This window comes from Amphiura filiformis, unplaced genomic scaffold (assembly GCF_039555335.1).
Source record: "Amphiura filiformis unplaced genomic scaffold, Afil_fr2py scaffold_21, whole genome shotgun sequence".
In the NCBI taxonomy this organism is placed as follows: Eukaryota; Metazoa; Echinodermata; class Ophiuroidea; order Amphilepidida; family Amphiuridae; genus Amphiura; species Amphiura filiformis.
In genome coordinates this window covers 2,168,645-2,298,150 of record NW_027305485.1, presented here as the reverse complement: position 1 = coordinate 2,298,150, position 129,506 = coordinate 2,168,645, and the positions used below count along the sequence as shown (strand labels likewise).

Below are 129,506 nucleotides of genomic sequence, written 5' to 3'. Positions count from 1 at the left end.
AATGGTTGTAGGATTGTTGTATATGAAAGTTTTTTGACGTAAATTAGTTAGTTTAACGTTGTAATAACATGATTTAACGACCGTGGGTAAATTTTGTTATTACAACATTAAACCATCCAAAATTTGCCAGTGGCGTAGATATCTTCTTGACATGGGAGCGGAGTTGGGAAAAAAAAAAGTACATTGAATCCAGCACTTTTTGGCGACCAAATAAGTTTATGGTACAAATTTGCGGAAAGCGCGCGAAAAAAGTTTGCCATATTGAAAGTAAAATGATGAAATATGGTGCAAAAGTGTAATATATTCGCGCGAAGCGGGCAAAAATTGGCACTGTTGGGGCTAAAATGGCGAATTATGAGGTTAATTTTGTCAGAAACCCACAGGCGTCGACATGGGGGGTGATTGTATGGACCATCCCCTGGACCATCCCCGGATCTACGCCTATGATATTTGCCCACGGTCATTAAATCATGTTATTACAACGTTAAACCAACCAATTTACGCCAACTTTCATATACAACAATTATACGACGTTGTATTGACGTCATTTAGCTGACGTATGGATCACGAAGGTGAAAAACAACTATTAAAAGGGTCGAAGTTACAATATTATTGTACTGCATGACGTTCTTCTAATGCAGAAAGGGTGGGATAGGTCATAAAATAACAATAAACTGACCGGCGATACCCACACGTGCTAGCATATCAAGGCCTAGTGTAGGCACAATGGTGTGTGTCCACAAACCATAATTATAAGATACATATCCAAAATCCAAAATCTTCTGTAAACATGGTTCGTTTTGAACAATTCCAGTACAAAATGATGTTGATCTACTCACATTTTTAGTGACGTTTCACCACTACATTAGTGGTTTCTTCAGACTGCAACTCATCACATCTTGACTGCTTCCTTTTATAGACAACATTGAGGGCGTGCTGAGTTGGTTCTTTTTCTTTTTCGGCGTATCCAGATATCCTCTTTGTTCAAAGAATCCAAATTCTTGTTTACATTAATTGCTAAAAAAAATGTTGCAGCCTGCTACACAATGCTTTTTAAACATTTGAATCATAAATGCTTCATTGGGTAATTGACATTTAACAAAATCTTGATACATTTAATTTAACTACCGTGAAATAATATAACATCACATTAGAAATGTAAACCAAGTTTCATTTATATTTTAGTTTTCACCAAATGTTTCTCCCTTTTTGTTCCTGCAAAGGTTACTCTCTCTCTCAAATCCTGTATCTTTCACTGCCAGGTATAAATTCCCTTGAGTTTCATTTTTTGTTTCGAAATTTAAGTTATATCAGTTCAATGGACGCCCTCCGTTATATTCAACACTACTTGCTCGACCGTCCGGTAAACCCTGGCTCTAACCTCAACGTTTTACACCAACTCTCCTTCTTTAATGCTCTGCGTGCTGATTTCAACATAAAAAAAAGTTCTGAGATATTTTCTCAAAATATCAAAAACTAAAAATCTCAAAATATTAGGCTTGTTTGTACTCATTTTAATGCATTTTACATGCTAAATATATATAGTCATAAAACTGTACAATTTAGAAATTTTCGAATATTTTTAAAATTTAAAAAAATCTATTTGAACAGACACTTTGTTGTTTGTTTGTTTATTTATTTGATTGTTTAAAATGTCATTTCAAAGACCAGTTGCTTGGCAACTAACATCCCATAATTTCTTTGCCAATCCGTCGTCACGAGCCAATTTGGACTCCTTTGCTACACGACAATTGTCAAAATAACGCCCTGAAAGGTGTGTTATTGACTTCTCAAGAGCGCAGTAAATGGTCGTTTGTGCTCCGGCTCTCGAATTACTTCCAACAAGCCTGAAAATAATGAACAGCACAGATTAAGGTTAAATTATTCGTACCGTTGTTTTTTTTATTATTATTATTTGTTTGTTTCGGCCCTTTATATTAATACGTTGCTTTCTTGGACTCGTTTACCGTACGTTTCCAAAGCAAATTTGAAAAAGTTTTGAACCAAAGGAACTATTTACATTGAACATGCTAACTTGAAGAAACTTGCTGCAGACTTGCTGAACATGCTGCAGTTTGTACTGACATTTGCAACTCAAAAGGCCCATATCCAGTGGCGTAACTAGGGTTGGTAGCCCCCGGGGCAAAAAAACAAAACAAAATTGGCGCCTCAAACCCCCCCCCCCCAACAAAAAAAACCGAGAATATCTTTGACGGGGTCAGTTCTTGAAATTTTTGACAAATAAGGCCTATCACTAATTAATTTTGGTTACTAGAAATTGAATATCGGTCTTAAAATGTTCTTTCAATTGACTTCATGCTGAGCTTTAAATAAAAACGTTGACTTTCATCGCTGGGAGGGGCGCAGAATCGATGCTGAGTTGGTCAATGTGGCGTCCCTAAGGGTATCGCCCGGGGCACGTTGCCCCCCCCCCCCCCCTAGTTACGCCGCTGCCTATATCACTCTATTTCAGGTGAAAGTGTTCATTATATACCTACCAAAAGAAGAGTACAAGCCACCGGTACCTATTTCGGGACATTGGAATAGTTTCGTTCAACGTTGCAATAATACTAGATCTGATAACACCCGGATGTACGGAATAGGTAGTGACTCCAGACCCTTCAAGTTGCCGCCCAAGTTCTCTGGTAAATAAGACGAGCGCAAGCTTGCTGCTATTGTACTCTCGTAGAAATATTCGACCTGTCATATGGTGATAAAATATGATCTTATTATTGGCAAATAATTCATGTTGATTAGCAAATTAGTTTGAATAATGTGACACTAGCCCGGGGGAGTCACTCCCATTGTGGCATGTACACCATCCGCGATAATAAAAACGCGTAAAAAGGGTAGTTTTTCGTGGGTAGGCACGATACGCGCGTATCGTGTTTAGGGTGTCAAAAACATGAAATATTGGAAAAAGGGTAGCAAAATTGCAATTGTTAATACGCAGAAATGAAATTTATGGTATGAAATTTGATGCAAGGAATAAAATCCCTGTTTAGGGTGTGAAAACACTTGTTTAGGGTATCGTTTTAGCCAAGGGTTAAATCCTTGTTTAGGGTGCTTTTCAAAAGTTGATTATCGCGGATGGTGTACAGGCCACAATGGGAGTGACCCCCCCCCCCACCCCGGGGGGGGGACACTAGCAATTCCTTTCAGGGTCTGTGAATACACAGAGCCTCTATTGTTCTGGGAGACTTCGACCTTTCTCCAATTTGAAGACACTGAGAGTTCGCGCATTGAAAAGTAAACATCGACATACCTGGCGCGAAAATTCTTGCCGTACATTTTTGGTTTATACTTACTGTCTACGCCCCTGGGTGCTCCCAAACAATGGGCTATTCCAGTTGAAACGCACACTACCCCTGTGGAAGATTTTGGAAATATCTATATAGGTTTTTCAAGTGTAAATTGTTCAAAGTTAATCATTTTGAAACCTATACTTCCCCTGTATTATGGCTTTACCTATATCTTCCACAACTGGAGTGAGTATTTTAGATGGAAGTTACCCAATTGTCTATTCTATTCAAAAGTTATTTAAGTTAAATCTTCCACAGATGCAGTGTGCATTTTAATGGAATAGCGCAATGAGCTCCCTACTGAGGTCAGAGAGGTGGAGTCGGTGTTTTAATTGCTTAATTGATTTTGTATATGTTCACATGTAAGGCGCTCTGTGATTTGTAGAGCGTCATAGAAATGCTTTAATAATAATAATAATAATAATAATAATAATAATAATAATAATAATAATAATAATAAAATTTCCATAGAGGGTTGTGCCAATCAACCGCAAAACACGTCGCTATTTGAAAATAGCGCAAGCCAGAATAGCCGAAAAGCTGTTTGAGATTAGCTCTGGGATCTGGATGTAGTGCCTTCCCTTCGCCCTTTCCCATCTTATCCCTTGCAGACACATTATTATTTAAAACTCCATGCAGGATCACGGGCTTTGCTCCCGCGGACCAGTGGATCTGATTAATTCAAGCAGACATTCTTACCTTCTTCGCCTTTTGACGTAAAAGGTAGATCTCCTTCTTTCACCATAGTATGACCAACAGATGAGACATTAATAATACGACTAGGTGCGCTTTCTTTAAGTCTGTTCAATAATAACATTGTGAGTAGAAAGTGTCCCAAATGATTCACAGCAAAAACCATATTATAGCCTTCTTTGTTGACTTGACCCTTTGCTGCTTCGCCGATAGCTATAAATAAAGTAAAACATTGACATTTCATTGGAACAATACTGCCCGTTAACTGAAGGATTCCTCCAACATTAGTATCGCAAATAGAGAAATAATGTCTTAATGCACATGACATATGAAAATATCACATTTCACATCATTATGGTCTTAGCAATCGCACTTTGGGATTGACGCTAATACGTTTGGTATCAATGGATAAAGGCTATACCATTGGTAAGTAAATGCTGGGTCTCCCCTTTACAGGGTTACACCAGCATCAGTTCACAAAATGTATCCAGGATGATTCCAAAAACAGAAAGCCACTTTTACAATATGTTTAAGTTCGAGTTTGGTAGCAACGCCAATACTTTTACGCGGTTGAACATGTTAAACCACAGGTATGCCGACAAGCCACCCTTTTACGCGTGTGAGCGCGCTTTTGGTACAACTTATATTTTGTTATTTTACCTGCATTATTGATTAGATAATCAATTCTTGATTCTTGATTCAAAATAGTTTTGGCAAATTTGCGGACGGAATCTTGATCGGAGAGTTCTAGTGGAATATATACGACATTGCTGCTTCCAGAGCGTCTCTGAATTTCCTGAAATAAAAAAATGCCAATAAACATAAAAAGTTATATTATACAAAAATGACAAAAAGAAGATAAAAAAAAATGTTCACATTTATTATTGGTATTAGTATTAGTATTGGTATTAGCAATAGCATTAGCATTAGTATCCAAATGATAGCACTTCATAGAACTGCAAAGCATCCCATCTAATTATGAGCAACCCATGCACACTTGATTATCCCTACCTTGACTGCCTCTGTAGCCTTCTTTGGATTTCTGCAGCCAATAATTACTCGGGCTCCACGACGTGCAAAATCAATGGCAGTTTCTTTGCCAATTCCAGCATTTCCTCCTAAAAAAGAAAAATATTTTGTAGCATCAACCTTTGTTGGAGGTAGAGGTAGGCAAAATCGTTATTGATCAGAAATATAAAGTTTAGAGTTTAAGGAAGCATTCATGCTCATTAATTTTGTCAATGATTATCGCTAAAGGCAATTGCTTTAAGGGTCGAGCTCTGCCAGCACAAATTAGCTCTAATTCTTATAGTGTCATCAGCAGGAGAAATGCAATACTCGCAATGGACGAGACTAATGCAGGGACAGGCGATTTGCGAATTGCGTGGAGAGCAAATTGCAAATCGTGTATCCCTTCCCATAGGAAAAAAATAGCCAATTGCGCGGAGATTGCGCGGAAAAAAGTTTCCACGCAAATCACTTGTCCCTGGTGTAATAACATTGTGATTTGATAGAGAATGACATACGCACAGCTGACGCAGCACTTACGAGAGCTATATGCTTTTCTATATTGCGTGACTGACACGCACTGTTCTAAATTTACGCTGGCGTATTAAAGTTGAGACTTTATTGTCTCACTCAGTAACTATCACGAGTTGATCACTGTATAAATTCACCTACCTGTGATAATAGCAGTTTTTCCATGTAAAGTCGTAGTTATGTGTGCACAATATCTTCGATAAAATCCGCCATTAAGTTTGTACCTTAAAAACAAGATGGCTAACACGACAAGGATGAAGAATGCATATAAGCATGTTATGAACCCGAAAGACATTTCAGAGGAGATTTTAGCTGTGTGTGTAGTGACTGTACACTAGCCAGTTGATGTATGTATTCCTTATCTTATTACCATGATTAATTATAGAAAAACAATATTTGGCAAACACAAACAATACCCACAACCTTTGTCACCTTTAAAATACCTCAATAATATGTGATGCGATCAAGCAAAATCAGTCGGAACTCGGAAATATTGATTTTGAGATATAGCCAAACAAAGGAACTATTTCCTTTAGTTTCCTGTTGTTTTGGAAACTCTTTAATTGCTCATATCTTTGGAACTGGTAGTTCACTTTCAATGGAGTTTTCTGCAAAATTCAGCTTTGTAAAAGCTTTTTACTATCCTGTAAGAAACTGAAAATTTAATATTTGCGAGTTCCGACTGATTTTGCTTGATCGCATCACATATTGTCCACGACTCCAAAAAGAAATGCACGCCATCACACACGCACATCGTCATCATCCCTATATCTTCGTGTCAAAAATTGCCGTGATAGTACAGCGAATCCTCTCGTTTTTCAACAGCTACGCATGGCAATTTTGAGATACCACAGAGTTTCTATATTCTACACATTATTACGATTTGTGCATGCTCTAGTACCCATATGATGTTTCTATTACAAGAAAAATCGATTTGTTTTCAGGTAAAACCAGGGTTTTGTTTCCAGTACACTAACTCGAAAAGCAATACTAATTAGCGGGGCCGGGCCTTGCAGCTTGCTGTGGATATCTTTTACTGCATTTTATAAGTAAAGATTTTGAAATCCAAAGTAAAAATTGTGATATATTTAATTTTGAGAATTACAATTATACTTTATAGGTATAAAGGAACACGTTTAGCCCATTCAGTTAAGTTCCAGGTGGACCTGTATGGAAAAAATATGTATAATACAGGGTGTTGACACTGTGACACGCACCCCAACCAATAAAAACTGACTGTTTTGTCTTCATAGTTATGTAAAGACATGACCGAAGTAAGAAGTTTCAATGAGAATTCAGAGAGTAGATTTTAGAGACGGTTCAACCCAGGATTTCTGTATAATATTGGCGAGCCCAGGAGTTTGAAACATATTTCACAAACGTTCACGTTTGCAAAAATATAAAGAACTGCTAACTCCACGCCGCCATTTGACTGTACTGCCACTGTACTATCAACATTTGAATAGGGCACAAACATTGTAGAACTGTGCCTCAACCGTTGTTAACTTATTCTCGGACTTTTTAGTAGAAATTTGGTATTTTGGTCGCCATCTTGGATTTTGGGAAGAATTCAGGTGGCCTCTGTTATAAATGTCATACGAATTATGGGACAAGTTGAAGTTCGCCCATACGGTGGGGTTAGTTCGCCCTAACCAGAAAAAATCAAAATATATTGCATAACTATACATGTATTCAAGGCAAATGTTTCTTTTTACAGTAAGATTATATTGGGCAGTCATTGTCTTCCGGGAAGACAATAAATATAAATATATTGGATGGGTACAATTTAGGGGGTTCAAAGTGAACAAAAAACATTTTGTTTACAACTTTGGGAGGATTATGGTTTAGGAGATAAACGGTGGTATGAGTAATACTAATACCAAATAAAAAATTTAAAATATGCTTTCCAGTAGTTTTACCTGGTTTAATGGTATGATTATCAATATGTTGCATAATACGCGGATGAGGCAAGTCCGCTTCCAGTTCAGGGTAAGTCCGCCGCAGAGAAAACATGGGGTGAACGTGCCCCATCCTCAAAGAGGTACATATGCCTGTGCCCCTTGAGCACAACCTTGTATTTACCTCAGGGTATGCAAAGTAAAAATCTGTATAAAAATACAGATTTCCATTAAAACCATCTTTATTTATGTATCGATGATAATACAACATCATGACATAATTCGAGAAAGGTTTACGTTTTGTGGTACATTGTGGGCAATAGATGTATGTGGTATCGCCTATTCTTTGTGGGCAATGGAACTGATATCAATCTGTCGATTGACTAACAATGCTTGTGCTGGTCCATCCATATCATCAATAAATTATCCTGTTCATCATAAAGAAATATCAATTAAAATTTTGAAAACATATAATCTTTGTTCGTAATGTATTGACAAAATAACATTAATTAGTCAATAGTTCATAAATTAGTCACTAGTTCATAAATTAGTCAATAGTTCATAAATTAGTCAATAGTTCATTGATTAGTTCAATAGTTCATAAATTAGTCAATAGTTCATTGATTAGGCAATAGTTCATTAATTAGTCAATAGTTCATTAATTGGTCAATAGTTCATTAATTAGTCAATAGTTCATTAATTAGGCAATAGTTCATTAATTAGTCAATAGTTCATTAATTAGTCAATAGTTCATTAATTAGTCAATAGTTCATTAATTAGTCAATAGTTCATTAATTAGTCAATAGTTTATTAATTAGTCAATAGTTCATTAATTAGTCAATAGTTCATTAATTAGGCAATAGTTCATTAATTAGTCAATAGTTCATTAATTAGTCAATAGTTCATTAATTAGTCAATAGTTCATTAATTAGTCAATAGTTCATTAATTAGTCAATAGTTTATTAATTAGTCAATAGTTCATTAATTAGTCAATAGTTCATTAATTGGCCAATAGTTCATTAATTAGTCAATAGTTCATTAATTAGTCAATAGTTCATTAATTAGTCAATAGTTCATTAATAACACATATCGATGCATCAATAAGGGGCTGTGCAATAATTATGAGCCCTGGGGGAGGGTAAAATTGGGGGGCAAGACATTTTTGGCGAGCCGAGAGGGGGCAAGCGATTTTTGGCACACATTTATAAGGCGCCTTTTCAATATAACGTTCTAAAAAGGCTTAAGAAAACAGAACAGAAACGCTTTAATATGCAAATTTTGCTGCTCGCTGCGCTCGCAACATATATCTAGACCATTTAAAGTTTGAAAATTGGGATCTCAAAAATTTGGCATGTGTAAAGGGGGGGCAAAGATTTTTTGGCGGACCGAGAGGGAGGGCAAGCGATTTTTGGCAGGCCGAGAGGAGGGAAAGCGATTTTTGGCTGGGGGCTCATAACTATTGCACAGCCCCTTAATAAATATTACTGAATAAGCTTTTGAAATTAATCCAAATTTGTTTTTGCGCCATCTACTTTCGAGGTACCATTACGTCAATATTATTGTTCTTAATTATATGAGTATCAAAGAAAATAGAGAAAATTCAGCAACGAATATTACACACAGCACTGTATTGATCATATAATCCTCCTTTTTTAAATAACTTTGTCAAATAAATGGTATGCATCTTGTTAACGGAGGTCTTTATCTAATAATCATTCAGATATGTGGATATATTTCGTGGTTTATAGAAAAAGGACAATAGTATTTAAAAGACAATACGTTGCTATGTGATAAAAATGTCTTCTCAAAGACCAGTTGCTTGGCAACTAACATCCCATAATTTCTTTGCCAATCCGTTGTCATGAGCCAATTTGGACTCCTTAGCAACACGACAATTGTCAAAATAACGCCCCAAAAGGTGCGTTATAGACTCCTCAAGAGCGCAGTAAATGGTCGTTTGTGCTCCGGCTCTCTCATCACTTCCCATAAGCCTGCAAAATGACGAGAAGACAAAAAGAAAAACCCGGTAATTGTCAGTTGTTTGTTTGTTTTATATTTCCTTTGGTCCTCCTTTATATGTGGCTTCAGCATGTTAAGAGATCAAAACAAAAGTTCGATATCACTTATATAAGTTTATAACCAATAGAACTATTTAGACTAAACATGCTAAAGATGCTAAAGGACTTGGCAGTCAGTAAATCATTTACTCATTTTGATGCTAAACGATGACAAATATATAGAAGACCTGTTATATCAATTCGTGCGTTTAGTTGTTTCAAGTTAATATCAGATTGTAAAGTTTACCAATACTTACCAAAAGATGCCTGCGTTGAGCCAATACCTTAGTAGGGACATCTGAGTAGCCTCCTTCATTGTCGCAACAATACTAGACATTACAGCGCCTGGATGTAACGAATATGTAGTGACACCAGATCCTTCAAGTTGCCGCGCAAGTTCTTTGGTAAATAATACGTTTGCCAGTTTACTTATGTCATACTCTCGTAGACCGGGATATATTCGACCTGCCATAATAGGGTGAAAATATATGATCTTTTTAGTCCAAAGTATTGATTGGTTTTTAGTATGCCCATGTTGAAAAGTAGATGCAATATACGACAGTGCATAATGATAGTAAAAGTGCAATAAAAGGTCATTGGGGAAATAGATATTAAGGGTAGACGAGTTATGGTTGGTCGAAGCAGCCAAAAAAATCGATTTTCATTATCTAATTCAATATAACATTAAAAATAACACTTTGATGTTTTGCAAAAGTTCATTCAACAATTCATATACTTTGAAAACTTGCTTGATTTATTGTTGTTATCGGGGTATGTACGTTTTACAAAAGTGTTGTTGTTTCAGCCCTCTTTACAACATAACTCAAGAACCACAGAACCTACAAAAGTCTATCTGTGACATTTTAATTCTTCTACACACTCGTAATGAAATGATCAATGCAATATTTACCAAAGCTCACTACCATTCGCAAGATGCTGTGAACTATCTAATCGCAACAGTCTAAAATAGTTGCTAACCTTGATTTCGCACTGGACAATGAGTTAACAATGTTGCAACCCAACATTCACTCTCCCAAATATATTTGCAATAGTCCTTTGGCAGACTGTATAAAAATCGCATTATTGTTTTCATGTATAAAGTTGATATAATAAAGGAGCAAACCACGTGTCTATTTAAACAGTGGCGGCTGAAGCATTAAAAGTTTTGTGAGACGAGCATAAAAGTCTGTACCGAATTACTGAGATATTTGCGCGCAAATTCCGGATACTTTAGTCAAAAATGGAAGCTATTTGGTCATGTTGGTGGTGAAAGGTACAGGTACCCCATAAAAAATTGCATAGGAGACGTGCCCACTAAAATCCTAATAGAAGAAAAATAAAGCAATAAGTACCCTGTTCCCCCGCCTATGTATTTGAATGTTCACCATAAGGCCCACTTGGGTCTCACTGCAGCAAACAATGGACCGGCGCAAGGTAACTCAGTGACCAGTGTGGTCAGGGGTAGGGCTGAGGTCATTTTTAAGTTGAAGTCGAATTCTACGATGATGTAATTTATACTTCGCTCCCGCGGGTCCCGTGGATCTGGTAAATCCAGGTTAACATTCTTACCTTCTGCGTCTTTTTGGCGTAAAATATATATCTCCTTGCTTCACGAAAGCATGCATAATGGATGAGACATTAACAATACGACTAGGTGCGCTTGCTTTGAGTCTGTCCAATAATAACATAGTAAGTAGGAAATGTCCAAAGTATAAATTGCAAATTCTAGAAAAATCTGTGCAATGTGTATTGGATGAAATATATTTATGATTTGCTTACTTCTTATTAACGACAAATCTTATCTGCAATTTTTTTGGTGTTTTTAAAAATATTTTAATATTGTAATAGAATGACTGCAATTTGGCCGGTGGACCACGATGTTATTTTTAATAAAATTGAATTACATAGCGTCCCATATTGCAATGTGAAACTATGCCAAAGTCATGGTAGGCCTAAGTGGTTGTGTACCCATAATGCAATGTTTAAATTATAATATGGCATCCCATGATGCATTGTTGAAACTATGGTATATAGTCATGGTAAGGGGCCGTGTTGGCTCTAACTCGGGGGAAACAATCCCCGGCACTTGGGGAGTATGAAACCGCAAAAGCCATCGAAGGTTAGGTCAGGTCAATTTCAAAGTTGCTCCGATCGGGCTGTAACTCGGGGAAAACAATCTCTGGCACTTGGGGAATATGAAACCGTAATGCTAATCTGAGGTCAAATTTAAAGTTGCTCCGATTGGGCTGTAACTTGCGGACAATGATCCCTGACACTTGGGGAGTATGAAACCGTAAAGGTTAAATACCACTAATTATGTATTACACGTGTTTCAATGGGAAAATGCCTAATTTCGGGTGGAATTTTCTCATATTCAGAACTCTCACAGTTCAATGCCACCAATATCAGGTGAAACTATATGATTTAGATGCCAAATGATCAAAAAATTCAACATAGGTTGACCTGAGACTTTTCTTGTTTTAACGCACTGAACCGTAAACACCTTAAAATGACAGTGCGCCCTCGAAGCTGAAAGTTACAATATGATAGGGCGACTATTTACTAAAAACCGAAGCCGTGCGTATGAATTTTGGTACTATTACATCAAAAATGTCATTATAAGGAGAGAAAATGTACCATTTTGAAGCATCAAACTCTAAAAAGTACTTCTTTTGCTATATAACTTGATCAATTTCAGCGATTTTAATGCAGTCTTTTCGAATGCCATGAAAACAAATAGTTCCTCGTCGTATTTCAATGTATCGCCCAGGCCTATTAGTGGTCTTTAACCTATAGGTCATCCAAGGTCAAAGGTCACCTGAATCAATTTGCATTATGGGATATGGTGCAATAAAATCCCTGTCTAGTGGGTGAATGTCACTAATCTGTCCTCATAAAAATAATGTTACTGGATTAAATGGACTTTTAATGTTTAAAAACATGCTACATTTCCAGATGTGTTGCTTCCCCTTTAAATGGTCTAGATAGATATTGCGAGCGTAGTATGAAACGGCAAAGATCATCCAAGGTCAAAACGGTCAGGTCAATTTCAAAGTTGTTCCGATTAGGCTGTAACTCGGGGAAAATGATCCCTGACACATGGGGAATATGAAACCGCAAAGGTCATCCAGGATCAAAGATCAGGTCAAATTTTTGGGATTTAAATAAGGCGTGCGAGTTTTGAGTAGAATGTTTGAATCTCCCGCAAATGTAGCAACGTATTATAGAACTTGAAACGAGAAAGAATTGGTAATTACCATGATTACAGAATATAGTCCTACCCACCTCTAACCCTAATCCAACGCTAACCCTAGACCCTAACCTTAACCATAAATAAACTAACCTTAACTACAAACTAACCCTGGCCATAACCAGAATCATAAGGTAACCATTCATCCAGCAGTTATCAAATTAAAATTTCTTGAAAATATAAATTAAATAAATAAATAAATAAATAAATAAATAAATAAATAAATAAATAAACAAACAAACAAACAAACAAACAAACAAACAAACAAATAAATAAATAAATACATAAATAAATAAATAAATAAATAAATAAATAAATAAACAAATAAACATTCCAATTTATGACCGGAGTTGGATCAATAATACACATTTTCTATCAAATTTGTTCTGCATAAGAAAATTTCGTCGAGCGTACTACCCGTCTTAGAAAGTTGACGATGGTAAATTTTGCTTTTTAGTATTATCAATTAACATGGTCAAACGCACACGTCAAGCATGGAAGAAAGAGATGAGAAGGAACCACAACGACTTCGATCGGCCAGGTTTTAATCCGCTTATCTATTGACGCATGAAAAGAAAAGCTATCAATGGTACTTACTTTCATGTATGATCCATTTACCGCGATCGATGCTTGGCAAAATCATTACTGGAAAAAAAACAAACCCATCCACGAACAAACAAACGCTACCCAAAAGTAAGATTATGGAATTTCACTGATGCTCTAAACATGTATAGTAGCTTTGTTTTGGGATCTACAGTCAAACTGTTTTCTTGATCGTGTTGTGTAGAAAATGTCCTATAAAACATCGAAAAGGTAATCAAAATCGGCCGTTTTTTTTGCTGAGTTTCATCTTTAGCAAATAAGGTAAGATTTTGGTGACTTTTTCGATGAAAAATAGATGTAAAATGTTCTTAAATAATGCACAATGTTCCGGTTGAGTCCGGTACATAAAACCTGTTTAATTAAATAGTTTATATGTGTATAATCGTAACTAGCTAACTCGTTTCAGTGCCAAAGACTGCCAACTCTGAGAAAAAAGTCATCAAAGTTCGGAAAAATTGGGCAAAATGGAAGAAAAAGATGTAGGCCATCAATGACCGATGATCACGTCACCAAAGAAAATCCTATAGGGTGCTTGCACGGAAGGTCATTAGTTCAAATCATCCTTCACACACGCTCCAGAAGACATGCAAATACATGTAATACAATACCAATCACCTATTTAACGCGGGGTATTGATCAAAGTAAATCCTCATGAATAACAATATCAACTAAATGTCGGTAAAGGGAGTGGACAAAGTGAATGCGTTCGTTGTGGTTCCTTCTTATCTCTTTCTTCCATGCGTCAAGTGATTTGCAAAGCTGTAAGCAGTCTAGCATTCCATCCGAACATACCATCAAAAACAAAACTTGCTATATAACTCGGTGTGGCGCTCTATAGGAGGAAATGTCATGAATTCATTCATTTTTCTTGAAAACTCTTATTCAGCATTCAATAATTAAAACTCTTTAGAAATAGTTGTTAACATTGTTCGTTTTATGCAAATCCAAAATAAATGAAGATGTTAAACTTACATTTTTAGTGACGTTTCACCACTGCACTAATGGTTTCATCAGACTGGTAACTTCTTTTACCAAGTCATCACGCCCTCTATAGCGGTCCCTGTTGCCTATAAAAGGAAGCAGTCAGATGTGATTAGGTAACTACTGATTATTATCCTAAATTATACTATCTTACCTTCTTTTCATTGTTGAAAGGGAAGCTGCCCGAGCGAAGTAAACCACGCAGACGCGCCGGACGCGAGTTGTGAAACGGTGATGAACAACGGTGAAACATGATTGAATCCTATAATGAAACTGTCTGTAGTTTGGTACTTGTTTTATTTATACAAGGAAGTACACTGCAGTTTGTTTTAGTTAAATGGCTAATCAATCAAATCAAAAAGGCCCCTGCCTTCCCATTTGCATAAAAACAAATTATTATTATTATTCCTAGGCAATTTCTACAGCAGGTTGATTACTCTACATCCGTGTCCTTATGGTCATTCAACTCCAGGTTACTGATAACCTATTGACAGGTCTGAAAGTTAATAATAATTGAAAGTGTCAGTTATTCACTATATTGTGTTTCTAGCGATTCAAAATAATATAAGATCTTATTGAAACTGTCAGTACTTGTTTACGTTTTATAATAAATAAATTAATTTCCGATTTATATATCGTTCATCTTAACGTTCATCTTATATATTGTTATAACCAGGGTATACCTGAACGTTCAATGTACCTTTGTTATTTATAGGTATAGGTATTTTTCGCGGGGTATTTTATAGACTTACTTCTCCGTAGTCCACTTGCCCATTTTGCATACTCTGGCTATTAGTTAAGCATAAAACTCTGGCTTGTATTGATTTGTGTGCAATTGATAGATTTTCAAATCTGATCTTTTCAGTCACCGTACTCCCTCTCTTTGTTAGCTTCCCAAGTGGGATTTTTTACTCGGGCTTTCGTGATCAATATATTGGTAGATTCCAAAATCAGAATTGTTCAGTATTGAAGTGAGCCATTATTATACAAGATATGTTGCATTTAACACTGAAAACTTAAATTGGTAAGCTTAACTAACGTAAAGTTAGTCCAGATGGTGCCCATCTTGACTAACGTAAGGCTAGTCAAGCCTGCTCGACTAACTTGCTTGACTAACTTGCACGTTAGTGGAGCAGGCTTGACTAAGTTGCCTGACTAGCTTGGATGCTAGTCAAGCCTGCTTGACTAGCTTAGGTTAGTCGCTCGACTACTTTATGACTAACTTTAAGGCACTTACTAATTGTGAAAGTTATTATAACCTAAGGCTAGTCAAGCCGGCTTGACTAGCTTGTCAATTCGATATCGTAAGCTAGTCGGTCACAACAAATATCGTTGGTCAAGCAGGCTTGACTTGCTTTAGGTTATTCAAGTCGGATTTAAGAGTTTGAATTACGGGCTAGTCAAGCCGGGTTGGCTAACCAGCCTGACTAGTTTAAAGCTGGTGAAGCAGCTGCCTGTCTAGTTTTTCAGTGAATAACATAAGCCTGTGTATACTTTACTTTTATTGTCACTAATAATATATAGCCTACTCTTTTTGTCCATTTTACTATTGAACACTTTAAAAAAAATAAAATCAGTATAATTTTGAGTTCAACGGAATGCCTGATCATGATTAATAATTACATATTTATCAAAATACGACTATCATAGTCAAGGTGCTTTAAAAAGTAATACAGTTCCGTGGCTAGCCACATGTGTTTGCTATCATAGTTATTCTGGGGTTAGAATTTTTTTATTTAATACTCTTTATTCAAACATACAAATTCAAAAAGAATAAAGAAAAGAACATGCCCGCAACTTCTGCAAGATATTACTGGGCATTTTTGACGGCCAGGCATGGCATAAACAAAATACAGACACAAAAATATACTGCACACATCCCACACTCACAACACACTTAAATACATTACATAAACATGGTTTTAGAAGAACAAACCAGCAAATTGAGCGACAAGACAGGCATTCCACCCTTATAGGCTACCTGAGAATATTGACAGTCTATTCTTAACCATGTCTTGCCTGAGAGGTGGAAAAAGAAGGCGTCTTTCTTGAGATCTTTATATTTGTTTTGCGACTTGACTATGTCCAGGAAGTTAAGCCAAATCTGAGTAGATTTTGTAATGATAAGACCTCTTGAGGCAACCTGAAAAGGAATCCAACTGCAGTTGTAGCCAGCGTCAGCAATATCGCCTACCAGGGACGCATATTTATCAATATCAAGTTTCAAAAGGTCGGTGAGCTCCAAAAAAATATCTTTTTTTTTTTTACATCTGAAATGTTAAATAAATATCTGATTTTTGAACAGTAAGAATGACTTGATGTAGTTTCTTGCAGCAAGGCATCCTTCGATGTCGGCAGCGATAAGACCGCGTTTGTATTTCTAACGAGTTGGTTGTTCTCTGAAGTAAGAATATGATACGGATGATGTTAATATGCCGGCAAAGATATCTCTCAAGCACTATGATTACAATTATTAAGGATGTGAAAACTCTTGCTTCTGGGAAATGATATCGAAACTCACCCCGGCCTGGGATCTGAATTTGCTACTAAAGAGGACATAACAGCGATAAATTGTAGATTGGACAAGGTTCTGTCAGGTATCGACGACATAAAAATACAATGGAAACATAACAAATCGCTAAATCGCTCTATGGACGAACTAGAAGATAGAAACAGACGTAATAACCTGATTTTTTCAGGTATTGAGCAGGGACGTGTGGAATCTTGGGAGCAGACGGAGAAAAAAGTCAGACAGGTGATAAAAGACAAGATGGGGATAGATACTGAAAACATTGATATAGAAAGAGCGCATCGTTTACATAATGGGCCTAGTTCGAGAGTAAATAATAGCAAACCAATTATTGTAATGTTCTCTCGATACAAGGACAAAGACAATGTACTTTCAAAGTCTTTTAAATTGAAAGGTAGTGATATGTATGTGAACGAAGATTACTGTAAGAACACCCGTCGAATCCAGGGAATCTTGCGAGAACGGCAAAAAGAAATAAAAGCTCATGTAAAAAAGGCCGATGTACGTTACAAAAAACTGGTGGTCGTCGATAACGCGGATAACAAGTCGGTGTTTGTTTTCGACGAAAACTCTAATGAAATAGTGTCGCTATAGGGGCATGGTCAAGGCCTAAATAGTACTATTCCATTGTGCAGAAGAACTATAAAATGTATGTCGTGGAACGTGAATGGACTTAAAAACAAAACAACTGATACTGATTTTATGCAATTTTGTAATACTTTTGATATAATTGGTACCACAGAAACGTGGTCAATTGATGAAAATGATTTTTCGCATATGTTTGTTGATTATGATGTTTTTGCATGTAATGGGGAAAAACCAAAAAGAGGTAGAATTGCAGGTGGTGTTGCTATTTTCCTTAAACATGATCTGATTGGTGGTGTTAAACTTCTGAATACAAAACAAAGTGATTCTGTGTTTTTACTTCTGGACAAACAATTCTTTGGTTTTACAAATGATATTGTTTTTGGAGTTGTTTATTTGCCACCAATCGACTCAAAAAAGACATGAAAGAAAGTCTGATTTAAATTTTGATTCGTTGGAAGATGTTCTTCTAGATTTAAGAACGTCTTATTCTACAGCAAATTTTCTTATCTCGGTGATTTCAATGCCCGGTCAGGTACTGAACATGATTTTATTTTGGACGATTCATATGACTATATTCCAAGCATTGATCATGTTGATGTTTATAACGTAGATTCTTTCTGTGCAGCTCGCTGCTCTAAGGACAAAGTTGTTAATGTTTGGGGTCGTAGACTTATTGAGTTGTGTAAAGTACTTAATATTCACATCATGAATGGACGGTCAGAAAGAGATAAAGAAGGTGAATACACCTTTGTTAGTCACCAAGGTCTTAGTCTTGTGGATTATCTACTGGTGAGCAGCCAATTCTTTAATGCGGTGAATGATTTTGAAGTGACTATGCGTACTGAATCCGACCATCTACCTATCACCTGGTCTATTAAGACAGGAGCTTTGCATAACATGTTCACAAATAATATCAATGATACATGTAGTACAGGTAGCATTCATGAAAAGTATAAATGGAAAGACCAGTATGTTAATGAGTTTAGGTGCAATCTAGCTTCAAATGAGGTTTATGAACTTTTAAATGGGTGTGACAATGCGATAAATTCCAGTGACGTAAGTAGTGCTACATCCCAGCAGATTAATGCATTGAAGTTGGCTGCAAATAACATGCTGTGTAAACCAAGTCGTAGTAATAATAATAATATGAAAAATGATGGTTGGTTTGATGATGAATGTAGAAGTAAGAAAAAGAAAAAGCTTAATTTACTTAAGAAATTCAGAACAAAAAGAACTGAAACTGATTTAAGAAATTATATTGCTTGTCGGTCAGATTATAAGAAGTTATGTAAAACAAAAAAAGACGTTTATAACAAAATGTTACAAACGGAGTTGGAAGATAAGGTCAATGACCCAAACGAGTTTTGGGAAACTCTTAGGAACATTTATTCTAAAAATGAGCCTAGAGTTGCAAATAATTTGGGTATTGATGATTGGTTTAATCACTTTCAAACTGTTTTTCAAAAAAATGATTTTGTGAATTTTGATCAAAATGAGGTTGAAGAAGAGAATTTGTTTGATCCAAATCGTGACGTCGAAGAGCTTAATGCTCCAATAAGTAGGCATGAAATTGAAGTTGCTGTTTCTAAAATGAAATGTAAAAAAGCTGTTGGTCCTGATGGGCTACCAGCTGAGGTGTTTAAATTTTCTCTTGATTACATTTTGCCTTTGTTGGAAAGATATTTTAATTTAATTTTTGATACTGCTGTCATTCCAGATTCGTGGACAGTAAGTATTATTGTTCCAATTTTTAAGAAGGGTGATGTGAATAGTCCCTCAAATTACAGGCCTATTTCTCTTCTCGATGTCATAAGAAAAATTTTTATGTATATTATAAACAGTCGTTTGTATTCTTGGTGTGAAAATAATAATATTTTGCCTGAAAATCAAGCCGGTTTTAGGAAAGGCTATATGACTGTTGATAACATTTTTACACTCCATGGTATTATTCAAAAATTTTTGGTCAGAAAACGTGGTAAATGTTATTGTCTTTATGTTGATTTCTCGAGGGCCTTTGACAGCATACCTCAGGATAAGTTCCTTAAAAAATTAAGGACATTGGTGTTAATGGTAAATTGTATAATATTCTTTGTAATATAAACAATATTTTAAAATCGTGTATTAAAAGTGGCTCACATCTTTCAGATCTCTTTGATTGCCCCTTTGGTCTTCGTCAGGGCTGCCAACTTAGCCCTCTTTCCTTCTCAATTTTTATTAGTGAGCTTTCAAGACTTCTTGATGTTAATGGTGGTCGTGGAATTCAACTTGATAATAACACTGAAGTCAAATCATTGTTCTATGCAGATGATATTGTTTTAGTTGCAGATAGTGTTGGTAGTTTAAAAAACACATCGATGTTCTTGAATTGTTTTGTAATACTTGGGGCATGTCAGTAAATGTAGATAAGACCAAGGTTATCATAAACCGAAAAGGAGGCAAATCAGGAAGGTATGAAAAGTGGTTTTTTCAAGGTAAAGAGCTTGAAATTGTTAGCGCCTATAAATATCTTGGTGTAATGGTTTCAACTGGTAATACTTTTACTGAAGCAACCAAAACGCTTGCTATGCAAGCAACAAAAGCAATGTATGCTTTAGAAAGTGCAATGAAAAAGGTTGGTGGTTTGCCCTTCTCTGCATATTTCAAAATTTTTGATTCAGTCATTGCACCTATTTTGCTTTATGGTTCTGAGATCTGGGGTGTAAAAAGATATGATGCGATTGAGAATGTACATATTAAGGCCTGTAAAAAGTTTTTAGGGTATCATACAATACATCAAATAGTGCTTCTTTGGGTGAGTGCGGAAGACCCCTATGTATACTTTTCAGGTTGTGCGTTGTATAAAATATTGGTTGAAATTAATTTTATGTCAAATGATAGATACCCAAAGAAATGTTATCTGATGCTTTTAATTTAGATCAACGTGGTATGACAAATTGGACTACAAATATAAAACACTTATTGCAGACGTCTGGTTTCGGTGTAGTGTGGCAAACTCAAGATGTTGGTGATTTAAAATTATTTTTGAATATTTTTGCCACCAGAATTAGAGATATTTCCTTTCAAAATTGGTTTTCTGATATGAGTTCAAGGAATAAATTAAGAACCTACATTCAGTTCAAATCACTCCTTGCTCCTGAAAGGTACTTATTATTGATTAGAAATTTTGGTAAAAGAAGGGCCATGGCAAAATTAAGATGTTCCGATCACCCTCTCAGAATTGAAACTGGCAGGTGGAATAAAATAAACGCCGAGGAGAGGTTTTGCGAATTGTGCAATGATTGTAGTGTTGAAGATGAATATCACTTTGTTTTGGTATGTCACTTTTTTCGGATTTTAAGAGATAAGTACATTCCTGTTTTTTATAGAGTCAATCCATCATTATATAAGTTTATCTCTTTGATGAAAAATGAAGATATTAATGTTATTCAAACACTTTCAGAGTTTATTTATATTGCTCTCAAACTCAGGTATAATATGCATTCTGATACATAATGTTTCTCTATTAATCTAAATTGTTGATTTTTCTTTCATATGCATGTAAATAATGTCTGTCACCGTGTAATTATTGTTTGCTTTGTACTATGGGCTGGAGGCCTACGTACTTAATAAAATACAATGAATGAAAATGAATGAATGAAAAGCGTACCCTTACATGCTAAGAGCGGACAGTTTACTTTCAGTTGCCCCCCCCAAGGTTTGTACGCCTCTGCCTGGGTATCAAGACTCTTGTTCGTATCTACCAGCGCTAGCTATATTAACCCCATTGTTTGGGTACCCCAAGCCATTGTCTGACGAAAATATCAGTCGTTCTGACAAACAAAGATAGATTAGACTTCGTGAGCTTATATGCCCAAGCATGGTAAGGCAAAAACTCATAAATAACAGGCAATTATATACTATACTACAGGCTGTACCAAAATGAAGGGTACACTGATTTTGGTGTTTGTTTAAAAAGCACACTTCTTCCAAATGCAAGCCAACATAGGATCCTCTTGGTCAGAATGTATAGTCATAACCCCAACTGAACACAAGGTGTTTTTGCTATCGGAAGGGAAAGAAGAAACGAAAAAGGAGAGAAGATGAAGAAAACAGTCACTTGGCGCCCCGGGATTCGAACCTCGGACCCTTCGCATGCCACGCTGTGTAGCCACACAGGTGGATCTATAGTATTGTATAGCTGGAAACCCCGAATTTTCTATATTAAATGTCCTATATTAATATATTTGATACCAACGTACAGCTGACCTTATATCAATAAGAAGAGGGTAACTATAAATGACAGTTGAGATTACCAACTTTGGAAAATCAGATGAGAAACTGTCAATCATTCTTAGTGGTTTTATAGTTTTATAAGAGATTCCCTGGTCAACACTGACTTGACAGCTCAGTTCAAAACTGACAGTAATTTTTACTACAATAACAATGGATAAAGTATAAAAAGACTTGTTTTTGTCATAAACCCACACTTTTGATCTTGTCATATTCTGCACGCAATATCTTGTGGAGAAATGACACCTAAAATGGCGTTTATTGTGTAGACAAGTAACTATGACTAGTATCCGTAGGATTCTACTATTACTTGCATTGCTCATTTGGAGCCAATGTGGTTCAAGTACCGGTAAGTAAGAAGATTAGTAAGAACATACAAAGCTACATATTATGAACATTCATATGGAACTGATTATGATTTAAAGTTATTTAAAGTTACTCAAGTACGATTTATTATAAATCTTATACACGATTTAACTAAATTGGAAGTTGATTCGAATATGAACATGTAGCCAATGTAGGTCAAACAGACCAGAGGTGTGATTTGCATAAAGAATAGATTCCTATTTAAACGTTATTTTTTACTGATAGCTACTATTCACATTGTCCAATATAAAATTAGACTCGTTAAAACTATTCAACTGGACTCACGGTTTTGGGAGGCAACGGTTTCACACCATATCCTAGGTGCATCTTCAGGACGTCTGTTGGTCTGTCGGCAATTGGTCACTGACCAGTGGCGAGATGGTGTTGCCAGAAGTCGTAGATTATTGTCGTTGATAAGATATTACAAATTCGGAATCCCCCAAGTGTAACAATTTTGCTATTCAATTAATACTTAAATTTGGTGACATTTATCTAATGGTCAACGCATGAGGATTTGGTCACGCTTGTTGGTCTTGGTATGTCGTGCCCATGAGTCACGTGCGTTTATAAAAGCGCATTTTATAAAAATAACCGAAGCTACTGATGGCTATGCTTAGGAGACAAACCAGTTGAGTCCGTAACTTTCTATTGCTGCTCTCGTTTGGTCAATTGACTAAAGTGGGTTAAATGCACAATGCTCGAATTCCCAACTATTAACATTACAGTTATAGTCTTTTACCTCAGCGGCTTTCGCCATACATAAATTCGCCCAGTCCCAGCATGTATCGTACAGCAAAAGCTCAACTACAATAATTCCCCGAGTTTTAATTCATTTGGGTGTAATGCTGTTCTTTATCTAAAATAAATTTGTTCTACCTAGGCTTTAAAAAGACCAGCATTATCTATATTTAACATGCTATTCTGTCTCTATTCTTTTATGTAGACCCTGGTCAAGTCCGTCTTGTTGGTGGCAGCAATTCAAATGAAGGCAGAGTGCAAGTATTTTACAATGATACCTGGGGTACAGTGTGCAGTGACTTATGGGACAATGATGATGCAATGGTAGTTTGTCGTCAACTTGGATTGTCATCTGGTAATGCAGAAGCAGTTAACTATCCTCAGTCTAGAGGGTCTAGAGAGGGTACGGAACAAATATGGTTGGATGATGTGCGCTGTTCTGGATCGGAAAATGCTTTACATGAATGCAGGCATAGTGGATGGGGAGTATACCAGTGTAAAATATACAAACAAGGTGCAGGGGTCATTTGCAAAGAAGGTGTGTATTTTACAATGATTCAAGTTATGAGTTTCAGGATTGCTTTTGGTTTTGGTGGGTAGAAACTTAAAACTTGTAGAAAGCATATTCGGTTTTCATTTCAGTTTGTTACATAATCGTGTGACCGCAGAATCTGTTGGTTTGAAGTTACCTTGATCAAAATATACAAAAGAAGTGTTTAAATTTCACAGCATTCACGAGCAGAAAAATCGAATAAAGTTTATTATAAATGTCATTTAATGTATTTCAGATATCCAAATGGAATATATGGGACACTGCTACGAAAGTTATCAATCAGCATCAAATTATTGGGATGCGAAATCGAGGTGTGAAGAAATAAACGCCTATCTGGTTAGCATTAATACACCGTTGGAAAATGTAAGTAATGCTCGTCTACGCAATTGAACTCACAGCATCCACTTTAATCCAAGACACTTTAAACCAAAATGCTAATATACAGACCGCAAAATAATTAAAGCCATAATGTGTGATTTGCTTCACAGCGACGCCCTCAAATTTACTCGGATTTCTACTTTTTGCATAATTATAATGCCCAGTGGTGTACCAAAATACCACGTAAAAAAACTAAGCATGAAGTTCTTTAATAACAGTAAAATTTAACTTTTTATATTAAAACCGGGTCGACCCGGTTTTATTCAGAGTTCATCGATCGACTGCTTGCTAACATCTCCCGTGAATGTCAGCTAATGTGTACACACGTCGAGCGCGATGCTCCGTGCAGTATTACATGTTACGATCGGCGAGCGTAGTACACGCATTGTATGTGCTGGAATGAAATCGCAATTTTCTTCGTTATACCTCATTTGTTTGGCTCGAAATTAAAAGGGATAATGTGATCAGTAAAACAAACATTTAAATAGGAATCTATTTTTTATGCAAATCACACATTATTGCTTTAAGGTACCAGTTATTTTCACCCTTGTGTATACTAAGTAAAGATAGATATGTCATGATTAGAACCAACCGCCAATAGCTGCATCTTTTAGGTCATTTCATTAGAAATCACATCGATGAACGGTTGTAAAATTTCTTTAAGATGATAATTGTTTACAATGTTATTGTTTTTCTTTTAGGAAATATTAACTGACACCTTAGAAAATCAAGGGGTGATAACTTATTGGATAGGATTGGACGATATAGAGACTGAAAATGAGTTCACGTGGGGAGATGAAACAGTTGCCTACATAAATGGGACAACCATGACGTACACGTAAGTTATTTGATTATAGATGTTTAACAGTTAAACAGTTCAAAAACAATCAGTTTTTTGATCTTAGCTTTCGGCCAGCGCTAAGCCTTCAACGGAGCACACCGACATCGCCCGGTTAATAATTACATTATACAGCAGAGACACTGAAATTAATACCCGGGATCGATACACGTGAATGTGCTATGCACAATTTGATATTCAGACGATAAATCTTTGGATACCGGGGTAGAAAATGATGAATATCTCCGTAATTGATTTAGTCTAAAGAAGCCAGATTTTGTTCCTTTCACTTGAATATATGTGCTCAACGGATATGATAGTCGTTAGCTAGCGTCTTGAGAAAGAAGCGTGCGTCTTGAACTCAAAAACTGACAACAATATTCTGATTTATATGTGCCGAACTATAGCGCAGCGTAGGCTAGCTGCACACACTCCCGTAGAGGCAGTCTAAAAGCAGATGATCATTTACCTCATCATGGCGTATACATGCTCACTCACACACAGAGAGGTCAATTACCAGGCTATTGTCAGTAGCCTTAGTCGGATGTCCCTCGGCTCATTATGCGTCTCAAAGGTCGGAACAAAATGGCCATGAGTGGCTGTGGATTCAATCTACCATGGCGATTTCTGCCATGAAGATATCGGGCGATGACACTGTGCGGAGGTGCTAGGTGATAAAAAAAAAGAAGATAGAAACACTACTGTGATGCGAGAAAATTAATATTCGTGCGGAAGTTGTTTTTTATGTTTAGGCCCAGTGGTTTGAATGATTTTAACTGGTGTTGCCAGTAGTTTTCACGGTTCTGTATGTGAGTTTGCTTTGTCAAAACAATGTTCAATTCCAGTAACTTTAAAGTGATTAACTGTGTGTCCGGGTTGATTGAAATGAGTTGCAACTGGATGGTTTTTGTCTGTGCGTTTGCATCGAATGCTCCCTCTGTAACATCCAATATGTTGGAGAAACCAGCAAAAAGGTGCAGGATCGCATGAGAGGTCACCGGAGTTATATCAATTGCCAATTTGTTGTGTTTGTCAGGTCAACAGAGCACCTTTAGCATAATTTCATATTCAGTCATCACCCCCCCCCCAGAACCCCTCTGTGACTAGAGGTTCAATCCACTAAGATACGATTATCATATTCTTTCAACACATACATTTAACTGCAATTCCACCAAAAAGTTTTTAAATTGACCGAAAACAACGTGATGTATTCAACTGTTTGAGAATATAATCATATCAAAATAATCTACTATAATGTACACCATCAGTTTATTTTCATTATAACTAGGAATAAAATCAAGTCACCTCAACTTACTGAGGAATGTGATCTTATTGTTCCTGAGTTTACATTCCATTGAAAGACTCGACCTTCAACAGTAGAGTGACAATAGATTAAACCTGTATATATTCATAGCTACATCGCTACTCTATTAGCGATTGGTTTTTAGCCAATGATTGGTTTTTAACCAACATGACCAATCGCCTACCGAGCTTATAATAGCTGTAAGGTTATATTGTAATAGAAGCTACTCAGCGGCCAGCGTGCTTTGATGGCAATACAAAATAATTCTTTACCTGGCGCGGACAATGTGCGTTAAATGGCAAAAATAGTCACTGAAATTACTTTAAAATGGTTGGTTTGGCTTAAAATGAACAGAAAGTACTAATTTTATTTCAGCATTTTGAGCAAAAAATAACAAAAATAAAAGCATTATGGCTTTAACTTGGGCTATTGAGCTATTATCTTAATCAACTTTTTAGAATAGCAATATCAGCTATCAAAGGTAGGTCCAATTACAATTGACCCCAAGATGTTTCCCCATGTTAAAATTTAACTCAGCATTTAAAGTGGTTGTATTTTTAAAATGAATGTCTCTGCTCTAAGATGTGCGTATTTTGCGATAGCCGATAGACACTTTTAAGGTGGTACTACACCCCTGATAAATTGTGTGACTAATTTTGCAATTTTCTCAAAAATAACTACACACTGGTAACAAAAGCTTTCTATATTATAGATTCAAGAAAAGTGGTTCGTTAAGAAATGAGGCACATTCTAACGGTACCTTTTTAACGTACCGCTTGTCTTGAGTCACTGAAATTCCAGTGTAGTAACTGGATTCCTTGCCCCTATAATATACATAACTTTTGTTACGAGTGTGTTATCATTTTTTGAGAAAAATGCAAAAATAGTCAAAAATTTATCAAGGAGTTTAGTACCACCTTACGTAACAATTAAACTTCCTTGAGGCAAATGCGATGCATTTTGTTAAAAACTGCTACGATTGTCCCCTGTCTCTCACAATAAATTGAGCTTGAACTGTAAAGGCTGATTTCATCAATCTGATTTGAAATTGCTTCTACAATTGCAGCAACTTTGAAGGCGATGTGGGTTGGAATGAAACTCTCAACTGCGTATTGATATCGTCAAACGGAACCTGGAAATTCGATGATTGTAACAATCAGCGGAAATTCATTTGCGAATGGGAAGGTAAAGCTGTTAAAAACAACTCTGAATGCAACTGATAGACCTAATGTTTGTCACACCGGTGCTTAAAGTGGCCAAGTGCCATTTTGCCCATCATAAAATAAAGTATTATTTTTTTTTTACTTCATAGGCAGGATAGAAGAACCAATACGGTCCCTCCTCTCCTCTCCTCCTCCTCTCCTCTCCTCTCCTCTCCTCTCCTCTCCTCTCCTCTCCTCTCCTCTCCTCTCCTCTCCTCTCCTCTCCTCTCCTCCCAATCTCTCTCCCCCTCTCCATGCTCTTTCAGTGTTTTGTTGTTGTTTCTTTTTCATCTGTTTAATTTTGAGGTTCTCTTAATTTCATTGCTCGCGGTATACCCTCCTCTGCCATTTGCAAACTTAAGTATGATCAGTTACTCAAAAAAATAATGTATTTTTCAATGTTCATCGTATTTTTAAAAATACAATAAACGCGAGTCTGACCTACATGGTTATTTCATGTGATTATTTATTATTTTTAACAAAACATATAACTTTTTTTACTCATCTTTTTCTGCTTTTTTGTGGTAATTTGTAAAAATAGATGGCGTTATTTATATTTTTTTAATTTAACCAAATAACAATGAGCTATTCCATTCTTTTTACGGTAATGTTTTTTTAAATTTAAGATAAATAGCCACATCAGTGTTCACATTTATACAAGGGAAAGAAGAACGACGTGTCGCACACTAGCATCCTAGCACAGAAATTACAATGAAAACAATATGCATTGGCATATAATCCAGAAAAAAATCCGGATACACCTGTCTTAGTTTTAATTGTGATTGCGAAAATTGTATTGAAGTAAAGTCATGCATTTCATTTAATCTGTGGAACTAATAATAATAGAAACAATTAGTTTTATGATATCACCTATCTCGTTATTACAGATGATATATGTTATGAATTGCGACTTCATAACGGAATATCACCAAATGAAGGTCGACTTGAAATAAAGCTACGCCGATTTGATTTAAACTGGCATCCAGTCTGTGGCCCATTATATTCACTATTTGGCCAATCGGAATCACAGAGATTAAAATTTACCCAAGATGATGCGAAGTATTATTGTCGGCTATTGGGCTATCGTAATGCATTGTCATACTACACAGATGCGACGATAGGATTTGGATATGGAAATGGGACTCCGCATATATTGTCTGTTTTCCAGAATATATACTCAAATTATGAATGCGATCCTAGAACAGCAATTAGCTTACGCTGTATGGAAGGTTAGTTGCTACCACAATAGCTCAAAATGACACTTTTAAACGTAGGTTTTAATACCTAAACATTAAAAAAAAAAAGAGATTAGCTAATCCCCATGTTACCGTACGTGGTTATCCTTCTCTTTGGATATCACTTATTCCCTGGTGTGTGTGTTGCATAGTTAAATTCCACATTGGATCTTTAAAAAACATTGCCTTTTTGAGGATATCAACTAAAGACTGCTCAAAAAGTACCGCAGCTTGTTATATATACGCCTATATCGTCAGAAATAATAATTGTGTTCACAATATTTCAACATAGAAAAGAAGGATGATGAATTTACGCGCATTTTGATACCCCCATTTGTCCAATTTCGTTCAATATTAACAACTCAACAGTATTTTAAAGTATTTTTATTTTAAAAGTTGCAGCTATTTGTATTGATTTGAAGTCATCGCGAAGATAAATGAAGGGCTTTACGTGCAACAATGCTTGCGTAATAGCCATCGCTGTAAACTGCAACTTTTTAATTCGGGTATTTTTATTTAAAAGCAGTACTGTGTTACACTATGTATACTTTCAGTCATCTGGGATTTGTTCAAATCATGATTGATTAAATCAGGTCAACCAGAAAAACTCACTTTTGGTTAGATGGAATCACCATTGTTGCGGCCAAAACCTTTGGCCTTCAGCTGGGTGGATGATTTAGGGTCATCCGAGGTCAATCGATGAGGTTAATATTGAACGACATTTGACCAATGGGGTACTAAAATGCGTGTAAATAAATCACCCTTCTTTCTATGTAAAAAATCGTGGAAACAAATATTAGTGCTGAAGCTACAAGCGTATTTAATCAAAGTCGTTCCTCGAGTAGTGGCAGTCCACAATAATATAAGTATACCATGCCAGTGTCTACATAATAAAGAAGGAACTGCAAGTAATATTAACATAATTAATGTAATCGATGTCGATGTATTGTCTAGATGAGACTTTCGCATTCAGAATTTCTCGCACGGACTCAAATAGAGGGGACGTAGTTGAGGTGTTTGATGGTTATGACTCCTGGAGCAGAATCTGCACTGCGACATGGACCAGAGTAGAAGCAGAATTAGTATGCCGTCATTTGGGATACCAGTGGGCGATTGCAGGCACAAAATTTCCTTCTGAAGACGGAGCACCGGACAAGATAATGTCTATAAAGTGCCACTATGCAGTGTCTACATCTGTGGATGAATGTGCTGTCCAGGAGATAACGGCTGAATGTGCTTGTGACAAAATGGATGCTGCTATCATTTGCTCTAATGGTAAGGAGAAGTAATTAATAATTATCATAATGAGTTGAAACTGAGGAATTGAAAATTCCACTAAGATTAACATAACGTCTTTAATCACATGATGCTGTGACGGCTTTGCCCATTTGGTGACCTTTGGCCAATCAAATCAGGGCATAATTAACCATAGCAAGTCAAGTCCCATATCGTCATTTAGTTCTGGCGACATTTGTTGATATGGATGGCCTTCCTCACTAAGCGTATGTATTATACCATCCTTATCCAAACTATGAGTTGACACCCAGTGATAATGATGGCAATTCCGTACTGCGGCGTTCGCAAAGGGGGAAGCTATTATAATAGCGGCCTGTGTTAATTATGGGCTACCATTTACGTTCAGTGAGGGAAGTGATCCTAAAAATAATGTTGGAGCATTCCGGGGAATATAGATCCTATACCTGCCATCACCATCATCAATTTAACTTTTGACATTTTGAGTTAAACGTGTAAACAACTTGGTTGTTTACACTTATTGTTTACATATTCCTTTATATTCAGCTATTGTTTACGTATTTAATGGATTATATTGGGCCATCAAATTGGGTGTTCATTTCTTTCTTTCTTTTTTCATTCTTTTAATCGAACTGTGTTGACATCACAGAGTAACTGCCAGGCAATGATCATAAATTGGCTGATAAATAATGCCAACACATTATATACAATCTGGATTTCATTAAAGGCCCATTCAGTGATTTGTTAATCCGGATGATCGTAAAAATCATCAAAATTCGGATTTTGGTACCTTTGTCATTGTCATAAATCATGAAATGTGTTAACATAGCCTGCTAGTGGTTCAGCCGAAAGCTGTGTATTTAAGACAAAAATAAGGAATTTACATGAATCTGTAATTTATATACTGACAATATATAAATTAGCTACATGTATTTGAATGGGGCTTCAACTTCGTCAATATTGCTGTTTTCTTTGTTTTTTGCCAAATTTGTGATATCAAAAATACCAAATGACAATTTGAATGACTTATCCTTCACTTTTAAGCAATTTGTAAACAATTATATTTTTTTACACTTTCGCTTCGATCACTGAATGGGTCTTTTTAAGTTTTAAACCTCTAGTGAAGTAATACAGTGTACCCCGAAATTACGAGAATACTGTTCATTTTTCTATTTCAATCCTCTAAGACACGAGGTGGAGTGACGTGAACGGGATAGAAAATGTGAGGTTACGCCCATTTTACAGCTATGATAACACTTACTATGTAGAAGCTCAAATAGGCGATGATGATATGTGGCGAAGAGTTTGCATCGGTACCAGTTACGTTAAGATTTATAACAATGATAACATTGACTGTTCGTGGTTCTTTCAACATTTTGACTGCGAGGACGCTCAAGCAAGTAAAATGTCAGAAAAGATTGGGTCGAATTCCACGATTGTTTTAATTGCGAATTTAAAAGCGGAACCTCTCGGATTTACCTCGATTCGTATGGAAGTGCTGATTGATGGGGCGGTAAATGGAAGCTGTTCTAATTTGGAACAAAGTGAACTCACTTGTAATTGTGGTAAGTACTAGTAATGTATTATGGTGATTATCTAACATAATTAGGCACAACGTCTAATTTGGTTCTATAGCGATATCGGTACCGATGGCTCTTTCTATTATATCCTTTGCACGATAACCCTATGCAAATGTTAATGGTTGATACAATAATCTTACACCACCAGGATACGACAGAAAGAATCATCGGTACCTTACCCAGCCCCGATAGCGCTATAGGACCAAATCCGCCGCGGTGCCTTAAGATTGGCTCTTTATCTAACCTGAATATTATTTTGACAGTATGAGTATCAATTTCCTCTCACGAACAAGCAGAACAAATGTAAATTAAATAAGGGGAATCATCATTTTATTTTCATGCGAGACGTTGTCATACATTTTCCACCATACCGTACTCTTTTACACGTTACAGATAGCACTGTTGATAAACCGTCAGAGATAGTAAATGGCACACGGATGTACAAGACATTCAGAAGCAGCTGCGATGGTCGATGTGATCACAATGACTTCACTACTTGCCAATGTGACATTGATTGTGAATTCTTTGGTGACTGTTGTTTTGACTACGACTCTACGTGTCAAGGTGTGCATAACGGAACTCAAGGAAGTATCCCTGACAGAGATATGTACGATTGTATCGATGCCTTCGACCCCACCTCAACTTCACAGCTTAGCCAAGTTAGAGCAGTTTATCTTGTGACGCGTTGTCCTCGATCTTGGAAGGAGCCGTACATCAAATCACGTTGTATGTCGGGAGATGCCAATGCAATGCATGTTTATGATCTTAAGGGTGTTAACTACCAGAATATATATTGCGCTATATGCCACTCGAATATGCCATATGAGATTTTCATGTGGGGTTATGAATATTCTACGATAAAGGGCTGTTACCACAAGAGAAATCCACACATAATGTCTCGTTACTGCCGTGAGTTTCCGGAATGTCCCGAATCATTCCAAAATGACACAATTAGAAAAGCTTGTCGGTCATACTTTTACCCAATACGCATAGCATGTCGTGGTAATCAGGTTACATATAAAAATCCACATTGTAGAATATGCAGAGAGGAATATTATAATGAAAACACGTGCCGTGAGTATGGTCCAGTATCAGCTCCTAACCAACCAGGTCTTGTTAGTATGTGGGACTTTAGACCAAGCACTAAAGACATGACATCTGACCTGTCTGAAGGTTTGATTTGTCCACCTGGAGAAGCGCCCGATCTGGTCTCCCTACAATGCCAACCTGTCGTGTGTGCGTATGGATTTGCGTTGCGGAATAACAAATGTGTTCTAGAAAACGGCACTAAGCACAGCTACGAATTAATCGACACGTGGGATTGCAAGCAACAGCAGCTCATCGTCATGTTTAAAGGGCAAGCAACATCTGGACTTTGTTTGCGAGCTAAGATTAGCAAATATATCAAATCTGATCCACAGCAATTTGAGTATCGCGTATCTACTGAAGACCATTCTCTTTGGATTGCACTTCGTTATGGTAACATAAGAAATGCCGCCACTCTGGTTCAAGGCATTGAAGAAATATTTCACACCGGGTCACACGATCATGCATGTGACATTGACGAGATTGATTTTGCGGTGTATTGTAGCCATGGTAACAGCGGTATGAACGACGATTTTAACTGCACTCAAAATTGGTTTTCTTTAACTCCATCTGAAATAATTCCACTCAGTACCTCATATCACGAGAATATTTATTTTTATGCCGGCCAGTATATCGCCCCAGATCACATTATTTTTATTTTCAATTATGCAATTCAAAGAGGGAAACTAACCACTATGGAAGTGGTATTTTTTTGTGGGAAAAATGTAGATATTCCATTGTTGGATTGCGAAATGATAAGGATAGAGTCCTCAGAGTATCATATCAACGGAAGCGGGTTGTTCCTCGGCAGTGTCGAAGGTGTTATTGATGCTGACAGTTTTATTTTGTTGAAAGATAGATCAGCTCAAATCTGCATTGATACTATTCCTTCTAAAATAGATAAAACCCGCACTAATTTGTACCAGTTTATTTCCGGAGCTCTTGATTGTGTCGCCTTTGTATTCACATGTCTTTCTTTAATTGCGGAGCTTTTTACAATCGTAACGTACTGTATATTTAAAACTCTTCGTCATTTGTACGGCCTTGGCATTCTGTGTCTTTGCGTTAATTTGTTTTTGGCCCAGGTTTTCATTATTCTTTCTGATAAACTAGAATTGTCGGGTGTACTTTGTATTGTGTTTGCTGCACTGACGCATTACTTGTGGTTAGCTGTCTTTACTTGGACGACCATATTAGCCGTGATTCTCGTTGATAAGTTTGTTATCCATTCACTCAGTCGGAATAGTGATACACGGATGAAAAAGCTCTCATATTTGCTATTCGGTTTGTTCATACCATTACTGATCGTGACCTTGGCGTTAGTTGTCCACGTCTTAATACCATCTGACGTAGGTATTTATGGCGGACGTGTTTTATGTTGGATAATTAATTCGAGGGCTAATCTTTATGCTTTTGGAATTCCTGTTGCATTGTCGATTATCAGTAACATCATTCTATTGACGGTAACGATGGTTGCTTTGGTCTTGCAAAGGAGAAAGTCGAATGCGTTGCAACAAAAAACTGCCAATAAAGATGGAATGCGAGAAGTACTTATGTTTTGCAAGGTAGGATTTAAAATAAAGAAATAATTATAAAGATTATACAGATTTCAAACCAAACACGCTGACTGCGAATAAAGCCAGAGTTGCTCACTCGTGTGTATAACTCTAATTTTGATATGTAGATTTTTGTTTAGGGGGGTGTGCGCGTGTGCGTTAACATAGGGTACAGCTTAAGTACCAGACACTCTTTTAAAAATTTGAGAGTTATCCTGATGACCGTATCAAAAACGTATTTGGTGGGGCAAAACGTGCGCCACAACAAGAACATATTAATTTAACACTATTTCGGTCGGTAATTACGTAATATAAAAAGCTTCCAATTTAATTTTTTTAAATTCTTCCAGATTTCGTCTCTTCTTGGGCTTTGTTGGATCCTGATGTTTGTTGCCAGTGCAGTTAATACTGACGCCATATGGTGGATTGCAATTATTGCATCATCCCTTCAAGGAGTTCATATATTCATCTCCTTTGGATTTAGCTACCAATCACGTGGTTTGTGGAAAGATTTCGTTAATGGGCGTAAAAGAAATGGTTAATAATCTATTAAAGGAGGATGTCGTGATCCTAGCATCCTCTTTTTATGACATTTTTCCCTAGATATCCACGAAAAAGGCTTATCCCTAAAATTTCAGTTGATTCCGATTTTGCGTTTGCGAGTTATGCATGATTAGGTGTATTACACTACTCCATAGGCCACTGTTGGTATACCAGAACGAAATTCAAATTTGGCGATATTTTTGCTAAACGAATTAATCTGCAAGAAATATTTGGTACATAAACATTATGTGGCCAGAGGTTTCCAGTGGTATAACAATCTCGACTTTTTTTGAGAAAAGTGGGAGGGATGAGGCTGTGGATCACGAAATGCCCTTTTAAGGTGGTATCACACGATATCATTAACTTGCTGATGGTGAACCACTATTATATACAATTATTATCGTGGCATTCGATACTCTCACTCTCGTACTATTAAATGTATTTGATAATTGCAAGTATAGAATAACACCTATTAATAATAACTATTATGTGCCACTATGCACACCTAAAAATGGGTGTATAATTCGGTTCTTAGATTCTAGCGCACAAGTCGTTCTCGAAAACAATCATCAAAGTAGATTAATCAGGGTCGCATTTTTTTAATGCCGATTTTTACAGATATGCTCAAAAAATCAATGATTGTCACTTAAAACTAATAGCTTGTTGAAAGACTAGTCTTAAGGGTACATTCTCTTGGGTCATGACCTTGACATAGGGAAAATTTTTTATTTTATTTTTGACAAGAAGACATACATACCCTTCATATAAAATAACATGAATCCTGGAAAAAAGTGCCAATGTGTTTTTCCTATTTTGTCTCCGTTGCTAATGAAAACAAACTCCGATTGTATTGCGTGAGGTCCATTTATTAAAAGCTCCATGGTATGCACCAATTACTCTCTTAGTTTCGAGTCCAGACTGCATTATTGTAAGGACGAACGACGTGTGTTTAGAACGACGTAAACCACAGCATAAACCGATTGTGAAGGAGACTATACTCTCAAGTTGAAGCGTTTCCGATTAGAACGTCAGTCCGGCAAACTCGTCAAATTGGGCATATAATATCAAAACGGGATGTACGAACGGGAATCGGGATATCGCTGACGGTGCTTGAAACCGTGCGCACAGCAGGGCCTGGTAACTTGCAGTAGTGTTTTGTTTTGCATACAGCCCGGGCATGCAAGAAGTGCTGTGAAAACATATTTATATGGAAGATATTAGATTTACTGAAACCCGGGGCTCACAAAATGATTATTATAAGTGATCAACCAAATATTGTTGAAGGTCTATTGATCATTATTCAATGACAATGGACATGCCTAGTGCCTCCGGCAAGGGGGGGGTAATCCCATACTGCCAAATGCATACGGGGATTGCGCTTTTGCAAATAATCCTTATAGACACTAGCGGGATATTTGCGCTTCGCGCGGGTCCCCGCTAGATGAGTAAATGGGAGCGTTCACTATAACAGGAAGAAATACTGAACAGGTAGAATCATTGAATCATTATTTTCTAAATCTGTTCTTTCTTACATTTCCCTTTTAGCATCTTTTTTTTTTTATTTGCTGCTTGTGATTTCCCGTTTCCATGTTTTTACTTAATTCTGTTCTCATTATTTTAGCTTCTTTTTTCTTAAATTTCCTGATTAGTTTCTTTCCTTCTTTGTTTCGTTCCTGTTTCATTTAGTTACTTTAACCCGTTGGCCTAATTACTCGTACCTTTTTGTCCCCATTTTAATTTTATTTTTCTTTATAGTACCGCTTCATGTTGTTTATACAACACACATGTTCACCCGGTATCCAGTGACCCGTCCATGTACCTTTTTGTCCTTTATTTTTCCTTCTTTCCGTATTATCATGTCCACTGGTCTCTGGCTCGCAAGTCGTGTGGCTCTGCGCCGTTTACGCGCGCATTTGCGTAGTGCGCATTACGCACGCGGCGCCGACGCGCTGCCGGCCAGCTGCAGTGACGCGTAGGCTGGTAACCGATTTTCATAACAAAACATAACGTTTTTACCCATATTTTCACTGTTTTTGCAGCCAGTTCCTTGATCTCCCGTATGAATTTGGCGACATTTGGATCGAAACTGACGGAGCCTTTATACACTATACATACATAGATACATACATACAACATTCCCCTATTTATAGTAAGACTAGCGGGATACCCGCGCTTCGCGCGGGTCCCCGCTAGATGAGTAAATGGGAGCGTTCACTATAACAGGAAGAAATACTGAACAGGTAGAATCATTATTTTTTTCTAAATCTGTTCTTTCTTACATTTCCCTTTTAACATCTTTTTTTTATTTGCTGCTTGTGATTTCCCGTTTCCATGTTTTTTACTTAATTCTGTTCTCATTATTTTAGCTTCTCTTTTTCTTACAATTCCTGATTAGTTTCTTTCCTTTTTGTTTCGTTCCCGTTTCATTTAGTTACTTTAACCCGTTGGCCTAATTACTCGTACCTTTATGTCCCCATTTTAATTTTCTTTTTCTTTATAGTACCGCTTCATGTTGTTTATACAACACGCATCTTTTCCCGTATTTATTACGTCCTCTCATGGCGTCTCTGGTCTCTGGCTCGCAAGTCGTGTGGCTCTGCGCCGTTTACGCGCGCATTTGCGCAATGCGCATTACGCACGCGGCGCCGACGCGCTGCCGGCCAGCTGCAGTGACGCGTAGGCTGGTAACCGATTTTCATAACAAAAACCCCGTTTTTACCCATATTTTCACTGTTTTTGCAGCCAATTCTTGATCATTTTCAACCAAATTTTCGCATAACCGTCTCGGTAAGTTCCTCAATCTCCCGTATGAATTTGGCGACATTTGGATCAAAACTGACGGAGCCTTTATACACTATACATAATTACATAGATACATAGATAGATACATACATACAACATTCCCCTATTTATAGTAAGACTAGCGGGACACCCGCGCTACGCGCGGGTCCCCGCTAGGTGAGTAAATGGGAGCGTTCACTAAAACGGGAGGAATTACTGAACAGGTAGAATCATTGAAAAGGTAAATTTCATTTATCTGAACCTGATCCTCCTTAAGCCTACGTTTCCATTTTAACTTCATTCTTTCTTTTTAGTTTCTTCTACATAGGCCAATTTTGTTTCATTTAAAAAATAAATTCTGCTGCTAAGCTTGCGATTTTCCGTTACCATGGTTTTTTTTATTTATTCAATCCTGTTCCGGTTATTTTCTAAATCTGTCCTTTCTTACATTTCCCTTTTAGCTTTTTTTTTTATTTGCTGCATAGCTTGTGATTTCCCGTTTTCATGTTATTTATTCAATTCTGTCCTCAGTTTAATAACTTTTTTATTTAAATTTCCTGATCGTATTATAGCTTTTTTTTCCTTACATTTCCAGAAGAGTTTCGTTCTTTCCTTCTTTAGCCTATTTTATTCCCGTTTTTATTTTGTGACTTATTATAAGCCACATACTCGTACAGCCTGTTTGTCCTCATTTTGTTTTGTTTTTTTAAAATTTATAGTAGGCCTACCTCTTCATGTTGTTTGTACTTTTTAACACACATCTTTTTCCCGTATTTATTACGCTACGGTCGTTCACCCGTAATAGAGTCATTCATTACGTGACTCTGCGTCGTTTACGCGTGCCATGGCGTAGTGCTCCGTTACCCGCGCGGTATCGCTGCGCTACGCGAGCGGCTTGGCATTAGATACGCCCGTGCGACGCGCAGGGCTAGCTTAGTAACTGACTCCCTTTTTTGTTTACCTTGGATAGCAACGGACCACATTTTCACTGATTTTGAGGCCAATTCTTGACCGTTTTCAACCAAATTGTCGCATAACCGTCTCGGGAAGTTCCTCGAACTCCCGTATGAATTTGGCGACATTTGGATCGAAACTGACGGAGCCTTTATACATGATACATAGATACATAGATACATACATACAACATTCCCCTATTTATAGTAAGATGGGTCCCTATTTTTGCTGAAAATCCTTATGGGTCCGTTAAACCCCCGTAGCGTAAATCTCGATCTTTTCGGGGAAAATGGGTCTAAGCCTATAGGAAAGAAAACTTTAGACATGGGTCTATATTTTTGAGAAAATCCTTAGAAATGGGTAGGCCCCTCCCTACCTGTCCACGGTCAAATGGCAATGGGTAGGCCTACGGGTTTCAAGTCTGGAGCCTCCACCCCTGTCTAAAAAATATCAACTTGTTCCCCCCCGCATGCCTAGGGCCGGTTTTTAGGTGTCACTTCGCCTAAACCATAATTATACGCCTAACGACCATACCCGTCACACGCGTAGGCCTACGGGGGGAGGGGCTTTTGGGGTGGCAAAAAAGAAGGGCAGCAGAGGCGGCAAAGGGATAGCGCGCAGTGCTGTAGATTGCTTTTTGACATTTGGGGGATGGGGGTTGGAAGGTTTTTTTTGAAGTAGGCCTATAGGCCCGATGATACAGTGAATCCAGCACCTTTTGGCGACAGCATTATAAGCAAAAAAATACTAGAAGATAACTTGTGACATAGGCCTACTAGATGCAAAAGTGGAATAAATTCGTGTTGAGCGTGCAAAAATTTGCACTTTGGGGGCTAGCTAAAATGGCCAATGAGGTTAATTTGGTCAGAAAAAAAAAAAAAAAACCCACATACAGGCGTCAACATTGGGAGGGTGATTGTATGGAACATCTACCCTGGCAAAATATTAGTGGGATTTATCCTACATGCCACCAGGATCTACGCCTACAAAAGGGATCCGAAAATCTAAACTTCGAAAATAGTCCAATAGGCCTTCTGATTAAAATACAAAATAACAAAAATACAAAATAACTTCCCATGACAATATGTCGGTTCATAAAATACAAATTTTGTATTAGATCCAACACAAAGGTTTTTACTGCTTTTGAAAGGAGGGTGGTCCGAAATTTAAAAAAGTCAACGGCAATGAAATTACGACCCACCTTTAAAAAAAAAAAAAAAAATTATGACCCCCTCCGCTGATTGGCCTACACCTTAGGGGCTGTGCAATAATTATGACCCCTGGGGGAGGGTAACATTGGGGGGGGGGGCAAGAAGTATTTGGCGAGCCGAAAGGGGGGCAAGCAATTCCCCCCAAGCGATTTTTAGCACGCATTCATGGGGCGCCTTTTTAATAAAACACTCTAAAATGGCTTGGGAAAACAGTACGGAAACGCTTAAATTTTCCTGCTCGGAGCGCTGATAGGCCTACATCTAGACCATTTAGGGTTTGCAATTTGGGATAGGGGCAAAGAATTTTGGCGGGCCGAGAGGGGGAAGCGATTTTGGCGAGTCATTTGAAGTTTTTACCCCGGGGTAAATTGCACAGCCCCTTAGGTCTACCCCATAAACATCGAAATGACTCCCCCCCCCCCCATATTTTTTATCCTTAAAATTTTTGAACCCTTCTGTATTTTGGACCCCCCTCCCGAAGAAAATGATAGCGCCCCCCCCCCCCGGCCAGGCCTAATCATTATTTTGTTCTTGAGCAAAGATAGGTGAATCATATGATTTACAAATGCATCGTTAAACCATATTTTGTACTTTTGTTCTCAAAATTACAACAAAAAAAATGTAAGGCAATTATCGTAGTAGGCTGACGATATCCATTCTTGTTCTAAAATTGTTAATTTTGCCCTTGGTTTGTTCTGACTAGAAATATGAAACACTGGCCCTGTTCTGACCACAGCTTCTAACATTCATAACATCGTTGGTCAATCATGTTCCAAACGGGATATACAACCGCGGCAGTCTTCTCCAAGTGTGTACATCTCGATTTGCCGGATTGACCCATGACCTCATGAAACGTAAACACATGGCCGGGCGTGGAATATAAATTTCTCCGTGTCTTCTTGCCAGGAAAATCAGGAATTTAACCAGTTGCAGTCATTTGATTGTGAGTAGCAAAGTACACAAGCAACCGGGCCTTGTCGTGGCTTATGAGGGCGAATTTCGTTTGACACTTTGTCAAATAAGTAACATAGAATTGAAAGAAATGTTACGCGATTGACCATATCTCTGAATCGTGTAAAAGCTTAAAAAGTGTTGACCGTCTAAAAAAATTGATATTTCGAAATTGGCTGATCGTAACCCCCAAATTCGAGTATGCACATGTAGCGAAGATATGCACCATATCTTGCAAAGTTAATTTTTTTGAAAATAATTAAACAAGCTATGAAAGCTAGACTCATTAAGAATTTTTTGAAAAATACAAATTTCAGTCGTAAATTTAGGTTTTCTACAACTTGTAATTTAATTTCTGAAGTAGAAATATCAAAACTGAATAGCAAGAATGTTATTATGGGATGTTTTATAGATGACTACAATTTGGTTTAGAAATCGGAATGAGGAAAATTGATGAAATGACTGGTCAAAAAAAATAGCGAGTGCTATAATCAATGACCCAGTTCATTCACTCCCAGACCCAATCAGAGTCTGAAAATCAAAATAGCAATGGAAAAATAATAATATATAAACCTTTACCTTTAAGATGAGGTATAACTTTTATTTTTCCGATGATTATTTCTGGGCCAAATTTGATACTTAATGTGGCAAAATCATCCCATTTTTTTGCTCAAAACCTCAAAAGAGGCAGTAACCTTAAATTGATTATCTAATAAGTAGTCAGAATTGACAAAATGCCCCTAATGGAAGAAGCATTATTTAATATTTAAAAAAAGATAATCGACCGACCATCCTATGAATATAAATCAAGTCAAATACTAGGCGCTAAATGTTTACTCCAATACACATTTGCACACAAATATGAAATTGTACCAATAATTATGTAATCATGATAATGATACGGTTAATGAGATAATTATAATGAGCACTCGTTAAAATTAATATTAAAATAAAGATTTAAGCACATTATCTTAGTTTGTTATCGTTTTTATTCGTCGTCTTGTATATTTAGAAAGGCACCTATCACATGAAAATAAAGCAATAGTGGGGGGAAAAACAAGAGTTCACTTGGAACTAATAAGGGTTCGTATGGAAAGGTTTGGCTACAAAAACGATTCTTTTATAAACCAAAAGGTTTGGCTACAAAAACGATTCTTTTATAAACCATATGCACAGTTTCCACCTCGATACACCTGAGCACACAATTTCGTCCCAAGCTAGCAGTTACACAGTTGAGTGCATAGCATCATAGAGCTGTGTGAGATTCTAGCTGGAAAATAGGCCTCTGTCATTGGTTTTTCACAAAACCTCAAGTGTTCCCTTCATCCAATCAGAATTTGTTTATATCGAACGAAAGCTAACACTAATTAAAACACTTTTTTCACTAGGTCAACAGATAACGCAATAATTCAATGTTTATAGCAAGGCGAATGTGGTAAATCTGTTGAAAACGACCTTTCCAAGGTTAAGAAAGTCAAAACCTCAAGTGTTTCTTACAATATATTTCAAATTTTATGTCATTATAAATTATGATAGAGCACTCTTATATTGTCCACATACTAGCGTCATTAGAATGAGCAATGGCCAATTCTCTTTAAATTGCAAATCTTGTGCAAAATGTGACTATTTTCGCCTGTTTTGTCATACGGTTGTAAATTCAATGAACTATGAATTTGCTAAAACGCGCTTACAAACTGATTTGATTCACTCTACTCATGTCGAGGGTTGAGAGCCAAAAGCCTCAACTCACAATCACCTACTTCCACAAGATGAGTATAAAGTCGCCAGGACACTATATAAGATACAGTCCATTGATCATGACAAAATTCAATAGAAAACAAAAGACACTGTGTAGGAAGTATTGATTTTGGAAGAACAAAGCAAGGGGCCAACTTTAGGCTCATTTTGTGCCCGGGATTTTGTGAGAGCTGGTCACGGCTCTCTGGTTCAGCTTTCTGGTTCTGAACCCTCGATGTGTGACTTCTAACAGAAGGCACGTGGTTCCCGTAGTATTCCTCATTCAAATATTCAATGCACGACCTCGGAGTTACATGCGTGACTTTGGCGGGCTATTTTGAAACAGACATGGTTGCACATGCAAGTACTTCTTTTGAAAGTCCTAAACAAGGTGTCATACTGCAGTTACTGTCCGTTTCCCTATACACATTACACATTGCTCTTACCATTGACGCGTAACCTCTACAAATAGTGTATGATAGAAGTATGGGTAATTGCCTAGTTAACGTCGCTGTGTGAAAAATAACCGGCCAATATTAAAAGTACTCTTCTAAAATTTTAGAAAATATAGTTTTGTAACATGTCCTAAAATTTTTAGCTAAAATAGATATCTGGAGATGGGCACACTTTGGTGTTTTAGGAAGGATATGTAAACGACAGATAACACCAAAAATATGAAGAAATTATTTCCAAACCGTGTTACGGCCCACAGCCATTATGTTTCTCATTTTCAAGAATGGTTAACAATATGCACAGTATTGTCTCATTTCGTGAACAAAGGCCACTCAGTAATTGTTACCTTGCGTTTGCTTTATAATCGTTCACCCAACTGAAACTATAATACCAGCTCATTGCTCATCACAAAAACAGACACATGTGTGTGTGGATTTAACCAGAGAAGATCTGATGTAACATAGTTGAGCTGTTTTCAATGAGTGTTATCTTGGTTTAATAGCTTTTAATGGGGTTTAAGTCCTGCAAATGTCGTGGTGAATTCTACTGTAGACATGACTGCATCATGTTATAGCAGTCGCTGATATAGACGAATCCAATTTCACGCATTCCTACACCTCAATGGCAGCCATAGCTGGGTCCCCTCTAAAATGTGAAATGATGTAGCCTTGGCGGGGATATTAAACTGCATTCCATCACCCGTGTTACATGTAGACAAATGAATGATGAAAGTTTACAACACAATGCAAGTCAATGTCGATATTTAAGCGGATTTAATTCACCCAATTGGGCAGGAATAACACCAGTTTGGTGCAGGCGGGACCCAGTAATGGCCGACTGAATTCTGACCATCACTTTGCTCGTTGGATTCGTCTATGTGAGGTCCCTATAACACCATACTAAAAGTCCAAAGAAATCAAGCCCACTTTGTATCAAACTGAAATGGCTTATGACCAACGTAGTAATTTGCATAAACAACCATTACCATGTTATGTAAATTATCCCTTTCCACCGCAGTGAATGTTTGGATTTTAGTATGGTATTGTATGGGGACATATACAAATCCAAAAAGTGGCAACTATTGTACTATCAGATAAGTTTAGTCATTTTATGAAAGTATGTGGTCCTGATGAGGTAAAACTTACCCAGAATTCCTGGTAACATAGGGAGCATTTTCACAAAGGTCATGCAAATGCAAAATCAACATCACAAAAGAGTGAGGCAGGGAGATACAATCTCGCCAAAGTTGTTTCGCGGAGTTGTTTACAGCGTGCCTGGAAAGCAATCACTTCGGTAGGACGAAAAGGGGCGAAAAGGGTGTCAATATCAATGGATAGAAGTTCTACAATCTCAGATTTGTGGATGATATAATCATCATAATTAAATTCACAGCAAAAACCATATCATAGCCTTCTTTGGTGCGCTGACCCTTGGCTGATTTGGTGATACCTACACAAAAGTAAAACATAACCATTTCATTAGAACAATATCCGCAACTGAAGAATTCCAATAATTAGACAGTACCGCACGCCTACCGCCCAGTAGTGTAGCCAGGATTTTGATGTAAGGGGGAGGGGGAAGCCACATTTTCGTCCCCGTTTGTCAATTTTTTGTCCCACTTTTAGTCATTTTAGGGACACTTTACTCTTTGCCGTCCCCAAATTATATCCCTGAAAATTTCCTGGGCAGTTCCCCCCCCCCCCCTGCTAAGCACCTTCTACAGCCTCCCTCATTCTCCAACAAATGCAAAAAGTAATTTCCTTTCTTACAACCTGTGTACAGTGTATAATTTACCTGCATTATTGATTAGATAATCAATTCGGGTTTCTTGTTTCAAAACAGTTTCGGCAAATTCACGGACGGAATCTTGATCGGAGAGTTCTAGTGGAAAATATACTACATTGCTGCTTCCAGAGCGTCTTTGAATTTCCTGGTATCAATAAAAAGACAAATAAACAAACATGAAAATAATTATTACAAATATGGAAAACAATAGAGAAAAGAAAACCAATGTTCATGAATGAGGCAAAATACCTTTCCAGACGAATAGTTTGGTGTATCTGTTGACAAGAATTTTTCACCAATGTATTACCTTTCGTGACCTCTAGATGCACTAGGGGTCAAATCTGAAATGGTTCTACATCTTAAAATAAACTTTGGACCATGTACTTCATGTGTGGACATTCTCATGCTTTTATCTCAAAGTGCACAACGATTCAGCCTAGCAGCTATACTATTCTAGTTTCAATGAAAATCAATCTTATTTTCAAATTGCATGCAGTGCTAATAAATGATACTTTTGCGTTGCGGAATGATGCTTTTAATCGTAAAATTGGTACTCAAACAATGCTAACGAAGATACACGTTATAAAATTTTCTAGTGTTTATATTTTCAATTTGGGTGAGCTTGTTTGGAATTGCCCCAGTAGTCGAAAACACTTATTGTTGTGGTTGTAACAGTTCTTAGCGCTGTGTTTTTATTTTTGAAAACAAGTTTGTGCCTTACAAAATTAAAGTTGGTACTAAATATCACTCCATAAGCGTAAATCCCGCTGGTTGGGTGGATGTTAATAATGTTAGCTACATAACGGCAAATTTACAGCGCGCTCACGAATTTTAAATACGCCGTTGAAAGTAATATAACTGAAAACGTCACATTTACCTGTGATGTATTCATGCTTGTTAGCCATAGACTTCAACATAAGAACCCAAGTTCGAGATAGTTCTCAAAATATCAAGAAATATCTCAAGAAACAATGAACCAATTAGCCTTTTCGAAAATATGGCGGACATAATAGGTTGGCGCGGCACGAAGTGGGTAAAGTTAAGTTGAATTTGTCAGGTTTTACCCAGATTGAAGACTGTCCTCCTTTTGTGTATGCCATACATCGAAAAGGCTAATACTGGGCTCATTTTAATGCTGATTCCAAATATGGTCATGAAAACTTATACAATGCTCAATTTTTGGAGCGAATTTTGAAACTTGTCGTCTGCATTCGACGCTCGAATGGAGAGGGTTAATGCCCTTTTAAGTCAATCAGCCAATGACAAGCCTTGATTCTGTTCATTGGTCTGCAGTGCAAGCCATAATTTAATTCTCCCTACCTTGACTGCCTCTGTGGCCTTCTTTGGATTTCTGCAGCCAATAATGATTCGTGCTCCACGACGTGCAAAATCAATGGCAGTTTCTTTGCCAATTCCGGCATTTCCACCTGGAAACATAAATTATATCGGATGTTTTATTTTTATTCCGATACGTGTACAAAAGTAACCGTATCATCAATTAGCACATCGCATTTTCACATGGTGATAAGAAACACGTTGACATACTCCACTCCCGGAGCATACTGTTAACATGGTTATGGTCACTAAAATGATCCACACCAAAATCACGAGAGTATTTTCAGCGTAAATGTGAATAAATAACCCAATCCAATACCTTGGTATGCGTGAATTGCATTCTGGGCAGGCAAGCAACAACAACATGTGCCGTAGACTGTGCCGTAGACTACTCCGTAGTCCAGTTGTCCATACTCTGGATATTGTATTTAAGCTGAAAACTCTGATTTAATTAATTTGTGCACAATTGATAGATTTTCACAACTGATCTTTTCAGTCACCGTACCCCCTCTGTTTGTTAGCATCCCAAGTGGACTACTGACTTTGGATTGCAGTTTGCATGCTTAACACGGCTGTCTATGGATGAGATTGTCGGATTTCTGGCCTACTAAAATTGGCCATGATGTAATGCATCTTTAAATGGATCTGGCTTGTGATTGGTCGCCCATATCTCGTTATGGTTTAAATCCTCCGGGTACCTGACATTACCATTAATAACTACATGGTACACAACTATGCAGCCTTTGTGTTAAACATTAAACTCCCAGTAGGTGCATGAGCGCGTTTTGTACCATGCTTGTACTTCCAAGCTTTGTGCGTGCGGTTAAATTGGATTGATAAACAAGTATGATTGACAGTGTGTGTGTTAGGGACTTTGCCCGATCAAAGTCCCATTTAAAATGCAATGTCCATAGTCGATTTTTAACCCGGACTTTCGCGATTAATAAACTGGTAGATTCTAAAATCAGAATTGTTCAGTATTGAAGTGCCAATATAATTATGATATCGTCGGCCGTATCACATACTGACGTATTCGACATTTTTAACATTTTTGAGAAAATTGGTATATTAGTTTGTTATGTTCTAATCTATATATTCACCAAAAACCATACCTCAAAGCTTAATTAGTCAGATATTAGTTAATTTAATTATGTCGTGTTTACAAAACCTTGAAATGTCCGCATCACATAACGACGTATTTGCCGATCACCTATACTGCGCAAGCCCAGTATATCGTATCTGCAATTTGAAGAATTTGCCGTTTCACATACTGACGTATTTGCGCAACTGTTTCACATACTGACGTATTTGCGCGACGTATTTGTCATTTGAACGGCGAAGTTGACATTAGTTCTTCTCCACTATACTCCCAAAGAAGGACACCAATGCCCGCCAATAAAACACTTTTTAATACATAAGCTTGCGTTGTATTGGTATTTATTTGCACCGGCCACAGCAAATCGTGAGCTCAATGAGAGCAGGCACAATTATTATAATAATTGTGAATCTTTTTTCTTACTCTACTTGTACAAACAATGCAGTGGGATCCTAGACTAATACAATGGGGAAGCTTAAAGCCTAAAAGAAAACAATCGCGGTAGGAGCGGGCTACGAAAACTCTTGAAAAAACTCCTGATTACTATTTTTGGAGAAAAATTGAGAACGTACGATGACCCCTGGCTTTCTACCTCATGTCAACCTGATGATTGAATTCTTTCCTCCCCGAACAATCAGTCAAATACCCACCCTGGATAACCGACAGAGGCAAAACCTTTTAAAAATACACATTAAAATTTTTTGGATTTAACAACATTTTTTTGAAAAAGCGTGTGTGCTGCGTGGTGCTACCAACCTGAAGTGACTACCAAACACTAACACGCCCCGGCGCACACCCAAGTCATTCATTATGACGTAACGTGAAGAAAATAAATATATGCTAATTCGCCGAGGGCGCTCAAACGCACATATTTTCATTTTTCACATAGTGACGTATTTTATTTAATATTGATTTTTTGCAGAGTGAGTTATGCTCTGATAGTGATAAGTGAATTATATTGAAAATATGGCATATTTGCATTACTGTTAACCTGGTTTTAATCGACAATAATATTTTAATCAAGATTATAAGGCAAATGAAAATCGCTAAATTTTCAAGTTCGATTTTCTCGAAATGCGTATTTTGCAAATACGTCAGTATGTGATGCGGCCGACGATATGTTGCATTCAATAATATAAGCCTACGTATACTTTACTTTTACTGTCACTAATGTAATTATATAAACTTTTTCATAACAATTTTATACTAGTATTTTGATGTAATAAATATCAGTATAATTTCGAGTTCAACTGAATCCTTTCATCATGATTAATGACAGGTTTTATTTATCAAAAATCGACTGTGGCACAGTCTAGATGATCTGCAGTATAATAGCTACGAGATCTACCCTAGCTCAGCCTTTAGCGACGAACCCTCAGAAACCTCACTCCATTGAAATATACCTGCCGAATTTTGAACCCGTATGCCGCGATATTAAAACCAAAAGATCTAGGCCTACATCTGATGCCCAGGGCCGGATAGTTGGGCCGTGGAATACCCGGGGTTTCCATCTGTTTACGACACATAAATAACATAATGTAGGAACAAAAATGGACGTTAATGGCGCCTATTGTCTATCATCTTATATAAATCGTACCCATCGTGCTGTAATTCCAGTCACCCTTCTCATAGGTCAATGATCATCCCTCATGAAGACTTAGAACAGAATCGTGAGGAAAATACGTTACAAAAGAAGTACATAAAGTATCTTTACGTGTCTCTTCCACGGTAGTCATAATCAGAAGCTTAATGCAATAGATTGCACATGCATTCATCACCTACCTGTGATAATAGCAGTTTTTCCGTGTAAAGTCGTAGTTATGTGGTTGCAGTATCGCCGATCAAATCCGCCATTAAAATAGTAACTCCCATACAAAATAAACAGAACAAAAAGGAGCAAAAATGCACCTAAACATGCTAGTATAATGGACCCGAAAGACATTTGAGTGGCTATGATACGGGGGTGTTTAGCTGCGTGTGCAGTGTGCACTAACTGACTCATCACCGATGTTTAAACAATGCGTGTATCCCCGGGTGTATCCAAGGGGGTGACACTAAATTATACGACTATGCAAGCCGTGCAACAATACTCCAAATATTTACGGTAAATCTGAATAGTGGTAACATTTTAAGATTTCAGGCTTATTTGCTAGTTTAAAATTGCATTAAAATTGCAATTAAAATTGCCATTTGTACTCTTTATTATTTATCTTTGTTAATTAACATATATTTTAAATGCTGATAAATCGTGGTTGGCTGCCCATGATATCTGTTAAATTCAATGTTTTATGAATATAATTCTACCACGCAGAGGGGGCCACGCAGCAGAATTTCACGCCACCTGACTTAGCTAGATTTCGAAGCTCTGCTCTTCAAATTCATGTAAATTTCAAAGTTTATACACTTAATACATGAATATGATACTAATTTTTTGTTCTAACCAACTGGTACACGAAATATACTAGCTTATTACCTATACAGAAAGGTGATTATCAGCCTTCACTCAGCAATTTGACATGCCCGGCATATGCAACCATTCTCCGTCTGGATAACATGACTGTCGCCCTCAATACGTCTGGGCACAAATTTAAATAACAATACGCTATTTACATATCAATGCGGCCTCATGCTAATGAAAGCTGCCGAATCCAGGAATTAATCTATGGTGTATCCCTTATCAGAGAGCAGATATTCTTGAGAGGGCACTCTATTCACGTGGTTTCTTTTCCAACGCTAAAAGATAACGAATTTTGGTGGTTTGTAAATGAAAGGTGTCCGCACTATCGATTGATTATGTAACTGTTATGAATAATTTATTAGGTTTTTCAATGCAATCGCCTCGACCCATTAATACATATTATCTGTATTATCAAAGTACTTGGAATAACAATCCGGTGAGTTCACTGAACTACGCCCTAATACTAATGGAGTTTTAATGGCGTTTAATGGTGTTTCTCCTCTCCATACACAGATGAACAAATACAATAGATGAAGGTCAACAACTATAACCTCCTATGTGACATGTTATATGTGATGTACACAAACCTGAATATCATAAAGATCAGTATTCGTTTGTGCATATGAACTGCACATTTGCGTTGCTAAATATTACTCATTATATATTATGACAAATATTGGTATTATGACAATACGGTATATACATTGTATATAAAACTAGGGTTGGGCAAATCTGAACTTTTTTTACAAAACTGATTTAAAACGAGTTGTTGGTCAAATTTAGCGTAGAACACAAATCCGTCAACATTTTTGACCTCCAATGACGTTTGACCCCCCTACTATTCAAAAATTCAAAATGGCTGCCAAAATAACATATTTTTGCTTGTTTGTGGCAAATTTTAGTAGATACGTAGCTTCATTGTGTCTTTTTATATGTTTAGGGGGGTTGAGAACACAAATTTGACACTTTTGAGATAATTATCTGTACCCTGTACAAGTTCAGTCGCCAAAAATTCAAAATGGCCGCCAAAATGACGTCATTTTGCTTGTAATAGTATATTTTAGTAGATACATGACTTCAAATAATGTTTTTGGATTTGGGGCTCAACTTTGAAACTAATAAGAAGAATTGGAGTACCATGTACGAGTTATCAGTTGCCAGAAATACAAAATGGCCGCCAAAATGACGTCATTTTGCTCGCAATAGCACATTTTGACAGATACATGGTCATGGCTACATGTATTTATCTATGTTTTGATGTAAGGGGAACACAAATTAGACACTTTTAACATAATTAGCAGTACCATACACGAATTATGAGTTGCCAGCATTAAAATATCATCCAATTTTGTTGAAGAAAACTGCTAAAATCTACTTCTCTAAGGAGTAGAAATATAAACAGGATTAGTTCACGTGTGCTATACGATGAGCAACATGCATTTTGTATTTTACACTAGGATATTTTTCAACATCAATATCTGCTGGCAAGTTTGATTCTGGATACACAGCATTTTGAATTGACTGTCTCATTCTTCACCACTTTCTACAATGCGAACGTCAAATTTAGCAAATTCTTCTTCATACTCTAGACTTTTCACTTTTGTCAATGGGAAAATGAAAGCATCAATCTGCTGAGAATAGATCTCAATACAGGAACCAATCGTTATGTATGTACGTGAACACTTTCTGCCAAAACTAACTTTTATAGTTGAGTTGATATCAACGATAACATCAAAGAAGTCTATGATGGACACTGCCGACGACACATGAATTCCTTCGCAATCTCAGCAATCCTACCAAATCTATTTGATATGAACCCTTTGAAGCCAGTATGGTCGATACCTTGTGTCTCCATCAAGTTTATTCATTGTAGAGGGATATGGAGTGAGCTGCATCAGACTTGCAGATAGTATAGCTTCGAAATCGCAATAAGGGCCAATGTATGGATACTAGATCCAGGTGAGGTGAGCACCCCAGGGGTGAGCACTTTCTCTACGTCAGTTATGTTTAGCAGCTTCTGAACTCCAATTATTGCAGTGATAAGTGTTCTGTAGTAGCAATTTTGAATTTTGATAATAAGTGGTTTTAGTCAGAAGATATCGCATTTTCAATTTATCATCCCATTTTTAGACCAACACATGGAACTAAGTTTATCCGTGTTCTCTACCGCAGTAACAAAATTGGTGTGTTTTATAAAATGTACTTTTCTTCAAAACCATTTGAGGTAAAGACATGATTTTTTCACCAATAATAGGAAACATCATCCTGTTACAGCTTACAAACACAAATTATTTAAATGTCGGTAAGTATTTTATTCTAATTTTTGAATTTGGGTACAGTTCATTTTAAATCACCCGTATATAGTCCAATTACCCGCAGACCCTTAAAATATCAAAGCGACTAATCCTCGCGAAGAAAACGGAACTGAAAATAAGGAAACTTCTAGATGCATGTACTGTGACACAAGATGCTATCAATCTCATGGTTACAGTAGCCCCAAATATTCATCAAATGCGACCAGTGAAAGTCGACTCAAATGGTGAAATATTCGTGTGAAACTGTGACAATCAATTCAAAATGCAAAGAAACCAGAATCAAACTTGTCAGCAGATATTGATGCTTTGTTGAAAAATATCCTGTGTAAAATACACTAGGATATTTTTAATCTAGTAACTGACAAGATGTCAGTTACTAGAAATTACAAATGCAATGACATGCCATGAAAACACATGTAAACTAACCCTGCTTATATTTCTACTGCTTAAGAAGTAGATTTCAGCAGTTTTCTTCAACAAAATTGGATTAAATTTAGTGCTGGCAACTCATTATTCGTATACAATACTACTAATTATGTTACAAGTGTTTAATTTTTGTTCCCCTACATCAAAACATAGATAAAGACATATTTGTAGCCATGTCTCTGTCAATATATGCTATTACAAGCAAAATGACGTCATTTTGGCGGCCATTTTGAATTTCAGGCAACTGATAACTCGTACATGGTACTCCAAATCTTCTGTGTCAAAGTTGTGCTCCCAAATCTAAAAACATATAAAATAGACTTATTTGAAGCCATGTATCTATTAAAATATGCTATTACAAGCAAAATGACGTCATTTTGGCGGCCATTTTGAATTTTTGGCGACTGAACTTGTATAGGGTACAGATAATCATCTCAAAAGTGTCAAACTTGTGTTCCTCAACCCCCAAAATATAAAACAAGACACATTGAAGCTATGTATCTATTAAAATATTTTTGAGTGTCGCAGCCCTGCCCTTATGATAACATGATGGAGATGATCTGTGATATGAGTATACACCACATTTCGCCATACTGCATTTTAGAAACGCTTGCTGTTAGAATAAGGTGAAACCCCGAAGGCGAGCCAAAATAAATTAATTTGTTGTAATGGTTTATTCATTTTCATCATACGGTTGTAAATTCAATGAACTATGACTTTGCTAAAGAGCGCTTACAAATTAATATGTAAATTTCTTTAAGGGCTGGGGTATGAACGTTTGGACAGTATTTATAAAGAAAGAAAGAAAGAAAAGAGAAACGTTGTGAAGAAATAAAGAAAAAAAGAGGAAAAAGAGGAACATGGGGATTCGAACCCACAAAAATGGTTCATATCAGAGATTCATAGTCCAGCGCATCAACCTACTCAATTGATTGATCTCAAAGCGGCTATATAAATATAATCAGATTTGATGCACTTAGGAGATTACAATCGCGTCAGAACAATCTATACTTTTCCGGGGAAAAATTGCCATTTTAATGCTAAAATGGGCCAAATGAGCACAGTTATTGTGTCCTAAATGATTTTTAGTGGAGGGACGTCCCCCTTGCCAAACTTTAGGTACCTGTCCCCACAACCCCCTCCCCACACCCCCCACACACACACACACACACACACACCCACACACCCACACACACAACCACCACGTCCCCCGCTTCAGCCGCCTATACCACCCCACTACTTTTTAAAAACTGCTGACACCACTGACGCTGAGGGGTTTGGTATTTTCGACTCGAACTCGAACAAGAAGTTCATTTCCTGGTCATTTGACTGGTTGAAACTTGAATGCCATTTGAAATATTTAAAGCACGGATTTTAATGTTTCCTTTAGTGGTATGATAAATGCCTATACCACGTTTTAGATAGACTGCACATGTAAAGTATTTGAGCTTCCAAAAGAAGCTTACTGCGACCAGGGAAGTGATTTCCTGCTGCGACAATGTGGGCGCGTAGCGCTCAAAGATATTACTATCAATGAAAGTAAAGGAATATACAACACCGAATATCATACATAGCAATGTGTTGATCAATTAAACCTGTCTTCTGAAATGATTTTGTCTACAAATGCTACGTGTCTTGTAAACTGAGGTCTTTATCTCAAAATCAGATATGTCGACATATTCCGGGGTTTATAGGAAAGGAACACACATTTAATATTTAAATGGCAATACGTCGCTATGTGATAAAAATGTCTTCTCAAAGACCAGTTGCTTGGCAACTAACATCCCATAATTTCTTTGCCAATCCGTCGTCATGAGCCAATTTGGACTCCTTAGCGACACGACAATTGTCAAAATAACGCCCTGAAAGGTGCGTTATAGACTCCTCAAGAGCGCAGTAAATGGTCGTTTGGGCTCCGGCTCTCTCATCACTTGATATAAGCCTGCAAAATGACGAGAACAAAATATAAATAAGGGTTATTTGTCAGTTAGTTTGTTTCTTTTAATTGTTTATACGTGGCAAAAGTGACAGAAACAAAGGTTTTTTAACACCTCTTAAAGTTTTGAACTAAATGGACTATTCACACTAAACATGCTACAGATGCTAAATAACTTTATCCGTCTGTAAATCGTTTACTCATTTTGATGCTTATGGGGTACTACACCCCTCGATAAATTTGTGTATATTTTTGTATTTTTCTCGAAAACTAATAACACACTGGTAACAAAAGTTATGTATATTATTGGGGCAAGGAACCCAATTACTACACTGGAATTTCAGTGACCCAAGACAAGCGGTTCGTTATTTATGATAAGAAATAAGATACCGCTGGGATGTACCTCATTTTCTATCATATATACTGGACCGCTTGTCTTGAGTCACTGAAATTTCAGTGAAGTAATTGGATTCCAGAGTGAGTTATGCTCTGATAGTGATAAGTGAATTATATTGAAAATATGGCATATTTGCATTACTGTTAACCTGGTTTTAATCGACAATAATATTTTAATCAAGATTATAAGGCAAATGAAAATCGCTAAATTTTCAAGTTCGATTTTCTCGAAATGCGTATTTTGCAAATACGTCAGTATGTGATGCGGCCGACGATATGTTGCATTCAATAATATAAGCCTACGTATACTTTACTTTTACTGTCACTAATATAATTATATAAACTTTTTCATAACAATTTTATACTAGTATTTTGATGTAATAAATATCAGTATAATTTCGAGTTCAACTGAATCCTTTCATCATGATTAATGACAGGTTTTATTTATCAAAATCGACTGTGGCACAGTCTAGATGATCTGCAGTATAATAGCTACGAGATCTACCCTAGCTCAGCCTTTAGCGACGAACCCTCAGAAACCTCACTCCATTGAAATATACCTCACTCCATTGGAATACCCGGGGTTTCCATCTGTTTACGACACATAAATAACATAATGTAGGAACAAAAATGGACGTTAATGGCGCCTATTGTCTATCATCTTATATAAATCGTACCCATCGTGCTGTAATTCCAGTCACCCTTCTCATAGGTCAATGATCATCCCTCATGAAGACTTAGAACAGAATCGTGAGGAAAATACGTTACAAAAGAAGTACATAAAGTATCTTTACGTGTCTCTTCCACGGTAGTCATAATCAGAAGCTTAATGCAATAGATTGCACATGCATTCATCACCTACCTGTGATAATAGCAGTTTTTCCGTGTAAAGTCGTAGTTATGTGGTTGCAGTATCGCCGATAAAATCCGCCATTAAAATAGTACCTCCCATACAAAATAAACAGAACAAAAAGGAGCAAAAATGCACCTAAACATGCTAGTATAATGGACCCGAAAGACATTTGAGTGGCCATGATACGGGGGTGCTTAGCTGCGTGTGCAGTGTGCACTAACTGACTCATCACCGATGTTTAAACAATGCGTGTATCCCCGGGTGTATCCAAGGGGTGACACTAAATTCACGGTTGAAGCAACGCAAAACCTATGAAAAATTCCGCTGGTTTACAAGCTAGAAAGTGAGGCCAGTTATCGATCCGTTATGAATAATTCATGTTCGACCCCTTGGATCATGTTAATTGATATTGGCAAATAACAACGTTAGTAGTTTTGCGAACTTTGCCTGTTCAATGAGAGTATAGCGCGCCCCCAATACATCTGGGCACAAACCAGGCGAAAACGATCCAGTTTAATGAAATGGCGGACGGGTATTCCCATTAGGCACCAGTGATATGTTTTTTTTCAAAGAAAGTCTACTAATTTGATATGAAATCACATTTTGCAATAGCAAAGTCAAAATTAGGACTTGCTGTCAATAATATCGTCACCCTCATAACCAAAGTGCCTAAGTCATTATTACATGTTTCTCATTTGCAATTTTGATTTTCTGAGTAAATAAACCCATAATTAATTTTTAAAAAATTCCAGCTGCATTCTTCATTTTAAACTTGTGGAATACATCAAAAGATATGAATTCCACAAGTTAATGAAGAATGCGGCTGGAAATTTGATTAATTATGGGTTTATTACTCAGAGAATCAATATTGCAAATGAGAAACGTGTAATAATGACTTAGGCACTTTGGTTATGAGGGTGACGATATGAAGGAAATATGTGACAGAGGCAAGGTGTGAAATACAAGTAGTATTTAAGTTACAATAACCTTTGATACCCGACCTGACCTTTCCATCATGGCGCCTTATTCGTCGTATGTATTTCTATTATGCTCTCAAGTAAAATAAAATACCAATCTGCACTAAGCAGAGAGAATGTTACTTGGCTCCCAGCATGAATTATTGATTTTATACGGAGGTAAAGAAATGCACAGTTGACTATACGACTATGCAAGCTGTGCAACAATACTCCAAATATTTACGGTAAATCTGAATAGTGGTAACATTTTAAGATTTCAGGCTTAGGGACCGTTCATTATTTCCACCGGAGGGGGGGCCGGGAGAATACATGGGGGGGTCAGATGGTTTTGTCAAGCAAAAAGGGGGGGTCAGATGGTTTTTAGTTATTGAAAGGGGGGGTCAGATGGTTTTGCATCTCAAAAATCCTGGAGCTTCCGGGGGCTTCGCCCCCTGGACCCCCATCTGGAACATTGTCCCTGGACCCCTGACCATTAGATTTGCGCTTTGCATGTAGGCCGACACTTTGGTCCTAGTCCGGACTTAAGTCGGGCCTCAACCTGTTTTTCACCTGCCACGGTGTGAATTGACATAAATTTGCACCAAAAGTAAGTAATTTATTATAACATTTTGAAAAAATGGGTCATTGGGTAAAAATTCTAGATTTTGCTTCTAATTTGCCAAATGTACAATACAAATTTGCTGAAATAAGAGAATTTTGAAACATATTTCATAAATATACATGTACACTGCCATTTTCGTAATAGAGAATTAAGAATAATCAAGCTGCTGCACAGTAATGCTGTGGTCAGACTCTTTGTTCTTTTACAATGAAAAGAGACAACTACACCACCCCAAACCGCTCCCCCAATACACATCCACTATCAAACCCCACCCCACACAGGTGTCATTTCCATACCCTAGTTAACTCCCAAACCACCATGACAGTAAACTTGGGCAATGTATTCAAATACATTATAGAAAAATAACATCATTATCATCATCATCATCATCATCATCATCATCATCATCATCATCATCATCATCATCATCATCATAATACTAATAGAAATTCACATTTTCAGAAATTATATTATGGTTGTGTGATGGACAAATGTTCAAGACATTAATGTGCAGTGACTGCCACTGAGTAGTGAACACACACAAACCACAGCCACCCTAGCCCTATGGATGGGGTGTACATGTCTATGTCTGTGTGCATGTTTTCTCTCTTTCAAGAGTTTAATGAATTAGAAAGTTCCATGAAAGAAATTTTTAGATATTTTTATATAGTCAAAATATTAATTAAAATATGTATAAAAATTATCAATTATTTCATTAACGGTAACAGTAATGATTCTGGGAAGTGACAGATAAATCTAAATAATTTTGTGGATATGTTGGATATTATGACAACTAATTTTGAATCAAATTTGAGATCTATTTTGACATTTTTAGATAATCATTTCACATTTTACATGGATCTAATTGGACCTTTTGTGTCCAAGTTTGAACCGAACCGAGTCTGTTTGTGAGCTTTTGTGTCCGAGTCCGGCAAAAAGTGGACTTGAGTCCGATCGATACATTACCATAGGCGTAGATCCCCCCCAATATTTTGCCAGGGGGATGCTCCACACAATCATCCCCCCCCCCAAAGTGACGCCTGAATATAGGTTTCTGACCACATATTTGCCCATTTTAGCCCCAAAAGTGTAAATTTCCGCGCGCTTCGCGCGCATTTAAAAAGCTTTTGCACTATATTTCATCAGTTTAGCTTCAAAATATCAAAATTTTTCGCACGCTTCGCGCGCATTTGTACCATAAACTTATTTTGTCGCCAAAAGGTGCTGGATTCACTATACTTCAAGAATTTTTTTCCAACCCCACCCCCAAAAATTACTGCAATTAGGGTAAATGTAGGTGCTTTTTGTGAAAAATTGGTATACTGATAGCCGGGTGGCAAAAAGAGTAAAGGCATAATTTGTCAGCCTGATATGTGGCAGTGATGTGATGTGTTGAGGCAGCTGATCCATGCCCGCAATTGCGCGTCATTGCGCGTGTGCATACGTCAGGTGGGGGGGGGTCATATGATTTTCATGTAGCTCGGAGGGGGGGTCATATGGTTTTTATTATCGGAGAAGGGGGTCATATAGTTTTCGGCAGTGACTTTCTGTCTGCTCCCGGCCCCCCTCCGGTAGAAATAATGAACGGTCCCTTATTTGCTAGTTTAAAATTGCCATTAAAATTGCAATTAAAATTGCCATTTGTACTCTTTATTATTTATCTTTGTTAATTAACATATATTTTAAATGCTGATAAATCGTGGTTGGCTGCCCATGATATCTGTTAAATTCAATGTTTTATGAATATAATTCTACCACGCAGAGGGGCCACGCAGCAGAATTTCACGCCACCTGACTTAGCTAGATTTCGAAGCTCTGCTCTTCAAATTCATGTAAATTTCAAAGTTTATACACTTAATACATGAATATGATACTAATTTTTTGTTCTAACCAACTGGTACACGAAATATACTAGCTTATTACCTATACAGAAAGGTGATTATCAGCCTTCACTCAGCAATTTGACATGCCCGGCATATGCAACCATTCTCCGTCTGGATAACATGACTGTCGCCCTCAATACGTCTGGGCACAAATTTAAATAACAATATGCTATTTACATATCAATGCGGCCTCATGCTAATGAAAGCTGCCGAATCCAGGAATTAATCTATGGTGTATCCCTTATCAGAGAGCAGATATTCTTGAGAGGGCACTCTATTCACGTGGTTTCTTTTCCAACGCTAAAAGATCACGAATTTTGGTGGTTTGCAAATGAAAGGTGTCCGCACTATCGATTGATTATGTAACTGTTATGAATAATTTATTAGGTTTTTCAATGCAATCGCCTCGACCCATTAATACATATTATCTGTATTATCAAAGTACTTGGAATAACAATCCGGTGAGTTCACTGAACTACGCCCTAATACTAATGGAGTTTTAATGGCGTTTAATGGTGTTTCTCCTCTCCATACACAGATGAACAAATACAATAGATGAAGGTCAACACGTATGACCTCCTATGTGACATGTTATATGTGATGTACACAAACCTGAATATCATAAAGATCAGTATTCGTTTGTGCATATGAACTGCACATTTTGTCAATGGGAAAATGAAAGCATCAATCAGCTGAGAATAGATCTCAATACAGGAACCAATCGTTATGTATGTACGTGAACACTTTCTGCCAAAACTAACTTTTATAGTTGAGTTGATATCAACGATAACATCAAAGAAGTCTATGATGGACACTGCCGACGACACATGAATTCCTTCGCAATCTCAGCAATCCTACCAAATCTATTTGATATGAACCCTTTGAAGCCAGTATGGTCTCCATCAAGTGTATTCATTGTAGAGGGATATGGAGTGAGCTGCATCAGACTTGCAGATAGTATAGCTTCGAAATCGCAATAAGGGCCAATGTATGGATACTAGATCCAGGTGAGGTGAGCACCCCAGGGGTGAGCACTTTCTCTACGTCAGTTATGTTTAGCAGCTTCTGAACTCCAATTATTGCAGTGATAAGTGTTCTGTAGTAGCAATTTTGAATTTTGATAATAAGTGGTTTTAGTCAGAAGATATCGCATTTTCAATTTATCATCCCATTTTTGACCAACACATGGAACTAAGTTTATCCGTGTTCTCTACCGCAGTAACAAAATTGGTGTGTTTTATAAAAATGTACTTTTCTTCAAAACCATTTGAGGTAAAGACATGATTTTTTCACCAATAATAGGAAACATCATCCTGTTACAGCTTACAAACACAAATTATTTAAATGTCGGTAAGTATTTTATTCTAATTTTTGAATTTGGGTACAGTTCATTTTAAATCACCCGTATATAGTCCAATTACCCGCAGACCTTTAAAATATCAAAGCGACTAATCCTCGCGAAGAAAACGGAACTGAAAATAAGGAAACTTCTAGATGCATGTACTGTGACACAAGATGCTATAAATCTCATGGTTACAGTAGCCCCAAATATTCATCAAATGCGACCAGTGAAAGTCGACTCAAATGGTGAAATATTCGTGTGAAACTGTGACGATCAATTCAAAATGCAAAGAAACCAGAATCAAACTTGTCAGCAGATATTGATGCTTTGTTGAAAAATATCCTAGTGTACAATACAAAATGTAGGTTGCATTTTACACTAGGATATTTTTAATCTGGTAACTGAGAAAATGTCAGTTACTAGAAATTACAAATGCAATGACATGCCATGAAAACACATGTAAACTAACCCTGCTTATATTTCTACTGCTTAAGAAGTAGATTTCAGCAGTTTCTTCAACAAAATTGGATTAAATTTAGTGCTGGCAACTCATTATTCGTATACAATACTACTAATTATGTTACAAGTTTCTAATTTTTGTTCCCCTACATGAAAACATAGATAAAGACATATTTGTAGCCATGTCTCTGTCAATATATGCTATTACAAGCAAAATGACGTCATTTTAGCGGCCATTTTGAATTTCAGGCAACTGATAACTCGTACATGGTACTTCTTATAAGTGTCAAAGTTGTGCTCCCAAATCTAAAAACATATAAAATAGACTTATTTGAAGCCATGTATCTATTAAAATATGCTATTACAAGCAAAATGACGTCATTTTGGCGGCCATTTTGAATTTTTGGCGACTGAACTTGTACAGGGTACAGATAATCATCTCAAAAGTGTCAAACTTGTGTTCCTCAACCCCCAAAATATAAAACAAGACACATTGAAGCTATGTATCTATTAAAATATTTTTGAGTGTCGCAGCCCTGCCCTTATGATAACATGATGGAGATGATCTGTGATATGAGTATACACCACATTTCGCCATACTGCATTTTAGAAACACTTGCTGTTAGAATAAGGTGAAACCCCGAAGGCGAGCCAAAATAAATTAATTTGTTGTAATGGTTTATTCATTTTCATCATACGGTTGTAAATTCAATGAACTATGACTTTGCTAAAGAGCGCTTACAAATTAATATGTAAATTTCTTTAATACAAAGTGGAAAAACAATCCATCGCTGCAGTCCATCACTACAAGAAAGAAAAAGAAAGAAAGAAAGAAAGAAAGAAAGAAAGAAAGAAAGAAAGAAAGAAAGAAAGAAAGAAAGAAAGAAAGAAAGAAAGAAAAGAAAGAAAGAAAGAAAAGAGAAACGTTGGAAAGAAATAAAGAAAAAAAGAGGAAAAAGAGGAACATGGGGATTCGAACCCACAAAAATGGTTCATATCAGAGATTCATAGTCCAGCGCATCAACCTACTCAATTGATTGATCTCAAAGCGGCTATATAAATACGGTATAAATATAATCAGATTTGATGCACTTAGGAGATTACAATCGCGTCAGAACAATGGCTTTTAGCAGGGGCTATTTTATGCGGAAAAGTCACTGCACGTTGGCAAGTGTACTGAGTTACCTGTGTCGAAACGTGCATCGAAGGGGGGTGAGTCGAGGGTACCCCTTAAGTTTCTGAGCTTTTTAAAAATCACGTGTTAAAATTACTCATTCTGGTATAGCTAGGTTGGAGGGGGGGACACAATTTTAAAGTAGTTCCGCTAATCAGGTACTATTTATAAAATCCATTTTAATGCTAAAATGGGCCAAATGAGCACAGTTATTGTGTCCTAAATGATTTTTAGTGGAGGGACGTCCCCCTTGCCAAACTTTAGTAGGTACCTGTCCCCCACAACCCCCCTCCCCACACCCCCCCCCCCACACCCCCACACACCCACACACACAACCACCACGTCCCCCGCTTCAGCCGCCTATACCACCCCACTACTTTTTAAAAACTGCTGACACCACTGACGCTGAGTTTGGTATTTTCGACTCGAACTCGAACTCGAACAAGAAGTTCATTTCCTGGTCATTTGACTGGTTGAAACTTGAATGCCATTTGAAATATTTAAAGCACGGATTTTAATGTTTCCTTTAGTGGTATGATAAATACATATACCACGTTTTAGAGAGACTGCACATGTAAAGTATTTGAGCTTCCAAAAGAAGCTTACTGCGACCAGGGAAGTGATTTCCTGCTGCGACAATGTGGGCGAGTAGCGCTCAAAGATATTACTATCAATGAAAGTAAAGGAATATACAACACCGAATATCATACATAGCAATGTGTTGATCAATTAAACCTGTCTTCTGAAATGATTTTGTCTACAAATGCTACGTGTCTTGTAAACTGAGGTCTTTATCTCAAAATCAGATATGTCGACATATTCCGGGGTTTATAGGAAAGGAACACACATTTAATATTTAAATGGCAATACGTCGCTATGTGATAAAAATGTCTTCTCAAAGACCAGTTGCTTGGCAACTAACATCCCATAATTTCTTTGCCAATCCGTCGTCATGAGCCAATTTGGACTCCTTAGCGACACGACAATTGTCAAAATAACGCCCTGAAAGGTGCGTTATAGACTCCTCAAGAGCGCAGTAAATGGTCGTTTGGGCTCCGGCTCTCTCATCACTTGATATAAGCCTGCAAAATGACGAGAACAAAATATAAATAAGGGTTATTTGTCAGTTAGTTTGTTTCTTTTAATTGTTTATACGTGGCAAAAGTGACAGAAACAAAGTTTTTTTTAACACCTCTTAAAGTTTTGAACTAAATGGACTATTCACACTAAACATGCTACATATGCTAAATAACGTATCCGTCTGTAAATCGTTTACTCATTTTGATGCTTAAGGGGGTACTACACCCCTCGATAAATTTGTGTATATTTTTGCATTTTTCTCGAAAACTAATAACACACTGGTAAAAAAAAGTTATGTATATTATTGGGGCAAGGAACCCAATTACTACACTGGAATTTCAGTGACCCAAGACAAGCGGTTCGTTATTTATGATAAGAAATAAGGTACCGCTGGGATGTACCTCATTTCCTATCATATATACTGGACCGCTTGTCTTGAGTCACTGAAATTTCAGTGTAGTAATTGGATTCCTTGCCCCAATAATATACATAACTTTGTTACCAGTGTGTTATTATTTTTTGAGAAAAATGCAAAAATAGTCTAAATTTACCACAGGGTGTAGTACCCCTTAAACAATTACAAAAACATAATTATAAGGCCTGTTATATCATGAAGTTTGTTGTTTCAATTCAATATCAGATTTTCATACACTCCTAGATAGAGAGAACCAATCAGAGCACGGGAGACACTCCCCGTATATTATAGTATTCGCAGTGCTTTCGGGCGCTTTCATTTTTTTTTTTTAGGGTTGATGCATTTATATTTGCTTGCATTTTCCAACATTTTTAGTGACAATTTTGTTATCAAAATAGCAAAATCACGATTTTTTTTTCTTGTGTATGAAATAGATTAATAAATGCGTATCACTTGTTGCTCGAGAAATTGTACAAAATAATGCACTTGTGCTGAGATGTTGATGCGTCTAATGAACTACCGCCCCCCCCTACACACACACACACCCACCCACCCCCACACCCACACTGCGGGGCTCGGGCAATTTCACTCTCAAGAAGTGTTACGCATTTATTAACCTATAAGTAAGGTTCATCTATACTTACCAAAATAAGCCTGCGTTATACCAATACATTAGTAGGGACATCTGGGTAGTCTCCTTTGACGTCTCAATAATACTAGACATTATAGCACCTGGATGTAACGAATATGTAGTGACACCAGATCCTTCAAGTTGCCGCGCAAGTTCTTTGGTAAATAAGACGTTAGCCAGTTTGCTTCTGCGGTACTCTCGTAGACCGGGATATATTCGACCTGTCATGATAAAATATGATATACAAATATTGAATGTTTATCGGTACAATGGTAAGAATATTTTCATGAGGTGAAATATGTACTTTTTCATTCAGCGAGGCTTTGCCAAATTGAATGGAACAGTTCATATTTCGCCGAATGAAAATATTCTTTCCATTTAACGAACAAAAACATTTAATTTTTGTTTTATATAACTTATATAAAAATTCTTTTTCTTCCACTTAATTTTATACATCGCCAGAAAAACTGTATTTATTTTAAAAGCGACACCCATACCTATAATTGGCGAGTCGGGATAGTCTCTGTGCGCGATATACGCTCACGTCTGTCAGCGTTGCCATGGTAGCTGAGTGTAAGTGCAATGGAAAAAGGACTATTGCACGGGCGCGGAGTGCAAAAGTCTTTTTTTTTTCAAATCAACAAAATGTACGTCAAGTTATGCAAAGAAATGTTTTGTAATTTTAGGGGGGTATTTCTTTTTAACCCTGTATAATGCAGATGACACAATAATACTTGCTGAATCTGTTGATGATCTCCAATTCAACATGACTGGGATCTACCTGCCGATTGGCCAAAATGAATACTGTGTCCAATTTGGAACCAATCAAGGAGGGTATTAATAATATCATCTGCAAGTGCAAGTTTGACCATAACTAGTTTAAAGCCTAGTCATAATTGGGAATTGAAATGAGCATTTCAAGTTATCAACCAATAAGAAATGCTATTACATGACCAGTAGTGGCCAGGGGGTTAAAATTAATTCAGATAAAACCAAAATTGTTGTTTTTTCTAGAGGGAAAATCAGAAATATACCAAAGTTTACATTTAATAACGAGGATTTTTTGAACACAAATATCTTGGTATCATTTTTAGTTACAATGCGTGGTTCTTTTGCGAAAGCTAAAAATATATCTTGTCGACCAGGCTACTAGAGCAATGTTTGCTTTAATTACTAAAGCAAGGCAATTTAATTCGCCAGTTGATATCCAACTTCCACTTACTTGACTCGCTCGTAATGCCTATTATACTTTATGGGTGTGAAATCTGCAATTTTGAAAATAATTGCATTCTTGATAGACTCCATTTAAAATTTTGTAAAATGTTATTTTTTAACATGTCAACCCCGACTTGTATTGTACCAGATGAACTAGGTAGATTTCCTCTTGATATTTATATTAGAAGTAGAATAATCAATTTCTGGAGTAGATTAGTGTCAAATAACTAAAACTGCTAATATCTTGTATAAACTTATTCATTCTACATATAGTAGGGTGGGCAAACAAAGACTTTTCAGGCAAACTACACAGGAACCAATTTTTCTATGGCCAAATTGCATCAGGAAAAGGAATCTATCAATAAAACAATTCACCAGATGAAGTTTTAGGTCGATTTTTGGCAAAAATTCAAAATGGCCCCCAAAATAGGTGTTTTTGAGGGATTTTACCACTATTTGTATAGTTTTGGGCAAAAGGCACCATGTAATATGTCTTTTTATATGTGTTAGAGGCTGCTGATTTTAAATCTATAATGGCCAGATGAATATTTAAATTAAAATATGGCAAAAATTCAAAATGGCCGCCAAAATTACCTTTTTATTTTCTGCGGACAGGGACCCATTTATATTGAGTAATAGAGCAAACTAAGCGAAAATGAAATGAGGGAAAATAGAAAGAACGAAAGAAAGAAAAGAATACCACGTATATAATTCTATTAAGGTTGGGCCCTGGCTTTATAAATATACTTGGGGTTCAGGTTGAGATGTTAATGAAAGCAGAGCCTTGATGACTGAAATTGTAGCACTTATTATACTTTCAACATGTTACTATAATTGAGTGCAGTGTAATGTTTTGTCAATTATATTTACTACTAAATTAACAAAACTAATCATTCAATACAATTATAGATACCATATGTTTTTCCTGATTATGACGTTTGTTCAGTTAATTACTGTATATAATTATATTGTATTATAATTACTGTCATATGGTTGTAAATTCAATGGACATCCGGACGATTGAAAAAAATCATTATCGAAATTCAGATTTTGGTACCTTTGTCATTGTCATAAATATGTCTAACATAGCCTGCTAGTAGATTCAAATAATATTTTTTCACTCAAATTGAATTTTGAAAATTGGATTGTTAAACATGTTAGAAATATTTCGATTGATAGTGGTTTAAATTATATTTGGCTTTTACAGATCGTTCACAGTCAAACTTGGCTTTAAAATCAAATCTTACCAATTCAGAAAGACCAATTTATCCAAAATCGGCTCTCGGATATTTGGAACTCAAACAGCTGTATTAATTACCGTAACTTCAAAATATCATTTAACCTGGAATCAAATCTCATCAAACTATCTCGCAAAGCCGGGTCCCGTGGTTCTGGTAAATCCAGACCGACGTTCTTACCTTCTGCGTCTTTTGGTGTAAAATGTAGATCTCCTTCTTTCACGAAAGCATGAACAACGGACGAGATATTAACAATACGACTAGAAGCGCTTTCTTTGAGTCTGTCCAATAATAACATAGTAAGTAGAAAGTGTCCAAAGTGATTGATAGCAAAAACCATATTATAGCCTTCTTTGGTGCGGTGACCCTTGGCTGCTTTGGCGATACCTATAAATATGAGAAACATTAATATTTCATTACACCAATGTCCGCAACTGAATAATGCCTCCAAAACTTCTACAGTATAGCACGCCTATAGCCTCCCACATTCTCACATAATACGCGGATTTAGGGTTTCTCTAACGGAAGTCAATTTCGGCAGAGAACCTAAAATCTGCGTATTGAGCAAAATGTATTGTAATTGTGGCATTTCCAAACTTCACAAAGTAAATTCCTTTTTTAACACCCATGTACAAAGTATATTGTTATTTTACCTGCATTATTGATTAAATAATCAATTCTTGATTCTTGCTTCAAAATAGTTTTGGCAAATTCGCGGACGGAATCTTGATCGGAGAGTTCTAGTGGAATATATACTACATTGCTGCTTCCAGAGCGTCTCTGAATTTCCTGAAATAATACGATAATACAACATAATATAACATGTTAATTTTAGCTGCAGAATATGTATTATTATTATTATTATTATTATTATTATTATTATTATTATTATTATTATTATTGCTGCTCTGTAGGCTCATACGTTCCGGTAGTTAAAATAACCAAGAAAATTTTAAAACTTTCAACGGAAACTGAAGGCAAATAAATAAATATTTACCTGCTAATATTTTCGGTAACTAACTGTTACCATCCTCAGGCAGTAATGACTGGCTGACTGTCTTCTTCACACTTGGATGATTTTGGTGTTTCTAGAAGACAGTCGTAAATTCTCGGAAGATCCCGGCCCCCGTCTCTGTTGAGCTTGACTTGTTTTTCCTGTCTGATGGCTATGGACTCCTTTATCTTGCGATTTAGGAACTTGCTTTCCTTCTTAACAATCTTGATATTGGGGGAGTCCAATTTGTGACCTGTGTTCTTAAGATGTTCTGCGACAGCTTGTTGCTCCGAAGGACAAGTCCAAGATTGTAGATCAATCAGGTGTGGTGTACCGTATTCCGTGTTCGGACTGTGAGAGTGTGTACATCGGTGAGACTGCACTGGCTTTGGGTGATCGTCTGAAAGAACACACGTCACAAAGCAAAAGTGCAGTCAAGAGTTCTGCTGTCGCAGAACATCTTAAGAACACAGGTCAGCCAGTCATTACTGCCTGAGGATGGTAACAGTTAGTTACCGAAAATATTAGCAGGTAAATATTTATTTATTTGCCTTCAGTTTCCGTTGAAAGTTTAAAAATGTTATTGGTTATTATTATTATTATTATTTTTATTATTATTATTATTATTATTATTATTATTATTATTATTATTATTATCCAAACAATAGCTCATACAACTGAAAAACATCCCATTTGTGAAATACCTTGATTGCCTCTGTGGCCTTCTTTGGATTTCTGCAGCCAATAATAACTCGTGCTCCACGACGTGCAAAATCAATGGCAGTTTCTTTGCCAATTCCAGCATTTCCACCTGGAAAAATTAAAACTTTAGAATTTAGGGATGCAACAATCTTAATTTTGTCAATGATCAAGGATGACTAATTTACGCTGATGTATTAAAGTTGAGACCAAGGCTATTACACTGGCTCTATAAATTAGCTCTCGATAGAAGGCAGGGCCTGACGAATGAGGGGAATTATGGAATAAAAAGTAAGAAAGTGATAAACCTTATGGTTACATTGGCTTTCTTGACCTGCGGGGCCCTTGATGTTTTTTGTTGATTCTGGGCCCCAGTATAAACAAAAAACATGATGAAGTGTGTAATAAATTTTTACATGTGTTGTTTGAAAGATAAAGGTACAGTGTTTATGTGATGACAGGGAAATGCCATTTGGGGTTACCAGTCAACTATCACTACATACTGACCGACCCTCGTATATACAGACTTGACATTTAATATGGAATATTTTTCTCAAAATTCCAAGACTGGTCTGGACGGAGTCTGCATAGACCGCACGGGATAAATATTAACTGGGTTGTGTCGGGAGATGGTGTAAAACAATTGTTTGATAGAAAGTGTGCTTTCCATACGTTTACATTATGGTGCTCATGATGTAGAGAATTTGCCTAAAATGGCGGATTTAGGGAGTCTGAATTTGAGTTTTGTGGGGGACACAATTTCGGACTTTATGCAACATGGTTCTGTTGTTATCAAATTTAGAGGAGTTTGAGGTGATATTTCTTAAACTTCGTCAGCAACTTGCATTCATCACAGCTGAAATACACTTACAGCGTACCAAGTTTTTGAACAGGGGAGGAGCTTATAAATAGGGCTCTTAAAAGCTGTACGTACTCACAAAGTTTGAATGCCCCCCTGGGGTCAAATGTTATAAACTTACGGTACAAGAACAACTGTGCGGATTCCTGGTTATTCAATGAACTCACACTGTTTCTTTGTGTACAGAAAGTTTATAACATCTGGCCCCAGGGGACCATTCAAACTTTCTGAGTGCGTACCACTTTTAAGAGCCATATTTTTTAAAGCTCCTCCCACTTTAAAAACTGGTAAATGACAGGTGCATTTCAGTTCCGACGAACACTTATTTGTATTTAGGTTCAGTAAAATCACCTCAAACCTCAATATATTTGATAATATCAGAATAATGTTGCTCAAATGCCGAAATTTTACCCCAACAAAGATCAAATTCAATCTCCTTATATCCGCCATTTTAGGCTAATTCACCTCATTGTGAGCGCCATAATGTAAACTAATGGAAAGCACGTTTTCTGTCATATAATTATTTCACACCATCTCCCGACATACCCCAATTAATATTTAGACCGTGCCGTTTATGCAGACCTCTACCAGATCAGTCTTGGAATTTTTTTGAAGAAGTATTCCATATTAAATGACAAGTCTGTATATTAAAAATATAAGTTGTACACAATCTACACAGTATATATGTTTATACATAAAGAAGCTGTAATAATCAAGCAGAAGGCAGGCATAATATCTAAATATAAGTAGTCGTACCGTAAATGAAATAGCGTTGATGTATATTAAGTGAATAGAAATTGTGAATTTTTAGGTTAAATGAATTAAGGATTGAACTCAGTCCTTAAATTAAGGCCCGTATGAGATTTAGCTCTTAGACTATTATTAAGACGGTTACTACAATTTATGGTTTACAAATTGTGCAAATTTACTACGTGAATTTGCTACAATATCAACCTAATTAGTATATGTATCGATTTGTGCCGATACGATGCGCTGTATACGTTGTTATGTCGTTATTGACACGTGCAGTAATCAAGACTGAATAATTAATATATAGTATAGAGTACGCATCACATACCTGTGATAATAATTGTTTTCCCGTATAAAGTCGTACTTATGTGGTCACAATATCGCCGATAAAATCCGCCATTAAGTTTGTACCTCAAATACAAGATAGCTAGAACTAGAACGATAAAGAATGCATATATCGCGTTAAGCATGTTATGAGCGCGAAAGACTGAGATTCTAGCTGTGTATATGCAGTCACTATGGAGTACTTGCACCTGCAAGGTCAAATTCATGCCTTTGTGAATTTGCACAAACCATAGGACAAACAATGGGCTATTTCATTTAAAATCCACACTACCCCCATGTGGAAGATTTTGGAAATATCCTGCACAGGGGAGTATGAATTTCAAATGGAATGAACATATTAGGCAGCTCCATTTGAAATTCATACACCCTCTGAGAAAGATTCAACCTCAATCTTCCATAGATGGAGGGTGAGATTTTTAAATGGAGCTGCTAATGTGTTTATTCCATTTACAATTCATACTCCCCCTGTGGAAGATATTTCCAAAATCTTCCACATGAGTAGTGTGGATTTTAAATGGAATAGCCCAAAGCAAAATCAGGTTCATTACAAACTGGCCCTGAAAATATATTTAATTATCTCCACTTAATATAAATTTTTCACCAGAGGAATAGTCCAGAAGTTATTTACTTTTTCAGCAAAAAATTGCTATTGTGAAATTTTGTTTCTGAGACAAGTTTTCCTGTCAGAGCATGGCCGTGCATTGAAACAGGCAGAAAATTGTTTGATCGTATGTGTGGAGTTTTATTTGTCTTCTACTACGCTTGACTGACTTCAACATAATGTCACTTAATTAGTTTGAACTGTTGACCTAATTGCTCAAGGGCTCTATTACACCACATTTCGCCATACTGCATTTTAGAAACGCTTGCTGTTAGAATAAGAAAAATTGTAATTGTAATTATTGCACAGGTCACGGCAGCCCTGTGACCTTTCCGGGAAAAGCCGAGTGGCAGGTTTTTCAAATAAATATTTTCTGTGTAAAATCTGTACCATCAGATAGGTAATGGAAGATATGAATATTAACTGTACATCAATCATAACAATTTTTGATAACAACTTGCGTCACAATTGATCTACTATAGAAGGTAGAGAATTTATTTCAATCTTATATACGCCATTTTATTTTTGGAATTAACTGAAAATAAATTCTGTAAAAACGGTATTTTTTTATGTAACATTGACATTAGACCCCACAAAAGATTACCGCTTTGTTGTTATGATAATCTAATCTTTTGATTTAGTAAATAAAATTAGGGGTCTAATGTGGATTCTGGATGCAAACTGGAACAATCCAATGCCTTGTCAAAAGCATTCACTTCAAAATGGAGTTCGGATGCACTTCGTAATACAACTTCCGCCAAGAGCACGTGGCCGAAATCAAAATCGATTGTATGTATTGTGTATGTATCATAGGACGCTCGTATTAATTAATATGCGCTTAGGAATTCAACAATATAAATAATGGTAGCTCTATTATAATACACATTAATGTTTTAAGCAGATAAAATTCCAAAATATAATACGTTTTCTGCCTTTGCTTGTCACGTGGTAGGCCTATGTTGAAGTTGCGATTATATGTTCAAATAAGTTTCAAATGGATAACAACAAGACAAGTGGCCGAGTGGTCTAAAGCGCTAGGCTCATAGAGTACTAAGCGGTGCGCCGTGAGTTCGAACCCCGCCTCTGCCCAACTTTAAAATAAGTAAATTAAAATTTTCCTTTTTTTTTAATTTCATATTTGGGAAATGTGACTGGGAGAATGTATGTATGGCGTGGAGTGGTGTGGGGCTCTATACACCTGCCGCAGATGCGTGTATTCCTTAACTTACCAATACTGTATTAAAGGCTGTACCAGAGAAAGTGTAGAAAAATCATAAAATTGTGTTAAGGTGAAGGATAAGTCTTTATAATTGTCATTGGGTATTTTTGAAAAGACAAGGTTTGCAAAACAACAAGGAAAACAGCAGTATTGATATAGTTGAAGCGCAATTTATAAAATGTAGATAATTTCTCTAAATCCAGAAATTACAGTTTTATGTAAAACAACTTACAGGCTATGTCTGCACATCTATGCCACTAACGAAGGTGCAAAAACTGAGTAGGCCTTTAATTATAGAAAAACAAACGTACATGTTTATAAACATAAAACATAACAACTATCCACGCCATTTGTAAGTTGACTGCACTGCGACAGTACTGTGTATAACTGTTCTTCGACATTTGATTAGGGCACAAACATTCAGGACTGTGCCTCGAAGTTGTTAATTTGTAGACCTACTTCAACGACTATTCCAACAATTGGATGTAAATACAATGCTTGTCAGTTGTATGAATTGCTGTACCTAAATGAGTAAAATGTTCCAATTATTTCAAACATGAAATGAAACAAGAATTGTTAACGATTTACTTCAACGCATGCAGGTAAAATAATGACGATTAATTGCAATGACCTGATGCCCTAACAACAAATCTCTACCCATGAAATTGTATATATTTTATGCTTTTGTCAATATTACAATCACTCCCAGGAAAAATTACCAGTTTGGCAAACCTTTACTTGGCATATGTGTTACTTTGGATTAAAGAAGTAAAATAAGCCACGGGCCACCTATTTTTTTTCCTGAAATCTAAAATATCGGCCACAATCCCAACATTACACTAAAATCCTTAAAAACTCATCATGCTCATGTTTTAAATTGGCATGGAATTCCCTATTTTGCCAATTTGGCTTCCATTTTGGATTCAAGTACACTCTCGTGGTAACCCCTAGATTTATCTTGATCGTCATGCTTCAGTAAGCATACAACCAATTTTGTGAAGTTTCAGTACGTTGTATAATATTAAGACCATAATGATACATGGACCGTTTGTGTTATTTCATCGTGTTTTTCAAAGGTAGTCACATAAATGTGTGTCACATGGTGATCCAGGTTTTAATAGTATATTTCCTATTTGTTATTGTGTACATACAGCCTGTCTCAAACAAAATTGTGCAAGTAAAAGGCGTCCTCTTTGGCAAGTAGAAAACACTGTTGTGACATGATACTTACACCAACGTAAAGGGAGCAGTCTTAGCTCGCGAATGCCGTTTGTTCTGTTCAATTTGCTTGTTTTAATCTCGAGTTAACAACGAAAGGGTAAAATCACAATAATCACGATAATTGTGCCACTTTTACTAGGGAAGAGTGTTAAGCTGTACATCAATGATAGCATCAAGTTTATCAAGCGTTCCTTCGTGAAAACAAAAGAATGCATCGATTACACAACAATTCAAAATTGTTATTTTACTGTTTTATCATGATACAGGTATAATGATTCTTTTTTCCACTTAACATTCTATTCAATTTCCTAAAAAGTGGCACAAAAGGCGTTTCATTCATTTGTGTTTAGGAAGCAGATCTCTGGATTGCTGAAATCAAAATGAATGAGATAAACGGTATTTAAAAGTTAGGACTGCTCCCTTGACGCTGATGTAAGCATCATGTCACAGCAGTATTTTCTAATTGCTGCATATGGCGTTTTCTACTTGCACAATTTATTTTGAGACAGGCTGTATGTTAACCGCTATCTATATTGTGTCTGAGTAATTTAAATCGATCACTTACTTTCTTTACATTTAAAACTATTTCATGAGATGAGAGATGGAATTCCTTTCCTTTTTGTATACAATAAGGAGTGTTCAGAAATACTTTGGTGGGGGCTGGTAAAAGGGAGGGGGCCAAAAAGTTTTGGACCTTAAAAGAGGGGGGACCAAAAAGTTTTACGTGGTAGGAAAGGGGGGGGGGCAAAAAAAGTTTTCCACTTTAAAACCCAAAATTTCCTCGAGCTTCGCGCGCATTGAGGCCCTCTATATCACTTTTAACATGGGCAAGTTTAGGTTTTTGGTGCTTTTGTTTGAAAAAAATGACGGCACTTAGGGCGAGTTTCCCGACAGGAGCCTTATTAAGCCGTAGTCTTAAGGTGGCCTTGAGGCTACTAAGCCTAGCCCGCTCTCGAAGCCCGAGTCTTAACTCTAGCCGGATTTCTTCAACGCAAATTCAACCTAGTCTTAGTGGCCTTGCAGGCTTAACGCTTGACAACCTCGTCCCTTTCAACCAGCGACTTAATTGTATAGGCTGTTGGAGGTAGATGTACATAAGCTGTGGTCCTCACGGTTTACCGTACTAACAAGGTTGCCGTCTCATTATCGCAATGTTCCCGGCGCAAAGACTAGCCTGGACCCGCGGTCTTGTGCTTGGGCTTATACTGTACACAACTTGATGCAAGAATATTGTGTCTGTTTTTGTGTCTTTTATGTATTATTTTATTTCCACTTGACTTTTTATGAGTCCAACTTGTATGAATTATATTATTATTATTATTATTATTACAAAGGCATTTATTAAGCGCCATTTCTAGCGATCACAGCGCATATACATAATACAAGCATAATACATATTAATACATTTTTAAAAACACAAGAATATAAGCAGCATAGTTATTAAAACAAAATTAAGACAAATTTAAAATAGGCAATTAAAAAGCCTATACATAAAATACACATCAAAATTTTAAAAGCGCGTGGGCAGTGGTGTCATACACAAACTAAAAATGTGGGAATTGCCGCCCCTTCCCTAACAGCCCGAAAAGGTTGACCCAATTTTTTTCACGGTCGTTTGAAAAGTGAAGAGCAAAAAAAAAAAAAAAAAAAAAAAAAAAAAAAAAAAAAAAGGATTTTAGGCGCTAGCGTCCCAAAAACAACCTTTTTTGAAAATTTTTTATGCTTTTACAATTTTTTGCGCCCTTTTTCTTTGCTAATTCGTTTTATCGCCCCTTCGTTTTTGCCGCCCCTGTTTTTTGCCCCTTCTTCTTCCGCCGCCCTTCGTTTTTGCCGCACCCTAGCTTGACCCCGGGGGGGCTGGCGCCCCCAAAGCCCCCCCCCCCCAAAAAAAAAATACGCGCATGCCTTGGAGCAAAAGCCTGGAATGACCGATCACCCGCAGTTACTAAGTTGGTTCGCGGCTCGTACAGTCGTGTAGAATCATGTCCAGATCTCATACCTTCCCTTCCAGGTACGCGTTTGCACAGACAGTCAGAAAGGTATGGCGGAGCTTCATGGTTAAGACACTTGTACACATAGAGCATGTTTTTAAACAAAATCCTGTCATTCACCGGCAGCCAGTGCAGATCAGACAATAGAACTTCCGCATTCTGGTCTCGGGGAACACGAAACACCAAACGAGCCGCTCTGTTTTGAAGCGACTGGAGACGTTTAAGGTCTCTACTTTTGACCCCGTACAACAAAGCATTGGCATAGTCCAAACGAGAGGTGATCAGCGACCTGGCAAGATGGTTACAACAGTCAAAATCAATGTACCGACGTATTCTAAACATGTTCCTGAGATGGAAGTTAATAGAGCGACACATATCACTGACATGCTTGGACATGGACATAGTTGTGTCAAAAGTAACACCAAGGTTCTTTACAGTGGGTGAAGCGGCAATTTCTGCATCTCCAATCTTGAGTTTAAGCTCAGGTAAATTGCTTAATTTGTAGGAAGTTGATGTGACGAAACACTCAGTTTTCTGTTCATTTAGTTGTAATTTATTGCTTGTCATCCAACATTTTACGTCGTCAATACACTTAGACAGTCTAGAAAGAGCACGTTCGTCATCACCAGGTACACGCGGGTCAAAAGAAACGTACATCTGTGTGTCATCAGCATATATATGGTATCTGATGCCATGCTTTCTTATGATGTGTCCCAAGGTATATGTATACATACTAAATAATTGCGGGCCCAACACGGATCCTTGAGGAACACCAAACTCGACGGGCTGAGGAGCAGAAAAATCATTTTCCACAGTCACGCGAAAAGTGCGATTTTGGAGGTAACTTTGAATCCAATGTAAAACGGTACCAGAAATGTGAAAAGTGTCTTGAAGCCGGTGAAATAAAATGTCATAGTCAACAGTGTCGAACGCTGAAGAAAGATCTAATAATACCAACAATACAACCCGGTGATTATCAATTTCAGCTAAAATGTCGTTCTTTACACGAAGTAATGCCGTTTCTGTGCTGTGTTGCGGCTTATATGCCGACTGAAACTGCTCATATAGTTGGTTAGCACTCAGGTGTTTATTGATTTGATCAGCAACAATTCTTTCAATGATCTTTGAGAAATAGCAAATGTTAGACACTGGACGATAATTTTTCAAGCTGTTGGGGTCCAGTGATGGCTTTTTAAAAATTGGCGACACCACTGCCTCACGAAGCACACTTGGGAAAATTCCACTGGCAAGAGATTCATTTACAATATCAGTAAGTACAGGCAAGATAGATTCAATATTTTCTTTGAGGAGCCACATGGGGATTGGATCTAAAACACAACATTTGTTTGATAGTCCACCTATGATCTTATTTACTTGTTCTTCAGTGACTGGCTCAAATTGCTGAAATTGGTTCACCTGTGTGTATACTTGATTACCACTCTCTTGTGTGTATTCCTGAAAAGTTGGGTTCTCCTGTATGCACTCTTGTTCTGTTTCAACTTCAGCATCAAGCTTTTTTCTGATCTTACCTATTTTTTCAACAAAGAAATTAGCCAATTTATCACTTAGTTCTTGTGGCGAATCTGAAATTGGTAACACTTTAGAACCATTGTTTAACAGCTGGTTTAATGTTCTATACATGCTCTTACTATCAGCTGTGGCCAGGGTGTTCTTATAATGAACCTCTTTAGCATTTTGAATTAGCTTATTTACCTTTGTGTGTTGTTCTAAGTACTCATCGTGATTGTCCATAGTTTTATGTTTACGCCATTTTCGTTCAAGTTTACGCCTAACTCGACGCTCAGTATGTATTTCTGTATTGTACCTAGGGGAGCGATCTCTAATGGATCGGACGCAAGTTTTTGATGGTGCATGGTCATCCAACACCTCTGTTAGTGATGAGGTAAGAAACTCAAGACGACCATTTACATCCCCATTTGGGTTGTGTGTGTCCAATTTTTGAGATAGAGCCTGTTTGAATGAGTCTTTGTCCATTTGTTTGTAATTACGCACAGATTTGACAGATTTTTGAGGTGGTGGTTTGCAGCAATTGATATAACAATCTACAACAAAATGATCTGAACCTAAGCTTGGAAGAACGACACAGCTTTTCACTAAATTATCATCAGGTCTAGCAATAAGCAAATCTAAAGTATGGCCCTTGATGTGGGTAGGACCAGAAACAAATTGGTGCACACCAACAGAATTTAATGAATCCATAAAGTGTACTGTGTCAGACTTTGTAACTTGGTCCACATGAATATTAAAATCTCCGAAGAGCACAGTTTTTGTGGGAGTGATGTAAATTTCACGAACAAAATCATCCATTTCTGTAAGGTACTCACTGGTTTTTAACTTATTTTCTTTAGACGGTGGAGGCCTATAGACTATTACAAGGCCTATACCAGTGATTTTGTCAACAAGTCTAGCATGCTCAAAGTTGTGTGTGTCCAAACCAGTGGGTTTATTTTCAAGTTTTATACTACTTTTATGTATTACACAAATACCACCATGATTTCCATCAGTTTTACGTGGAAAGTTAGCGAATGTATATCCAGAAGGTTTGAGTTCGCCTATTACTACCTGATCATCATCACGCAACCAGGACTCGGTAATTACCATAATATCCACGTCATTCTGAAGGATATTATCAATGATACGTCTATGCTTTATACTCGTGATTTTTTCTTTGCATCCCAAAAAGGGTAAAACTGTAAGCCTGATGGAAAGGAATCTGTGATTCCCCTAAAAAGGAAAGCAACCAACGTGCTATCTACTGCTGATATCAGTAGTCTTCTCAGATCTCACATGAAGTTATCTGTTGGTACAATATTTATAATTATAGTAGAAGATATAGCAATATTATATGCATCTTATCCGTAAATTCAGTTTTAATACTGCATGCATTATTGTTTCGTGTCAAATATTTACTATTATCTTTACCAATTTTGTCCTTCTTCTATTGTATTAAATTGATGTCCAACCTGGTATAATATAGGCACTCCAAAATAATATTGTAATAGGCCTACTTATGAAAAGTACGAGTATCAAACTATTAAGGCTTGGATAGGGACAGGTGGTATCATATAGGTCTTCATGATGATGATGATGATGATGATGATGATGATGATGATGATCATGATCATGATGATGATGATGATGATCATCATCATCATCATCATCATCATCATCATCATCATGATGATGATGATGATGATCATGATGATGATGATGATGATGATGATGATGATGATGATCATGATCATGATGATGATGATGATGTAAAAGAATTTAAAAAAAAATTATATTCGTTGTTAAAAAAATCATCATTCAAAATGAGTAGGTCTTATGATAGCAACAGCTACTTAAAAAAATTCAACTAACTCAAATGAACACTAAAATAAAATGCTGAAATGTTCAACTAAATCGAGCAATTACTTACCCACAGTGGCGTAACTAGGCATTTTCATTTGGGGTGGGGTGGGGGAAAGCGGGGCAAACATAATAAATGAGGGGCAGGCATCGTTCATGCTGTTTGGGTTTGTAAGGGGTGGAGTGGGTCTGAGGAGTTGTGGGATCTGCTTGGAATGTGTCCCCGGAACATTGGCGTAGATTTCTTTTTGACATGTGGGGAGGTGGGATTGAAAAAAAAAATGGTACAAATGCCATATTTAAGCTATTAAAGCTGGTGACATATAGGCCAATGGTACAAAAGTGGGATAAATGCAATTTATTTAACCTTAAAAATTGAGTTTTTAAGGTTAAGATGACCAAATATGTGGTTAATTAATAACTCTCAGAAGTAGGCCTAATTTACTTTTTTCATGGGGGGGGCAAGAGCTCATCCGCTTCCCCCTAGTTACGCGACTGCTTACTCATGTTAATTGAAAGACCGTCAAAAATATGAAAGATAAACTTTGCGTTACAATTGAAATATTCCAAGGCTTACTACCTAAGACCTGCTCTGAGGCAGGGCCAAGAAAAGCCGCTGTAAGCCTGGTCTAACAGGCTTGCGTAGACTACGGCTACAGAAGACTGATTTCGAGAAATGCAAATTTTACTGAAGCCTGGGGCTAATCCTACAAGCCTGGCCCACGGGCTAACGAAGCCTCGAGGCTATGGTAGCCGTGCTTTGGGAAATACGTTTTCAGTTAAGCCTGGTCTTACGACCTCTTAAGCCTTGAGGCTAGACAAGCCAATTGCTAAGCCACCCGTCGAGAAATTCGCCCTTAGTGTATACATATCTATTACATGCAACATCTGGGTTGGTCTAAGAAAATACTGGCACTCTCATAGAATTTTATATCTCTTCAAAGTAGGCTACAAACATGAGTTATGTACCAATCTGATCAAAATATAACTAAATCAAGAATATTGTAAATAAATTGGAGTTCTTTGCACGTAAACTGCACACTTCAGTTTACTATTTCTCATTGCAAAATTATTTGTACACATAAGCCCATGGATAGATTGACCATAGGGTAGAGTGGGCACAGGCCCAGGTGCCACAGTCTTTGGGGGCCAAAACTGATACCTGTGTATATTTGCCGTGACCAAATTAATCTCATATTTGACCATTTTAGCTTTTTGCATAAATTAGTTCCAATTTTAACTATTAATATTTGACCATTCAAGCTTCAATATGGCCAAATTTTTGAGCGGTTCGCGCACATTTGTAGGCCTACTATCATAATAGCCATGGATCCAAATTATGCTGATGTGCCTATGAACCTCCAAATAGGCCTAATTCTGTTTCATTTATCCCTGTAAAATCCCCGGGGTAAAATCAGATATAGTAAACAACCTGATTTGGGACAAATCTAAAATGAAAATTTTCTTGTGCTTGTATTTCATGCGCAATTGGAAACAACACTATTAAGTATAATGTTTGTTATACGACAATGAGGGGGGGGGGGGTCAAAAAAGTTTTGTCTGTCAAAAGAGGGGGGTCAAACAAGTTTAGCGGTCCATCGAGGGGGGAGTCAAAAAAGTTTTCGAGCGAAAAATTTGAGGAAGACCAGCCCCCCTACCAAAGTATTAATGAACACTCCCTAACAAAGTCAGTCAGATCTAACATTATCTCGGGGATTCTCAGAAAACACAATGCGATCATTACAATACATCATATAGAAAAAAACCTGTACTGTTGCTAAATGTCAATTTAAAAGAACGAGTTATTATTAGAATTGGGACTTCCAGTTTACTAGTTGGAGTAAAAATGGAATGGAGTGTCAAGGGTTAAGCTGTAGGGTTGCAGGCTCTGTGTGTTCTCAAAGAACAGCACTTTCAGTCATTTGTTGTGTAGCGCAGGTGCTACTAATTCGGCCATTGAAGGAGATTTTGAATGACCTCAAAAGTGCGGATCTTTCTTAAAACAGGATTTTATGTTGATATTCCTTCGACATGCTGAAGTCTGTTTTATGAAAAGACACGTCTATGAATATAAATGGAACAGAAACAAGCAATACTGTTCTTAATCAAGAACGGAGTGATTGGTACAAGTAACACCATTTTGGAGATCGTCGCGCAAAGGATGTGTACTAGTCAAAAGATATTTGTATCAAGAACAAAACCTGGTAATATAAATCTGTTAAAGTGATAGACCCTATCGAATAAACCAATTGGGACGGTTTAACAATTGAAATGGCAGCCATGTTAGTGGACAGTTCTAAGTGTCAGAGGCAGTGGCGTAACAAGGGTTGGTATGGCCCGGGGCAAGAAACATAATCGGCGCCCCTACCCCCCCCCCCCACCCGAGAATATCGTAGACGTGGGCAGTGGCGTAGCTAGGGGTTGTGGCGCCCAAGACTAAGGATACATAACCCCCCCAATTCTTGAAACAATTACGGACGGAGCGCCAAAGGCCTAACACTAATTAATTTTGGTTACTAGAAGTTGAATATCGGTCTTAAAATGTTCTTTCAATTGATTCTGTGCTGAAATGCGGAAATTTTGACTTTCATCGCTTGAAGGGACGCAGAATCGATGCTGAATTGATCAATTTGGCGACCCCTAAGGGTGGCGCCCCGGGCACGTTGCCTCCTCCCCCTGCCCCGCGCTAGTTACGCCACTGGTCAGAGGGAAAGACCTCGAGTTCGATTCCACAACAATTCATACATATCACCTGTTTTATTGTATTATCATGCGAATTGCCCATTGGAGACCTCCTGGTGGATACGAGGATAAGTGACGACAATTATAATTCGATAGGGTCTAGAACGTTTTTCTCACAAGGGCATCCTCAATTTCTACGAATTTCTACTCTGTGAAAGACTAATGCGGCCCATACAAGATCAATTTTATTGATCAATATTGAGTACCTTGGAGGAGAGTGGACTCAAATGTTAGATTTTGTATCCACTCTTGTATCTAGGGTCTTTGATATTAATCAATCAAATTGAATGTGTATGGACCGCATAAGAATTGAAATGGCAGTCATGTTAGCCATTTAAACCGGTTTTATTCCACTTTAGAGCTTCACAGTTAAGCGGCTAAGTGGTTTTCTTTCATTAAATTTTATATTTCATTATTTTGGCTTATAAAATGACCAACAAACCTCCTTCACAGTTGTTACTAGTATTATGTAATCATTTCTGGCAAAGAATGACAATCATGACAATATTAATATTTGACTGGAATCAAACATATCGCTCCTAGGAAATGACAGTCAAAATTGAGGAAATAATGCCTTGAGAAGAAAAAAAAAGAAAGAGAGGAAAAAAGAGGGAGGGAGAAGAAAAAGAAAAGAGAAGAGGAAGAGGAAATCTCAAGACACTGGTTGTGCAAAATCTTGAGGAGTTCACATGATTGTTCAAGAAATAAAAGCCTTAAAAGAGGATGGGTTGGTATTAGAATATGGAAATGGGTAATAATAAATATTTAAGGAAATTTATAATTCATCACCAGAGGCGGTATTGAATGTAATATAACAGGAAAAAGTAGTTGGGCACATATCGGAGGAAATTTATACAGAGGCGGCAATGAGGATTTTGTGGAAAAAAAAGTCAAAAAGGAAATTCAGTGTATCAATATTAATGCTAGTGAGGAGAGGACAACCTGGAAAATCTTGAGGAAATTTAAAAAGAAAAACCATAAAGCACTGAAAAAGTTGTAAAGGATTAGTAAGAGGTAAATAAATGGAGGTAAACATAAAAAAGGCAGTAACCAACCATGGTAACAGAAATGGAGATACAAAAGTCAGCGAGTGGCTGAGTGATGGCACTTTATACTGACCACCACGATTTGAGGAAATTAAAAGGAAACAAATGAAGAAGGACAAAAATGCTTGAACTTGATATTCAAATTTGATGAACTATATTGATGCAAAAATTGAGGAAGTTAAAACCAAGGGCATATACTGCATGCAAGTGGGATATAACAGTGCTCAGAAGGATCTCTCCGATTCACTCAATCTGCACAAAGCTCACTTTACACAAGATTTTCACTTTTGCTCACCGTATGCAACTGGCTGAGAATATTTCCGAAATGCTGGACTGAGTAGTGACAAAATACAATACTACCATGATTTTGTCAACAAACTGATATCAGATGTTCATGACATCAGATTAAGGAAGAAGTATGAAAGGGTGTTTAAAGCAAAGGAGTAATAACCTGCAGGGGGCAGAGTACCACCTGGCAAAAACAAAAACAAAAAGACAAATGCTCCCTCTGATAAAAAAAAAAAAAATGAAAGAGAAAATCGGGGGAAGGCGCAAAGGAAAAAAAGGGGAAAGGAACCCACGTCCCACCAAAATTCACCCCAAGCTATAGTGTAAAATACCTAATTTTCCCAGTAAAACCCCTGTTTTGGAAGCTCAAAGACTTAACATGTAGAATATAGAGTCTCTTTAAAAAACATTACTGTTATGTTACCATTCTCATCTTTCGAAGTGCAGAATAAAGCTATTTTATGTCTGGTATGATTGAGGAAATCTTGAGCCTAAAAACCTTGCTCCTGAGGAAGAAATCACAATTTGCACCCCTGGATATTTGTATCAAGAACAAAACCTGGTAATATAAATCTGTTAAAGTGATAGACCCTATCGAATAAACCAATTGGGACGGTTTAACAATTGAAATGGCAGCCATGTTAGTGGACAGTTCTAAGTGTCAGAGGCAGTGGCGTAACTAGGGTTGGTATGGCCCGGGGCAAGAAACATAATTGGCGCCCCTAAAAACCCCCCGAGAATATCGTAGACGTGGGCAGTGGCGTAGCTAGGGGTTGTGGCGCCCAAGACTAAGGATACATAACCCCCCCCCCCCCCATTCTTGAAACAATTATGCGCGGAGCGCGCGAAATTTTGGACAAATAGGCCTAAGGCCTAACACTAATTAATTTTGGTTACTAGAAGTTGAATATCGGTCTTAAAATGTTCTTTCAATTGATTCTGTGCTGAAATGCGGAAATTTTGACTTTCATCGCTTGAAGGGACGCATAATCAATGCTGAATTGATCAATTTGGCGACCCCTAAGGGTGGCGCCCCGGGCACGTTGCCTCCTCCCCCTGCCCCGCGCTAGTTACGCCACTGGTCAGAGGGAAAGACCTCGAGTTCGATTCCACAACAATTCATACATATCACCTGTTTTATTGTATTATCATGCGAATTGCCCATTGGAGACCTCCTGGTGGATACGAGGATAAGTGACGACATATTATTCGATAGGGTCTAGAACGTTTTTCTCACAAGGGCATCCTCAATTTCTTACGAATTTCTACTCTGTGAAAGACTAATGCGGCCCATACAAGATCAATTTTATTGATCAATATTGAGTACCTTGGAGGAGAGTGGACTCAAATGTTAGATGTTGTATCCACTCTTGTATCTAGGGTCTTTGATATTAATCAATCAAATTGAATGTGTATGGACCGCATAAGAATTGAAATGGCAGTCATGTTAGCCATTTAAACCGGTTTTATTCCACTTTAGAGCTCCACAGTTAAGCGGCTAAGTGGTTTTCTTTCATTAAATTTTATATTTCATTATTTTGGCTTATAAAATGACCAACAAACCTCCTTCACAGTTGTTACTAGTATTATGTAATAATTTCTGGCAAACAGTGGCGTAACCAGTGGGGTGGCCGGGGGGCAAGCTGCCCCCCCCCCCCCGGACACAAAAAAAACTGGGAAGAAGAGCAAAAAATTGGGAAGGGAAAAGGGGAAGGAGAGAAAAGAGGGAAGAAAAAGGGAAGGAGAAGAGAAAAAGGGGAAAAGAGGAAAGAAGAGAAAGGGGAAAAAAGAAAAGAAAAAAAAGAGGGGAAAAAAGGGGAAGGAGAAGAGAAAAGGGAAGGAGAAGAGAAAAGGAAAGAAAGAGGAATTTGAAATTTGTACTCTGAAACACTGATTTTGTTAGCTTCTAATATGCCAAAAACCAGGAGCTTCAGGGGGCTCCGCCCCCTTGACCCCCGCCAGGGCTTTGCCCCTGGACCCCACCAGGGCCCATAAGGCGGGCCCCTGGACCCCCACCCGTTTAACGCTTCGCGGCAAGCCGCTCGCGACTTTTGGTCAAGAATTGGGAAATTTTTCAATCTTGCCCCCCCGGAAGGTCAGGTCTGGTTACGCCCCTGCTGGCAAAGAATGACAATCATGACAATATTAATATTTGACTGGAATCAAACATATCTTTCAGATCTGATGTTATTTGTACTATTTATTATTTGCATTGTTCATGTACTGTAGGCTAACTTAGAAATAATCCCATTTTTGTTGACTAATGCGGCCCATACACGATCAATGTTATTGATCAATATTGCGCACCCCAAATACAGAAGTGGATACAAAATCTACCATTGTGCGTATACAATGGTAGATTTTGTATCCACTCTTAAATCAAGGGTCTTTGATATTGATCAAAACATTGAACGTGTATGGGCCGCATTGAATACAGTGGGTTTTGTTGTGAATTTAAGGGAGCTTGGGTAAAAGGTGTTATTGGCCATGGGTCTTTGCAGCCCGTATTCGAGTATATACTTTTATACTTTAATTGCCTTAATAAAAAAAAGTCGCAATATTACATAACTATAACGTATTCCATGCAAATGTTTATAACATATTCCATATTACATTGCAAAGTTGCGAAAATGTTCGAAAATTGTCCGAAATAGGCAACGGCATTTATGATAATACCAAAGGTTACTGCAAACGAATGTGTAGTAAGAGTATACTGGGCAGTCATTCTCTTCCGGGGAGTTACTAAATTTATTGGAGGGCAGAGGCGTAGCCAGCTTTGTTGGTCGGGGTGGGGAAACATTAACAATTTCGGGGGCATGTAGGAATATAACAATTTCGGTGGCAAAGACGAACAAAAATTCCCGGTTGCATCATTGTGACTCGTATTATTAGTAGGATACATACATGTACATAATACTATATCTTTAGAGAATTGAATACATGAATCCAAAACCCACCCAAGTCCATGGGAAGTGATTTTGAGAAAAAAACCTGTGTATCATTTTAATTCCTTCAATTAGATTTACCTGGTCAATATGGTAAGTTGTACGTGCAAATGGGTGGGTTAAACTGTATTAGGTATGACGATTAGCATTTCAGGGGCTTCGTGGGGTTCATTTTAAATTCTGGACTTGGGTGGTTTTTTGAATCATATACAAAGACAATAATGTTGGAATGATATTACCACTAGTAAGATAATACAAAATAAAGCACACAGTTATGTATAATGTTGATAAGCATTCTGCCATGTAATATAAACCACACACTTTCCTTGATTAAACCCTTTTTTTTTTTTTTTTTTTTTTCAAAGGTCACTCTCCAGCAATGAAGATGTTACAAGTGGACTTTTATACATACTGGATTTCAATCAATGTTTTACAGATCATGCACTTGGGTTGATTCTTTCATGCTATTTGTCACATGCTCAATAGGAGCCTAATAGGCACAGAGGGTGAATTTGAGTTGTTCTTTCAAACATATGACAGGCCTATGTATAGTGCAACACTTTCCCATGCTTAACTCACTTTGGCCAAAGTATGGACTATGTGATAAAAAAAATTTTCTCAAAGACCAGTTGCTTGGCAACTAACATCCCATAATTTCTTAGCCAATCCGTTGTCATCAGCCAATTTGTTCCCCTTAGCGACATGACAATTGTCAAAATAACACCCTGAAAGGTGCGTTATAGACTCCTCAAGAGCGCAGTAAATGGTCGTTTGTGCTCCGGCTCTCTCATCACTTCCCATAAGCCTGCAAAATGACAAGAGTGAATACGTGTATTTGTCAGCTGTTGTTTGTTTGTTTTTTATTTGCTTTGGCCCTCCTTTATATGAGGCTTCAGCATGTTAAGAGATTAAAACAAAAGTTCGATATCACTCATTCAACTTCAATTTAGACTAAACAATGTATGCTCAAGGACTTGGCAGTCTGTAAAACAAACTCGTCTTGTTGCTAAAACAATTACAAAAACATAGAAGACCTGATATATCAATTCATGCATTTTGTTATTTCAAGTTGATATCAGATTGTAAAGTTCACCTATACTTACCAAAAGAAGACTATGATAAACCAATACATTGATAGGGACATCTGGGTAGTCTCCTTTATCGTGTCAACAATACTGGTCCTTATAGCACCTGGATGTAACGAATATGTAGTGACACCAGATCCTTCAAGTTGTCGCGCAAGTTCTTTGGTAAATAAGACGTTAGCCAGTTTACTTCTGTCGTACTCTCGTAGACCGGGATATATTCGACCTGCCATAATAGGGTGAAAAATATGATCTTATTATTCCAAAGTATTGATTGGTTTTTAGTATGTCCATGTTGAAAAGCAGATAGTGATAGTGAACGTGCAATAAAAAGGTCCTTGGGGAAATATTTAAACGTTTGCGTTACATCATCAAAATCATGGTTTTGAGTCGATGCCTTGGATCTACTATTAAAGTATGAATGAATCTGCAAATATCTCTTTTCTGTGATCCACATGATAGGTCTCGAGTAAGCATACAGGTCTCTGATTTAATTCCGCACTGGATAAGACTTGACAATGGTGCAAACCAATATTCACTCTCACAAATTTACTCGCAATAGTAATTTGGCAGACTGTATAGAAATGGCATTATTGTTATTATCTAGAAAGCCGGTGATTTTGATATAATAGAGAGGTTGCGATTTTCACGTGAAACGTGAAACCGGAACGGCAACCGCATGTTACAATAGTCCAAAATCAGTTAGTATGCTCTCTAGATGGTGAAATCCATTGTGAATTGGACAATCGTAGAATTCCCGTAATGCGGTCACGTTGCGGTTGGTAGCAAATCATGACGTTCCAAAATGACTAAATAAGGCATTAAAAATGTAGAAAAATCTCATGTTTATCATGTTCTTAGGCAAGATCGTCTCGTCTTACGGCATAATGCGGTATGAAATGTCTGTTTTGGACGGGCAACAGTAGTTCATGTAACGTCGTTAATCACCATTGCTATTTCGTTGCGTTAAACAGCTGTCAAAGTGTTTTGCTTATGGATTCTACCCAGCGAACACCAAAATGTTTTAGAACATGATAATGCATGTGTTTTGGTTTTAGTTAAAACATTTTGATAACAAATTAAGGGCAAAAAGTTTATTCCGATACATTTTCAAACATGTCAAATTACGCGTCTGGCCTCACGAATCCCAGTAATTGTGCAATGTTTGTGCGTTTACGAACTATCGTTAAGAAGATATGGGCTAATAAAGGTCACAGGTCGATTTGCTTGTTGTGCATGGGTCAAAAGTCAAATGTGTGGCAAATTGTTCACCTTGCTAAGATGTTTCAGAAAAAGAATAGTTTGCACAGCAAAGAGTCGAAATATATGTAGGATTGATTCCATAGGATTCAATGGATTTTGTATTTATTTATTATCTATCTTCTGAACTTGACATCACAGATAGTAAAACTATTCTTTTCCTGAATCCATTTGACTTGAGGAACAGTTTGTATCCATTTTTATGAAAATCTGAGCAACTTTAGTTTTTCACCCCTGTATTGACATTAGACCTGTTGTGCCTTATAACTTGGTAACTATATGTCCTACGCGCAAATATGTTACATTTTTGTGATCCTTAGACCCAGACAAATAATATGACATGATTTTAGTGAATTTAATCCATTTTTAATTTTTGGCCCCTTTGTGAGCATGTAAGGGGTTTGGGGTCTTTTTAGGGTCACGGTTCCAATATAGCTTGGCAGACAAAACTTTTGATTTCAGCATACCCGAATTAACAATATAATTTGGTTACCAGCTTTTAGGCGAACTTGCCGCTTGATGCTTAAATAAGCATTCCAAAATAGAACCAGTCTAATACTCATTTTCCAGTAGCCCGCAAAACTCAAAGTATTTGCTAAACTGGCAGCTCCAGTTAGCCGTATTTGCATATCAATACCGAGGAAAGCCGGTTCGATCAGAGAACCTTTGGTTCGATGCACCCAAGGCGAATGAATGGAGCTGAATGGGTACTTCCTATATCTTTAGATGTTTGTCTCAGTTTTACGAGGCACCACCATGAACCTTTTGCAGACTTGTTTGGATGTAGTCTCAGGCCAGACTGTATGCGGCAATCACAATTATACTAGGAACGACAATCGTTAGGACCGACATAAACTGTGTAGGAGACTAGTTTGGATGCGAACAACACAATGACGTTCCACCGCACAATGTCGTAATATCGATACGTAAACCGTATGGCGTTAGCAGTGAACGCCTCTTCGCAATCTAGTAAAGGAGCAAACCTTATGTCTATTTAAACAGTGGCGGCTGAAGCATTACAATTTTGAGAGACGAGCATAATATTTTGTTCCGGTTTTACAAGGACACTGGTTTGCGCGCAAATGCAGGCTACTTTAGTCCAGGGGTAGGGTTCAGGTCATTTTTTTTAGTTGAATTCAGGCTACTTTAGTCCAGGGATAGGGCTCACCAAGCAAACACAAAAACGTTTTAAAAAACGTTTTAAATAAGTTATATTTTGGCTTTTGGTTTCGGTAAAAACGTTTTAACGTGTCTATTTAAACAGTGGCGGCTGAAGCATTACAATTTTGAGAACGAGCATAATATTTTGTTCCGGTTTTACAAGAACACTGGTTTGCGCGCAAATGCAGGCTACTTTAGTCCAGGGGTAGGGTTCAGGTCATTTTTTTAGTTGAAGTCGAGTTCTACACAGGTATGGTCCAGTGTCTTCCTCTCTCCCGACCGCCTTATGTCCGTGCACACATTTCAAAGTGGACTTTGCTCTCGTGGGTCCCGTGGATCTAGTAAATCCAGGCAGACATTCTTACCTTCTGCGTCTTTTGGCGTAAAATATAGATCTCCTTCTTTCACGCGTGTATGATTAATGGATGAGACATTAACAATACGACTAGGTGCGCTTTCTTTGAGTCTGTCCAATAATAACATAGTAAGCAGAAAGTGTCCAAAGTGATTCACGGCAAAAACCATATTATAGCCTTCTTTGGTGCGGTGACCCTTGGTTGATTTGCCGATACCTAAGCGATGAATAAGCGAAAACATTAATATTTCATTAGAATTCCTAGTTAGACAGTATCGCACGCCTATAGTCAGGGCCGGATTTTACTTTTTGGGGGCCCTGGGCCATGCCTAAATTTGGAGGCCCCAAAGTGACCGTGAGGAAAGCATGTCCAGACTGTGTAGTCAAGTGGCCATGTTTTGGTTTACGCATACTATCGACAGTGACGGCAGAATTAGATGAAGATGAGCAAATATTGTTCAGATTTTACCATTAACATGCGGGCGAAACGCGCGAAAAAAATTCAATTTTAGACTATTTTAACCAAAAATGAACATAAAAAATGGCTATGCTAGTACGCACAAAGCGCAAAATTGTGTAATTTTACCATATTTTGGCCGGGATTTTGGCCCAAAACATGTTTTTCGGATGCGCAGGGCAAGTTTGGGGTTCCCAAATTTTGAGGGCCCTGGGCCCATGCCCATCTGGCCCAATGGTAAATCCGGCCCTGCCTACAGTAGCCTCCCAAAATCTCCCACAATGAAAATTGAGCAAAATTTATTGCAATATTGGCATCTCCAAACTTCACAAAGTAAGTTCCTTTTCTACCACCCGTGTGAATTACGTATATCGTTATTTTACCTGCATTGTTGATTAGATAATCAATTCTTGATTCTTGCTTCAAAATAGTTTTAGCAAATTCCCGAACAGAATCTTGATCGGATAGTTCCAGTGGAATATAAACTACATTGCTGCTTCCAGAGCGTCTTTGAATTACCTGGTATCAATAAGAAGACGAATAAACAAACACAAGAGTAATTATTACAAGAAGACAATAATCATGACAATAGGAAGAAAGAATAACAATGTTCAATAACTGTACAATAGTCGAAAAACAATTATTGTTGTGGTTGTAACAGCTCGTAACGGTGTCATTTTTACGTTGAAATCTTTATTCATATTAAAGAAAGTACTAAATATCACTTCATATAACCATAAGCGTAGATCCGGGTGGGTGTGTGGGTGGGGTAAATGCTACATGTAGCTACAAAATGGCAAATTTACACCACGTATTCAGTCTCAACGCAGGACTACCGATTCTTATTGTTCTGCAAGGCTCACTCAGTCATTTAATGAGGCAATACAAACGATCGAATTTGGTATTCAAATGAACAAAATTTTGAGTTACACCTTTTCAGTGTAAATTTTTTTTCTCGGCCAAATGAAAAGCAATAATTTTCATTTTTTCAGTAAATGTCAGGAAAAACTGTAATGCTTGATACTGTATTTTTTTCAAATCTTAGTGTTAAACTTAGGGGTGAAATTCAATCATTTAGTGTAAGATTTTCGATTTTGATAGGCTTCAACTCTGCCCGCGAGCCTTTTTTTGGATCAACCTTTTAGCTTTTCAAAGTAATATAGTTGGCTAACGAAGGATTTTTCCCAACTTTCTAACGCACATCACTGTGAGCGATATATCATAGTTTTGTCAGAATTTCCGTTTTGATTCCACCTTTTTCACTGCCGGCTGGAAATTTTTCAAAATCAACGCGTGAAATCCAAGGCATTGTAAATCGATATCCCCGGGTGCCATATGCAGTGATATGAAGACCGGCCTGGCTACAGTGTTGCTATAACTTCAATATAGCAAAGAAATTCCCAGGCCTAGCGGACCAATGTGTTGAAATTTGCTTCTCCTCAAAACAACTTTGCCCAGCATTTGGTAAAAAAAATCAACAATCTTACATGCAATTGGGCAATATTTTAAACAAAACTTTCATTTACAAAACATAAATAGGCCCTACTACGCTGTATATTTTATAAACTGTTTGGAACACACTTCCAAATACCCGGGTCCAAATAACCTTCGTATTAACATCCCCAGACTTTCGTTACCGTATTTAAACGCCAGCTCAAAACCAATTTTTGTAAATTGATGGTTTTTATGTTTGTTTGTCAATTTCGTGCTTTACGCGCTTTGAGTTCCTCATCGGAAGATATTGTGCCTTATAAGAACCATTCATTATCATTGTTAACTTAAACCTGTTCAAGCAATTAATTAAAAGTGCTTGACTAAAAACAGAATAACTTGGATGTTAATACTTGACCTAGTGTTTCAATTGTCATGAAGGTGGCTGGGTATGGTGCCTTTTGTTTGTGTTTGTTTGAAACTGCTTTTGGGATAACAATACAAGGTTAAACATGGAAGTTTATAAAAAAAAACCTATTAAATAACCTAAAGGAAAAAAAAACACATTTGTGGCAACAATGAGCCTTGCATTGAAAGTCATATTTAAAATGTGTTGAGTACCACCCCAAAGTTTCCCTATATACACCCCCTACTACCCACCTCACACACCTCTTCACCCACCCCACGCCTATAGGGCCTACATAATATTACATACCGGTAATATAATATTTATATAGCACGTTATAGCTATACATTTAAAAAGTATAGCCCTATTATGACAAATAGGCCTACATGTCAAATTAAAAACAAACCAGAACACAAGCCTGAAGGGTGTAATGAAAATGCCAACCCGCGATGGGGGGAGGGGGGGGGTCATACAAAATTCACCTGGAGATAGGAGGGACAGAAAAATAAAATCCCCTATAATAACACACTCATTTTTCTAGGTTTGGACAGTACAACGTGCGTCTCTTAATACGGACTAACCTAGGTAAACAAACAAACAGACAAATGGTCGACATAATCATGGAAACCATATTTGCCATTACAGGCTATCACCATGATCAAGGAAGCAACTATCCAAAATTCACTTTAATTTACCAAAGCACCCAAATGGGAGATTTGGGCTACAAAGTCGCCCATCGAGTAATCCTGCTTTCAATACAGAAGAGACCTGGATTAGATCAATGGAATTATCGACTATTTATGCTGCTTGCTTTCGAGATAAAGTACTGAATTTGAGATTTTAGGAGCATGACGTGAAAAAAGGTGAAATTAAAACGGAAATTCTGACAAAACAATAATAGATAGACTCACACGATGTGCTTTACAGAGGTGGGAAATATCTTTCCGTAGCGAATTATATTAGTTTGAAACGCTAAAAAATGAATTCCGAAAAAAGCTCGTGGACGGATGTAAGGCCTATAAAATTCATAAATCTTACACTAAACGACACAATTTCATACCTAATTTTAACACCAGGATTTTAAAAAATGTATATCCAAGCACAATGTTTTTAACTGACATTACTGAAGAAAAAAAAATATTGCTTTATATTTGACCGAGAAAATTAATTTCGTAGCAAAAAGGTGTATATCTGAATTGTGCTGATTTTAACATGTATCGATCGACTTTTAGCGCGACTATGCATTTCTAAAGAATCGGTAGTCCAGCGTTATAGCTGTATTTGTTCGAGGAAAGTTATTCTGCTCATGGAATTTAAAGCAATATTATAACATTTTCAAACAAAATAGATTAGCATTTCTTTGCCATAAAATGTTAGCTTTTACTGTCAGATATATCCCTTTTATTTTTGAGCCGAACAACTACGGCAAAGCAAAGAAAATTGGAATGTACTACCAGCGCACATGTCGCCAATACGTACCACTCCTTCGGTCATGTTGTGGTACGACCCTTTGTTGTGTATATCACCGTCCCGCACGCCGTGACGTACTGTGTGTTATGAACATCGTGTATGCGTTCGACTAATAATTCCATCGTAATAATAAAAGCTAATAAAGCGCTGAATCAGCCTTTAATTTAAAATCACGGATTTTAACAAAACTACAGCACTTAGAGTCTTGATTTTTGCAGGGTATATTGGTTTAATAAAGTACAATTTAATCGTGTAAAAAAGGAATTTTAAAAATTCAGTGAGGGCGTCTTCCTCAGCAAATGTTATAATATCGCTTTAATACGCCGCTGGAAGTAATACAACTGAAAACATCACATCTACCTGTGATGTAATAATAATGCCCTTATCAACTTTCATGCCAATCAGCCAATAACAAGCCTTGATTATGTTCGTTGGTCTGCAATGCACGTCACACTTTGATTATCCATACCTTGATTGCCTCTGTGGCCTTCTTAGGATTTCTGCAGCCGATAATAACTCGTGCTCCACGACGTGCAAAATCAATGGCAGTTTCTTTGCCAATTCCGGCATTTCCACCTGGAAACATAAAATATGCCGGAAGTTTTATTTTTCCAATACGTGTACAAAAGAAACAGTATCATCAATATTAGCATATCATTTTCAATTGGAGATAAACACGCTGACATGCTTTACTCCAGGAACATACATACGAGCATATACCCCGTACTTTTAACCCCGTCCTACGATGGGGGGAAGTACAACCCAAAAGGTCATTCATCTAGAATACTATGACGCTTGTGTTTAAATCCAAAATGTTTTTTAATAATCATAGATCCATCCTCATTTAGCGATAAAAATTATAACCCACCACCCTACCCAGGGGTATGGCCGTCCATCAAAGTCGAACGAGGGTAGGTTTCTACAGTAAAATCCATGATTTGTATATTGCTCTTGTGAAATATTACCTGTACTTTGATACATAACTAGACAATCCCATTTCTGCTAGAGTGTGCTCACATTATGAAAATGAAAATCAATATGCACAGAAGCACACACGATAAACCAAACAACTACTGTAGGCAAAAACAGGTATATCGATGGCCAAAAATGCCCAATTACTCCAGGAACATACATACGAGCATATACCCCGTACTTTTAACCCCGTCCTACGATGGGGGGAAGTACAACCCAAAAGGTCATTCATCTAGAATACTAAGACAGAAGTGTCAGAAACACAGTACAAAAGTACAGTGGAAGTGAGGAAGATCACTGTGTACATTTATAAGCAGACAAATAAACCCAAATAGACAAAAACAGCCGACATTTCGAGCAGATAAACTGCTCTTTAATACTGAACTTATAATTTAAAATTGTAAACCTGTTATCTAAAGCAGGAAACATCATGTAGGAACCAAAATGGCCGCTTATGACGCCTATTGGATACACCATATTAAATTGTGACGTAATTCCAGTCGCCCTTCCCATAATTCAACGTTCCCTGATGAAGAACAGAATCGTATAGAGGAAATAAAGTGTCTTTACGTGTCTCTTCCATTCACGGTAGTCCTAATTAGCCTGTGTTAATATGCACTTTCTGTTTCCCATGCGTTTGAATGGGAATTATTTTGCCTAGTCGCCACAAGTTTAGGGAGCACATTTCTTTAATATTTTGACAAGTTGATATAAAATGTTCTATTCTATATTGTTTGGCAATAATGTCTTTTACCAATAGTACATCCAAAGTTGTAAAAGTGTTAAAACCGTTAAGGGCTGGGGTATGAACGTTTGGACAGTATTTATTTTGGGACATTAGAGCACATCAGACATATCGAATTGCATTCTGAATAAGAAGAATGTCATTCTGATATCAAATATTTTTTATTTTTTGAAATTCGCAATTTAATACACATTTTATGGCAAGTCATTAAAAATTGATATTTTTGATATTTAACAGTACTTGGAGTAAACTTAATAAATCTGATGATTTATACTTAAAGTGTATGTAGGTGGGATGAAAAGCCGACGATCAATTGAAAATTTTGACCTTTCGTATTGAAGAATAAAATACCAAAAAAATTAGCTCTTTTTGGGAAAAAATCCATATCTTCAATATGAAAGGTCAAAATTTTCAATTGACCGTCGGCTTTTTCCTCCCTACTACATACACTTTAAGAATCTATCATTAGATTTATATAATTTACTTCGAGGACTGTTATATATCAAAATTTGAAAAATATCAAATTTTTACAATTTGTCATAAAATTTGTATTACATTGTGATTTTCAAAAAATGAAAATTATTTGATATCAGAAAGACATGCTTGGTATTCAGAATGCAATTCGATAGGTCTGAGGAGCTCTCATGTCCCACAAAAAATACTGTCGAAACGCAATAAACGTTCATTTTAGATCCCTTAAGTGTGTATTTTTCATAGACAGACAAAAATGGCGTGAGCCAGTCCTTAGGTACGGTATGTATCGTAGGACTGGCGAGCGAGTCTAGTCTAATCAGAAGCTCAAGGGGTACTACACCCATTGATTTTTTTTTGCATTTTTTGCATTTTGTGAAGAAATTACAAAAAAAAAATTGGACAAAGTGGTATGCAAAATGAAGGGGCAAATCTTCTCGTTTTATTGGTGGCATCGGTATCAATGTAGCTTACATGCTTTAAAAGGTAGAAGCCAAAAGGAGGTATGATTTAAATTCACTTCATTTTGGAAAGCTTACTATCAACGGATTTCGTTAAAATTTTGGATATGTGTTGCTAACACATTAGGGAAATAAAGTTGATATGTAAAATGGGAATAAGTGGTTCCCGAGTTCTTTTATGACTTCATGAACTTGGTGCTCCACAACTATCAAAAAAGGAACTGGTTAAAATGCTTCTATTTTCAATGTTGAGCTATATTTTGTATTTTTAACTTGCGACATTATTTCACTGAAACTTAATTAAGCCATAGGTAACAGGTTACCACAACCATACTACAGCAATGTTGAAAAAATTGTATTTCTTGTCACCTATACCACCATATTGGGTAGTTTTCTGTAAGCTTAACTTTTGTGATTTTGGTAACTATTTTATGTTTATTTGTGAAATCCATCTCAACTAGGCATTCTAAATTGTACTCACCATTTACATCCCAAGGTATATTAGTATATCCACCTTGCACTTCTCGATATATATTCAGTTAAACAGAATATCAAAATTATGCCTCATTATGATATCACAGACTCTCACATGTGTATTCAAAATTGATGCTTAAATTTGACCTGAACCAATTGACCTATAACCTGACCTATGACGACCTATAGCCTTTTCTTCTCCTAACAACACATATAGTATTAAATTGACTAATGACTATGCATCCATTTTGTAAGTGTTTATTTAATTTATTCAGTGTTATATTTTGCATGCATCACTAGATTTTCTATAGAGAGTATAACAAAGGATTTAATGTATTCTATTCATGTATGCTACTTAAACATGTTGAATAGAATAAATTATGGTTTGTTATGAAACACACATCTGAGTTACTAGGATACAGTAAACAAAAAATATCTAGGGCTAAAATGACTTACTAAAATGGTTTAAAAGCACTTTGTATGTAGATATATTTTATAAGTTCAGAACATGAGGTGATGAACATATTTATGTACTTCATAAATTTGCAAGAAAAAAAAAAAAAAGAAGAGGGGTACTGATGAAAATCAGGGTATTATTCCCCCTTAATGCAATAGATTGCACATGCTTTAATCACCTACCTGTGATAATAGCAGTTTTTCCGTGTAAAGTCGTAGTTATGTGGTCACAATATCGCCGATAAAATCCGCCATTAAAATAGTACCTAGCAAATAAGATATATAGAACAAAAAGGAGCAATAATGCACCTAAGCATGTTAGTATAATGGACCCGAGAGACATTTCAGTGGCTATAAAAATGGTGGTGCTTAGCTGTGTGTGCACTAGCTGACTGATGTCTGTATGTCTTTAGATAACATGACTAATAATAGAAAACCAATATTTGTTTGGTAAACACGAATAATACCTGAACCGTACAGAGAGTAGGGAATGTCTAAGTGGCGAGTTGTGTATGGGCGAGTTGTACTTTGGCGAGTTGTGGAGCGAGTTGTTGAGCGAGTTGTATCTATTGTACTTGTGAGACGGAAAAAAAACTTCGCCCACTAGTGAGACGAAAAAAAAAATTTGCCTCACTGATGAGTAAAAAAAAACATTTCCCACCCAACTTTGTATAAAGTATATACATTAAAATTTAAAAATAAATACTTCGCCGAAGGCGGCGAAAACAAATCTGCCGCCTTCGGCGGCGAAAAAAAGATATTCTACATGACCCAAACTCCCATGCCCCCCCCCCCTGATAATCTAATGGTGCGTCCCTAATGATGATGGAGATATCATGGCTATATAGGATGAGGTAGGGAGTTTTCAGAAACACGTTGGTGGAGCTGGTAAATATAATATGGGGACCAAAAAAAGTTTTGGAACTTCACAGAGGGGACAAACAAGTTTTTGTGTGTCAAGGGGGGCAAAAGGTTTTCCACTTCACCTAGCATTGCAACATTAAGAATATTGACCCATAGGTCTTAAAACAATTAAGCCTGTGATTGATCAGATGATTTTAATATGATAGGTCCTATAAAACTATCAACCCATATAAACAAAACAACAAACATGTGGAATTCAACTCAATGCATCGCAAGTATACATGTCCTACTCATTATCAAACCAGACTTGTTTATTAGGGACAGTCTGTGTAGCTCAGTTCCTGCACAGGCAGGTATGTGCAGAGGTTTTTTTCTCCGGTTTATCTGCCTATGCATGTTATGTTTTCATTGTAATTTTATATTGATCATTAATTTCATCTCCTTGGCTAGTTGGTGATGTTTGAATGTTTCTATTTGCTCAAAAGTACACAAAATTAAGGCCTGAAAATTACGTTTACATTAAATTACATTAGAAGACATAAAAATAATTTTGTCTAACAAATGCTACATATCTTGTGAACTGGGAGCTACTGTCGACATATTCCGGGTTTATAAGAAAGTGACACAAATTTAGCATTTACAATATGTTGCTATGTGATAACAATGTCTTTTCAAAGACCAGTTGCTTGGCAACTAACATCCCATAATTTCTTTGCCAATCCGTCGTCATGAAACAATTTGGACTCCTTAGCTACACGACAATTGTCAAAATAACGCCCTGAAAGGTGCGTTATAGACTCCTCAAGAGCGCAGTAAATGGTCGTCTGTGCTCCGGCTCTCTCATCACTTCCCATCAGCCTGTAAAATAAGAGAGCAAAATAAGGGTTAGTTGTCAACTATTCAGTTTCTTTATTTGTATTGGCTCTCTTCTAGAAGTGGCTTTCTTGGACTCATTCCTAAAAGTTAAGTGGACATAGCAAATGTCACTTCTTTAACACTGCGTGCACTCTCAGTCATCTGGGAACAGTTCAAATTGTGATTAATTAAATCATGTCAACCAGAAAAACTCACTTTTTGGTTAGATTTTATCACCGAAGTTTGGCCTCAGCTGGGTGGATGGGGTCAATCGATGAGGAAGTTGCTTGGTGACCCGATCCCAACAATATGACATCGATTTTTTGTTATTATATTGATTTTTTTTGTGACCCGCTTATCTACCAAACATTGTTGGTTTTATGGTAGAGGATATCATAAACATGAGGCAAAATTGTATTTTGAATGAACCAGGGAGGAAATGAAAAATTCATCTGTACCTTTTAACACATAAAAATAGGAGATTGATTATGGGGTGTGGACCCTATTAATCATGACACTGTAAATTATATACGCTTAAGGACTCGGATACGTTTTCACGTATTTTTGTAGGACCTGAGAGCACGTCAGACATATCGAATTGCATTTTGAATACAATAAATACCAGGAAAGGCATGAAAATTTTGACATTTCGTATTGAAGATATAGATTTTTTTCCCCAAAACAGCAAAACCATTTAGGTCTTAATTTGGGAACAAATTTATATTTTCAATATGAAAAGTCAAAATTTTCAATTGATGGTCAGCTTTTCATCCCAGCTACATACAATTTATGTACATATCATTAAATTTTAAAAGTTTACTTCGAGAACAAAAACTTTAAAAATATCAAATTTTAATAATATATCATTAAACTTGTATTATATCGCGAATTTCAAAATATCAAAAATTATTTGATTTCAGAAGGATATTCCTCGTATTCAGAATGCATTCGATTATGATGTACTCTTATGTCCCACAAAAAATACTGTGCAAACGTTGATATCCGATTCCTTAATATCAGATCGTAAAGTTCACCTATACTTGCCACAAGAAACCTTTGTAGAACCAGTACTTTATTCGGGAAAGCTGGTTAGTCGCCTTTACCTTCTCAATAATACTAGACTTTATAGCACCTGGATGTAACGAATATGTAGTGACACCAGATCCTTCAAGTTGTCGCGCAAACTCTTTGGTAAATAATACGTTAGCCAGTTTACTTCTCGCGTATTCTCGTAGACTGGGATATATTCGACCTGCCATAACAGGGTGAAAATATATTCTTGTTATTCCAAATAATTGATAATTTAAACGTTTAAACGTTTAAACAGAATAATTGAAACAGGACAGTGCATTTTGATGTGGGGTCAATTTTAAGATGCTCGTATGAGGTGAAAACTTGACACAAATGGCTACAAGTAGAAAATTGGCACATTTCGAGATTTTGAAGGCTTATTTGGACGCTTGCTTGAAATAGGAGCATTAATTTAAGTATCACAGGTTAAATGCCCTTCTTTCCTGACTTCGTGAAAGAAAACTTTAAAAAATAAATAAAAATTTAATCTATCATTGAATAATTATTATAAATCAAGCAGTTGAATGTGCCACTGAGGTAACTCAGTGACCATTATGGTCAGGGTGGGGCTGAAGTAATTTTTAAGTTGAAGTTAAGTTCTACGAATATAGTTTAGTATCTTCTCTCAATTCAGCCATTTATCCGTGCATGCACACATTTCAAGGTCATAGTTCTCGAGGTTTTCTCACGTGGGTCCTGTGGATTTGGTAAATCCAGACCGTAGTTCTCGGACTTTACTCCATCATCTGGTCCATCCATGCCGATATTCTTACCTTCTGCGTCTTTTGGCGTAAAATATAAATCTCCTTCTTTCACGAAGGTATAAGCAATGGATGAGACATTAACAATACGACTAGGTGCGCATTTTTTGACTCGGTCCAATAATAACATAGTAAGCAGAAAGTGTCCAAAGTGATTCACAGCAAAAACCATATTGTAGCCTTCTTTCGTGCGGTGACCCTTGGCTGATTTGCCGATACCTATAAATAAGCGAAAACATTAATATTTCATTAGAATCCCTCTAAAAGTTAGACAGTATCGCACGCCTAATAGTAGCCTCCCACATTCTCCGTCAGTGAAAATTAAGTAAAGCGTATTGCAATCTTGGTATCTCAAAACTTCACAATTTGAGACCCGTTTTTACCCGCCCGTGTACATTACGTATCGTTATTTTACCTGCATTATTGATTAGATAATCAATTCGTGATTCTTGTTTCAAAATAGTTTTGGCAAATTCGCGGACGGAATCTTGATCGGAGAGTTCTAGTGGAATATATACTACATTGCTGCTTAAAGAGCGTCTTTGAATTTCCTGGTATCAATAAGAAGACGAATAAACAAACACATGAGTAATTATTACAAAAAGAAAACAATAGAAAAAAGAATAACAATGTTTAAGAAAATAACAATAGTCGGAAAACAATTATTGTTGTGGTGTCATTCTTATGTTTGAAACATGTTTGTGCCTTGAAAAGGGATTCGAACATTTTATTCATATTAAAGTAAGTAGTAATATCACTTCGAAAAGCCATAAGCGTAGATCGCGGTGGGTGAATGGGGGTAAATGCTTGCTAGCTACAAAGCGGCAAATTTACAGTGGGTATTTGTTCGAAGAAAGTTATTCTGCTCACACGGAATTTATTACGACACTGGAAGTAATATAATAACCAAAAACATCACATCCACCTGTGATGCAATGCCTTTATCAACTTTCATGTCAATCAGCCAATGACAAGCCTTGATTGTGATCGTTTGCGCACCACAATTTGATTCTCCCTACCTTGACTGCCTCTGTGGCTTTCTTTGGATTTCTGCAGCCAATAATAACTCGTGCTCCACGATGTGCAAAATCAATGGCAGTTTCTTTGCCAATTCCGGCATTTCCACCTGGAAGCATTTTTTAATACATGTACAAAAGAAACCATATCATCAATATTAGACTAATAATTAGCATATCACATTTTCACTATGAAGGGGACACTTGAGGTTTTGACAAAATCCAATCACAGATGCCTATTTTCTACGGGTCATCAGCTAGAAGCTGACGCAGCTCTTATGATGCTATGCACTCAACCGTGTAGTGTAAACAAAGACTGTGTAGAGACAATTCACTGCTTGCTTGGAAGCTCTTGGACGAAATTGCGTGTTCAGGTGTATCGAGGTGGAAACTGTGCATAGATGCGTTTATAAAAGAATCGTTTTGTAGCCAAACCTTTCCATATGCCAAAGAAAATCCAAGTACTAGAACAGTGCCTAATTTGCATTAATCCAAAATGGCCGCTTATGCAGGGGTGAAACTTCAAAGTTTGGTCAAACCATGTAAAAACCATGCAATGTATTGCTCTCATCATAACGGATTCAGAATATAAGTATAAATCGATCTAATCAAAAGCTTTTAAAATACAGTTGAGTGCACATGCCTTCATAACATACCTGTGATAATCGCAGTTTTTCCGTGTAAAGTCGCAGTTATGAGATCACAATATTGCCGATAAAATCCGCCATTAAAATAGTACCCCGCATATAAGATAAGTAGAAAAAAAGGAGCAAGAATACGCCTAAGCATGTTAGTATAATGGACCCGAGAGACATTTCAGTGGTCATGGTGGTGTTAAGCTGCGTGTGCACTAGTTGACTAATATCTAAACGACAAGTTCATGTACATCATCATGATATCATGATGACATAACAAGTTCATGTATCATGATAACATGACTAATAATAGAAAACCAATATTACGCTGTATTTGACAAACACAAATAATACAGGCTAAGCCAAAAAGAAGTAAACTCATGTTTGTGGGGCTGTAACTCGAGATCTAAAAGGAATCTACTAAAAATGAAAATACCACTGGAAAGAACAAATTCTACACGTCTAAATATAAAAAACATTGTTGCAATTGCTCACAGCAAACTCAAGTTATACTCATTTGAATACAACCACCCATTTTTGTAGCTGCACACGGTTTCACTTCCCAAGTAGGGGCCTACCTATTATATTAATTGGTAAGGCGCGATATTCAAATGCAAATAAAGTTCTGTGGCAGGTGTGCATGTGGTTTTGATCAATAATTCCTGCACGTTAAAGGGCTCTTTTTGATATGAATTTGCACTACATTATAATAAAACGGGCCAAATGACAAAATGGCAGCACAATTTACCGCACGGGAGCGCACGTTTCTGTCGCCGAAGTATCATGAAACTAAGAGTCCCACTGAAGTTCAGCGTCTTTGTCGTCTCCAATTTCCTACAGCTAACCGGGTTTCATGTAAGGGAGCAGTATATAAGAATGTGAACAAGCTCAATGTGCATGGGACACTAAGGAACAGACAGCCAGAAGCTTCAGGCAGACCACGAACTGCTAGATCACAAGTGAACATTGCTAGAGTTAGACATGCGTTACAGCAAGACCAAAGATCAGCTCAATCCTTTACCCAACATTCCCCAATCAAGCTTCTGCCGGATCGTTCGTAAAGGTATCCCTACAAACTATAGTACCGTCATGGACTTGGACTTGGTCATGGACAATAAATCCTGTTAGCACTTTGCTGATTCGTCGAAATTGAAATGGATGAAAATCAATCAACCGTGTGCAGCTACAAAAATGGGTGGTTGTATTCAAATGAGTATAACTTTAGTTTGCTGTGAGCAATTGCAACAATTTTTTTTATATTTAGACGTGTAGAATTTGCTCTTTTCAGTAGCACTTTTATTTTTAGCAGATTCCTTGCAGATCTCGAGTTACAGCCCCTCAAACATGAGTTTACTTCTTTTTGACTCAGCCTGTACCTCATATTATGTGGATCATAATGATCATAGGCGCGTCATAGAATTGAATTTTGGTATATTTGCTTGAAAGGCTAGCACTAAAAATAGATTATAATTATGTCCCATCATGTATCAGTCACTGTGATAGTTATCACTCATTCATTATATTACCCGTCTTGGTCTCTGTCTCGGACCAGTCGGTTTTGGTCTTGGTCTCGGACTGCCTGGTCACTGTCTTGGTATTGGTCTCAGATAGGCCGGTCTCGACTACAACACTGACCACAACCTTTACAACTTTAATATTTTAGACTCAATAATCGTAATTTGATCATAATGAGTACATTATTGCAGCTATTGGGAACAGTATTATCATTTAGATGATGCTAACGGGTCATTTGAATCCTTATTTCTCTTGTAATATAAATGTTGGTCCATTATGTAGGCCTATTGTGTATGCATTTTTAATTATATCATATATATTGTTTTATATATTAATAAAAATTATGCCTAAAAGCCCTCAATGTTATGAGTAAGAAACTAGGATATTAATTGGCTACTGTGATAATAGCTGATAACTAACATAAATCACAAGAGTTTATAAAGGAGTAAGTTAATCATTTCAAATAAATTGGATCACACTTTACATTCACAAATAATTATTTTAGAAGCACTATGCTGCAAGTGCCCAAGAATCGTAGCCATAGGATGTAGTTCCAGTAGGCCTAGCTAGTAGCTGGGGCAGATAATGGTATTTTATGATCTTCAATTTCATGTTATACTGCTTGAACTGCAACTGCCTTATAAATACTGAAGTATTCACTAAATCAAACCATGATTTTATTCAATTACAATCGCAAATTGGAAATTTGCGATTGTACTGTTTTTGGTCAGTTCTTCTTTCTTTCTTCTGTCAAACTTGTAACGAGCCATCGTAGCCATATGCTTAGGCCAATGTAACCATATTTGGTCACAAGGACCAATGGGGGGGGGGGGCACAAATGTTACATGACCAACTCGGGGTCAAAGGTCATCCAAAGGTCATTATGGCCAAAATGTGATTTTCACTTTCTTCCACAAATTACATAACATAATGACGTGACTTGCACAAAGTTGTACAAAGAATTGGGGTCAAAGGTCATTAAGGGGGTAAAATCTTACAGTTGCATTATCTCGACATCCATAAGGGATATGGGGCTCAATCTCGGTGACAACAAATCTCATGACCAGGGGAACATTTTACAGGGGTCAGGTCAAAGGTCATGCAGAGGTCAAATTTTAGAAATGCATTTTCTGTACATCTGTAAGGGGTACGGGACTCAAACTCTATGACAACAAACTTAATGACCAGGGTAATATTTTGGATCACTTTGCAGGGGTCAGGTCAAAGGTTATCTGGTGTCAAATCTTATAATTTCTTTTTCTGGACATCTGTAAGGGGTATGGGGCTCAAACTCAGTGACAGCAAATCTCATGACCAGGGTCAGGTCAAAGGTCATGCAGAGGTCAAATTTTAGAAATGTATTTTTTGGACATCTGTCTGGAATGTATCATAGGCGTACATTTACATGCGAGATATACAGGCTGTATCAAAACGATTGGTACCAATCCATATTTTTTTATTAAAAAGTAAACATCTTGGAACATCATGATATCAGACATGTTATGTTATTTGTTCCTGAGAATAAAATAACCTAGATAACTTGCACAGTTATAATGTGCATCTTTGAACTGGAAATAATATTACAGCAAGACATCATAAATACCTGTGGAGAAGTAAAACATGTTTGATGTATATGATTGAATCAAAGTATCTATTCTGGCTGGAATACTTAGATTGTGCTTGAAATATTTGAGTTATAAAATGGTATACTTTTTAATAAATATTGGGTAAGTAGGGATGAATTGTTCTATATTATCATGATTATCAGGATCAGAAATATCAATGGACGATTGAGAGTAAAATCCAAGAATCTTGTCTTTTTTGCAATGTCCAACAAAAAGTGACAGATTTCCATTTGAGATACCCAACTATTGTGAGTATCCTGCTTTGTTTTGTTTTTTCTTTAGTGGTTACTTTGTAACTTGTTAATAGACATTTTCAACAATGCCACGATAATTATATTTCAAACACCAGTATGAGGTAACATTTTGTTTTCTTAAATTATATTATCTATAGGCTAATTGTCATAGTTTGAAACAAAGCAAATAAGTGCACAGCCAATCTACGTTGTGACAATTTGTAGATGGCTTAGAGGAATGTAACCTTGCACTTTCAGCTCCAAACAAGATCTTTAGGTGTCAAGTCAACTCGAAAATAATGTTGACACTTGTTGCTGAAGTGAATGAACCTCAAGATCTACATAAGAATATTTATTCTTATGATACTATTCTTGCATAGATAAGATTCTGACATACATGTTCATTCGATTTTAGTATACGTGCAACATGGCATTATGCATGAAAGACATACGATATCTTTCAGCTATATGATTGTAATCACATGTTCAGTTTGACACTTGTCTGTCCTCAGCTAGGGCAATTCCCACTTGGTCCAATCCCATTTGGTCCAATCCCACTTAGTCCAATCCCATTCGGTCCAAATCCCACTTTGTCCATACCCAGTTAGTCCAATCTCACTTAGTCCATGTCCCACTTAGGCCATGTCCCACTTAGTCCATGTCCCACTTGGCCATGTCCCACTTAGGTCATTCCCACTAGGGCCATGTCCCACTTAGGCCATGTCCCACTTAGGCCATGTCCCACTTGGTCCATGTCCCACTAGGTCCATGTCCCACAAGGGCCATGTCCCACTTGGTCCATGTCTCACTAGGGCCATGTCCCACAAGAGTGATATAAGATTTATGTTTGGTTATTTTAGTACTTGTTTTAGTTTTTATAATAGGGCCTATAGTTGTAAAATAAAATGATGTTGAGTTAGAGCATGCTGCAAATGAATAATATAAAGTGTTCTACTACAATCATTCAGTTTGGACTGCCATAAGAATTTGCAAGTGCTCATCTGGTGGGAGTTTTGCTTTGACAAGTAAGCAATTATCATTATCAATGATGTTCCAATATTTCAATAGAGTGTGTTTGAGAGTGTATGATTTGAGAATTGAGATGTCCCGTGTATATATCTCCAGTAGTTGAGGATGTTATAAGTTGTTTTGGGTATAATGGGTACAATGTAAGATTGGCTAAAGTTGGACTGGGAGTGAATCCCATGACCATGCCATTTTTTTGCGTATAAAGGTGTCATCAAAGCAAAATGTGTTGTATTCAAGAATGAGACTTAGAAGATTTCTAGACTGTTCAGTTGGTGGTTTTGTTAATGTTATCATAGATTATAAAAAAACCCGGAGTTTTCATAGCTTTTGCATGCTATATCTATTGCTTCAGATTGAATAATGTGCAGTACATATCCATCTATGGTTTCTAGTAAGATATTTCGGGGGTTGTTAGCCTCCGGTTTGTTTATAATGTCAGAAGCATCATTCACATACAAATTGTTTTGAGGATTTATTTTTTAAGGAATATGTGGAGATTTTGGATGTAGGTCCATTAATTAGTCACGCTTATAATAGGATGTGCATGGAAGAGTAAGTTATCTGGAGGTGGTTTATGGACTTTAGTAAAAAGCATGTGTAGTTTATTCTAATATCAGATTCAGATTTAAATGGGTCAAGAAAATCATATGTATCTTTGTTGATATATTTGGAGTTGAACATATCTACGAGTGTGTTATGTACCTGTTGAGCTTTATCCTGCATTTTATTGTGTTATTTTTTCATAGTGATGGTCCAACTTTTCTGAAAGTTTGACATGATGCAAATGCCTCTATAGTTTTGTCTGGGTTTTTAGACAGTTTATTATCAAGAGCGCTTCTTTTTTGTAGTTGCAAGATTTGGTTGTGGTTATGTGAATCTTAGATGGCAAGTTTCTTCTATTTTTTGGCTCCAGATATTCTTCAAGTTTGTTGTTATCAGACTCTAATGGTACCCATTTTGATTTGGGTCTGAAAGAAGCAATTTTGTTGTTGTCTTTATCGTGCAAGATTAAAGATACTCTCATGTTTCTTGCAAAATTTGTGTGTAGCGATGTGCTTTAATTTGAAACCTTTTAAAAATGGTCTAGATAATATAATGCGAGCTATGCAAGTTACAGGCCTATGATAAAATGTCACTATGCGCACTCTAATTATACAGCCTAACTGGGACATGGCCTAAGTGGGACATGGCCTAAGTGGGACATGGCCTAAGTGGGACATGGACCTAGTGGGACATGGCCCTAGTGGGGCATGGACCTAGTGGGACATGGACCAAGTGGGACATGGACCAAGTGGGACATGGCCCTAGTGGGACATGGACCTAGTGGGACATGGCCCTAGTGGGACATGGACCAAATGGGACATGGCCCTAGTGGGACATGGACCTAGTGGGACATGGCCCTAGTGGGACATGGACCAAGTGGGACATGGCCCTAGTGGGATTGGACGAAGTGGGATTGGACCAAATGGGATTGGACCAAGTGGGAACTGGACCAAGTGGGAATGGACCAAGTGGGATTGGACCAAATGGGATTGGACAAAGTGGGATTGGACCAAATGGGATTGGACCAAGTGGGAATAATCCCTCAGCTACAGGGTGTCCCAGAATGATTTATACCAGGAAAGTTGTATTTTTTTAGGTATGAAGGCCATTACTATCGGTAGTATTGTTTTAAATTCTAAAATTAACATATATTTAGCTTTTTATTTTGAAAACCTGTAAAATTACTAACCGTTCAGCACAAAGTTATTTGGAAAATGATATGCAGTATATTTGTTGTGTCCTGTTCTTACTTCTACTAAATAGTCGATTATTTATGATATTACGAAGCAAGTTTGTATGGAATAAAGGATTTGTTACGCTTGGGTGACCTTAAACTATTCTTTCTTTGGCGGCAGTTTTGGCAACAAATATTGCAGTGTGTGAGTTTCATCATTTGAAATGCCGGCAAAGATGAATTTTTCATAAAAGTATAAAGAAGGTTCGTCCTTAGTATCACAGCATATCTGCACAGTATATTGGCAAACCCGCAGCTACGTAACGGAGAAGATTAAAATTTACTGAGGAGGAAGAAGTTATATCCTCTGTAATAATGACATTTTTGGGTAAAAATTGTGGTAAATATTACATAAAAAGTATGTTTTTCAACCTAAATATCTGAAGTCATATTGAAATGTTTCACTTTATCCCGGACACTTGATCCCATATCAAGACGTTATAATCTGTGCCAAATTTAGTGTATTTCCTATAAAAGAATGTAGGATTTCTCCAATATACCCGGGCCAATATATTGCACAGTGCGGCTGGACGATAGTGATAAAGGATCCATGTGTTATGAAGCCTTTGCGCTGTAAATTACACACATGCAGTTTTCGTCGATTTTCAGTAATAGCAATGTCACGCCAAAACGAATCAAAATTTCCATGAAAGTCACAGAATAAGTAGGAGACATATGTGTCATTGTATTGCACATATTAAAATTAGATACACTGTTGACTATATATTTTTGATATTTTGTTCAAACACGGTATAAATCATTCTGGGACACCCTGTAGTACAATTAGGCATCGAAAAGGACGGTAACATGCAAAGTGTCATCATGATTATGCACTAATAAAAAACTGAATTGCTAGGTCTATAATAACTCATATTTATATGTTGATGGTAAATAATGTTGCATGATCATGATTTAAATCCTAAGGGAGTGCTGCTTACCAAATAATTGTTTATTTCTTACTTTTGTTCGAATCTGTTCATACACGGTTTGTTCAATCAAACTGTTCTTTAAAATTCCTGAGTGTTTGACCAAGTATTTTAGGTTTTTCTCATTTTAGGTCGAATACAATCTAAAAACATCTTAAATTTTAGTAACATTTTGCTTTTATTATCCATGTTATTAAAGTTTAAAACCTTACTCAACTTAATAACCAGCTCTAAATAAAGTATGTAGTTGAAATAATCACGTATTTCATTAATATTACAATATTTTCAGCTTTGTAATATTGCTTAAATACCATATAGAAACACTGTATTTTCTAAAAAGCAACACCGCCCCAAGATATTCTAATTTGTTTCCCACAGCCACATGTTGGGTCACTCTAATGACACCAACAAAAATTCAAAATTTGGATGTATATTTTTTTATATTTGCATTTGAATTCATCAACTAAAAATTCAATTTTGTAAGACATTTTGAGGGGGGTATGTTTAGACCCCCCCCCCCCGAGCCAAATGATAGGGGTTGGTTGAATGTCAATTGTTCCCTGTAATGCCCGGGGTAGGTGTTTCCTACACATACTTAATTTACTTAAATAACTTCAACCACTTGTGAAAAAATGAGAATACAAAATTGTCTTAAATTCAGGAAAAATTCATCCATTTTTAAGGGGGTAGATTGTACCAAAACAAATAAGGGCTATAAACCCTTAACAAGGGGGGGGGGTCAGAATCCTGAAAAAGTTTCAGTGAGAATGTTTCCTCAAACACCCCTACTACACCAAATATGGGCAAATTCGGACAACCTTGATGTTCCTGCCACTGCCTGGTTTACTTCGGCATGATCAAAAGCATAAAAGCATGTTAAACACAATCCAAAGTAAGTAGGGGGTGCACCGCTCAGTCCGACACGCCGCTAGTCCGACACGCCGCTAGTCCGACACGCCGCTAGTCCGATACGCCGCTAGTCCGAATCTGAAAAACACTTTTTTAGTCCGACACTCCGCTAGTCCGAATTTAAAATACACTCTGCCAGTCCGACACGCCGCTAGTCCGAATGTGAAATGCAATGCGCTAGTCCGACACACCGCTAGTCCGAATCTGAAAAACACTTTTTCAGTCCGACACTCCGCTAGTCCGAATATGAAAAGCACTGCGCTAGTCCGAATCTGAAAAGCACTTCGCTAGTCCGAATTTAAAAAACACTGCGCTAGTCCGAATTTCGGACTAGAGCAGTGTTTCTCAGATTCGGACTAGCGCAGTGTTTTTAAATTCGGACTAGCGAAGTGCTTTTCAGATTCGGACTAGCGAAGTGCTTTTCATATTCGGACTAAGATTTTTTTTACTAGTCTCAAAACATATACAAATCACTGGCTTACAGTACATTTTACTTGGAGAAAAATCAACGAACACGTGGTATTCGTTTCAAACCAGATTTAAAGCAATAATAAGCATAAAGAATAGATTCCTATTTAAATTTTTGTTTTCACTGATCACATTATCCCCTTTTAATTTCAAGCCAAACAAATGAGGTATACGAAGAAAATTGAGATTTCATTCCAGCGCCTACATAATTTGCGTGTACTACATGTAATACTGCACGGAGCATCGCGCTCGACGTGTGTACATATAAGCTGACGTGACACCCACGGGACATGTTAGCAAGCACTCGATCGGTGAACTCTGAATAAAACCGGGTCTCCCCGGTTTTAATCTAAAAAGTTAAATTTTATTGTTATTAAAGCACTTCAGGCTATAGTCTTTTACGTGGTATTTTTAGTACACCACTGGGCATTATAACTATGCAAAGAGTGGAAATCCGAGTAAAATTGAGGGCGTCGCTGTGAAGCAAATCATACTGACATTATGGCTTTAACAACAGACAAGATATATGAAACCAGGCCAGTACGCATGATTTTTTTTGGGGGGGGGGGGCACAGCATCATCATGAGGTCAATAATTACATTTGTACAGACGAAATCACATGGAAATGTAAACGCACCATCAGCATGATCAGGCGCTGGATCAAAAAATAAACTGAATTAATAAAATTCACCTCTAGAGATATCTTCCATTCCATTTAATCCAGGATAATTGAAGATTGCACTCTCTCGTTGTATCTATAGAATTGATTGACACACACCACACAGAGTTAAATTCATACAATACATACAAGAGCAGATTTCTGATTTTTTGAGCTAATACATGTAAAAGTTCCTATTTTGATACAAGTTTGAAACCTTTTGATATGAATAAAGAAGAGTTTCAAACTATTGAAAACATTGTTTATCGGTGTATAAATTACAAAGGGGTTTTTTATTTTCTTTTTTCTTTTTTAACTAATTTTTTTGTCATTTAAACTCAAGTTTGGACCTTCAATTTTAATAAAATTGCATAAAAATAATTAGATTTAAGTTATTTAAGTTTCTATTTTGCTTTATTTATTTATACCACTGTTCAGTATTGTAAATTGTTATAACATTCAAAGTTTAATTTATATTAATATTTAATTGCAAATAACCATTCGTTACATTTGCTTTTTGGACAAAACGGCATTGAACATAACTGAACGGTAATTGACATTTCTCGTATTTTTTTAAAATTTCTGCACGTACTGAGAATGTTTGAATTTTGAAGTTATGCACTTGTAAAAGATGTTCAAAAAACGTTTACTCTTAACATCAATTAATATCTTCATGAAAATGGCAAATCAGCAACCATTATGCGTTCATGTGCATCAAAATGACGAATGACAATTGTCGGCTATCATGCTTGTGTTTGAAATCGACATCCTGTCTAAAGTATCATAATTCAGGGACATCCACTAGTCTCAACACCCAGTCGCAAACGATGTTAGTAATGTTGGTGACGTGACCGGCGCAGCGGACATAATTGTGCGAGAAGGCTTAAAAATTGTTATGTCTCAAAGCCGCCGTTAATTCGCGTTCGTTTTTCTTAGCGCGTCCATGTCAGCTGAAACGGCAAAATATGTTTTTATTTCCTTTTTTTATATAGTTTTTTGACGTAAAATCATAAAATTCTGAGACAAATTTGGAAAAAAATTGCTTGGCTCGATACTCGCACGGTTAAAGGCCCATTCAGTGATTTGCTCACCATTAAAATTCAGATTTTGGTATCTTTGTCATTGTCATAGATGTGCTAACATAGCTGGCGAGTGATTCAGCCGAAAGCTGTGTATTTAACGAATCTGTAATTTAGATACTGACGGTATCTAAATTAGCTACATGTATTTGAATGGGGCTTCAACTTAGTCAGTACTGCTGTTTTCTTCGTTTTTTGCCAAATTTGTCATTTCAAAAATACCAAATGACAATTTGAATGACTTATCCTTCACTTTTAAGCAATTTATAAACAATTTTATTTTTTACACATGCGCTGGGATCACTGAATTGGTCTACAGGTTTAACACAATTGATATTTGTATTGTGTAAATCAACCGCAATTTTATGCTGTGTACTTTTGAACACTCGAAAATGATATCTGAATTGAAAATTTAGTTTATATAAAAGTTCTTAGAAAATAAAAATCTGAAAAAAACACCTCATTTCGCATTCGTTTTTGAAACTGCCATGGACTTTTAGACATAACATCTGAATATGTTTTTTCCTAATCAGGGTTGTTGCTAGCCCAAGTCGTCAAAGAGAGAGAGAGAGAGAGAGAAAGGGGTGTAGGGTATGGAGTTGAGAGGATTTTTAAAAAGTGGGGACCCCAAAATGACCCCATTGTGTGGGTCAAAAGCACTAGTCCCCATTTTTTGTGAGAGCATTTTGATCTCTCAATTTTTAAGGAAGCATTATATCGGGCGGGGGTAAGAGTGGCGTATGGGCGTATGTCAAATAGAAATAGGGGGCGCTCTATCGACTAGTGACATATTTTTATGAGCACATGCTCTGTCACTCAAAGACCCCATATTTTTCCTTTCGATCTGTCACCCAAAGATTTCCATTTGAACATTAACATGTCATCTATCACTGATTTTGTTACTTCTTTGGATAAAAGCCATTTAGAACTAGAAATTCAATTTTCGAGGCTTCATTTGGCTCTCACCCAAAGACCCCATTTTAAAAGAGGTCATAATTTATTCTCACCCAATGCCCCCGAATTTAGATCCAAACGGTCCGTCTCTCACCTAATGACCCCATATGGTGTACATTTTGCGCTCACCGAATGTCCCCAAGCGCGATGCACAGTATATTATTTGCCGGGATTATTTGCTTCAAATATTTGGGCAAAACGTGATATTTTCTCTTTAAATCGCACGATCATAGAAAGTGGTGCTAGCTCCCCGAGTATACTAGAATAGAAATAAATGGTGCAGTATTATACTTTACACGCAAATATTGTATCCTCGGCAGTAAAAACGTTTAAATAATGGGTTCGGCTGCGCCTCATCCATCAGGCGACGAAAACTACGGGAGCACGGACATTTCAAGTTGGGTCGGTCGGGCTTTTTGTTTTTGTTTTTGTAAATATCACCATCATCTGTAAATAATTTGCAATTTGCAGGACCATAAGTGTGTGCGTTCGGGTTGGGGTAGGGGGGGTAGGGGGTAGCAGTGGTGTAAATTTCTTTGTGACATGGGGGAGGGAGGTTGGTGTAAAATCCTTGAACATATGTTGAAGCGGAGTGAAAGTAGCATGTTTAGCTGCCAATAATCAAATATGAACATTGAAGGAGACATATGCGCGTTAAGCGCGCACACATTTGCAATTTGAAAGTGGCATTTTGCTCCCTTAATAACTTCCACGCAAAGTGCAAAAATTTGCCAATTTTAAGCTGAAATGATCCAAGTATGAACCGTTAACCTGGTCAAATACGCGCGAAAATTTGCAATTCGAATTAGCGACTTTTGCTCCCATATTGAACTTATTGAAACAAACTCCGTGCGGAGCGCGGGAAAATTGCCAATTTTAAGGTAAATGATCAATAATAGGGCATAATGCACGCGAATCGCGCGAAAAGTTATATTTTGTGTTCCCACGATTAAGCTACACTCCCCCGATTTCTCGAAGATTTCATTACTAGTACAGGGTGTCCCAGAAAAAATTACCGAGCAAATGAATTTGGACGTAAGTCGAGAAATAGACATCAGAATCCATAAATCTAAACATCAGCGTATAGCCCATCTTATTCTGCATCATATATGTCAATTTTACTGGAATCGGTTGACTGATTGCGATGAAATTGGCAATTACATAACGCATGCGTCAATTCACTTCATTCCAAGTTTAAAAGTTTAAGAAAGATCATTCAACACAATGCGCACTAAAATGTCAATGGACTTCATGTTTTGTTCTGTGAAATCCTTTTCGTTCTTTTTAAATAATCTGTTTCTTTCAAAACATTCAATTAGGTTTTGTTCAAATTTGAAAACAACCAGCACGATAAATGAAAGCTTGCATAAGATGATGCTCGGTATTTGTAAATATATGTTCCGTTAATGTTGATATAAATGTTGCATTAAGAATTATTGCATAAAAGAATCCCAGCTGGCTTTAAAAATTTCTCACAGACATTTAAGTTTTTGAAACTTTCGTAGAAATTGTAATGCAAAGTTTAAATCTTGTAAAACTTCAAAATTAATGTTGCATGGTATCAAAAATCACACGTAAACTGTAAGCACTAGATCATTGTCATTCTTGGCTCAAATGTTCTTTGGAAATGTAAAATATAACATATTTGCACAACCTAAAGAATTAAAGTTGGAAAGCTTCCAATTGCAGAAATCAAAGGTTTTTTTTCGGACAAAATGTAATTCATCTTCAGTGAAAGCATGAATAACATAACACCTTCGGATTATAAAATAGATAATGTGGAATAAATTTAATGAGATACACAAACTTTAGGAAACGGTGAGCGAGTATGAAAAAAGCGTCTGTGATCAAACTTGGAATGAAGTGCATTGATGCGGGCATTATGTAATCGTTAATTTCTTCGCAACCAGTCAACCGAATCAACTAAAATTGAAAAAAGTGATGCACAATAAAAAAAAAAAAAAAAGGCTATGCGCTACATTTTTAATTTTTTGATTCTGATGTCTACTTCTCGACTTACGTTCAAGTTTATTCACTCGGTAATTTTTTCTGGGACACCCTGTATATCGCGGATGATCATTTTGGCAAAAGCAAACAGTAAATTCAAGTGAAACTTACTTATTAGAGTGCGTACTTCAAAGGCTATCTTGGTTTTTTTAAATGCACGTCTCCTTTCTTTGTTTTTTACGGGCCCGCTACTTTTGTTTGCTTTTTATGGGCCGTAAAAGAGCAAAGAAAACAGACCTTATAATAGACCCGTGGCAAAGAAAAGAGACAGTATGGAAGTGGGCCTGTAAAGAGCAAAAAGAAAAGATACCATAGGCCCGTAAAGGAAAGGAAAGAGACCTTAGTGAGTATGTAAAAAAAGCTTAATAAGCAAAGAAAAGATACCTTAATGGACCCATAAAAAAAAAAAAAAAAAAGAGACCTCGGAGGGCCCGTAAAAAGCAAAGAAGAGATACCTTAGGCCTAATGAACAAGAAAAGAGACCTTTATTGTGATCATTGTTGGTGAGCCTTCACAGTGCAGATTTACTGGCAGAAAGTTCTCAAGTTCTCAAGGGTAGTAGGGACAGGTTCATTAAGTTATGCAATGATCATGCTAAAAAGTAAAGTGAGATGCAAAGAATTTAGCGGGTGTTAATTTAAGTAATTTGTACTTTGTACAACAAACTTATTGACCGCCCTCGATCATGCGCTTCAAAGCCCACTCGCAGCTCACAAACACAAGATAGATTTTCATCAGCGTATAGCCCATCTTATTCTGCATCATATATGTCAATTTTACTGGAATCGGTTGACTGATTGCGATGAAATTGGCAATTACATAACGCATGCGTCAATTCACTTCATTCCAAGTTTAAAAGTTTAAGAAAGATCATTCAACACAATGCGCACTAAAATGTCAATGGGCTTCATGTTTTGTTCTGTGAAATCCTTTTCGTTCTTTTTAAATAATCTGTTTCAGTTTCAAAACATTCAATTAGGTTTTGTTCAAATTTGAAAACAACCAGCACGATAAATGAAAGCTTGCATAAGATGATGCTCGGTATTTGTAAATATATGTTTCGTTAATGTTGATATAAATGTTGCATTAAGAATTATTGCATAAAAGAATCCCAGCTGGCTTTAAAAAATTCTCACAGACATTTAAGTTTTTGGAATCTTTCGTAGAAATTGTAATGCAAAGTTTAAATCTTGTAAAACTTCAAAATTAATGTTGCATGATATCAGAAATCACACGTAAACTGTAAGCACTAGATCATTGTCATTCTTGGCTCAAATGTTCTTTGGAAATGTAAAATATAACATATTTGCACAACCTAAAGAATTAAAGTTGGAAAGCTTCCAATTGCAGAAATCAAAGTGGTTTTTTTCGGACAAAATGTAATTCATCTTCAGTGAAAGCATGAATAACATAACACCTTCGGATTATAAAATAGATAATGTGGAATAAATTTAATGAGATGCACAAACTTTAGGAAACGGTGAGCGAGTATGAAAAAAGCGTCTGTGATCAAACTTGGAATGAAGTGCATTGATGCGGGCATTATGTAATCGTTAATTTCTTCGCAACCAGTCAACCGAATCAACTAAAATTGAAAAAGTGATGCACAATAAAAAAAAAAAAGGCTATGCGCTACATTTTTAATTTTTTGATTCTGATGTCTACTTCTCGACTTACGTTCAAGTTTATTCACTCGGTAATTTTTTCTGGGACACCCTGTATATCGAGGATGATCATTTTGGCAAAAGCAAACAGTACATTCAAGTGAAACTTACTTATTAGAGTGCGTACTTCAAAGGCTATCTTGGTTTTTTTAAATGCACGTCTCCTTTCTTTGTTTTTTCGGGCCCGCTACTTTTGTTTGCTTTTTATGGGCCGTAAAAGAGCAAAGAAAACAGACCTTATAATAGACCCGTGGCAAAGAAAAGAGACAGTATGGAAGTGGGCCTGTAAAGAGCAAAGAAAAGATACCATAGGCCCGTAAAGGAAAGGAAAGAGACCTTAGTGAGTATGTAAAAAGCTTAATAAGCAAAGAAAAGATACCTTAATGGACCCATAAAAGAAAAAAAAAAAAGAGACCTCGGAGGGCCCGTAAAAAGCAAAGAAGAGATACCTTAGGCCTAATGAACAAGAAAAGAGACCTTTGTGATCATTGTTGGTGAGCCTTCACAGTGCAGAATTACTGGCAGAAAGTTCTCAAGTTCTCAAGGGTAGTAGGGACAGGTTCATTAAGTTATGCAATGATCATGCTAAAAAGTAAAGTGAGATGCAAAGAATTTAGCGGGTGTTAATTTAAGTAATTTGTACTTTGTACAACAAACTTATTGACCGCCCTCGATCATGCGCTTCAAAGCCCACTCGCAGCTCACAAACACAAGATAGATTTTCAAGAAGACGATTATTAGGGACGTGATTAGATTTTCACTTCTGTAGTTCACCTCTGGGCAGATCCCCAAAGTGTGAAGATAGCAAAAATATATTCACCTTATCTCAAATGTGCTATTTGCAAATTTGAGTATTGTTGGTTTCAAAACTGACATAGATACAACAACAGAGGGCGCATTTAATATATATGTTACAACCCTGTGTTACAAGAGCGTTTACCAAGGTGGTTGAAAATTATTTAGTTTTCTGGGTTGTTAGGATGAACAAATTTTATTCTTTAATCGGAGCAGCCAGCATAATATATAGAAAGATTTTCGATTAATCTTGCTATCTCTTATTATGTAAAGAACAACAGGTAAAAAAACCCTGCTAAAAATCGAAGATATTCAACATGATTCCTTTATTTTTAATACAAATGGTATATGTCTAATAAAAATTCCTTTAAAAGGAATAGGGTGGGCAAATGAAAAATTGTCAAGAGAAATGAAAGAATGAGTAAGTCAAGTTCACAATTAAAAACAGGGAAAATATGACACAACATCGATTTCCAATAAGGGAATAACACAAAACGTATAAACAAAGTTAAAAGAGTGTTTAACTTTATACGTTTATACGTTTGTTATTCCCCCATTGGAGGTTGTGTCATATTTTCCCTGATTTTAATTTGATCTATTGCTTATCCTTTGTTCTCTGCTGGTCAGTTGGAACAGATTTTCCCTGTTTTTATATTAACCCTTCACATCATAACACAAGACGTTTTATGTTAACATTTTATATAAAACATGGTTATAAAACTTTTGTAGATAATAGTTATTTAAAACATTTTCGTAATCATACCTAGAGGGGTTTTTTATCATCAGATAGAAAGACTTCTGCTCATCTTCTCTGGTGAGACAACAGGGCTGGGGTATCTTTCCATATCAAAGTTTAAAAATCTGTCATATCAATTTCCTCAATATGTTGTATTGCAACTTATGAGGGGTAATGTTTGATTTTACAATATTTCGATATTATTTTTTACCTTTGTAACTTTATTATGATTAACATAACTGTATTTCAAAGCGTCAAACTATTATCATTATTTTGTCCCAACAAAAATAATCCAGGGAATAAAATATTCATTCATATGTTTATTTATTTTATTCAACCTGGGCCATTTCTACTGGTGCACATGCATTCTAATAATTTGTCTATAATACCTTATACAAGCATCAGCAAACACTATTTGTCACAAGTGTTTGATTACAGTGTGGGGAGGGAAGTCTTCTATCCGAAGATGCATGCGCGTATTTTTTTTGGGGGGCTTTGGAAGAAGGGGCAGCGGAAGAAGAAGGGCGGCAAACGAAGTGGCGGTGGAAGAAGAAGGGGCGGCAAAAAGGATTAGTAAAGAAAAAAGGTCGGAAAAAATTTGAAAAGTATCAAATATTTTGAAAAAAATCGTACTATACATCAAAATGTGTTGCTTTTAGGACGCTAGCGCTTATAATCCCTTTTTTTTTGCTCTTCACTTTTTCAAACCACCGAAAAAAATATTGGGTCAACCTTTTCGGGCTGTTGAGGAAAGGGCGGCAAAATTGAATTTCCTTCAGCCCCCCGGGGTAGGAGCGGCCACGGTACGCCACTGAAGATGGGTGGCAATCATGTTGCGCAGGGGCCAGCAAAGGGTAAATCCGGCCATGATATACCAGCAAAATTTATTTCTCGACAACCACCCCCCGAGAAAATCGTCTATAGCGACGGCCCTGATTGAGTGGCGTCTCCTCGGTCACACCCAGCACGGGTCATGTAGCGCTCGCTACAGACAAAACTTGAATAGTAGATACTCTTAAAATATTCAACTTTTACATACATTTTGGCAACATGTTCTCAACGGCACATAAACAAATTTTATTCTTGACCATGTTTACCCAGATCAACCAGCGGATAATAACTATTGCTACGAGCAGAGTACGAGCTAAAAATCACCAATGGCGTCCTAAAACAACAGAGCCCAATTAGATAAAGCCTAATTGATTAGATGATAAGATACTATCTTAAAGTATATATATTTTGATATACGTTAAAAAGATTTGCCCCTCATAGTTTTACATTTGCTTGCAAAAACATGGAAACTCGTGCTAACTTGTCTTGTGCCATAGTTTGTCCACCCTAAAAAATAAAAACGAATTAAGTAATAAATTCATTAAAAAAAACATGCAAATACCTACATTAAACTAAAGCTTAAAGACAGTTAATCATATATGCTTTAAATAGACTTTAAAGTCTAAATAGACTTTAAAGTCTAAATAGCACGGCGCTAGTCCGAAATTGAAACCCACTGCGCTAGTCCGAATTTGTGAAACACTGCGCTAGTCCAAAATTGAAAACCACTGCGCTAGTCCGAATCTGAAACACTGCGCCAGTCCGAATATTCGGACCAGCGCAGTGTTTCTCTGATTGGACCAGCGCAGTGGTTTACAGATTCGGACCAGCGCAGTGGTTTTCAATTTCGGACTAGCGCATTGCTTTTCAGTTTCGGACTAGCGCTATGGTTTTCAGTTTCGGACTAGAGCCGTGTTTTTCAGATTCGGACTAGCGCAGTGTCGGACTGAAGGAGTATTTTCCAGATTCGGACTAGCGCAGTGTATTTCAGATTCGGACTAGCGGCGTGTCGGATTGAAAAAGTGCTTTTCAGATTCGGACTAGCGGCGTGTTTTTAAAATTATGTTCACGCCGCTAGTCCGAATTTTTGTCGGACTAGCGGCGTGGTTTTCATAATTAAATTTCGGACTAGCGGCGTGTCGGACTGTTGCAGTGGTTTTCATTTTCGGACTAGCGCATGCTTTTTTCGGACTAGCGCCGTGCTTTTTATTTTCGGACTGACGCACCTCTAAGTATAGGGAATTTGTGTTGTCGGACTAGCGGCGTGTCGGACTAGCGGCGTGTCGGACTAGCGGCGTGTCGGACTAACGCCCTGTACCCAGTAAGTAGTCCACTTTGAAAAAATAACAAACAGAGGGAGTGCGGTGACTGAGAATATCACATGTAAAAATCTATCAATTGTACGCAAATTAATTCAAATCAGGGTATGCTTAAATGTAATAGCCAGAGTATGCACAATGGGCAAGTGGAATAGGGAGAAGTCTATATGGGGTCTTGGTCTCGGACTTTCTGGTCACTGTCTTGGTATTGGTCTCAGATAGGCCGGTCTCGACTACAACACTGACCACAACCTGTGCACTTTAAAATGACTCAATAATCGTAATATCGTTCGGTTTCCAAAGAGCAATACACACCCGAATCATCCATTGAGCTACATTACAAAGGTAACTATTCTTTCATTTTAATCGTTAATTGTTACATGAAAAAACAAACATTTTGACACCTCTTTCATCTTAATCGGAATTCATGTTTTTGACCTCCATAGAGCCGACAAATAGACCTTTGACCTTCTTAATGACTTTAGAAGGGTATATACCGTATACGTATATCTATATGCCAAACTATTTTTTTTTCTGAATCCTTATGGCTACAGGGTGCACACCACCAAATCAAGTTCCTATTCTTTATGGGTTTAGGTATAGATGAATTTACCATCATTTTCTCATGGTTCATTCAAAACACCTTCTACCATATAACCAACAATTTTTGGGTAGGTAAGCAGCTCAATTTTTCACGGCGGTGCATCACATCTATGTAAACCCTACCAATCATACAGCACATTTATGTTTAGATGTTGAGAAAACCATCCACAAAGTATAGTCCGGTATCTGCGGGAAGTTAAAGACGACTCCCACAGGATTTCTACCAAACCAACTTTTAGCTTCCTTTTATGGTCCTATAACACATTCAAGATGTTAACAAAGGTTAAAGGTCAACACAGTGGTCAAATTTCAAAGTTGCTCAAATCTGGTTCACAAGCACACCAAATTATTTTTCTCATTGCAAGGATTCAGAAAATGTATAGTTTGGCCTACCTTATAGTTATAAGCAAAAAGGTCAATTTTTTTGGGGGGTGGTGGTCAGGTTTTTTGGCCACACAGGTAGACTACTCCGTAGTCCACTTGCCCATTGCCCTGATTGTGCATACTCTGGATATTGCATTTAAGCTTAAAACTCCGATTTAATTAATTTGTGCACAATTGATAGATTTTCACAACTGATCATCTTTTCAGTCACCGTACTCCCTCTGTATGTTAGCTTCCGATTTTTAACTCGTAATAAACTAGCAGATTCTTAATTAGAATTGTTCAGTATTGAAGTGCCATTATAGTTATGTCATTATGATATGTTGCATTCAATAATATAAGCCTACGTATTACTTTTACTGTCACAAATATAATTATATAATCTTTTTCATAACCATTTTATACTAGTATTTTGATGTAATAAACATCAGTATAATTTCGAGTTTAAATGACTGCGTTCATCATGATTAATAACGCATTTTTATTTATCAAAAATCGACTATGGCATAGTCTACCACATAGGGGACAAAATTTAAAAATGCTCCGATTTCAACGAAAATGGTCTCAAATTGCTCATCATTTAAAAGCAAGTCAAAGAAAGTATCGTTTGCGCTATCTTAAATGCTTTCTTATTGACAAAATGGCCAATAAAGGTCACTCCCCATTACAGCCTATTCACCACAACCTATGTTGTGTTGTTTCCCAGGTAACGGGGGGCTGGTAACGAAACATCCTACATGGTTACAAATTTACACCTACTCCTGTTACATGGTTACTGTCTTGCCATTTTCCTTGGAAACATGAAATAGCAATCTGTGGCTTACATTAAATAAAGGGTTAAACAAATAATACCCCCCCCCCTAAAATTACAAAACATTTCTTTGCATAACTTTACATACATTTCGTTCATATGAAAAATCTAAAAACCTAGGGTTTTCCTACCCTCCCAATGTTCTTTCTTCTCAATGGGCTATTCCAGAATATAGATGCACACCCCCTATAGAGGAGTTCGGATTTCTGGACTTTTTGTCCAATCATGATTGTTGGAAATCCAGATTTTTAAAGTATCCAAAGGTAAAAAAATCCAGCAGAAAAATTTGAGAGCTCATTTTGGACATTTTCGTGATTTTTCCTTCATTTATTTGGATTTCCAAGCTTTTTCAAGTGACATTGGCAACTGGAATTCCATTCCTTTTCAGAAAGCAGACTTGGAAATCCGGATATTTCTTTGATTGAAAATTTAATCCTCTATAGGGGGTGTGCACTTATTTTCTGGAATAGCCCAATATCTTTTTATTTTAGCCAGGGGGATGGTTCATACAATCACCAATGTTGACGCCTGATAATGTTTTTCTGACCAAATTAACCTCATTATTTGCTCATTTTAGCCCGTGCAAATTTATTATACTTTTACACCATATTTCATCAATTTAGCTTCAAAATAACAACATTTTTCGCGCGTGGGTGTCAGTGATCCTGGCCTGACACAGTAGACAAACAAACAAACAAACACGCCACACACATGACACATGCATGCAAGGTAACATTGACTATACACTAATCAAACAATGGTATTGATCCTGTACAACTGGTCGTGGTTTATTTACAATCGATTCATTTAAAATCCCCATAGTAAACATTAATTTTGGCAAGAGTTTTTCTCTCTGGAACGAGGATGCATCCACTGGCTCCGCGTAATGAAAAGATCTAACATGATTGGTCAATTTAGCTCCGCGAAGCGAAAAGTAAGCTACGCGTAGCAGCTCCACGTTGTGGCGGTTACGGCCAGCCATATACTGATCATGCGAAAATCGTAAAAACATAGAATAGAAACAGTGTGGCAGGCTCTCAAAATCTCAAATTGTATGCTTAGCCTGAGTCGCTCGGCCTATCTCGAACAAAATCACCATGCGTAGCTGTTGAAAAACGTGAGGATTCATCGTACTATCACGGCAATTTTGACACGAAGATATAGGGACGATGACGGTGTGCCCCCCCCCCCATATCAACAAAAAATCTACGCCACTGGCCAAAAATGATGCTTTCAGAAAAAGTTGCACTTTTCAACATCCTACACATGTAATGTACAAAAACATTCTCGATATGAATGAGTTGATTGATTTAATGCTGTTTTGGTTTTCTTTGATTTTTATGTATAGGATAACCCAGTCACCCATGTAGTCATCTTGCAGTATAAAACAATGATTCATTGACATGTACGGGGGTTTTCTGGAAGGTTTTACTGGGCCGGTGTTTCAAAAAAGGTAAAATCAATTTGGGAGTTACAAAACACTTCTTTGCATAACTTGACATTCATTTTAATGAGCGCAACTTTTTCTGAAAGCATCAATTTGGAGAATGTGACTATTTTTGGTAAAAACAAAAAGATTTTGAGAACAAGAACTTTGGGAAAATGTGACTATTTTTGGCCAAAACAAAAAAGATTTTGAGAAAAAAAGAACTTTGGGAGAGTAAGAAAACGATTCCTTTATTCGTTTTTAAATTTTTCAAATCAACGAAATGTATGTCAAGTTATGCAAAGAAATGTTTTGCAATTTTAGGGAGAAATTTATTTCTTTTGAACCCTGCATAATCCACTTTAATATAAAGTAAAACACATTTGATTGGATCAATCCATGATGGCTCAATACCACTAACTAATATATACTAACAGATGTATACAGGACAATGTTTTTAGATTTTTTTTTTACGGTCTTAAAAGTTCAGAGAGATACATGAGTAGATATGTTTTCAGGTAACTAACCCTGCTACCAATTTTAAAAGACCCTTTTCGGTATAGATTAGCATAATATTTGCATTTATTTATTTATTTATTTATTTATTTATTTATTTATTTATTTATTTATTTATTTATTTATTTATTTATTTATTTATTTATTTATTTATTTATTTATTTATTTATTTATTTATTTATTTATTTATTTATTTATTTATTTATTTATTTATTATATATATATATATATATATAATTTTTTTATTTATTATTATTCATACATTTATACAGAAAAGTAACGAAACTCAACCAATAACCAATGAACAATAACTAGGTGTAAAGTTAATGAGACATTTTCAAATAAACAGTTGGCCCACACAGCATATCCGATGAATTTGGAAAGTTGCTAAACATTTTTGCAGACCTTCAACAACTTGGGTTTTCACAGAGCGAAAAAAAAATGTTTTTGCGCTACTTTTCGGATTGTACATTGAACTTTGTTTTGTTGTCTGTGTGAACTTGACCAGTTCAAGCGAAGATCACTGTCCAAACTCGAGTGACCACCTGCACCACCGGGTACGGCATATATATATATGCCTACATAATAATTATGTACATGTACATGTACCAAAAACAGCAATCATGTCTATTTTTCTCCCCTTGGCATCGCTAGGTGCATTTCTTTTCCTTTTCGTTCTTTATATCTTATATTGTCGTTTCAAATATAATGGCGGATTTTATAGGAGATATTGTGACAACATAATGACAAATTTACATGGAAAAACTGCGATTATTACAGGTAGGTGATCAATTGAATCCATAACTAATCCAATTTTTGTGTGGTTGAAGTTTCAGCACTAAAATGGTCGCTCAAAGTTTGTAGTTGTTGTGTTTTGGTTTTCTTTTTTCTTTTTTAATAATTTTGTGGTTTTAAATAAACAAGTAACAGTACGTAATCATGGTAATTATTCAAAACAATAGCGAAATCAATGGTTGGATAGACCACAGACCCTAGAAAAAGATAGACGTGTTTCAACAATTTTCCTCGTCGCTACAATAGAAACCTATATTGTACCTTGTTCCCAGGACCTTGTTACGAGTCGGATTCAAGGCGAAAACATCTTTACCCAAGATATGTCATTACACACAAACTCTTGCATGATTTAATATTGGAAAGGGTATTCCCATCTCTCATGAAATGGCTTTAAAAATGCATACTGCAGTTACTGTCCGTTTTCCTATACACAATACACAGCTAGTGCTCTCACCATTGACGCGTGACCTCTACAAATAGTCTATGTTAGAAGTATAGGCCATTGCCTAGTTAACGTCACTGTGTGAAAAATAACCGGCCAATATTTAAAGTACTCTTCTGAAATACTAGAAAATATAGTTTTGTAACATGTCCTAAATTTTTAGCTAATTTAGGTGTTTGGAAATATTCGCACTTTGGTGTTTTAGGAAGGATATGTAAACGACAGATAACACCAAAAATATGAAGAAATTATTTCCAAACCGTGTTACGGTCTACAACCATTAAGTTTCTCATTTTCAAGAATGCTGGTTAACAATATGCACACTATTGTCTCATTTCGTAAACAAAGGCCCGCACAGTTTGCCTTATAACCGGTTCAAACTATAATACCAGCTCATTGCAATACCGCACAGGTAAAACAGAAACATGTGTAGTGTGGATTTAACCAGAGAAGATCTGATGTAACATAGTTGAGCTGTTTTCAATGAGTGTTATCTTGGTTTAATAGTTACTGTAGACATGACTCCCGGGGGGGTCACTCCCATTGCGGCCTGTACACCATCCGCGATAATGAAAACGCGTAAAAAGGGTCGTTTTTCGTGGGTAGGCACGATACGCGCGTATCGCGTTTAGGGTGTCAAATACATGAAAAATTGAAAAAAAAGGGTAGCAAAATTGCAATTTCTAAATACGCGGAAATGAAATTTAGGGTATGAAATTTGATGTTAGGAATGAAATCCCTGTTTAGGGTGTCGTTTTAGCCAAGGGTTAAATCCTTGTTTAGGGTGCTTTTCAAAAGTTGATTATCGCGGATGGTGTACAGGCCACAATGGGAGTGACCCCCCCGGGACATGACTGCATCATGGTAAACAAAGTTAAATAATCAAATTAAATCAGGACACAACAGAACCTTGAGGCTATCGCAATTCTATATAGAATATTTGGTTAGGAAAACACTGGAAAAATTCTAATTTCTGATTTGTAGCGTCATGATTTTATTATTCCTCTCTAAAACAATTATTTTGAATTCTGCCATTCCCTGTATAATTCATTCATTCATTCATTCATTCATTTATTCATTCATTCATTCATTCACATAAATATAAATAAATTAATATTATTGTAGTAAGAGTAAATATTGACCCATCACCCTAAGTGGAAGAGAAGGCTGACATTTTGAGCTTTAAATGACATTGATATTTTAACAAATTAACCTTTTCAACAAGAAAGTGAAAATTTTGGCAACAAATATGGAGAATTTTAGGGATGCGAATAATCAATACATGACATCAACTTTCAAAGCTTTTGTTTGTTTGTTTGTTTGTTTGTTTGTTTGTTGTTTGTATGTTTGTTTGTTTTGTTATTATACGCTTCATTATGAGTAGTATATAGTATTTTGTAATTAGCAGTATAAGTATTCTTATATGTCAGGTGGAAATGCTGGAATTGGCAAAGAAACTGCCATCGATTTTGCACGTCGTGGAGCCCGAGTTATTATTGGCTGCAGAAATCCAAAGAAGGCCACAGAGGCAGTCAAGGTAGGGAAAATCGGGATGTGTAATACGGTATTTAACGGCTTGATTATAGGATAATTTCTGCGGACTTTGCCATTTTTGTTCCAACTACGGCTCGCATATGGTAATGTTCACTTCCACATAGTGTTTTGAAGTTTCAAAAATGTACAGTGGCGTACATTTCTTTTTGACATTGGGGTGATGGGGTACTAAGAAAAATCCTAATTTGAAATTGCTACCCTCGAAGCCTCGTATTGCGACGCCTTTTTTGAAAAAAAACAATCAAATCTTACCCTTATCAATTTCAGGAAATTCAAAGACGCTCTGGAAGCAGCAACGTAATATTTATTCCACTGGAACTCTCCGATCAAGATTCCGTCCGAAAATTTGCCGAAACTGTCTTGAAACAAGAATCAAGAATTCATTATCTAATTAATAATGCAGGTAAAATTATGCTAAATGCTAAACTTAAAAAGTTTAGAGGACCAGACTTACGTATTGACATATCTTATATTGCTATAACATTGTAAATCATAGAAGAGTAAGTTACGATAGGGGAAACGTTCCAAAATCTTGAAAAAAAAACTATCAAGGGCCACTGCCCGGGCCACTGGCTAATGATCTCCAAAAATGTAATATACATGTGCTCCTGCTATTGCTGTCACAGGGGAAGAAAGGGTTTTCGAAAGAGGGAGTCCACTTATGAAAAAGAAAACAATAGAGGCCGTCAGCCTTTCGCCATCTTGTGGGTACAAATGATCTGAGTGTCCATGCGTTAGACACTACGCGCAGGGCGCAGCTTGCCGCGCAGCTGTTATCGCACATCAACGCAGTGATTTTGCTGTTCACGCATGGAGATCGAACGACCATCACAGTGTGAACCCACAAGATGGCGGCATATGACGTCACGCTGACGGCCTCTATTCCGGTGCCCACACTTTAGAGCAAATACGGCTCTAGTTGCCATTCTTAAGGAGCACGAGGGGATCCCTCTCTTTTCGAAATCGCCTAAAGATCGTCAGCCATCTCATTTTTGTGTAGGAGGGCTTGTCCCCCTGCATCCACTTTTGACTGTTGATTTGAAGAGGAAGGAGTGATGAAGATGATGATAGCAATAACATTATTTTACTTTCTTCTTTGATAGGAATTGGTAAATCAGCTAAGGGTCATCGCACCAAAGAAGGCTATAATACGGTTTTTGCTGTAAACCACTTTGGACACTTTCTGCTTTCCATGTTATTATTAGATAAAATCAAAGATAGTGCTCCAAGTCGCATTGTTAATGTTTCGTCTAATCGTCATAGACTCGTGAAACCAGGAGATTTGTACTTTTCTCCGAAAGACGAAGAAGGTAAGTGCGTTGGCTTCTACACTTTGATCAGCTCGTAATCGGCGGGCCTTGTATCATCGCGGATTAATATCTGGATTTTTTTTTTCGAGAATTCCCTTGTGACGTCATGCCAGAAGCATCTCAAATTATTCATTCAAGTCCAATGCGTAGTTAATTTTCAAAGCACAATAGAGAACAGATTGGTAAACTATGACACTTTTAATGTGGGTCTACATTTCGGCGTAGTGATAAAAGCCTAACAATTCCCGCCGATTATGAGCTGATCAAACTGTATGACATGATGGTCGTTGTGTGACCGATAAATTAAAGCAGTACACATTTTACATATGGCCCATTAGCGTATCGGGTGAAATTCCCAATGCCCTTCAACACAAAAATAGACTGTTATTGGAAAGACCCAAATTTAACTTGATTATACCAAATTAGTGGTATTTATGCACATTCTCGCGAGCCCGCGTCCAATAGTTTTAGGAAGAGGGGTATTTTGTATTCTTGGCCCTGGGCGCCGCGTCCAATTGTTTTAGGAAGAGGGGTATTTTGTATTATTAGCCCTGGGCGCCACAATCCCTAGCTACGTCACTGCAGCTAGTGACGAATCTTCAAGATGCAAACATTTTTTATTAACATAAAGTGCTTTAAAACATGAAATAAATATGATCTGAAACACTATTTGTAAGTTATTCGGTAGGTATATGGCTTTCAATACCTCTGCACACACTTGGTCAGGGGCACCGATCTACTTTCGCCCCCAATGAACTAGCAAATTAATATAAATACGTTATATTACAGGTCGCATATATCCTGGTCTACGAGAGTACAATAGAAGCAAACTTGCCAACGTTCTATTCTCCAAAGAACTTGCACGACGGCTTGAAGGATCTGGCGTAACTACCTACTGCGTACATCCGGGTATTATTCTATCTAGTATGCTTGCGACGTACAGGGAGGCAACTCGCATACCTATAATACTTTACTGGAAGTTAATCATTCGGTATTGGTAAGTATCCATAAAAGCCAGAATCGTGGTCACTGGTCAGGTTCTCGGATGAGGAGGGGGGGGGTGCTCGAACTTGTGAATGTACCGACAAAAATACCGGCGAGTGTATTTTGTCAAACATGTCACTCCTCCTCCCCCCGTTCAGTAGTTTTCATTGGCGTCTAGTCCTACTTTCCAAAACTGTAGACATTTCAGATTAACTCTACTGGGACAAATGCGTACATTTTCCATATTAATTCTGAAATGGGCCAAATGCTGATTTGGACTGAAGCAGGCCAAGAGGAAGAATCACCAGTGGCTTAACGTGAGTTATCCTATCGGGAGGGGCACCGACCATGATGGGGAGCACCGGGTATGATTGGGGACACAAGAGATTTTTTGGCAATTTTCCTATGGGATTTTCTAAACTGTAAAATCTAAGACGCTACGTTACTGGGAAACGCTTCCCAATTTTATATGAATGTCGATACACACAACCCCGGGACCAACGGTGACCTGTGATACCCCAACGGACCATGCTGGGCTGGGTGTGGCTTCATACCTTTAAAATGGGCTGGGCTACCATGAAATTACATTATTATGGAAATTGTGTTTTACTTACCAGATTTTGCAGAAAAAATA

At 37.0% G+C, this 129,506-nt stretch overlaps 6 protein-coding genes across 6 annotated transcripts in view; 1 reads left to right on the top strand and 5 right to left on the bottom strand.

Annotated features, from left to right (window-relative positions):
• Positions 1-1,660: 1,660 nt before the first annotated feature.
• On the bottom strand, positions 1,661-5,829 carry LOC140143406 (retinol dehydrogenase 11-like). Its single transcript, XM_072165262.1, has 6 exons — positions 5,676-5,829; positions 5,007-5,113; positions 4,656-4,791; positions 4,002-4,208; positions 2,499-2,700; positions 1,661-1,847 (listed from the first exon to the last, which is right to left on the bottom strand). The coding sequence occupies exons 1-6, from the start codon at positions 5,827-5,829 to the stop codon at positions 1,661-1,663; spliced, it is 993 nt and encodes a 330-aa protein (XP_072021363.1).
• Positions 5,830-9,236: 3,407 nt separating this feature from the next.
• On the bottom strand, positions 9,237-50,971 carry LOC140143405 (retinol dehydrogenase 11-like). Its single transcript, XM_072165260.1, has 7 exons — positions 50,946-50,971; positions 48,428-48,510; positions 45,535-45,641; positions 44,224-44,359; positions 43,811-43,878; positions 11,059-11,198; positions 9,237-9,423 (listed from the first exon to the last, which is right to left on the bottom strand). The coding sequence occupies exons 1-7, from the start codon at positions 50,969-50,971 to the stop codon at positions 9,237-9,239; spliced, it is 747 nt and encodes a 248-aa protein (XP_072021361.1).
• Positions 50,972-61,816: 10,845 nt separating this feature from the next.
• On the bottom strand, positions 61,817-69,832 carry LOC140143355 (retinol dehydrogenase 11-like). The gene is made up of 6 exons (XM_072165211.1): positions 69,675-69,832; positions 67,743-67,849; positions 66,698-66,833; positions 66,225-66,431; positions 63,605-63,812; positions 61,817-62,547 (listed from the first exon to the last, which is right to left on the bottom strand). The coding sequence occupies exons 1-6, from the start codon at positions 69,814-69,816 to the stop codon at positions 62,361-62,363; spliced, it is 987 nt and encodes a 328-aa protein (XP_072021312.1). The 5' UTR covers positions 69,817-69,832; the 3' UTR covers positions 61,817-62,360.
• A 15,902-nt stretch (positions 69,833-85,734) lies between these two features.
• LOC140143404 (retinol dehydrogenase 11-like) lies at positions 85,735-96,663 on the bottom strand. Its single transcript, XM_072165259.1, has 6 exons — positions 96,504-96,663; positions 93,211-93,317; positions 89,818-89,953; positions 88,988-89,194; positions 86,220-86,427; positions 85,735-85,921 (listed from the first exon to the last, which is right to left on the bottom strand). The coding sequence occupies exons 1-6, from the start codon at positions 96,661-96,663 to the stop codon at positions 85,735-85,737; spliced, it is 1,005 nt and encodes a 334-aa protein (XP_072021360.1).
• A 1,192-nt stretch (positions 96,664-97,855) lies between these two features.
• On the bottom strand, positions 97,856-101,676 carry LOC140143402 (retinol dehydrogenase 11-like). The gene is made up of 6 exons (XM_072165258.1): positions 101,544-101,676; positions 100,891-100,997; positions 100,287-100,422; positions 99,872-100,090; positions 99,084-99,267; positions 97,856-98,042 (listed from the first exon to the last, which is right to left on the bottom strand). The coding sequence occupies exons 1-6, from the start codon at positions 101,674-101,676 to the stop codon at positions 97,856-97,858; spliced, it is 966 nt and encodes a 321-aa protein (XP_072021359.1).
• A 22,854-nt stretch (positions 101,677-124,530) lies between these two features.
• Positions 124,531-129,506, top strand: part of LOC140143401 (retinol dehydrogenase 11-like) — a 5,547-nt gene continuing 571 nt past the window's right edge. The window contains exons 1-5 of the mRNA XM_072165257.1: positions 124,531-124,567; positions 126,455-126,561; positions 126,846-126,981; positions 127,682-127,888; positions 128,678-128,885. Of these exons, the coding sequence (XP_072021358.1) occupies positions 124,531-124,567; positions 126,455-126,561; positions 126,846-126,981; positions 127,682-127,888; positions 128,678-128,885 (695 nt within the window). The remainder of the gene's footprint in view (positions 124,568-126,454; positions 126,562-126,845; positions 126,982-127,681; positions 127,889-128,677; positions 128,886-129,506) is intronic.

Coding starts and splice junctions, on each gene's coding strand:
- LOC140143406 (XM_072165262.1), bottom strand. CDS start 5,829: ATGTCTTTCGGGTTCATAACATGCTTATATGCATTCTTCATCCTTGTC. Junction 4,209..4,655: donor TTATCTAATCAATAATGCAG/GTAAAATAACAA, acceptor CTTTATTTATAG/CTATCGGCGAAGCAGCAAAG. Junction 1,848..2,498: donor TGGCTTGTACTCTTCTTTTG/GTAGGTATATAA, acceptor CATTATTTTCAG/GCTTGTTGGAAGTAATTCGA.
- LOC140143405 (XM_072165260.1), bottom strand. CDS start 50,971: ATGAATAAACTTGATGGAGACACAAG. Junction 45,642..48,427: donor AAAAACTGCTATTATCACAG/GTAGGTGATGAA, acceptor TTATGTTTCCAG/GTGGAAATGCCGGAATTGGC. Junction 9,424..11,058: donor ACGCCAAAAAGACGCAGAAG/GTAAGAATGTTA, acceptor GTCATTTTGCAG/GCTTATGGGAAGTGATGAGA.
- LOC140143355 (XM_072165211.1), bottom strand. CDS start 69,816: ATGCTTAACGCGATATATGCATTCTTTATCGTTCTAGTTCTAGCTATC. Junction 66,834..67,742: donor AGGCCACAGAGGCAATCAAG/GTATTTCACAAA, acceptor GTATTATTTCAG/GAAATTCAGAGACGCTCTGG. Junction 62,548..63,604: donor TATAACGCAGGCTTATTTTG/GTAAGTATAGAT, acceptor GTCATTTTGCAG/GCTTATATCAAGTGATGAGA.
- LOC140143404 (XM_072165259.1), bottom strand. CDS start 96,663: ATGTCTCTCGGGTCCATTATACTAACATGCTTAGGTGCATTATTGCTC. Junction 93,318..96,503: donor AAAAACTGCTATTATCACAG/GTAGGTGATTAA, acceptor TTATGTTTCCAG/GTGGAAATGCCGGAATTGGC. Junction 85,922..86,219: donor TTTATCATAGTCTTCTTTTG/GTAAGTATAGGT, acceptor GTCATTTTGCAG/GCTTATGGGAAGTGATGAGA.
- LOC140143402 (XM_072165258.1), bottom strand. CDS start 101,676: ATGCTTAGGCGTATTCTTGCTCCTTTTTTTCTACTTATCTTATATGCG. Junction 100,998..101,543: donor AAAAACTGCGATTATCACAG/GTATGTTATGAA, acceptor AAATGCTTCCAG/GTGGAAATGCCGGAATTGGC. Junction 100,423..100,890: donor AAGCCACAGAGGCAGTCAAG/GTAGGGAGAATC, acceptor TATTGATACCAG/GAAATTCAAAGACGCTCTTT.